The sequence below is a fragment of the Dunckerocampus dactyliophorus genome, chromosome 18 (assembly GCF_027744805.1).
Source record: "Dunckerocampus dactyliophorus isolate RoL2022-P2 chromosome 18, RoL_Ddac_1.1, whole genome shotgun sequence".
Taxonomy (NCBI): Eukaryota; Metazoa; Chordata; class Actinopteri; order Syngnathiformes; family Syngnathidae; genus Dunckerocampus; species Dunckerocampus dactyliophorus.
Window position 1 is genome coordinate 3,732,008 of NC_072836.1, and position 144,179 is coordinate 3,876,186.

Below are 144,179 nucleotides of genomic sequence, written 5' to 3' on the forward strand. Positions count from 1 at the left end.
CACTGTGACCTTTGATCTCACAAACTGACAAAAATTCACTCCAAAATCCTGTAGGTCTAAAGCAGGGGTCCCCAACCACCGGGCCAGTCCGTGGGTGGGGACGAACCGGGAAGCTTTCAGGTGCATTGATTTAAAAAAAACAAATCAAATTTTATGTAAATGCATATCAATTTTGAAAATATATTCCATTATTTTATTTAAAACTGAATACACAGTTACAAATCCCATAGTTCCTGCATGCATATGTTTGTTGCGAGCGGCGACCGATCCCGCTTTGTTTGACGTTCCTTGAACGCACCTTCTAACTTTCTCCCACGCTGCACAGATAGACTACTCTTCTGGATTTTTCACCTTTTTCTTTCACCTCATATTCGGTCCCAAATATTGATACTATGTGGGAATGCATAAAGGTACTTTTTGATGGTGTTGTTGTGTGTGTGCATATTGTTGGTGCACAACCTGAAGTGAATTCATGCTCGCACTGCCTTTTACCACACACATCAAACAGCGATGTAATCATCTTCTCTCCCAGCTCGTGCTGGTGCTTGGTGGGTCTGTATAACATGTTCCAGTTCCATGATGTCCTTCTTTTCCTCCTCCAGCCTTTGTCATCTTTTGCGCATCCCTCCACCCCTTCCATCACGACCAGCTCTTGTTGGTATTCTAGTGGAGTGGTTGCCCCCCCCGCCCCCATCTTGGCCCAGTTCACTGCGAGAGCGAGCGCCAGCCTTCCAACCTGAGTTTGATTCTCTGCCAGTGTTGCTTCCTGATGCCCCCGCTGGAAATGACACACATGGCAGCACGTCACTGTCGCAGGTGAGCCCCCCCGCACACACACACACACACACCTCCTCTTCCTCTCCCCTTGCTGTGAAACTCACAGCAGAATCTCCGGTTAGGCTGGTGAAGCCGCCGAAGGAGGAAGTCGTCGATCTCTTGATGGGGTCTCCCTTGCTCCGTCGTAGCAAACACTTTAAAGGCATGAAAGACGTCTTAAAAAGAAGAATTTTCCTTGGGTTTAGTGTACTTGGGCCACCGGGGGGCAATGCTGAGCATAACTTTCTTTTCAAAACAAGCTTGGCTTTGTCTTTTTTTTTCCCTTGTGCATGAACAAGAGTGAATAAAGCGAGGCGTGTTTTGTGTATTTGCAAGCGTTTTGCACATCAGCTTGCAAGGGAGGGGATTTACTCGGAGGGCCTCCCGCATGAGCGCTGGTGGGAATAACCACATATGCACTGCTCTCTCCCATCAATCCCCTTCTCTTTGGCTCCCTGCTCACTCACTGTCGTCTTAGCGCCTCCGACGAGATGCGCCTGTAGACTTGCTCGTGGTGAGCTCTCCACGAGAGAAGGGATTTGTACTCTTTGTACTGCCTCGAAATTAGCCTTTAAAAAATCGCTTCTGTGAGGCTAACAATGATCAGTTTATTTCAACCACTGATTTGCACAACAACTACTCTGGACATTTCATTAGGCACACACTCCAGTGTGATCAATGCAAAATATGTGTGTCCAAAAAAAGATGAGATTTCTGGCCTTTCATTCAGGTCTTGATTTAAAGGAGCCATATCCGACATTTGCACCGGAGTAGGTGTGGTCAGGGAGGAATCTGAGCATGTCGACCAACAGGAGAAGAATGCAGATTTATCCTTGACACAACTTGATATTTATGGAGTAGTTTATGAAAAGAAATGTACTATAGTGCCCCAGTGGGATCCAGTCCCTGAAATGAGCCGGATAGGACCCCTTTAACAGTCCAGTGCAAGATGGCGGTTGTGGCAGAGGTCAGATAAGTCTAGGGCACAGGTGTCAAACTCACGGCCTGGGGGGCAGATTTGGACTGACATATGATTTTATGTGGTCCACGAAAGACACTTATTGTAGGTCATTAATTTGATTTGGATTTATTTTTTATTTTATTTGTTATAATGTTTAATATATGTACTGTATATGACTAAAAATAATATTAAAAAAAGACTCCATTTTTTTTTCAAATATTTTATTAGTTTTGTTTGTGATAGTTTTTTTTATTTGTTATGATGTTTAATATATTAATATTACTAGAAATAATAACAAAATGAAATAATAAAAAAGGCACTTAATTAATTTAGTTTTGACTTATTTTTTATTTTATTTGTTATACAGTTTCATATATTTATATCACCAAAAAATAATTTAAAAAATACAATTTAAAAAATAATAATCAAAAAGACACTAAATAGTGCACGTCTAAAAGACAGATTCTAAATATAAAGATTTTATTTTATTAATTTAGCTTTTATTAATTTATTTTATTTGGTAAAATGTTTCATATTTATATTACTAAAATAAACACTTAATAATGCACTTGTTAAAAATGATTATATTTTAATAATTTTGTTTTATTCATTTAAAATTTTATTTCGTGGGTTTGTTTCATATATTTATATTACCAAGAATAATAACAAAACTAAATACTAAAAAAACCCACTTACAAATGATTTTATTTTGTTTTTATTTTTTATATTTATATTATTTGTTGAAATGTTACATATACAGTATTTATATATATTTAAAAAAATCAAAAGAGACTTTTTACAGTCATGGCCAAAAAGCTTGGCTTGGTAAAGATGCCTCTGTTGCTGGCCCACGACTGTACAGCAAATATTCAATGTCTGCTGGGCACCTTGACTGCAGATTTCCATGTAAGCTTGTCTGTAAAACATGATTAAATGAAAACAATAACACAGTACTCAAATGATCAATAGTATGATGAGGCCATTAAACACTTACAATATATGGTTTCACAGTTACAGGCGGCCCTCTGAGAGCAACCATAACTTCAAGGGTTTGACATCCCTGGTCGAAAGCAACAAGTCACAATTAAAAAAAAGTGTTGTTAACTAAAGTGTTTTTCTTTGGGTATTATGCATAAAACGACCTCAGTCGTCATCTGACGGTGAATTTTGCAGTAGTAGACTGTTTTGCTGTTTTGGTGTGTTTTCAGAGCATTTGTCTCCGCTCAATCCAATTATCACCGACGCATGTCTCTCTCTGATATCTGGCACATCGTCTTTGTAAGCATCTGAATGGCGTCTGCCAAAGGACCTGATTCATTAATTACGGTGGAAACTTTGAAGTGAAAGCACACTCCGATTTGACAACATATTTATCAATTAGCACCGACTTATGGTGAATGAGGTATGTTTGCCTTTTCTTGGTTTAAAAAAATAGACATCTTTTAAACATAGTAGAAGTAGTAGTATCAACATTTCATCCTTACATTACTTATTCTTTGCTCTTTTTGCTCCTTTAAAAAAAAAAAAGTCTGCTTTAATTGTATTTTTACAGTGTGCCGCGGGCCAATAAAACATAGCTGCGGGCTACAAATGGCCCCCAGGCCGCAATTTGGACACTCGTGCTTTAAGGTTATTAGTGGTGATTCCATTCTCTTCGAATAGGAGTGGACAATGACGCTTCCACTGCAGCGTGACGAAACAAATCCACTTTTTTGTTCACCTCACTAAAAAAGACGAGTGAAGGCAGGAAGTCCTGCAAAGACAACTATTTCAGGTGTTTTCTTGCCTTTTTATGACAAGTACCTTTAATTTGCTTTCCTCTGTCTAGCAGCTGTCAACCCCCCTCCTCGAAGTCACGGTGCTGGATATGGCACTAGAAAGCCACACACACACAAAGACAGCAAGTGCAGCACCTTCTTTTGTGTCTTGGCACAACACAACCCTTGCCACCATTGTCACAGATAATTGGCACTGCATAAACACATGATAATTGGGCCGCTTTCATCCTCGCATTTTCTCACTTTGTGGCCAAAGAGCTGTGCTTCATGTTTATCGCTCGTCTTTATGTAGCAAAGAGAGAGACTGTCTTTTTTTTTTTTTGCATCTGAAGTGTTAAAAGCTCCCCGCAGGCGCCACTTCCTGTTTCCACGGCCGTGACTCATAACAAACTTTGTCTTTCAGGCACATGCGGTCGTTACGAAAGTGTCCCAATGTTTTTCCCCTGTGTGTCTGTCTTCCTTCTTTGCGCTCGCTGCCTATTCGTGTTGTCACCACTATTGACTTATTGACACCCCCACTGAAAGACAACACTTTCAGCGCATACAACAACCCAATGACAAAAGGTCTCATCCTGAGAAGGCACCGCGTCAAACGCAAATTGTTTTGCAAAAAATATGCCTCAATAGGCAAACAACTCTTGCATCGTTTAGATTTTCCAGGTGCTTTTCTTCACTTTTTAATTTTTTTTATTTTTTATAATACCACTGCAGAAGATGACCACCAGTGAATGGCGAAATACGAGTAATTGATCTATAAAAATGTCTGTTTTTGACACGTGGCTTGCTCACCTGCCCCAAAGCCCTCCTGCTGTGATGACATTGATGTTCTCCTCTGATTTTGGATTAACATTTGCAGTAAAAGTGAGCGTTGTAATTATTAGATTAGATTCATGCGACTGTGCCGGGATCCACTGTATTATTATTATTATTATTATTATTATTGTTTTTGTTCTGTTACTCTTGTATTATTATTGCCTCCACTGTGTACTGTATCGGCACCATGAAGCATCATTTTCGTCCTGGTTGACGTATTGTTGCCTAATTACAATAAGGTTGTTATTATTATTGATCATTGCCGTCGACTCTAAATGCTATTGAATGTTAACAATTTTTCATGGCGTCATCTGCATTTCAAAATGCAGATGACGCCATGAAAAATTGGATGCAGGAAATTGTTTTGCCACGTGTAGTTTCCCTTCTGTTTCGGACTGCTGCTGAGAATATTTTTCTTTGCTATGCTTTTTTAAAATTGAGCATATAATTTTGGATCACTGGTGAGTCGACAAAGATTTCTTTTTTGTACGAAGTACCCTGAATGCAATCATACAAAGAAGTGAGTAGTCTTGTCTTTGTAGGTCTCTTGTGTTGTGTCTTGTATAAGCGTGCATGTCCGGTGCCAGTGTTTTAGCCGTCATGCACTGTCAGGCCTCCGTGTCGGGCTGCGTCACGGCCACGCCGCCTGATTGTCATTCCGACGGCGCGCCTGCTCGCCTCCGTCTCCTCTGATCCGGAGCAGGCTGCTGCTCCTCATTCCACATTCCCCTGTTGTTTGCCGGCTGCAACACAGGGGGCAGCAGAGGTCAAGCGTCCTCTTTTCTCGTTTGGTCACGGAGGGCCGGCGAGCGGGTGTTGGGGTTGGGGGGAGAGGTGAGGGCTCGCGGCTATGCTAATGCCTCACTTGTAATGCATGCGGCCATTAATGTTTCAAAAGCGTAGCGGCGGCTGTTTCAAACAATCCTAATTAACCCGGCGGGTACGCTGGAGGAACGTGTCTTGGAAGTTTTTGTTTCAAGTGCTTCCAAGATGGCCTTCCTGGTGCTTTGGTGGGAGGAGCCCTCCAGGTACACGTGTGTGTTTGCGGAGGCGTGTCTCGTTGGGACAGCGTTTTGAGGATGAGACGCTGGCGCTGAATGGGCGGCGGGAGACGCGGATGAGAGGGAGGAGGCGGGGCCCCTGCGCCAACTCCTGGGTGGCCGCCCCCTCTCCTGTAAATATCTGTTGTGTTAATGAGCACGCTTGGCTGAAGAACAAGCCAGGTGAGGAGAAACCTCATTTCAATCAGTTAAAAGTTAAAAGAAGAGGAATGAGACTTGCGATTGTTGACATTGTTAAAGAAAGTGTTGCGCTTTGAAAGTGTGAACCCCGGAAGCACAGACTTGACAAAAATACAAAAACAAAAGGTAACGTGTAAAAATGAGAAGTGTTAACAGGAGCACTGTAAGAAAAATACAGAAATAAAGTTTGGGGTGTACCACGAGCAGGGAACAAAATATTACAAAAATATGCCGAAGCTTACCACTATGAATAAATCCAACAAAGCAAGAGCTTAGCTCTACATACGGTAGAACAACAAAGCAAATAAACAGGACTGGAACGGCGGTAGCAAGAGGAATCCACTGAAAATGAGTCATTTTTGTCTAAACAGGCGCCGACACATGTGAGTGGCAGGCTAATTGTGTCCGGGTAGTGTGTAAGAGTGCGGCCGCCGCTGGGGAGCTGCGGTTCATTGAGGGAAAGGTGAATTCCAACATGTACTGTGACATTTCAGTTTTCCAAGATGTCCCCATACACACCTCCAACATGATCAAGTGACTCATTTTCAGTACATCTGTACTGCTGTACAAGCTGTACACTGACTACTCAAAAGTCGACCTGTCCCGTGACAAGATATAATAAAATGCTGGAAGAAATGTGGGGGTTGTTCTCACATTTGGATCCTACTGTAAGTATGTGCAGGTATGATCCGACATGTGAGAAGAAGCAAGAGCAGAAGGAGGGGGACACTGAGGGGAGAGGGCGGGGGGCTGCTGAGTGCGCAGCCCGTTGAAGTCAGAAGTGGGAGGCAGCAGGAGATGAAAGAGGATGAGGTTTGGGTTTGAATGGGAGATGAAGGGAGGGAGAAGAGAGGAAGCAGAGGAGATGACAGAGGATGAGGAGGGAGTGAGGATGCTAGGAAGGGGAGGGGGAGAGGGTGGGCTCTGGGGTTCTCTCAGATGCAAGACGGGACCATCTGGACGAGAGCGGCGCCAGGTCTCTGACAGTAAACACTGGGCCTGACGTTCATACGCAGCAAAGGAAAGGACCGGCAAAAAGAGACTCAAACAGGCGCACCTTTCCTTGCAGAGCGTCCCGGCCAGGCGGCCAGCACGCTGAAAAGTGTCTTGGTGGAGGAGGTGTAGGAGGAGTAGGAGGAGGAAGCACACATCACTTCTCACACCGAGGACACCATCTGGATCACGGTCAGGGTGGGACAGCATGTCAACACGTACACCATCCGAGTGTTCACTTGATGAAGGGAACCAAAATATTCAAACTTCTCCACCAGCGTCATACTGAGGGAGCACCCCCGTGCACCCTATGGGGTACGTTGTGACACCCACTCTTCTTCTGGGACTTTCTGGATTGGAGTGTTTAGCGTCTTTACATCCAAGGACAAAGGTTGAAGTAGAGTCCTGGTACATTACCGTTGGATATACTTTAGAGTAGTCAGTGTACAGCTTGTATAGCAGTACGTGTTTATTATCCATTGAAAAGCTGGAAACACAAGTGAGTCCACCTCACAGGGGACATGTCCAAATCGCGTCAGTGGTGTGAATATTTAGTGTGAGCACCACTAAACCCTTTTCCACCTGCAGGAACTTCATCAGGAACTTTTTTATTTACCCTGCTAGTTAGAAATACTCAGGTTAAAAGGTTCCTCTTGCGGCTGAAACAGTTCCTCCAGGCCATGAGCTACTTTAAAAAAATTGGACATGGAATTGAGCAGAGTTGTTACTGGAATTCTTTTTCACTCCTCCACGATGACATCACTGGTGGAGCTGGTGGATGTTACCTTGCGCTCCTCCACCTTCCTTCCTTCCTTCCTTCCTTCCTTCCTTCCTTCCTTCTGCTTGAGGATGCCCCACAGGCGCTGAATTGGGTGCAGGAGAAATACTCGGCCATTTGATCAGACACGTGATCCTCTTGGGCTGTTTATCATGTTGGAAAACTACCATGCCGGCAACACTCATGCAGCCTGACTGTCGGCAAGATGTAGTTAACTCACCAAAAGACCCGAAAGTCGCTACTTTTGTTTTTATTAGAGATGCACTGCACTGCACTGCATGTTTTTTTCCAAGCCGATACTGATACCGATAACTTTTTTGTATCTATTTTTTTAATTTATTTAGATTTAACTGTACACACCTGGAGATAAGGACTCAAACAAAGTTGGATTTGATAAACTGTACCTGACTAAAACCACATCACTACTATCAGGAGAACCAGTATAGGGCTGGGGGAGCCACCTGCTGTGGCCCAGCAAGGTGCACTGTATTCAGACACACGCTCCGATGAGGCGGCGTGCCGCTTCGGAGGTCTCTGGCAAACCTTTTGCACTTTTCAAACGCTGCGGCACAACAAACCCAAGGCGTCGTAGCCAATGCCTGCGTTTTAGGTGGCTGACAAGGTTTTTTTTGTTTGCTCGATGTTGATGTGTGGCTACTTTGGTGTCCCTATCTGGAGGTCAGTGCATCATATGCATCGGGAGCGAGATGATGCTCTGCTTCTCAATTTCACACCACATGTTGGAATTCTTGTTTCCCTTTGATAAACCGCAGCACTCATGCAGCCCCAGGCCATGACCCTACCGCCATCATGCTTGACTGTAGGCAAGACACAGTTATCAGGCAAAAGAGCAGGAAAAGTTTTTGTTTCTATTGACTTTAAGCCGCCAAGATCTTGGAAGGAATCACATTTGTTGTGTGGCTGCATTGATGTCCCTATCAGGAGGACAATGCATGATATGCTGCAGGGGGGTAGGTATGATGCTCTGCTTCACAATGTCATATTGGAATTCATCGTTCCCTTTGATGAACCGCCGCTCCCCAGTGATGGGAGCACTCATGCAGCACCAAATGATGACATTTTGTGGATTCTTCTTGAGCACATGTGCTGTCCCTCCACAAAGTTTGCTGTAGTTTTGGCGTAATCGAGACTCAGTGACAAACAAATGGCGATCAAACTTGAACTTGTGCTTGTTCCACCCCAGTGACAAAATATGGAAGCCCTGTGGGAGTTCATGGAGTCTAGCTGGGTTTTAGCTGTGAGGAGAAGTCGGATCACTTTGAGAGAGCGACACGGGTTTGCCCTTGTCTCCCTGTCCTTGCTTTCTGGGTCCACTTCACTCGTCTCTGGGGAGAATCAATAATTTAAATCCAGTCTCTCTTGAAACGGTGTCTCTGAGACCAAGCCTGGCCCACGTCTGCAAGCATTTAATGAGGGAGTATGCCGTTAAGACACAAATGTGGACTTGTTGCCCTCTTTGCAAGCGATAACAGCTTCCACTCTTCTGGGAAGACTTTCTACAAGATTCTGGAGTGCGTCTGTGGGAATTGTCTTCCTTCTTTTTTGCCGTGCAGCCTGCAGCAAACCTCTCCCTCTTAGAAGGTGAGCTGATCGCTCGCTCGCTGCTGTTAATGCCGCTGATGATGCAGTGGGATGCCGGGCGGCATCCTGGGAAATCTCCGCCAGTTTGCGTGGCTGTGCTTTTTTGCCTGTGGGCATGCAGAGATACCGCAGGGGTCATGAGTGTGGGAGACTGTTTTGACGGAGTCTTGGGAAAAGATCTGTCAGTCATGACAAAAAAATAACTGCTGAGAAGTATGACTGGTCCATCTTTTAGTCTGCCAGGACTTACCACATGTTCTTTGGGTTCTGTCACCTTTTTGGTCTCCTCCATGCAGGACTGTGCTAAGCTCACCGTTGATCCAGGCTGAAATCCCTGCAGGAACATCTCCGTACGGGTTTGCATGTTGTACCCGTGCTGGCGTGGGTTTTCTCCACGTACTCCGACTTCCTGCCGCATCCCAAAGACGTGCAGTCCGGTCCAGACAAGGGTTACGGTTACGGTTATAATGATATGATGATGTCATGATATGAGAATCAAATAATGTGACTTTATGACGATGATATGATAAAGACATGATGATGTCATGATATGAGATATGAGTATATGAGGATGTAATGATATGAAAATCAAATAATATGAGTATATGACGCAGTGATGAGTATATGAGAGTGTAATGATATGAGGATGTAATGATGACGATATGAGGATCCAATGATATATGAGGATACAACGATGATGTTATGATGATGTAATGGTATGAGGATATACATGAGGATGCCATGATAAAGACATGATAATATAATGAAATGAGAATCAAATAACGTGAGTAGATAATGATGCAATGATGAGTATATGAGGATGTATTGATGTGAGGATCCGATAATATGAGCATGTGAGGATGCAGTGATGAGGATGTGAGGATTTAGTGGTATGATATGATAAAGATATCATGATGTAATGATATTAGGATCCAATAGTATGATTATATGGGGATGTTATGATATATGAGATATGATGTAAAGATATGAGAATCAAATATGAGAAAATGAGATTGTAATGATATGAAGATACAATGCTATAAAGAGTAAATGAAGACGCAATGATGAGGATATGAGGATGTCATGGCATGAGGATTCAGTAATGTGAGTATATGCAGATGCTATGACAGAGACATGATGATGTCATAATATGAGAATCAAATATGAGAAAATGAGGACCCAATGATGAGTATAAGAGGTTGTAATGATATGAAGATACAATAGCATGAGTAAATGAGGATGCAGTTATGAGGATGGAATGGTATGAGGATTAAGTAATGTGAGTATATGCAGATGCTATGACAAAGACATGATGATGTCATAATATGAGAATCAAATATGAGAAAATGAGGACGCAATGGTGAGTATAAGAGGTTGTAATGATATGAAGTTCCAAAAGCAGGATTAAATGAGGTTGCAATGATGAGGCTATGAGGATGTAATGATATGAGGTACCCCAATACTGCGCTTGCTACTTCAGCAGAAGGGTGCCAAAAGGTGGTACATTCCATTAGTACCCTTCATCACTTTAACAGTGGAAAACGCAGTGAAATTGTATTTGTATTTCTTTGCTAAATATGCAATGTTTTGAGGAGACGCAGATGTTCCGCTCCCTCTGTATTTCGGCTGCCTCGTGGCAAGCACGGAGCAAGAAGGACAGCTGATAATGACAAGATTGGCATTGATTTTATTCTCGCGCTTGCAAACAATCCCTAAATGGAGGAGCGGGCGCCTGATTTGCACATAAAATGGTGCTTTCAGGTGGTGCCAGCGTAGCTGTGAACCATTTTTTTCCCCTCTCTCCTCTTGTTCTTCTTCTACTGTCTTTTGGATTGTTTTATCTCCCGAACATGAATGCAATTTACAGTAATGCATCGCTGGCGCTTTTTTTTCCTTCTCTATGACGTCGCCTCCTGGGGAGAGGCGACAGTGGCACGACGAATGAGCAGTATGCCGCCGTTCATCTGTTTCTTCCACTCGCTCAGCAAGTGAGTGCTCCTGTTGGTTGGTAAGCACTTTGGCGGCTGACAGCGGCCATCCTTCACGGGGGCCTCGCCATATGCCGCGGCGCTGTCAGAGGAGACGTGTGCAGATGCTCCAGCTGCTCCCTCCGTGCGTGCCCTCAACGTGCACACGCCAAATAATCGGCGCGTCGTCTTATTTATTTGGATTCACCATTAAAGATGCTTGTTTGTCCTTGTCGCTCCAGTGAAGGTAACATATTCCGATACTTGGCGAGCGGGCTGTGGCGTTCAGTCAGTGCATGCTGCGAGATTTTGTTCACCTTTGACCTCACGTAACTTGGCATGTTTGTCACTGGGAAAATGCCCAAAATAGACAGCACTCTCTGCAGGATCGCAAGTAGATGAGTGAATCTGACTTCATAATGACCGTGCTGCCATCATCTGATAAGCTGCTAACTCTTAGCGTTGCTAATTGTTGAAGAAAAGGCGATAGAAGCCGTTGTTGTCAGCACAGAACACAAGCATGATAATAATAACAACGGCCGCCCATTAACTGCTTTACAGCGGCACCACAATGGAGAAAACAGCTTGGCTGTAATGAATTAATCTTTTTTTAATCATTAGCTATTGTCCTCTGAGGAGAGCCTGCGCTGCGACTATTTTAAGATTCCTATCTTTCGCAGCTCTGGGATTCAGGGTTTGTTTATCTGTGACGGGAATAAATGAGATCGGGCTGTAATTATTCTGGTGGTTTTTAATCAGATGGTTTACCTGGCGAGGCAGAAGAAGAACGTCATGACGTTTGTTCACTCCAACAGCGCACTTCCAGCTCTTTTGTGTTTTATTGAGACACAACTGTCATGGAGTAGCCATGACTAAACATAGCAACAGATGCTCCATATTGGCTTTCTGATTGATATCCCATAGAATAATCCCTCGTTTAACGCTGTTAATTGGTTCCAGACCTGACCGTAATAAGTACATTCCCGCAAAGTAGGATTCCTTATAGATACATAGAAAACCTGTATACGACCTTCGAAATATGGCTTTTTAACATTATTAGAGCCCTCTAGAAATGAAATAACACCCTATAGTCACTTTTACACTTGTATCACCCCGTATAGTAGACATAATAAGAGAAAATAAGACATTTAAGACATAAACAAGACTCGCACTCGTGTGTGTTGCTGTAAATGTGTTCTGGTGGTACGGACAGGAAGTGACGTTACGTGTTCAGGGTTGAGCTTTAGCTTGGGTTTTAGCTGTGCCGCGGGCTGTGAGATCATTCAAACCTGGCCTGTTGTTCTGGCGATCAAGTCCGGTGCTGGTGTGCCTCACCGAACATGACAGTAACATTACTGACACCTAGTGACCGGTGTAGAATACTACATAACATCAACGTTTTGAATGCATCTTCTACATGCCTTATTTTAATTCATTTAGGCATTTTTATGCTAGAAAATGCTTAATTTTGCATATTTTTGGCTAATAATAGACCATATTCAAGCACGATACAGCATGATTTATGAATATATTTTTGAAAATAGTGAAGCCGCGAAATTCAAAGTGCCAAGTGGCGAGGGATTAATGTCTACATATCGCTTCTTAGAATTATTTTGCTGCGTGTGACTCCAAGTGATTATTCCTAAGGTGTGATATTAGATTAAAAGTATTGAAGGAAGACGCCGTACACCCCCACCACCTCTCGCATAAATCGGACTTTACAGTCATTGTAAAATTCATTTTTACAGTATGAAGCTGAAATAACTTTGAACTGCGGATATACTGAGCTGGCAAGCTTGCTGATATCAATATCGGCAGAACACCTGTACCCATATCATCCAGTGTGTCATTTTTATGCCAATACAGACATCCCTAAAAATAACATTACTAGTGTTACTGATTGTCAACTGTCTTTGCAGCGTTGTTGACTGCAGAAGAAACTGCTCCAAAAAGTGGGGAGGGATAAAAGATGCAGAGTCAGTAACAAAGATGGATGAGATATGAATGTGAACAGATGGCCCGCTCGGTGCATTATGGGAAAATCCCCCAGCAGCCTCGTCCTATAGCAGCGTGTGGCAAGAAGTCGACGAAGGAACTGTGATAAACATTGCATCCAAGTACTGGAAGTTCTGAATTCCTAGTTGTCTCAAATGCAGCATCACATGCAGGCCATGCAGTGCCATTGCTATTATGTGTTAGCTATTAGCAGTTAACTATTAGTGGTTTCTAATGTGGCGATGGGGAATCCTCCAAGTACAGTACATGCTGATCAGTGTAATGATTGTGTGTGTGTGTGTGTGTGTGTGTGTGTGTGTGTGTGTGCCAGTAGTGTAGAAAGCAAACAAATACAAAGAGCAGAAAGAGACGCAGGGAGGAAGTTAAGAAGGAGTTAAGGTTTTCTTAACGTAATTAATTTCATTTGATTGGAGTTATGTTTTGCGTGTGTAAAGTAACTCAGGCATGACTAAACACCCGCCATCCATAAACAAACACACAAACACACAAACACACAGCAAAAGATTGTTGCAATACAATAAATCATGCACAAGCCAATATCTCGCACGCGCCGCCTGGAGGGATGAGAGCGGAGCTTAGCAGCGATCCATCTTTCTCATGAAGTAACCACCAGGCAAGCGCTTCACTCCGCACTTATCCCGCTAAAGTTAATTACCACAACAAGCCATGATTGCGCTGATAGAACCACAATAATTCTTCATTATTCTTTTGGCTTTTTACCTCAGGTTGCATGCGGAATAGCTTCAACTAACGAGCTCGTCATCATCAACCTCATACTGGAGAGGAAACGGTTCATTGTCGTTTGTTTACCAAGAAACACACTTCACTCCATTTGCCAATTTAATGTACGTATGCTCACGCACATTTCATTCTCACAATGAGGAGCATGAGGTATGCGAGCGATATGATGAGGAATCAGGAGGATATGACGATGTCATCATATTAGGATCCAATCATATGACTACACCTGTATGAGGATCCGATGATATAAATAATATCAGTATATGAGGATGAAATTATATGAGGCTCCAATAAAAGGACTACCTGTATATGAGCATGCAATGATGATGATGAGATGATGCAATGATATGAGGATCCAATAACATGAGTAAATGAGGGTGGAATGACGAAGACATCAGGATCCAATAATATGAGCATATGAGGATGCAAGGATGAGGAAATGAGGATGCAATGATTTGACATTCTAATCGTATGAGTCCAGTATGCTATGATAAAGATATGAAGATGTAATGAGATACAAATTAAATAATATATTAAATAATATAAAAGTATATAAGGACACAATGTTATGAGAATACAACAATATGAGTATATGGGGATGATATGATAAAAATGTTGATGCGATGATGAGGTTATGAGTTTGCAGTGCTATGAGGATCCAATAATGTGAGTATATAAGGATGCAATGATGAGGATATGATGATGTAATGATATGAGCATCCAATAATATGAGTATATAAGGATGCAGTGATGAGGATATGACGATTTAATGACATGAGTATCCAATAATGGGTAGAGGAGGATGTAATGATATGCACATCCAATAATATGAGTACATGAGGATGCAATGACGAGGATATGAGGTTGTCGTGGTATGAGCATCCAATAACGTGAGTGTATAAGGATGCAATGATGAGGATATGAGTATGTAATGACATGAGGATCCAATAATATGCGTAGATGAGGATGCAATGATGGCGGTATGAGCATACGATCATATGAGGGAGCAATAATATCAGTGTATGAGGATGTAAGGTTGAGGATCCGAGGATATGAGCAAATGAAGATGCAATGATCAAGACATGATGATGTAATGATATGAAAATTCAATAATATGACTATATGAGAATGCAATGATGAGGAAATGAGGATGCCATGATGCGCTGATAAAAATATGTGAGGCTCCAACGATGAGAGGATATGAGAGTGCAATCAGGTGAAGATGTGACAATCCAAGGACATGAGTGTATGAGGATTTGATGGTGAGGATGCAATGCTATGAGGCCTAGGGGGTGAGGATCCCATAATATGAGGATATGAAGATGCAATGATATTAGGATGCAATGAAGTGATGATAAACGGACGGGATGATCCAATAATCTGAGGGTGCAATAATGTAACAAAATGCGGGTGAAATGAGATGAGGATGCGGCAGATAGAATAAGGGGACGTTGGGAGGCAGGCGCTGGATGTGAGGAGTTCAGGGCATGAGAATGTTCATATGTGAGCCTGCAAGGATATGAGGCTGCAAGGAGGCGAGGACATGATAATGAGAGGATGTGAGGATGCAAGGCTATGAGAATGTCAGGAGCTAAGGATCTAGGATGCAAGGCTATGAGGATGCAAGGAGCCAAGGCTAAGGACGCAAAGAGGTGAGGATGTAATGATGAGAGGAGGTTGACAAAGAGCGAAGATGACAGTAATGCCGTGACGGGCGTCTAGCAAGCAGGTGCGCTCATTTCCTTTCTGGCTGGTTAAGTCCAGGAATAATTGGCCGAGTTAGCGCCTAATTAGACCAGTTCTGCCACACGGCGTCTGAAGGCTCCGCCATGCTAATTGGACTATTTATATAGAAATAACATCGACCCACCCGCACCCGCTTCTCCTTCCAATTCTCTACTTTGCTTCCTTGTTTGTTCTCTCTGTGTTTGTTTCCTCATTCTTCATCTCTTACTGGACGTCTGTCCTTTGGCCCTCCTCTTTGTGTCCATCTGTCCGTCTCTCTCCCAGGAATGTCTGATGGGATGTACGTCCTTCAGTCATCACTCTGAACTGTGGCTAATGGCGGCAGCTGTGGATACAGACCACACACACACACACACACACACCAGGAATACTTGGAAAGCTGCTTCCTTCATAAGTCACATTTTCTTGCCATTTTCATCCAAACAGTTTGCTCATATTCTCTCCTTCCTTTGTGTGCCTTCATGCTCCCTCTCTGTCGGCGTGTGGTCGCCCATCTGTATTGTCCAGAATGTTTATGATCCATATATCTTCCCCTGATTCTCCCCTCTTTCTCCCACTGCCTTTTCAGTTTTTATCATCCTTCCTTTTGTCTCTGCGTCCCCTTCAGGCAAACACTCCAAGCTTCGTCAGGAGCAAACAAGAGTCCTTGACATTCAATTTCCTGCTTGCCTCGCACTTCTCCATTGTTCGCGCCTTCTTTTCTGGCGCTCTTTTTGTGCTCGTTCAATGGATGGATGCATGTGGTGTCAGGGTGTGGAGGTTGGAGGATTTTATGTTTTTGGCAGTGATGCAGTAGCTTTAGGGTTTTTGACTGAACGTTATTGACTTCTTGGTCATTCTTGGTCATTTAAGACATTTTACCTTCTCTCCAAAAGGCTCCTTCAGTTCCAAATGGCTCGTAGAAACTCAGGGCATTGAATCAATCGCAGCTGGACTCTCGTCAGGCTAGAGCTGTCCTACTTCTGAACTAATGAAGCCTACTCAGATGAGAGGCAACATGGCCTTCTAGGGCCCTGTCCACACGGGAACACTCCTTTTTTCCCCCCCCACACAGTGTCGAGTCAGTAAATAGTCACGTCGACACAGGAACGGATCACTAGATGAAAACAATGTAATACATAAGGCACACCTACATGTGGCGCTGTCAACAGACACACAGACCGGACCACGTGACACACCAAAACTACAGAAAAAACTACGGTCCGCTTGTCCGACTTGTCCGACTGACGACAAAGTGGAATTACTTGAGTCACTTCAGAGACAATAAAATATCAAGAGAATGTTGACCGGGACTCATGCCAGTCGTAATATTCAGATATTATGTTGGCCTTTCAGCAGCTGTACACAACCCGTCACTTCTGGTCACGTGACGGCGACTGAGCGGTGAGGTCATCATTCTCAGAAAGTAGTGGTTTGCTTGTCCACACGGCAACGACGAGGCGCTGTTCCAGGGCACCCAAAAGCTGTTACCGCGTGGATAAAAGGCTGAAACGAGAAAATACTGAAGACTTACCCTGTGTGGACTGGGGCAATACACACGATTATAGTCCAACAATTATTCCTGTCAGTGCATTTCCGTCGATAGAAGCAAGCAAATGGACTCGTGAAAAGATTAGGACACCCGTAATGGTCTGTGTAAGGTAACTCCTGCACTCCTGAACCGTGCACAAAAGCGTGACACTTTGTCAGCGGGGCTGTTAGTCATCCCCAAAGTCGGATTGACTTGAAACGAAACGCTGCAAGTTCGTCAAGCAAAGCTGTTTTGCTTGGTAATTAGTGCGTGCACGCGTGTGTGTTTGTGTGTGTACTGAAAGGCTTGCATATGCGCGTGTGTGTGTGTGTCTGCAGCGAGTCCTGTGGTGAGATAAATGAGTCTAGTTGATATTGTCTGGAGCAGGTGGTGAAGACAGTAGGGAAGACGACACACACGCACACACACACACGCACACACACACAATTAAATGAGTAGCTTGTGTTTATTGAGTGTCTCATGTTCCTGTGTGCACAATATTTACCTGCGAGTGTGATGACTCCATGTTGAAAAGAGAATACACAAAAAGTTAGCCCGAGGACAAGAAGTGGACGACGTGTCCATGGTGATGAAGAAAGGTGGAGGAGTCCAGGAGGAAGCCCCCCCCCCCACCCCACACCCCCCAACCCCTCGCTGTTGTCCTGTTCCCACTCACCATGTGGCACATTGCTAAAGCGCTAACACGACTGACGCACGTCCAACAAGTTTCTGCAGGCAAGGCAGGTGACCTTTGACGCGGTGAAAGTTGTCGTCGCCATGGAGACGGTTGATGGTTCGGATTGGAACGTTCACACGCGGGGAAGCATTTTCATGATGCGCTGCTGTGCTTTCTCCAGCACCCTCGCTGTCCTTTGTTAATCCCCCTCCTGGTTCCCGTGACAACCCTCCTGGCTCTTAATCACCGAGGAGACCGAGGGACTAGTGTGTCATGTGAGCTGTGGAGCGCCAGCACTAAGATGGCCGACAAAAGGAACATGTTCCCTATTACCTCTCAATTAGTCACAATTCTCCAAACAAACCACCAAGGTCTCATATTGAGCATCGCTGAGCAAGAACCCGATTGTTTTTGGATGGTGTTCAGCACTAAGATGGCCGACATAGTTGGCGTCAAGGGTTGAATGGGTACATGTTTTTTTATTGGCCCCCGGCATACTCTAAAAATAGAATTTAACAAGAAAACTAAAAAAAAGGAAAACTCTGTAGCAATTTTACAAGAATAAAGTCAAAATATCAGGAGAAAAAGTTGTCATTTTACAAGAATAACATATTGTGAGGAAAAATAATATCATTTTAGTAGCATAAAGTTGAAATACTAAGAAAAAAATAAGTTTTTTAAAGTCGTAATATTACGAGAAACAAAACAAAACATAATATAACATTAGAACATTTTGAAAAGCATGACAAAACATTCGAAAATTAGAAAGGTTGCAGGAACGTTTTGTTGGAATTATTACATTATTATTATTTTTTTAATTTGTATTACTATATAATATATTTATGTTGAGAATAAATTCTAAATATTATGGGAATAAAGTCACAATCACTTTGGGGAAAATTGAAAATTCAAGAAGAAAGTTGAAATAAAAAAACATCAGAAATGGAAATAAACAGCTGCTATTTTATGAGAATAAAATAAAAACATTAAGGGAAAAAAGTCATATTCTAATGACGAGAATTTTACGAGAATAAACACGCAATATGAAGAAAAATAGTCATTTTAGTAGCATAGAGTTGAAGGATTGAAGGAAAACTATGTTCTTTCTTAAAAGTTGTAATAATATGATTAACAACCAAAACTAAATAAATTGTAATTTTTGGAGAAATCAGGTCTGGAAGAAGTCATAATATTATGAAAATAAATGTATGAAGATTGGTTCAAATTAATTATTGGAAAAAAAATACAGCAAAAATGGGGGGGAAAGGGCAAAGACCGAATACTGTACACCTGCATGACAAAGCTGAGACGCAGTGATTCTTCTTGAAATATAAATATAACTTCTTGGCATATCTACATGTGTTGCTTTACTAAATACCAAAGTGGCAAAGTTGCATCTTTTATTTTTCACTATGTGGCCCTCACTGGAAAAAGTCTGGACACACTTATTGTAAACCGTGTCTGAAATGTTCCTTTTACGGGACATAATATTCTACCGTTACTGAGCAAGAACCCTGTTGGTTTTGGATGGCCTTTGGTGGCTTACAACACAATGCGAACACAGGGTGGCAGGTTGGTGAATGAATGAAAGATCAGCTCACGCAGTGAAACGATTCAGTAGCAAAATGACAAGGTTGAGGGGTAGGCACAGCTAGGGCTAACATAAAGTCACCATGCGCCTGAACAGGACAATACGACCAGGGAGCAGGAAAACAGCTAACAAAGATGCAACGGAATGTATCCAACACACCGGCAATAAAAGTCCCAAGAAAAGTAAATGCAGTAAATGAAGAGTGTCCGCAAAAACGCAAAGAACCAGTCAAACTCGAACCAGCACTCTAATTAGAAATCTGAAGCAGGTGTGCTCCCAGCTACTACCAGCCAGAGTAAAGAAACTGCATACGGTGCCAGACAGGAAACAGAAATAACAAATAAAAGCACCAAACAGGAAATAATGGCAGAATAGAGAGAAACAAAACCAAGAGTCTAACCTGTCATGCGGAGTGTGACACAAACATGGAAAAGGAACTTGCCCTCTTGATCGAGTGCCTCAATCTTTGAGAGATTTGTCAGGACTATTCTGTGTGTTCTATATCTATGTTAGAAAACTATTCATTTTGCATGGAATCCTATTCAAAAACGTGTGCTTGGCAGTCTTGTTGATGAAAGAACACGATCGTACACATATGCTTGACGCGGCTGGTGTCTTGCTAGCTAGCTTGTTTAGCTATCTCCTCTCGCCCCCACCCAGACCCCCCCATCCCCATTTTTGTCATCCACTCTATCTCACCCCCTTCTTCCTCTTGTTTGCTGCAGTATGATTTCATCACAGTAGAGCTGCGTCACAAAGATCCTCTCTATAGTTCACTGCTAGCTTGTGAGGCGTCAAACAACTCCTCGGAGAAGCGTGTGAGACTGATATGAGGGCGGCAAAGTGCTCGCTGACCTTGCCCACGTCCGGACAGACGCGTTCTCAAGTCAGTTTGCGGCGGCGGTGACGGATGAGACGGGATGAGAAATGGAATGAGGATAATAAGCGGCCGTGACGGCGTGACATCAATCAGCCTATCAGCGACGTTGACGCAGGGTTAATAAGATGTTAATAAAACATCATCACCATGAAACATTTGTGAGACTTTCATCACTCGTCAATTAAGCCGTCGTTAGCGCTAATTGATGAGCGCTACCTCGAGCAGCTTTGATGAAACCATGAGAATGAGGATGAGGTTGGCTCCTTGGTGACTTTTGGACAATGAGATGGTGATCAAGGGCAAAGGGCAAAGTAGCAAAATAACACCTAAGGCTAACAAAGTCATCATGGCCCTTTTTTGTGCGCGTTTCGCTCTGTGTGAGCTGATCGTTTGTTAAGGAAAGACTTCACTGAAACTACCAGCGTGTCTCTGCATCGCGGGGTAACGTTTAATCAAATAATAGCACAACGTGACATGCGTTTTATTGTTGGATGTCAAGAACTCTTGATTTTAGAGTGAAGCTTCAGTCAAAGGTCAAAATCAGAGTCATTTTTGACACTTTTCCAACTTTGTCACTGTCACCTCTTCACTCTATTTGAATACAATCAAGCGACTTCCTCGGCAAGCTGTGATGGACGTCATGCTTGTTTGAAATGTGAGGAGTTAGTTGAAAGGTAAGCTGCTCCTTGTCAACAACGCCTGCATTTTCCCCGAAGGAAGCCCGGGGCCTCCCTGGGAGTCGGCGCAGAGCGACAGCCGCAGACGAACGCTCTCATCGCGGGAGGAATTGAGACGTTGTGATGAAAGCACATCGCCGCAAAAGACGATTGAGGTCGTCGTGAGTACGTCAGCGGGAACCGCACGCTCGCGTCACATGATGCAGAACACGCATAACACTTTTTGTGTTCACTCTCTGAGCGAATCATCTCAGCTAATCACGAGCAACACGCTTTTAAAGATGCTTTGAGCTACTTTCGTTTATTTAAATGCATATTTCAATATTCATTTAAATGTATTTATTTTTTGATGAATAATTACAGTTAATTATTTGTAATTAACTTGTGCATCTCCAAGGTGCCACAGTAATGAATGGGAAGTGTTTTGGCCTTGATGCTGGAATTTAGACAGTGTCAAAGTGCTTTTGGTAAGCCTACTGGGAACGTCTTGGTTTGTGTGTGTAACTTTAATGCTAATGAGTCATGTTCGTCCCCAAGGAGTACTATTGTGTACTTAATCCACTCTTTACATATAAACTATAACGCTACACTTGTCCACAGTAATAGATGGCATATATCGCATACAACAACATAAGCTTAAGCAGCATGTCAGAACACTAGCATGTCAATGTGATGCTAAAGTGTTAACATAACATTACTAACATGCTAGGTTAGCCTATCCGCTGAAGAAAGGTAAAATGATCAGAACTGTAGCACAACCTGATTTTGTACAAAGTGGTGAGCATATACACAGGGTGGGCTCATCTAGCTGGGGCGCTATTACGTCCATGAGGAAGGAGGTTTTTCCTTCACGACGTCATGACAAGACGCAACTTCAAAAGCGGCCTTTTGGTTTAGGGGGTTTAGGGACACTCGTTACTGTTACAACATTGTTAAAAAGCCATTTTGGCATAAAAAGTGGACCTTTGATAAAAACTGAACTTGTCCAATGTAATAGATGCCATTTATCACACTAGCATTGCTATGTGATGCTAAAGTGCTAACATCACACTGACATTTTATAACAACATCATGCTAGCTTAGCCTAGTCGCTGAAGGAAGGGGGAAAATGATCAAAATGTACAACTCCCACGTCTGCAGCTGACTGACGGATAGTTGGCAGAGCACCGGGCTGCGTTTTAAGATGTGTAGCAAAGCCTGATTTTGTACAAAGTAGTGAGCATATAAACGCGGTGGGCTCATGTAGCTCGGGGCGGGATCACGTCCGTGAGGAAGGAGGTTTTTCCTGAAAAGACCCAACTTCAAAAGCGAGCGTTCCATTTATGGGGTTCAGGGACACACGTTGCTGTTCCAACGTCGTTAAAAAGTCACTTTAGGATAAAAAAGTGGACCTTTAATAAAAAGTGTGCAAGTAAACGTAGCGAGTGAATACGGGGAAAACCAGTGTTCTCTCGTCTGAGTGGGAATTGCTTTTGTGTGCTGTGTAAATGCGCGTCTTCAATAAACTTGGCTGAATTTATTGTCCTGTTAGTGGCTGAAATAACAAGCCTCAAATACAACCCCTTCCCTCCCCAACCCACACCCTCTCCTCCTCCTGCCTCTTTCCAACAACTTTCTATAGAAGCCGATAAACAATCCAGAGAGGGAACGCCAAGAGAATAAAAACAGTAAATAAGCTAAAAATATTCCGCCAGGCAATCTGTCACAAAAGGATGCAGTCATGTGACCACTAAAACAAGTAGTTTCTTCATCTGCAGAAAGCAGCAATTGAGCTGATGCATGTGTGTCTATCACAGCAGGAGCCCGGTTCATTTTTTGTCCTCTCTGACAAGATGAGCATGGAGGGGGCCAATTGCTTTCCTATTGATTGCAACTTTCAGTAATGAGTCTTTCCTGCTTTCCTGCATACTGCAGTGTTTCCTGCTGCTGGCTCCCGCTTTCAAAAAGTGTCATCCTTGCCCGGGCTCGAACCCGTGACCACACACCAGCACGGCTCTGAAGGTGTCGGGGAGTGAGGGGTGAATTTTTTAGATTTTCATTCAACATCTTTTATTATTTACTGTATGCACTGCATCGTCCAAAGATTGCAGTATGTTGCTTACGTTAATGAGCTACATGGGACGGTCGAGCTATTGAGCCATCACAATGATGCCTTACATGATTATTTCCCCCCCAGCCAGCGGGCTAATTTGCGAGATAAGATGCTAATTGCTTTAGCTTCAGAGCCAGATGAAGATGTGTGCGTTTGTACGCGGCGCACACAAGCGGCTCGCTTTTCTTTTATGCGCCCTTTGTGTCGCTCGTGTGGGCACGTGAGCGATGCGCAGCGCCCCATCTGATGGGAGATTGAACCCGGGAGATTTCGCCGTCACGTCAGCGGAATATTGATGCCCGCAGCGGCTCAAACAGGGAAATTATAACGCGCGGGGCCGGGAAATGCATCTTAATTGCTGTTTAAGTGGGCGTCTTCATCAGAAGGAGAGAGACGGCGGGCCGCGTCCCAATACGAGGAGGCAGATGGATGGGTTATCAGTCCTCAGCAGCGCTTTGCAGACAAATGAGCTCATAAAGAAAGCGTCTAATGGAGCGCTGCTGTGTGAATAGACACTGTAACTACACTCTTATTGTCCTTGTTTATGAACGCCTCCGTCTGCAACACTGACGGAAGCCATGTTGCTTTGTAGTCATGTGACTCCTCCATTGATTTTACTGTGGGACTGTGGAATGCTACTGAGCAAAAGGACATGAATACATTTCCCCGTTGTTTACTCAACTGCAAAGCATACCAGGCGCCCTTGGGCACACCGTGATGCTCGTCCATTGGTTGAGGCAGAATTGTCACTTCCCTTTTACAAAAGAAATAGGAGGAATTGCGTCCTTGCATGGTTCAGATCAATAATACAGTGTGTTAGTGTTGGACTATGCCGGTATGCGTCTTATTTATCAATGTGTGCGTTGTTAATGTAGTGATTTTACTGCGTTCCTACTAGAAAAGAAATAGGAATGTGTATCATTTTTCCATGGTTCCGATCAATAATGCAGAGTGTTACTGTTCGAACTTGCTGCTCAGCTGGAAGACCATGCCCATATGTTTCTTATTTCTTATCAAATGCCTTGATTTAGTGGTTTTAATGAATTCCTGTTACATAAAAAATAGGAATGTGATTTGAATTCACTGTCCCGTTGTTGTGGTTCCAGTCATTAATGCAGGGTGTTACTGTTTGCACTTGCTTCACGGCTGGAGGACCATGCTCATGTGTCCCGTCTCTTATTTATCATCAAATGCGTTGTTCATTTCGTGATTTTAGCGAATGTCAATTACTAAAAAAAAAAGGGAATGTGATTCAAGTTCCGTGTCCTGTTTTTTGTGTTTGCAGCCAATAAGCAGCGTGTTACTGTTTGCACTTGCTGCACAGCTGTAGGACCATGCCGATATCTTTATTTATTATCGGACGTGCTGTCAATTCAGTGATTCTAGTGAATTCCTATTACAGAAGAAACAGAAATACGTCCTGATCAGTAACGCAGTGTGTTGCTGTTTGCACAGTGTGTAATACTTCAGCAGGTGTTTCCTTACGCTGCGTCAGCAAGCGATGACTTCATGCTATTTGCTTAGCGACACGTGTCAGGATTGACCCTTTCAAACTGGACTGTGTTGGACCTCCCCGAGGGACGCAGCATGCAGTGATGCTGCAGAGATTTTATCGCCTCGCGTCATTTTTGTATTTTTAGGGAAAAGGCTTGTTTGTGTGCTGGCAGGCTTCACACCCTTGTAGCTAATCTAACAAAATAGAAGTCTATTCCTCGCAAGAAGCACATTATCTCCCCAAACAATCTCCATATTTGTTTGCATTGTTGGGCCCGACGGTGACAAAACCCAAATGTGTGTTATCTGCAAAAAAGCAACTGTTGCGTGCCGCTCTCAGACTCTCCCTCCATTATGCGGCCGTGTTTACACGGCTGTCGAGCGGACCAGAGTGGACGCAAACGCACTAAGCTGCCGCTGCACCCAGACTGACCCTGCTAAGAAAAAACGCCGGCGGTCACCGTAGAGACGATAAAGCGGCGTCATAATTGCTTTAGCGCTTTGTTGTGCCCGCGGGCGGCGGGGGAGAGTCGCAGGTTAGCGTGGTGGCCAAGACACAGATAATGCCTACTTGGCGGGCTGGCTGAGCTAGGATTCATTCTCAGGACTCATCTGGAAAGAATCAAATAAATGTAATAGAATGTAGTTGTGGTGGGACGTGCTCTGACTGTACATGGCCACCACGCGTCCCTGAACAAGGTGACTGACTCAGGGTGTGCATATGAGCACTCAAAAGAAATGTCTGTCGGCTTGCGTGACTTTGTCGACTTTCAGCAAACGCGCGTGTGTGTGTTAGTGTGTGCTGGTGTGTTCTTCTCCGTGCTCCCTGAAGAAGCGTGCGGAGATAAATGACGAGGAGCCAGATGTCCTCGAAGTGATGATGAGCCACATCCAAGCATGCAACGCCCCCGACCTGGACAAGATGGCCGACGACCTGCTGGCAGCAGCAGCTGACGAGATCTCAGGTGTGTGTGTGTGTGTGAGTGTGTGTGTGTGTGTGTGTGAGTACCACACTAGATGGACACTTGATTAGGTACACATGCACTAATGAGATCCAATAGAAGAAAGCAAACAGTAAGTTCATTATTGTTACTGTACTCCATCATGCTGACCCCCGTTTCTAATATTATGACCTTCTTATGTTGTTTATAAGATCAACCAAAATATTAGGAACGTCTCTCAATTTCATCTCAGTTTCGTATTTGATTTTGCAGGTGTACCTAATGTTGTGGCCAGGTAGTTTGCAAACCAGTACACTGTGCACCAATAGCAAGTGAATTTGATTGCCTTTTTGTCCCTAAAAATACAAGATATTTTGGCCAATAAGATGCTTAGTTATCACTGTCAATTTCATAGGAGCCGATCTTTTCACACTTACCATGTCTAATTTCACTTCACTTTTCACTTTCACTTTCCTTTTCTTTGACGCACGCAATCAGGAGAGTCTTCCTCGCGCTTGGGAGACTTAATGATGGCAAAAAAGTGATGTTGTCCTTCCTCGGTGTAGCACATAGCTACTGTACTTGTAGGGAAAGGCTTCTTGAGACGTCATCTGTACTTCTGTGAAGAAGGTGTCGGACGTTTCGCTCCTCATCCGAAGAGCTTCGTCAGCGAACTAACAAGTGCTGGTAGCCTAGGCCTTAAATACAGTAAGAGTGGGCGGAATTGGTGTGCCAACACCCTCCTCCTATTGGTTCCTTACACTAAGCCTGGGCGGAGTTGTGGTATAATCCTCTCCTGCTATTAGCACCTCCGATAAAAGGGAAGTGTCGCTCCCTGAGTTGGGTATGAACGACTCTGATACTGGCTCGTTAGCATCTATTGTGCTGGCTCGGCCCTGGCTTCACCTCATTTGCAAGACTAAGAGCTGTGGGTTTTGGTCTCAGTAACCTGCTGAACACAGGGTCCAAATTAAACCTCAAACCACCATTCCGATTCAATGATGGGTTCTGTTGTTTGACAAAAATAGCTTCCTTTACTCCTCTTTCAAACCATCTGTTTTCTTTGGCCAAAATCTTTACATCGCTGTCCTGAAAAGAGTGATTGGTAGCTTTAAGGTGTAGATGTACTGCTGATTGAGGACCACTAGAATTGTCCCTGCGATGTTGATAAAGCCTTTTTTACAGATGACGTCTCAAGAAGCCTTTCCCTCGATGGACAACTCCTGTACGACTAAGAGCCTACACAGACGTACTGTACTTGTAGCTCTTTACATTTTGTACCGTTTTAATCATTTATCCGAGTGTGTCACAACTGTTAAACGTTTTAACACAAAACATTGTAAAGACGAAACATTGTAAGCTGAAACGCAGCAAAGGCAGAACGGCGTAACACGAAATGTGGTACCATGAATCGTTGTAACTCGAAGTGTTTTAACTCGAAATGTTGCAACATGAAACGAAGTAACACAAACGTTGTAACCCAAAACGTTGTAACTCGAAAAGTACCCACAAAATATCGCAACCACGAAACGTAACCACAAAAGGTAACGCCAGACGTTGTAGGACGAAATGTTGTAACATGAAACGTTGTAACAGGAAATGTTGTAACATGAAACATAGCAACAAAACTGTTATAACCCCAAATGTTGTAACTCGAAACCTTGTACCCACGAAATACTGTAACACAAAACGTTGCAAACACTAAATGTTGTAACTAGAAAATGCCATAACACAGGATGTCAAAACACGAGATGTTGGAAGATGTTACGGCAAAACGTTGTAACTTGAGACATCGTGACATGAAACGTTGTAATACAAAATGTTGTAACCTGAAATGTTGTAACATGAAACATAGCAACACAAATGTTGTAACCCAAAATGTTGTAACTCGAGATGTCAAAACAGGAGACGTCGGAAGGCGAAACGCCATAACTTGAGACATCACAACATGAAACGTTGTAACACGAAATGTTGTAACATGAAACATAGTAAAGCAAATGTTGTAACCCGAAATGTAACTCCAAACGTACCCACGAAATAGTGTAACACGAAACGTTGTCAACACAAAATGCAAAATGTAACCACAAAATGCCGTAACGCGAGACATTGGAACGTTGTACACTTTGGTTCTCCCGGTCATGATAGCCATAGGAAGCGCGTACGCCCATCTTACAATCAAAGTGGGTGGGCTGCACGAGCCTCGTACGAGGCCCACGCACGTACGTCCCCAGTGAGTGAAACGTACGACAGCCTTACATGAAGCGCACCTGGCACGCACTCATGATCTAAAAGCTACCAACAGAGAGCGAGCGGCAAGCACATGGGTGTCACCAATCGCTTGCTCCTTCAGTACGATACACTCGCAACCCCTCTGATACCCTACTTCCTCTACGTGCTGGCCACGGCCAACAAATTTCCCAAAAACTGCGGCGCCCATTCGTGTGGTAGCACGTGCGTCGGGATGTAAGGCCGGCTTAAGAGTGGCGTTACACGGACACTTTCTGATGGCGCCGCTCTTTCCCTAATTCACTTTCACTGCCTCGTCTTCATCCTCGCCACACACAATGTGGACTTCATCCACTGGTGAGTTATGACATGCGCTGACATCATCCGTCTTCAGAAGGACTCACTTGGGCAAACTTCTTCACACACACACACGCACACACGCACACACACTTGGCGCACCATAAAAGGAAGTCATTAATTTTCAGTGGGCGCAATTTTTGTCTCCTGAGGAAATTTAATTAAATCCCCAGATCAGAGCATTTCGCTGCCGTATTCTATTGGGCCATTTAGCAATAAACCTCAGCTGCTCATGTTAATCATGTTGCAGGAGGCCGCTCCAGCTAGGACGTCGCTCATTAGCATGGCGACGTACGGCCGTGCATTTGAGGGGTGGCTTGAAAGAAAAAGGCTACATTTCACAAAGCATCCTATCCTCCATATCTTGGTCGACATCGCACGGGAAGTCAGGACTCATCGCCTGTCAATCGTAACGCTGACACGTCGCACTGATGAACAGTTGGAGTCTTCAATGAAACGTTTGCAGTTTTGTAAACAAACAACAACAAACAAACAAACAATTTGAGTCTATGTCGAACTAATGCACGCGTCTTTGTAAACACAGAAGGCGATTGGCGTGTTCGTCACGTATTTTTTAAACTGAAGGCAATTCATTCTTAGACCAACCTAAAACGTTCCAAAGACAATTTCTTCTTTCATTCATGACTTGAGTCATAGAAAAACTTGGCTTATGCATTTTTGTAAACAAGAAAGACAATGTCATGTTTTTGACAAACCTTTTTTGTCAAGATTGATGACTCGAGTTGTCATCAAACTTGGCTTTCATACTTTTATAAACTTCAAAGACAACTTTTAACATCTTTGACAAACCTTTTTTTTTTTTAAATTGTTGACTTGAGTCGTCTTCAAACTTGGCTTTTGTATTTTTGTAAAAATCGAAGACAATTTAGTGTCTTTGGCAAACCTAACCCTTTTTGTAAACAATGAAGACCATTTGGTTTTCGACAGACGTAATGTGCACATTGGTGTAAACGTTGATAACTCAAGTCATCAACAAACCTGCCTTACGCATTCTTATAAACTTCAAAGACAGTTTAGAGTTTTCAGCAAACCCAACATCGAGGTTTCTGTAAACATCAAAGACAATTTAAAAGACCCCGGTGAACATAACCTCATGTTTTTTGGAAACATGGAAGATAATTTAGATTCTTGTAAACACTGAGTCTTTGACAAGTCGGCTTAAGCATTTTTGTGAACATGGAGGACAATTGAAGGTATTCAACATCGTTAAATTTGACAATCTAGAGCAGGGGTCGGGAACCTTTTTGGCCAAGAGAGCCATGAAAGCCACATATTTTAAAATGCATTTCCGTGAGAGCCATATCATATTTTTTAACACCGAATACAACCAAATGTGTGCATATTTAAGGAAGACTAACAATTTTAGAATATAATAAGTCTCTGAATGTATTCTTTGTAATAATGTTATGTCGAAGCTGACCAATAATAAATAACTTTTTACCATTAATGTGACTTCTGGTGCTGCATGGTTTTGCGCCCTTTTTCATCAAAAGGGTTGTCTCTGCACAATTAGCTAGCTGACTATAAGATTAAAGGAGGGACGACCCCAATAATAATCAAGTTTTGGTGTCTGACATGGAAAACATGGGAAGGACAGCTGGCATTGCACTAGAAAAAAAAATGGATGCATATTTTGCGTGTTATTTTTAACACTGTGATTTTGGCATGTTTTACTTGAAAATGTCAGGAAAACAAATTAAAATAAACACATTTTATGGTGTTAAGAAATGTCTGAGAGCCAGATGCAGTCATCAAAAGAGCCACATCTGGCTCCCGAGCCGTAGGTTCCCTACCCCTGATCTAGAGTCTTCAATCAACCCAATGTGTGTTTTCTTTCAAACATCAGCATCCAGCAGCACAGAACGGAGATGCGGACCTGCGTCTCCACCTAAACCTTCTTATGATGACACTAAACTGCTGAAAAAAAGAGGCTGAACTGATAATGGAAAAAAAAATCACCTTCTTTTTGTTCAGTCATCTGACCGCCACCTCCTCCTCCCTCCTTTGCTTGAGAGCTGGTGCGCCTGAAGGTTGCTCACTGATGCAGATTCCAGCGCCTAATCCCGGTCATTAATTGTTGTTATGGCCGTTATGACAGTTTAATTTGCAACAGCGGCGTGGCGGCGCTGGCGGAATTGGCCACGGGGGACTTGTGGCCCGGCGAAGCATCATCAAGCCGCCTCCCGCGGACACGATCGACAGCAACGAGATCAAGAAAAAAAGAAAATCAATTTGGAGGATGAATATAGAACAAGAGGCAACACGGGGGAGGAACCAATAAATCCCCCTCTCCACCCCACACACTTCACGTCTTTATCCAAACTCCCTCTTTCGCCATTTTTGGGGACAGAAACAAAAGTGCGCAAAGCGAAAGCATCAGGAAGCCAAAATGCTGTTGGGTTCAGGTGTGGAGGAGACATCACCTTCAGCTTCCTCAGCAAGGCACTTTTCGTGTTTGAACTTCTTATCATGTTGGGAAAACCAGTTATTGCTTCACAATGTCGCAGTCCATGTTGGCATTCCTTTTCCCCCCTCAATGAACCGCAGCTCCCCGGTGCCGGCAACTCTCATGCATGCTGACTGTAGGCAATATTAGAGAAAAATGTCAAACACTTGTTGAAGACAAAACATTTTATTTTTATTCATTTGACAAATAAACAGAAAAAAAACCTTGCTTAGTTTTGTTTCCGGTTCAGGAATGCAAATATAATGCATATTTAATTATTAAGAAATAACAATAATGTGCTGTGCTATTTTTTCTGTTTTTCTTAAAAGCATGTATTTGAAAATCCACAGAGAACAATAGTAATGATATTTTCATACGACATATATCATTTATGGTTTAAGATGGCACGCTCCGCATGAAAGCTTAGTGCTTTTATTTTGTTATCTCTATTTCCTGTTATTTCCTACTCTTGTGTGAGGGCGCTAGGAGCACACTAATTAGGATTCTGTTTAGGTTGAGCAATTTAGTTGAACTTTTCCTGTGCTAATAGTAAGCACTGTTGGTCACCATATGCATTAGAGATGCACGATATCTTTTTCAAACCGATACCGATAACTTTCTGCTTCTCAAGGCCATTATGATATTGATAACCACAAACCTTTTAAAATTTTGATTTAACTGTATTTTGTGCACACCTGGAGGTAAGTTGGACTTGAGCAAATTAGGATTTGACCAACTGTACCTGTCGATGTGTCCTAATGAAATATCATGACATTACTACTACCGCATCACTACTATCTGGAGAACCATAGTACAGACCGGGCGGAGCCACCTAGCGTGGCCCAGCAAGGTGCACTGTATTCGGGCACACGCTCCGAGCAGCCGATGTTATGCCACAGAGGTGTCTGGCAAACCTTTTGCATTTTTCCAACACCGCAGCACAATAAGACCCACACTCATAGCTTTGCTGGCTTTTCAGGTGGATGATGCGTTTCTTTTTGTGTGCTTGATGACTTTTTTTTCCCCCTCATCGAGCAGCATTTGATACAACTAGCACACAAATTGAGAATATTTGTTTACATGTGAGCTCAGAGGCGTTACGACAGGCCGTCAACATCACAGGCAGGAGAAAAAAGGAGCGCTTGATTTGCTCACCCGCAGAGCACTGGCCTCATTGGAGCGTTTTTTTTTTTAAATTATCGGTTGTTGTTGGTTGTATGACGTCATAATTCCCTCATATCGAACCGATAATTATTGTGCACCCCATACTGTGCATGATATGCTATCTTTATGACGTTCTTTTTCATAAACTTTTTTATTCTGTGGCGCCAAATGTCACAGTCATGTCTTTTAATTTCATTGTAAGAATATTCCACTGGCCAATAAAAAACGAGCTGCAAATGTGCTCCTGTGCCGCACTTTGGACACACCTGCGGTCGATGAAAAACGCTCTGCGTGTGTTTTTTGTCTTTTGTTGCACGATTATTGGCATTTCCTAAAATATCTCTGTGAATAGTGCATGGATCTCAAAGACAGATATCAATGAAGGGTTGCAATTATACCCGCTGACTGGAGGTCAAAGGCTAAATCTAACAATCCAACCTCTCTCCACGGCCGACCTCCTTGCCCCCTTTGCCCGCTGCCTCTCCACAGAGACCGGGGTCTTAGGTCAGCGGTTGGTCCGGAGCTGCTGTGTAAGCAGCAAATGACACACACGCACACACACACACGCACACGCACACACACACACCCACACACACGCACACACACACCCACACACACGCACACACACACACACACACACACACTGTTGTTTGCTTACACTGGATAAACATGACAAATGTCACTAAAGGCCAGCCAGGGGTGTGCGTGATAGTGCAGCCCAGCACCCTGAGGGCATCGGGAGGGTGACAAGCGCCACGGGGGGTCCACTGATGCAGGAGGCTGGAGAAAGATGATGACCACAAGCAATTACGGGAAGATCACTCGTGTGGAATGCATCTATCATAGGCAGGCCCTCTCTCAGGGACCTCTGACACCACCCGTGGATCCCAGACTCATTCCAAAATATTGTAGAAAGGCTTTCTTTTCTTCCATGTTTACTTCGTGGAGGTGGGAGGTGATCAAAGTTCTGCAAAGAAGTGATGCAATGCAACATGAGGCTCAGAATGACAAGCAGATGCATCACACGCCGGCCCACTTGTTGCTGAGTATTTGTTTGGTGTTTATGTGGTCCACACAAGGCATGAAGTAAATCACAGCTCAGCCAGCTGGTATGAGCAAGCCTTCACGTCTCATTTAGAGACGGACCCCCACAATTCTTGACTGCTTTAGTCAGTCAGCTCGATTGCTTGCACGTTTAAGTCAAAATGTTACGGCTGGTGGTTTTCAATAGGCCTCAAAACCTTCTAAAAATACTACACTGAGCATGTGCATGCCTCTTTAGGACTAGACTGGTACATTTTGAGAGGCAAACTGTGTGTTTTTCTGAAGATATGTTAGTGTGGTCTTGTTTTGCTGTCCCTTCCTCCCTCCTTCCTTCCCGCTTCGCCTCCCCATCATTCACTCCGCCTCCCAAAGAAGGGTGAGGACGTGGCGGGTCAACGCCGAGACGTCCCCGTGCTGCGCCTCCTGTCAATGTGCCACCACTGAGGAGGAGGAGAAAGAGCTGGCAGGACTACTCTTCCGTGCAGATCAACTCAAGATCTGGAGATTTTACTCTTTTTTTAAAAAATAATACTCCCCTAGTCTGTTTATATATTTGTATTAAGAGCTGCTGTTTACCTGAATTTGAATTTCCAGGCAGCCATGCCCGACAGGTGACAGTCCACAAACACCACTACTAAGAGATGAAAATGTCAGCCAGCAGGCGGCGCACTCCACTACAACACAAACATGGCTGACAAGCAGCAGAGAGGAAGAGTCATCGCCCCTCACATAAGCAGCTGTGTTCTCTTCACCGGGTAAAGAAACAACAAACAGTTAAATATCTACTAAACATAAATGTACAGCATATGTTTCTGAGTTGCTGTTGTTATTAAATGTGTTCGTCACCAACACCGATTGCAAAGACTGTGGCTGCTAATTTAGCAACGCTAGCAAGGACCGTCTTCATATTCTGTAATTCGTTGCAGGACATAAAATAGCCGCTTTTCTGTGTGACGTGTTTCGTAAGCATTGAACGCATGCGCCGTGACTGTTGTAGCGGTGTAATTTTGTTGTGACGACCTTTTCAGATGTATAATTAACTGTATAGCATGCTAACGTTTTTATAGCTAACGCCAAGACGGTACTTCCGGGTTTGCATTTCCGCAAGGGGTGAGCGATCGATCCAAATACAGATAGCTAAAAAAAAAGATAGCTTCAGATCAATACTAGTCTGATGATTTATTTTTTTCAGTTCTCTTCTATGTTATTTTCATAAATATCGGTGCGTTTTGTTGTTGTTCATGTATATTGTTTTTATTTTGTTCAAAAGGTTTGTAATTTATTAGTACTGTTACATTGTCACACTGTATGTTGTGGTATTAAACATAGTTCAATTGTTCACAAATATTTTTTTGTTTGGCTAAAATCATTGTCGTGGTTTATTCTGATTCATGATCAGCAACTCAAAGAATCACAAAATCATTTCATGATCTTGAGGAGGAAGATAACCGATATTTGGTGCTGGTATTCATTTGCAGTAAAAGTATAAAAAATGGCATAAAAATGTTGAATAATACAAACACTTAACTTGGTTTAACTACCTAAAGCATGTTTATTTAAGCAAACAAATAGAAAAATAGCTCCAGAAGAGCATGGGGATCCTAGACTGAGAAGCATCTCTTAGAAGTTTAATAAAAACTTCAATAAATAGCTCCTTGAAATGTATCCATAGTAAATAAAGTAACATTTATATATGACTTATCTTTGTTTTAAGTTCAAAAAGTACAGGGAGTCAACAAGCTCAGCAGCAAGTCTTGTAAAGTTAAAAAGGTCTATAATAGCTCTCTGAGTTTTTCAGCCTTCGTCTTAGCGTACTTCCCTGCAACAAAACAAGACTCAATTGAATTTCTTACTCTCTCTCAAAATCACACCCACAGGCTTCTACGATCACAGACTGTTTCCATGTTGATATTACCAACAGCATTGTTTCAAGTGATTCACAGACGTATCGGGAGGTACTACGAGCCAGCAAAGCTGCCGCTTGTGTAACGTTAGCTGCCTAACGTTATGTGATTGGAGTAGTCGTGAGCTGTAGAGTTTTTCATGTGACTTTCACGCAAACACACACTAGTCTCCACATTACATACTTTCTGCCCATTGCTAATATGGAGTCTGCTGAGCCTTTAAAGCCAGATCGGCAAACTAATGTTATGGTACGCTAACCAGCCTCCACCTTGGCGTGCTTCCCTGCTCGAGTGTTCTACACGCTCTCTCTCAATCACACACCATGCTTTTACTATCACGGACTGTTTGACTGTCGACATTGTCAGCAGCCTTCTTTCAAGTAATTCACAGACATGTCGGGAGGTACTGCGAGCTAGCAGAGCTGCCGCTAATGTTTACTCCGCTCTTATGTTATTCTGCTGCTCACCATAACGTTAGTAGTAGTTGTGAGATGAAGAGCACTGCGATGTTTATTATGTTTATAATTTTGAGAGAGTTTTCTGCGTTTACCTTGACGTGTGTGTTTGCTCTCAGGACGTTCCACACGAGAAAACTTCCCTCTCAGCCCTGTGTGTGTGTGTAGGTGTGTGTAGATGGGTGTGTGTGTGTAGGTGGGTGTAGGTGTGTGTGTGGGGACAGCGTCCGCTTCACATTGGCTCTGCCATCAACACTTGCTGTGGCTTGCTTAACCAATCAGATGGCACCGTGGGTGGAGCAATGCTGGAGACAGTCTCAGGCGGCAGGAGGGAGAGGCTCGGCTGCATCTGGAGTCGAAATAAACCAGTTTTAAATTGATTTCTTGATATCAGCCCGTCTGATTGGGGGGAAAAAGGCCGATACCGGTATACGTCAAAATTCCAGATATCGGCCCGACCACTAATTAGTATCGGTGTTGAGGATACTGGACCTGTTTTATTTTACTTGGTCTTTGGTTGATACCAAAATTTACAGTATCGCTCACCTCAATGTCTGCTTTTAAAACTCACCTTCAGGATAAAATGTTGATTTTGGAAAATAAATGAAATTGTTGGCATAAGATAGTATTTTAATTGTTATACCTACAAATATATACTGTATATATATATATACATATAAACACACACTTTATATTCCTAATACCTGCTCGTTGTCTCCCCTCGTGGAATGGTAAGTACAACACCTTCAATAATTGAAGCGTTGCAATGAGCAACAACAATAAGGACAAAGTCGAATCAAAAGCAGCTGAACCGTGAGGCGATTTCATGGAAACTCGGATAATACATGAGATTAAATGAGTTGACTTGGCATAAAAGGACACAAAAACGTGATGAGTGGTGAGGTTTGAAAGTTCAAGGGTCTGTGCGGCTGTGACAAATATGCACTTGACTTCATCAAAACCAGATCCCAACAACTCCATGAGGAAATTTGTTTGTGTTTTTAAAAAGGAAGGGATAAAAAGGATGGACTAATTAGATTCTTAAAAGGTCAAAGTGACACAGCGGCACTTCCTTTTTTTCCCCAGAACTATAAGAGGACAAACTTAGCAATGAAGTAAGTGATGGCATTTCTCTATCTAGAAAGCGTCTGTGTAGGCTCTCAGTCGTACAGGAGTTGTCCATCGAGGAAAAGGCTTCTTGAGACGTCATCTGTACTTCTGTGTAGAAGGTGTCGGACGTTTCGCTCCTCATCCGAAGAGCTTCGTCAGCAAACTAATAAGTGCTGGTAGCTTAGGCCTTAAATACAGTAAGAGTGGGCGGAATTGGTGTGCCAACACCCTCCTCCTATTGGTTCGTACACTAAGCCTGGGCGGAGCAGTGGTATAATCCTATCCTGTTATTCACACCTACGATAAAAGGGAAGTGTCGCTCCCTGAATTGGGTATGAACGACTCTGATACTGGCTTGTTAGCATCTATTGTTCTGGCTCGGCCCTGCCTTCACCTCATTTGCAAGACTAAGAGCTGTGGGTTTTGGTCTCAGTAACCTGCTGAACACAGGGTCCAAATTGAACCTCAAACCACCATTCCGATTCAATGATGGGTTCTGTTGTTTGACAAAAATAGCTTCCTTTACTCCTCTTTCAAACCATCTGTTTTCTTTGGCCAAAATCTTTACCTCGCTGTCCTGAAAAGAGTGATTGGTAGCTTTCAGGTGTAGATGTACTGCTGATTGAGGACCACTAGCATTGTCCCTGCGATGTTGATAAAGCCTTTTTTGGAGCATTTGCTTAGTTTCCCCAATGTAGTGCTCTTTGCATTCCTCATCTTTACAGTGGATGGAATAGACCACATTGCTCTGTTTCTGGTTTGGAGCCTTGTCTTTAGGATGCACTAATTTTTGTCTCAGGGTATTTACTGGTTTGAAATAGGTAGGAATTTTGTGTTGCCATAAGATCCTCTGGAGTTTTTCGGAGACCCCCGCTACATAAGGGACTACCACTCCTCTCCTTTTTGCTTCTGTGGGCTTTTGGGTTTCTTTCCCTACTCTCTTCTTTTGACATTTGTTAAAAGCCCACCGTGGGTACCCACAGGTTGAGAGCGCTCTCTGGACATGTTGTGTCTCCTTTTTCTTTCCCTCAGCACTAGTTGGTATTTGTTCCGCTCTATGTTGGAGGGTCCTAATAACCCCTAGTTTATGTTGTAGTGGATGGTTTGATTCAAAAAGCAGGTATTGGTCAGTGTGTGTGGCCTTTCTAAAGACCTCTGTAAGTAGCTGTCTGTCCTTTCCTATAATTACCTTGCAGTCTAAGAAGGCTAGTTGGTTTTCTTTAGTGTCCTCGCGAGTAAATTTGATATTGGTGTCCACCGCATTGATGTGATCTGTGAAAGACTGAATTTCTTGTTTTTTGATTATGACAAAGGTGTCATCCACGTATCTAAACCAGTGCCTTGGTTTTGTCCCTGAGAAGGATGTGAGAGCCTGTTTCTCCATCTCTTCCATGTACAGATTCGCCACTATGGGTGAGACTGGTGAGCCCATAGCACAACCATGAATTTGTCTGTAGAATTTCCCTCTAAACTGAAAATATGTGGTGTTAAGGCAAATTTCCAGTAATTGGCAGATGTGGTCAGCACTAAGTTTTGTTCTCCGATGCAGAGTTGAGTCCTCGAGCAGTCTCTTCCTCACCACCGAGACTGCTGCTGAGGTGGGGACAGATGTGAAAAGTGAAGTCACATCATAAGACACCAAAGTTTCCTCTGGCTCCAATCTGAGGTCTTTGATGCTCGCCACAAACCCTTTTGTGTTCTCTATATGATGATCAGTGTTGCCTACCAATGGGGATAAGACTGTTTTTACATATTTCGCTACATTGTACGTGGTAGAGTCAATGCTACAGACAATGGGTCTGAGGGGAAACCCTTCCTTGTGGATTTTTGGAAGGCCATAGATACATGGTGTAGCCTCCCCAGGGTATAACCTATGATACATCTGTCTGTCAATTAGTTCTTCCTTCTCTAACTTTTGGAGACAGTGTATGATTTCTTTCTTATACCTACTGGATGGGTCCCTTTTAAGTTGCTCATATGTGTTGGCATCACTAATTAGACTTGTTATTTTTTCTTCGTAGTCCAATGTGTTGAGAACCACTGTGCATCTGCCCTTATCAGCTGGTAAGATGGTGATGCTCTCATCTTTCTGCAGAGCCGCTAATGCTTTCCTCTCACCTAACGTGATATTGGACGGTGGTGGTTTGGCACTACTGAGAAGGGCCGATATTCTCAGACGAAGGTCCCCTGCCTCTGTTCTAGAAAGGTTATTGTTCCTGATGGCCGATTCAGCTGCTGTGATATAGTCTACTGTGGGTATCGTTGTACAATGTAGCGAAATATGTAAAAACAGTCTTATCCCCATTGGTAGGCAACACTGATCATCATATAGAGAACACAAAAGGGTTTGTGGCGAGCATCAAAGACCTCAGATTGGAGCCAGAGGAAACTTTGGTGTCTTATGATGTGACTTCACTTTTCACATCTGTCCCCACCTCAGCAGCAGTCTCGGTGGTGAGGAAGAGACTGCTCGAGGACTCAACTCTGCATCGGAGAACAAAACTTAGTGCTGACCACATCTGCCAATTACTGGAAATTTGCCTTAACACCACATATTTTCAGTTTAGAGGGAAATTCTACAGACAAATTCATGGTTGTGCTATGGGCTCACCAGTCTCACCCATAGTGGCGATTCTGTACATGGAAGAGATGGAGAAACAGGCTCTCACATCCTTCTCAGGGACAAAACCAAGGCACTGGTTTAGATACGTGGATGACACCTTTGTCATAATCAAAAAACAAGAAATTCAGTCTTTCACAGATCACATCAATGCGGTGGACACCAATATCAAATTTACTCGCGAGGACACTAAAGAAAACCAACTAGCCTTCTTAGACTGCAAGGTAATTATAGGAAAGGACAGACAGCTACTTACAGAGGTCTTTAGAAAGGCCACACACACTGACCAATACCTGCTTTTTGAATCAAACCATCCACTACAACATAAACTAGGGGTTATTAGGACCCTCCAACATAGAGCGGAACAAATACCAACTAGTGCTGAGGGAAAGAAAAAGGAGACACAACATGTCCAGAGAGCGCTCTCAACCTGTGGGTACCCACGGTGGGCTTTTAACAAATGTCAAAAGAAGAGAGTAGGGAAAGAAACCCAAAAGCCCACAGAAGCAAAAAGGAGAGGAGTGGTAGTCCCTTATGTAGCGGGGGTCTCCGAAAAACTCCAGAGGATCTTATGGCAACACAAAATTCCTACCTATTTCAAACCAGTAAATACCCTGAGACAAAAATTAGTGCATCCTAAAGACAAGGCTCCAAACCAGAAACAGAGCAATGTGGTCTATTCCATCCACTGTAAAGATGAGGAATGCAAAGAGCACTACATTGGGGAAACTAAGCAAATGCTCCAAAAAAGGCTTTATCAACATCGCAGGGACAATGCTAGTGGTCCTCAATCAGCAGTACATCTACACCTGAAAGCTACCAATCACTCTTTTCAGGACAGCGAGGTAAAGATTTTGGCCAAAGAAAACAGATGGTTTGAAAGAGGAGTAAAGGAAGCTATTTTTGTCAAACAACAGAACCCATCATTGAATCGGAATGGTGGTTTGAGGTTCAATTTGGACCCTGTGTTCAGCAGGTTACTGAGACCAAAACCCACAGCTCTTAGTCTTGCAAATGAGGTGAAGGCAGGGCCGAGCCAGAACAATAGATGCTAACAAGCCAGTATCAGAGTCGTTCATACCCAATTCAGGGAGCGACACTTCCCTTTTATCGTAGGTGTGAATAACAGGATAGGATTATACCACTGCTCCGCCCAGGCTTAGTGTAACGAACCTATAGGAGGAGGGTGTTGGCACACCAATTCCGCCCACTCTTACTGTATTTAAGGCCTAAGCTACCAGCACTTATTAGTTTGCTGACGAAGCTCTTCGGATGAGGAGCGAAACGTCCGACACCTTCTACACAGAAGTACAGATGACGTCTCAAGAAGCCTTTTCCTCTATCTAGAAAGGTCAAAGCCTCCTGCTTGGCTGCTAATAGAATGTCTATTTGTGCAGCGCATCCATTACTTTAAATGAGTGTTTGCAGCAATAACACCTTCCACTTTACTAGGAAGGCTTTCTACAAGATGTTGGTCATGAAAGAATGTCTTGTAATGTAAGATGGAGAGCTATGAGTTGTGGGAGCTAAGCAGTCCAGTCCAACAACTTATTGTTTAATAGGCGCTGCTCAGTCCTGTTGTCCACATAATGCATAAGCGGCCATGACGACTTAATAAATGTTACAATTTCACGTCTATTTGTCACCCTCTGTGAGAGCCCATTAAGATACGTGGCCACGCATCCATCACGCTAACCCAAGTCATCCTCTCGTGTTTGACAGGTGAGGGGCTCTCGGGCCTTGGGGCGGAGGAATGGCGCGGAAACGGATGGATGGCGCTATGAAGAGTGATCGGGGTGTCACGGAGGCGCGTTGGGGCCCGACAGATAGCGAATGAAGGAGCGACGACGTGGAGAGATCGTCTCGTTTGGACTCCATTTGTCACGCCTCTCCTTCCCGACCGACTGAGGTAAATCTCAGAAGTTTTTTTTTTAATCCTGACTTGATTTAGCCCTGATACTGTACCTGCCCTCACATGCCATTTTTGGAGCTTCATCTCTTTCCTGCAGGATCGTCATGGAGATTAGGGGATAGGCACAAACAAACAAAGAATAATCCGCCCTGAACTGCATGCTAATAACATCGGATGCTGATATTAGAGGAGGAAAAGACACACACGCACACACACGCCCAGGCTGCTAATTGCTTTGTGTGCGCCAATCCGTCCTGAGAATGTGCCCGAGCGATATTGCGGTGCTGTGGGTGTTTGCGCGCCTCGTAACTGCAGACCAATGTGGCGGAGAAAGCTCATATATTAAGATAACCTCCAAACGGAATGGAATTGTATTTCCCTGGCGGTTCAAACGACGTCCGCGGTTGTAAACGGATAGCGGATGAGATTTGGCTTTAATGAAGCAAGACTTATTGTGCACAGTGCAGCAGAGGACACGGCTGGATGTGTGTGTGCTTATTTCTGCTTCCGTGTGCACGTGTCTGTGTGAGTGTCCAGCGCCGGCACCCGTGTGCAGGTTCGCCCGCTCATCTATTCAGCTATTTGGTTATTTTCCGTTTCGGCGCGTGTCTGTGAACTCTGATTTACGTGGGCCAAAATAATCATCCGTCGACTGTGGGATCCGTCCTCAAGGTTGAGTGTGTATACGTGCATGCATGCGTGCGGGCGTGTAAGGGCGCCGTCTTCGTCTGTTTATTAAAATGTGCCCTGCCGGCCTTCCCGTAATGAGACTCGTAGTTCCGCGGAGTGATGGAGTTGCATCGGGACTCTACTCATTAACAGACGCCAGGGGTGAGGGATGGCGGGATGGAGGGAGGAGGAGGAGGAGGCGGGACGCCAGGTGATGCGAGAAGGACCAAGGTCACATCTTAAGTTGGACTACTAAACAACATAACAGGTGGTGTCACTAGGTGGCTGTGATTATCTGTACTGTGAATGATACTACCATGGGTCACTCCAACGGCACACGCCACCTGCAGAGCAAACATGGCATCTTAAGGCAGAAGTTGACCTTGTGGAGAGAGAGTGTGTGTTGCCAGGACTGAAAGGTTTTACGGTGGATTTGCCCCATGCGGCACAAACTCAAGCAAGCAGTAGCCAGTACACAACGTCCAGTATGTCCAGCATTTACATTGTGTCATAGGATGAACCCTAGTGGTGGTAACAGGCATGCTAGCTGCCAGGAAGGAAAGGCACATCATGATGGCTGGTGGGTTCTTGGTCATTATTTGTCAACCACAATTCACTTCCTGTTTCTGAATTTCCCTTGGTATCAATAAAGTATCTATTGGGATGTTTTTGTAGAATTTGCATGATTGGCCATGACACATTTGTAAAAATTGAGTAAATCACACGAATAGCAAAAGAAATACGTTTCCAACTACAAATGAACTGTCAGTATCACTTTACAATAAGGTATGCAAAATTACAGTAGTTAATGAGGAACGAACCTACCTAACCCTAACCACTACTCATTAGTTACTCATTAGTTCTTCATGAGTTCCGCAGTAACTACTCTAAATTTATGCGCCTTAGTTCCTCAGTAACTACTCATTAGTTCCTCAGTTGCTAGTCATTAGTTCCTCAGCAACTACTCAAAATTTATGTGCCTTCGTAATTAGTTCCTTGTTAGTTCAGCATTAGTTCCTCATTAGGTCTTCATTTGTTCCTCAGTAGTTGCTGTATTTTTGTGTACCTTTCATTGTAAAGTGTCACCAAACTTTCTTCTTTGTGTTTTTTTTTTGTTGTAAATGTCACAACAAGGTGGAGCCGCCTGTTAGTGCTTGTAGATCGGGCAGCAGCCGCCGCTCATTGACAATGTGTGTTTTCATGTCACAGTTGCCAAATGTCTCTTCACTAGATTTGTTGCGTGTTGTTGTTTTTTTGGAAAAGAGTATCCGGGGGGGTCTGATTATTTGCTAAATATAGCCTCAACGTTGCAAAGGTGACAACACTGATCCCTCCTGCAACGTCTTCTTATTCACCACCCACCATAAATAAATGACTCTATGGGAAACTGATCTAGCTCTTGCTGTAGCTGTCCATCCATTTACCTAATAACAATAAGTTCCCTTTGATTTAGTGCAAGGAAGTACAAGTTTTAAGTACATTTGGAAAACATTTCTATTTATATATATTTACAGTATATATCATGTGGGCTGGACTGAATCCGGGACATTTTTGGCCGCACGTCTGACACCTCAAATTTATTCTAAACTGTAACAACTGTAACAACTTTTTTCCAATGCCTTGATATTTCTGAACCTATAGCGAGTACAGTAATCCCTCGTGTATCACAGTTAATTGGTTCCGGACCCGACCGTGACCGCAAAGTAGGATTCAATGTTAATAAATGGAATATTTTTGTAGTTAAAGCATAGAAAAACTTACAACCACCGTTACACTAATATTACCCAATATAGTAGATTCACAACCAAAGAAAATAAGCCATTGAAGACATAAATAAGACTCGTGTGTTTCAATAAATCTCTTCCGGACGTGTGAACAGGAAGTAATGTCAGGGATTCAGAGTTGAGTCTTAGTACGGCCACAGCAGTAGCCCGTGTTAATATTATGATGGTGATGATGACTATTATTGTTATGAGTCTTGTTTTTATTGTTCCTGTTGTGAAACAAACAATTATAAAATAATAAATGACTGTCTTTGGCGATAAAGTCTGGTTCGTGTTAGTAGTGACACCTAGTGGCCAGTGTACTTGTAATACAGTTCATCAATGTCTTGTATCGGCTAAAGCCAGTGGTTCTCAATTATTTTCTGTCTTGTCCCCGCTGGGGGACAGAAATGTTTTCACGCCCCTCCGATTTGAAGTACTATTGAGAAATTGATATGTATTTATTTATCTGTACTGTACAGACTGAACTCGAAACTGAAACCAGGAAAATGCAACACAATGGAAGCGTACGCGCAACAGTGATCATTTATGTATTCATTTTTGAAAAAACGCGCTCTAGTGAGGGAGCAATGTTCGAACCACGATGGAGGGACGGACGAATGTATATCTATAACTTTGTTTTGCTCCTCTGCTTTGCTCCTGGCAGATCTAGCTGTGAAAGTGAGTCATAAAAATGATGTGAAAATATTGACCACAACCGCTTGAAAAAGGACCGCAGCTTGAATGTATTTGGACTGAGTGAGGTCCCCTGAGGAAACATCGATTTAGTCCAAACATGGCGGCGCGCCATTTGCCAGCAGCACACGAGTAAATGGAAGCCTTTCCTTGCAGCCTCGTTAAGTGTGATGCACGTCCTCGGACATCTCGCCTGCGTGCCGCTGATTGAAATTTGTCCTTTTGGAGTTTTGAGCAGCGGCGAGCAGAGGCTGCGTTCTTATGTCCAGCAAACGGGGAACAGGCGTGGCGAAAGGTTACGGGGCTCGGGACCCCTATGACCATGCCTTATTTATTTAGCCCTTTACATCGCCTGCCGCTGGGAGCGACTGAAGAGAGGAGATCTTCATCCATGCAGATTCATAGAGTGTTTGCTGCTGGACCTTTTAACAGTTTTCCACATGTGATCTGTGTTAGTGCTGCTCCATCAAAAGCATATTTCTACTCATTTAAGTGCACATATAGAAAAAAATTGCATGATTTACCATCAACAGTACATGATCTTAACATGTTCAACAGCTATAATCCTCCATCCTTCCTGTTAAATGAAGCACTGATGTTTTTATGGAGCACCAGCACTGCAGTTAAGGTCATATTTAGGCACTAAAACATGACATTGATCGCTGTCACTAGTACTATTTTACCACCGTTTTTTTCACTACCTTTTACTCTGATACCATCGCATTGCCAAACAAGTTCTGAAAACCAGTCAATATCTGGTGTGACCACCATTGTTCCTGAAATACTGAATACGGTGATCCAGAGCATCCCAAACATGCTCAATGGGTGACATGTCCGGTGAGTATGTTAGAGCCTTGGAACATTATGATGCTGCAACATGAAGTGATGATTGTGGATGAGCGGCACACCAATCGGCCTCAGGATCTCGCCACGGTATTTCTGTCGTCAATAAAATGGACCTATGTTCATTTTCTGTAACATACGCCTATGTACGCTTGCATAATCCTGCCTAACATTGCCATCAGCTCCGTGGTGGAGGCAAGAAAAACTATTCTTTGTCTCTTCAGTATGGTGGAGCAACAACATGACAACAGCACGAATGCAAGTGCAATCACCACATCCCTCATAGGGACAGAAAACTTGTGACTTTTAACGTATCCAAAAAACATCATCAGTCACCTGCTGGAGACGCCATGAACTCCACCCGCTGCCGTGCGAGGCACGTCTGCGAAACAGAAAAGGCAGCACCCTGTAATCTCCCGTCTGGTCTCCTCGCTTTCTCTGCCTGTTTTGGCTTTGATAGGAATGTTTCAGAAAGATTGTGTAAACTTCTCCCTCACAGACGAGTGCTAGCTTTTGGAAGAGGGGAAAAAATGCTAATCTCCGACAGGAAAGTTTGTTTGGGGATGTGTGCACTTGAAGCTGACGTGCTTGCAGACAAACTGATCCAGCCGGTCTCGCCAAGTCTTGTCGCTTGTATTGCACCCGACACTTTTAGGTGGCTTGGACTTCACTTTGCCTTCAGAACATACTCTGTTCGTCCTGATTCAGTTGGCCCACAATAGCACCATCGCTTTCTGGCATACCCGAATTGTTTGACTGTGGCTGTTTGTTGAATGCATTGAAGCCACGATGTAAGATGCTTTCATCTAAGTTGTAAAGGGATGGACGATGGCCATTATTGTGCTCCTCTGCTGTTCTAGTTCATCTTCAATAGGTTTCACATGCGTACTCGCACTCGGCCATACGTACCGTGATGGACTTGGGCTCGATCCCTCTCGGCCCCTCTCCTGGTGTTTGTGCGTCTTCCTGTTTGCTTGTACCATCACTTCTACTCTGCTATGTTACTGCAATTTCCCTTACTTTGTGGATCTTTTTCCAGTCTTGTTTCGAGTTGTTCTGGCTGATCTTTGACTTGAGACCTCTGCCATCAACAACATGTTTACACTAATGTTTTTTCAGAATGGATTCAGATTCAAAATGGCCTTTACTCATCACTTATATAGAGGCACAAGCGAAATTATGCGGTCGCTTATACAACATACCATACAATATGACGGGGTAGACAGGATGGGATGACTGGGTGACAAAAGGGGGAGCAGACAGGGGAGAACGATAAGAAGGGAGGAGAAATAAAAGCAACACCAAACTATGCTACTTTGGGGGAGTACAGTGTGAGACTGGCAAAAAAAGGCTCAGCAAAATAGGCAAAAATAAGCACACTTTACAACATAAGAACCCTAAGACTTGCACCAGGGGAGGGAGAAAGGGTGACTGCGGAGTTCAGCAGCCAAATTCAGCGCCTGCTGCGGACTCCGCCTGCCCGCACTGGGGAGATGAAGCAGTGAAGGTGTGGGATGGGGCAGAAACTGGTCAAAACTGGTCAAAACTTTTAGAACACTCCAATTTTCTGGAGGAAAAACCTATACATTTTTAAGTGTTAAGATGGTCCGTCTGTTTTCCATTGTTAATTGCCTTTTTTGTTTAATTGCCTTTTTACTTTTACAGTTCAGTACTGTTCAACTGATGCTCACGAGGGTATAGTACCACAGTGTGTTCCAGACACTGCTTTTATGCAGACAGAGGAGGTAGCAAGTACTCCAGAACTTGGAACACCTGTAGGAATTAGTAGCACCAACTGCCAAGGCTTGATCCACCTCCATTTCTGCAGAATGGCTTTAAACTGTTTACCCATTTTGTGGTACCTGAAACAGGCATTTTTGTGTAATTCTGAAATATATGTAATTTTCAGTTTTGGCTAACCTTACCCTTTTTTTAACCTGTGGCATTTCACCACTTGCCGTTGTACCATTTAAAGCTATTCATTGGACTTGAACAACTTTAATTTCTATAAATAACTGAAAAAATTGGGGTGTTCTAAAACTTTTGACCAGTAGTGTATGTGCATGTGCTTGAGTGCCCTTGGATGCGTGCGTGCGCATGTGTGTGTAGGCCTGGACAAGTTGACTCCGTCTAGCGCACAATCTTGGTGCCTCGGTCCGCAGTATGTCATCGCGATAAGAGTCAACAATCAGCAGGTGTCCGTGAAGGAAGAATTGTCCAAACCTGCATAGAAGACCCATCTGGCACCAATGATGGAGTGTCTCTCACACCTTCTTGTCATATCCGCATTGAGCGTGGTTGTCTCAGCATCATGTCGGTGGAACAGCTGAGAATGCACTCATCCAAGTCATGTTTACAACATTAAGCCTTCAAGGCCAAACAAACATGGAGGTCACAGTGGTTTCGACCTCCATTAACAAACTTGAGTGTTTAGTTGACGTCTGGGCCTTGACCTTGGCGTGTCATTGGCTGCTGAAGGTTCCTCACACGAGTCCCACATTGTCGCTGAACCGTCTTCGCTTTCCCCGGGGAGGTGTCTGACTTTGCATTCCTCTCACCTCTGATAAATCCAATTTCCCCCCACGCTTTCTGTTCATAACACCTTGGTTTGCGTCGCACCCATCCACACAACACCCCCCCCCCCCCCCCTTTTCTCTTTCTCTGCCTCCAAGATGATCTCTCCTTCTGCGCCCTCTCGCCGTCTGTCGTCGTTGGCCTTTTCTCTGCAGCTGAGCCGTCCCTCCCTTGAGCCTCCTTCATCTTCATTCAGTCGTCTTTCTCGCTCTTTCTTCGCCTGTCTCGATGGCGGTGCAGGTCCAGCGAGGTGTAATTGGGTTGGGCTGCCGCTTTAATCTTTAGTCCGGCTGAAAATGTAAAGCGAAGCCCGGAGGCTTCTGGAGGCTTTACCTCTTCCTCCCGCACGCGCTTTGCATATTCACCTTTTTTGCTGGCGCCTCACACGTGAGCGCACGTTGTGCCGTCAATAGGTCCATATGCATGAATCACATGACACTGTGGAGGAGCGCGGCCTCTCACGGCGCTCCACTCTGTCCGCAGCCAGCAAGTGGTATTACTGCTCTCCAGGTGGCGTGTCGACTAGATAATGTGCCTTGAGCTAATTGATTGGGGCTTGTAATTAGTGTTTAGCTGTCCCTGATTAATCACAGTACGCTACTTCTACAGTTATCTTCTCTTTGGGCCCCCGTGCTGTTTCAATCACGTGTACCTGCCTCACCGAGCCGCTCCTGGGTCAGAATCCACTTGCTTCTACTCCTTCCGTGAATGTATTTGACACACACATGAGTATGAAAGCTTCTTTTAACATCGTGTCTGAACACATTGAGTGGGTAAGACCAGTGGTGATTTTGCACAGGGGTGTTGCATATTGGTCTGAAAATAGCAAAGCAAATAGTAGTGGTCCCTTGTTTCTCGCGGTTATTTGGTTTCCATACCCGACTGCGATAAGTGAAGTTCTGCAAAGTGGGATTCAATATTAAAAAACGGAATATTTTCAAAGTTAGAGCATAGAAAACCTGTTTATGGTTTTTACCATTATTAAAGGCCTGTATACATGAAATAACACCACTATTGTCACCTTTACACTCCTAATATTCTTTTGCACCACATTATGCAACCCTAATGCGCAGGCTACAGGATCACTGCAGGGACACAAGAGATTGCCACCATTCATAGCATATTGCAAGCTACTGAGCTACTAGTTAGCCTCCAATTTATGTCTTCTAAACTTGAGAAAGTGTTTAAAACGGAATTGGGAAGAAGGACTAACTAAGAAACCAAAACTATACCACTTCCACATGTAATGGGAGGAGAACTTTTTTTTCACTCTATCATGTTGGAGAAGCCGGGAGGACTTTCAGTATTAGTGCAGACATGCCAACATGTATGAATTGGTCGCAATTTGACTCTTGAATACACTTGTATGCTTCACTGCTCTTCATTTTCTTGCATTTCAGTTTCAGGTTCAGTCTGCACAGTACCAATAAATAAATACATATTTTCAGTTCTTCAGTAGTATTTCGAATTAGGGGCACACAAAAATATTTCTGTCCTCCAGTGGGGGCATGACAAAAAATAGAGAACCACTGCACTAGGGGCAAGCAAGGCGTTGCCCCTCCAGATCCAGTATATTGAAATTTCTTTGAAATTATTGTTGATTTGTGCGTAAATGTGACTTGGATCGTAAAGGTGCTCTCCTAAATTTCAATGCCAACATTTTTCATGTGTAAATCCTCAGTAAGTAATCAGTAAGCAGTCTGTGATGTTTTAAAAAGGTGGAAAATATGTTCCTTTCTGGGCAAATTCATGGTCAAAAGCGATGTCTGCGAGTGTCCAAGTACTAAGCAGCATGGCGAGTGTGTTCCAGCTCGTGTGTAAGGTGAGGTGGGAGTGGGCCACAAAATCCCTCATTTCGCTGCCGTGCACAGCAACGCCAGCGTGATGTATGAGGTCACTCGCCCTTCAACAGGCTTTACTCAACCCGCTCTCATCAGACGTGGTGCACGCACACACACGCAGAGCATCACAAACACTCCCAAAAGGTCACCGTGAGGACTGTTGGTCCATCACTTAAGCCAGTCGCCCTGCCCGGCTGACTCCATGAAATCGCCATTAGCCGCCAGACACATCTTTCTCTTCCCTGTTTATTCCTCAAACGCAACGTGAAGTCATTCCAAATCCCCATCACGCCTGAGCCTGGCAAGATTGTGTGTCAGCGCTCCTCTTCTCAAGTGTGTCACACACCAAAAAAATAAAAATAAAAATGCATCAAAAGCCCAAAGATGCTTGTTTTGTTTTTATTTTGTGTTTATGATTTCCCGCATTCCTGCTTTTCTTTTTTGTATTTATTCTCCTTCAGCTTCCCAATTTCACACCCCTTGAGAATAGTCCTTAAAGTTTCTCTTTCTGTGATTTTTCTGCTGTGTGCTGCTGCCTCCAGGGGGTGCAGGTCGGGTTGGGCGAGGACCACTTATGTCTCCATGGGGGGGTGTAAATAAAAATATCTCTGCAGTGCTAATTAGTCAACAGCTTCTGTGAACCTTGACGTCTCCTGTTCCCTTTTTGACCAACAAAAAAGTATAGCCACTTTAGTGCACTATTAAACATTGCTATCATTAGAATTATGGCCATACAAATAAACAGCCAAGTATCTTTTAGGTTATATTTTTTTTAAACTTCTGTCAGCTTCATACAGTTGTGAAATAATTAGTGAAAGTTACTTTACTGCTGCTTATAGTGTGTGGATGAGTAAAACGGAGGTCTGGCTTTGTCAATTTGACCAAACAGCAAGTTGGCCTTAAAATTCGGACATTATTTTTTTTGTCCTTTTTTAAAAAAAAAAAAAATGTGATTTAAAAAAAAATAAATAAAAGAAATCTCCTCTTTGAATGCCCTCTTCATTACAAACATTCGTAACTTCCCCCCGCACATGCACAATTCGAAGAGTGTGGTAAGCGAGAGAAAGTAGGTTGAAACGCTGGCAGCCGCGTGTCTGGCTGCTCCACTGGGAATCCATTCACAGCTGATGACGTGAGGCGCATGATAAACAAGCGGCAGCGTGGGAGCGTTGATTATAATGAAGGACTTTGCACAAGGTACTTGAGAGACACTTCTCAGGATGGCACGTGTCCAAAGGAAGAATTCATACTGTGATTTTAAGAGCCGGTCGTCTCCGCCACCGTTCCTTGTAGAGGAAAAGATGCTCGGGCTGCTGGTGTGATCCGCACAAAGCTTTGGGCTTGTGATCTAAAAGCCACGGAAATAAGCAGCATTGATTTACATGGCAGGGGAAAGTCAACCAGGGATGTTTTTAAATGGAATTTAATATATGGATGTATAATATGCACAGTATGACAGTCAACATGCCTAATTATTCTCTTTCTTGTGGTTGAGGTTGTGTAGAACTGCAAGTGCTGACAGAGCTGTTTTGCTAGCCCAGAAGAGCCAAATAAATAAGAACAATGGTGGACGTCAAACACAATTTGATCAGATCAACAATTACCAATGTCAAAAGAATGAGTTCATTCCCGTCAGAGTCTTCAGTGACATTTTTTTGGCTATCATAACAAACTCGTGATTAATTGTTGGCAAATTTTCAGATTTTTGGTAAAAAATAGTTTAGATTTCTCATTCACCATAAGTTGATAGTAATGTATAAATATGTGGTAATGCAGGTGAAATGTACAGCGTACATGTACGACTCTTAGAGCACAGTTTTGTTTATGTCTTTATGCTTCACTGTTAATGTATTTTTGTCAGGCGTTCTTTGTCCTTGAACGCACCACAGTTGTGTGCTGTGAGATTCAAAAGTGAAACTCAAACGTAACTTAAATCAAGGGGCGCTTCGATCAGGGTTTTTTACTGGCAATTGCAAGACCGATCATTCATGAGTGAGATCGGCCGATACCGATCACATGGATTAACTGTAAATTTTTCTTTTTTTTTTTTATGATGAGGGGCGGCGTATAGGGGTGAACGTTTCGGAGAATTCCAAGGTCTCCTGACTGCCATGGGACCCAAAAAATACAGTCATGGAAAAAATTATTTTCTACAGTTTCTTGTTCATTGTAATGCCTGGTACAACTAAAGGTACTTTTGTTTGGACAGATATAACAGTGACAACAAAAATAGCTCATAAGAGTTACATTTTTTGGCAGCACAATGCTATAGCTATTCATGTATGAACTTAAGTGATTTTGGTTATTATCAAGAATACCGTGGAAGCTTCTAGGTATCAGTTCTTAAATTAAACTCTTATGAGCTACATTTGTTATCATCATTATATTTGTCCAAACAAATGTACCTTTAGTTGTACCAGCCATTAAAATGGATCAATAAACCGAAGAAACAAGGGTGGTCTAATCATTTTTTTCCATGACTGTAGGTACTTGTTAAAAAAAAAAGGGGGGGCCCAAAGCGATTTTTTTTTTTATTGTTTCATGGGGACCAGAATTCCTGGCTGCAGCCCTTCTCTGGGCTGTATGCTATGAAAAAGGAACCATGAATTTACTTTCATTTAGATAAAAACATATTTGACTTCCTTTTTCAAGAGAGCATATATCACTCGTGAAACTTACAGATGATGAGACGCCTTCTTTCAGGCGACTTTGGATGTGAGAGTACATTGTCTAATAGAGCTCTAGCAGGTCTTCCTGGTAGCACAGGTAAGAGAGCAGTTGGCGGAACCGGGTGTCTTCCACCGCTGAGAAGGGCTGGTCCTCTAGTCCAATGAATTCATTTATTTTTCGGGTTACTTGCTGAGCCTTCATGAACATACGGGCGAGTGTTTTGGGAGCGTTAGTTGCTGTTTGACTGATCCGTGAGTCTCTTTTAAAACTGTTCATATTCCTGACATTCCAGAAATGTTTATTTTGATATTGCGGCTGCATGCCTGTGCACTGCGAAGGAAAGGGGGACGAGGACACTGCCCAAGACATGAGTACAGGACACTACACTGCACACGGGGTTCTCTGCAGGCTTCAATAGTATGAGCCATAGGTGGTCGTTTTTTGTTATCGGCATATGTCGATCACCGGCTTTTCCGTGGAAATCGGCTGACACTAATCGGTGGCCGATCGATAGGAGCATCCCTAGCAAGCAGCGTGAACTTGGTGAAATGTCTTCTCTCGCTTGCCAGCCTCTAGCTGTAGCCTGGCGACTAGGCTAAAGGCTATACCGTGACTAAGATTCCATTTGTTCATAGGTCATTTTACATTATCATTCATTAGTGGTGAGTGTTTTAGTTTGGGTTCTTCATGTTGGATGGCCTTTTGGATTGTTTTGGTCGAGGTTGTATATGAAGTAATGCCTGTGGTGTTGTTGGTCGTCCCCTGAGTGGCACGTGTACTGTTGTGAGCTGCCCGATTGGAAATGGTTTGAGGGCCTTCAAGCCAGTACAATATTGGTGTACACTGGGGGGTCTTGGGGACGGTAATAAAATAAAGATGAGACTGGGCCACTGGTATTTACAGCTCGGACCTTGCGATTAAGTGAGGAATGCTCGTCGTGCTCTGAGCTGCAGGCTTGTGATGAGCAGCGAGAGGAAGATATTAAACTTGAACCGTTTTGTAAAAGGCGGCCTTTTGCCATCTCAGGCGCCCTCAGTTTCATGTAAATAAAGCCGGAGAAGGAAGGAGGATGATTGCCTTGGGGGGGGGTGAACGGCAGCCGGCGAGAGAAGAAAGGCAAAGAGTGGCAAAATGTGTCAGTGAAATATACACAGAAGGTGGATGCAATGCGTGGAGAAACGGGGGATGAAGGGACGGCATATTGAAAGATGAAATATGAGAGGCTGTGCTCGGTATGCCGGCCAGAGCTGAGCTTTACGTGTGGCCGGTCAAGTGATGCTCAGCTGCCTTGGATGCAGATGAAACTCCTCTGCAAACAAATGAATTCCAATTTCTTTTAAAGCCACCGACTCAACCAGGACCTTCTCAAAATGAAGAAGAAAAGAAAATCCTGAGCATGAATGGCTGCATACGAAGATGATTGTTTCATATCCTTGGTGCATTATCCTTGAGGGGTCATGCTCTGAAAGCTGTGAGATTCCTAATCATTCTGAGGTCCAAATGGAAGAACGAAGGTTATAAAAAAATACAACAATATAAGAAGCAGGAATGGCTGCTGTTAATATGTAAACCTCCGGCCGCCCCTTTTCATGCTAAGGAGAGGAATCCATGTGCTTAGAGCTCATCTTCTCAGCTAAATGACGCTGTGATGAAAATCGTAATGATATGCAGCCCTTTTGCTTCTCACCTCCAGATGGTGCTGCCTGGTTTTATAGCTGCGCGAGGCGTACAAAGAAGCAGATGATGTCCACTGCTGCAAAATGTGACCACTGTGTTTGTTTTATTTTTATACTTTAGACATAAGAACGATTTAGCCCTTGTATAGTATTAAGAATGTTAATTGTCATGATTTGTGCTAGTTTTGGACCCCTGCTGAGAAGACAGAACCAAGGAGCCTTTTAACAAGTGCTCACAAATAGCGGGAATTGTTCACGTGAATACAAAAAAAAAATATAGAAAGAAATAGAAGAATACATTATGAAAAGTAACTAAAGATTATTTTTTTTGGTTGATTAAGCTGAAGCTTGCCTCGATTAATCGAGTAATCGGTTAGGCTCTAGACAGACCAAATCAGTATGAATTAAACACAAACAGAAAGTGGTTTGGTTCGCAACATAGCAGAAAAGAGGCAAAAATGTTGATGACTGTTTTCTAAAGTCAAAGCTGATGTGTCAGAATAGCTTGTTTGCCTAAAACACAAAGATAATAGGTCAACTTGAGGATTGTACTTTTACTCAGGTTTCAGTCTGCAGAGGGCATTCTGTGTAGCTCTCTCCTGGTACAGACAAATTCATGATATCAGGTTGGAACAGAGGATATGTAGCAACAGGTAGCTCGAAAAATAGCCTCAGCAAAAAAACAAAAACAAAAAAAAACAAAATGTATACAACTTTACTTGTGACTGGAAATAGGTCTCATTTTTGTAGATATTTAAGAGCATCTCATTCACAATAAGTAGTCTGTGTATGTGATGTTGTCCTTGTACGCCTCCACTTGCAGGCTGTTTAGATCCTCAGTGCTTGCACACTCAAGGTGTTCACTTTAAGGAGTCGAAGTGAAAGTGGCCAATCTTCTTAGTGTCTGGACCTCTGCAGGAGGTCACTCGCCGGGCCATGAAGGTCATGGCACTCCACCGGCGCTAAAAGCGATGCGCGGTCATCTCTGCGCTGCTAATAGAATTAGCCGGCCATCTGTTTTGGTGCGGCGTGCCAGCCCGGAACCCCTGCTAATTACGTTATAATGTCCCATTCAGTGGCAGTCATCTCTTTAATATTCCCCCAGCAAACACTCCGGGGGCAGGCTCCAATAAAAGCAGGTGGCTGGAGACGGAGATGCAGAAACTCAAACCCACACGCGCTCTCATAATGAAATAACAGCAGCTGAAAGTGTATCTCTTAGCCGAACTGGGAAATATGTTTTGGAGGCTGAGCCATGTTGCCAGGCGACCGCTACTTGGAATGGCGGGTGCGTCTGCGGTGACAGACAGATGGAGGGAGGAAGGACGCGCCGAAGCCAAAAGGCTGGAGATGCTGTCCAAGTGTGTGTGTGTGTGTATGTTTGGAAGTGGTTCTGGTGATGTTGTTGTGACTGCAACTACGTTTGCAGTGTTTGCAGTGAACACATCCGGGGAGGTGAGCGACTGTTTAATAATCCTGCGGAGTTCCCTCCTCTATAGAATGCATTCACAGAGAATATTGTACACTACTGGTGCGCTGTTACACCTTCATTGTGTGCATATTGTGGGCTTGTTGGCGGTTTGTGATATCACCTCCCCCTCCCATGTTTGAACTCGTGCACTTGCACACTGACCTCTCCGGAGACAAAAATGTGACCGAGACTCGCCTGTGCGTTTGCAGTGTGCCTTAAAGTCACAGTCTCTCAGTGGAGAGTCGATCCAGTGTCTCATTCCCCAACAATGACTGCAAATTAGGGATGCGACGATCAGGGTTTTATGTTGCCGATTCCGAAACGATTGCCGATACCGATCATATGGATGAATTTTTACATTTTTCAATTTATTCCTGATGAGTGCTATTGGCCAGGTCCATTGACTACCAAATTTAATGACACCTATGGCTTTTAATGATACCATCAAATCACCTTAAGTTAGACAAACACATATTTGACTTACTTTTGAAGAGAACACGCACATACAGGCGAGTGTTGTCCAGCGTTTTGGCTGCGTTTTTAACTGATGATGACACCGTGAGCCTCCAAAACGCACCATACTCCATCAAGTTTTTGCTCTTCAAATGCTGTATTAAATGAAAACCTTTTAACATGCTATGACATGTCATGTCATGTGTTGGCAGGTAAGTGCCACACGGCAGACATGTTTGTTTTGGTTTTGGCACACCCGTGCAGACACTACACTCCACGCTGGGATCGATACAGGCTGCAGGCTGCAATAGTACGAGCCGCAGGTGATCGGGTTTTGTGACTGCTGTTCAAAGGCATTTATCGGCAAATGCCGATCACGTGATTTTCACGGAAATCGGCCGATACTGATCGATGGTTGATCAAGCAGAGCATCCCTACTGCAAATACATTTACCATTAAACCCTGCTTAGCAGTATTTAAAGAAAAAAAAATCACATTTTTGCCACTGGCGTTCATTAGAATCGAATGAATCCGTACCAGAGTCAAGCTGTGGCCATTGATCGACGTAACTGTCATACAAGTGTAAAAAAAAGTTGTATTAAAACTTGTAAAGGAGAATTTGCTTAGTCTGATTTTGAAGCAAACCTTCCTTGCCAGTGTTTGCTCACAACAAGAAATCTACAATGAAATTATCACGTGCATAAGATTCAATACTGCACCAGTAAACACATTTGAGCTCACATCCTGTACCTGCGGAGAAACACAATTACTGCATCCTGTTACAAACCAAATGGGAGCTTTGAAGAGAGAATGCAAACTAAATCACCACTGAGCCATCACACACTCTGGCCACGATATTAGGTACACTTGCACAACAATACCCACTAATTTTGGAGAATATTTTACCCCAAGTAACATTGCATGATGAATGTCATTATTATCCTTTGTATCTGCACTTTTAAAAACATTTTCACAGTCTGCCTTTGGACCCCGACACAGAGTTGTGAAAGTTTTAGACAACACAGTTGAAAGCTCTACAAAAACTGCAAAGGCAGTAAACAAGTGCAAACATAAAACAAGACATACAGTATAGTATGCGAAGCTGTGGAAAAACAAATCAATAACCTAAATAATAATAAATACAGTAACCGAGTGCCCAAAGAGAAGCTACTACGGTGAAAGGCCGGGAAAACAACACTTACTCGGAACGGAGTAACAAGGCAGTCCAGGAAGACAATAGTAAAAAGTACAGCAACAACATGGGGGAACCATGAGCTCATGATAGCGATATGGCAAAGTTTAGCAACTCACGTTGGTTACCATTGAATGTATAGCCGATCGTAACCTCATCGTGACTGCAAATTGTCAGTCTTTGTCAGCTTTTGTGTGTGTACACATGCTTGACAGATATAAAAAATTTAGTTTGGTCTTTTGTTCTACCACTGTTGGTGACGTATGCTCGCACGTGGAGGTGGTCTTATATTTCTTTGGTGGGAAAAAAAGGTAATCGGTAGGTCAGTTGCCAACATTCCCTTTTATATGTGAGCAAATTGCACGCTGATGAACATCCGCCGCTGTGCGACGACTCAGCAGGATCTTAGCAAAGGGGAAAGAAAAAACAACAAAAAAAGAGAAGAAGGTGTAAATGAATATCCCTTTGAAAGTGACTGTGGCTTCTGCACCCGCGTGTCAGCCAGTTACGTGATTTGGTCTGACACCTGTGTGTAATTTGTGATTGCAGCACAAGTGGGAGGGGTGTGGTGGATTAATTCACAAATCTGACTCCCCCCACATTTGCATATTAATGAGAAAGAGTGTTTGTGGCAGGAGGCAAAGGTAGGAAAAAGTTAGATTTTTGTTATTTTTGGGATATTTACTGCTGTTGCGTGTGGTGAGCTGAGGTCAGTGTCTGCTGTTGCATGTATTTGCATACATTTCCATGTGAATTATGAGACGTGGCTTTGTGCCGCCTCCCTCCTTATCTCCGTCTCCCTTTCACTTTTTCTTATTACAGCTTAAAGCAGCTACAGTTTGATTCCTGAGCCTAATAGAAACCTTTAAATGACTTAATAGATACGGCGTGAATGACGAATGTTGGTAGTTCATCATGGAAACGCCTGGAGGCGCTTGGATTTGTGGGAGACTTTGCAAGCGGGAACGTGAGGGAAGCTTCCACAAAGTGAAAAGTTTAAAGCGTGACCGATTAACTGGCTCCACATTCACATTTTTTTGCTGTTGTCTTAGCCCGAGGATATGCAATAAAACATTCTGAGCTCATCCCAATTAGGACTTTATTCTGACTGTTTGAATTGTGTTGCGGAGAAAACTGTCTTGTCATCACCAAAGGCCTCATTTGTAAAACTGTGCACAGATCCCATCCCCAAACATTGCGTACTCGCAATACGCACTCTTTCCTGCATATAATTTTTCCATAAATACCATTGTTTGCAGTAAAAGATTTGTACGCGCATTTCAGTTTTTTGTAAATGAGGCTCTAGGCTGTTAAAGGAAAACTGCACTATTTTTGCCTATCGACAATATTATGTGAGCTCAATGTCCTTGTGTGAGACATGAACACACATGTCGTTCTCTTTTCTGTGTGTTCTAAAGATATAAAAACAGCCCAAAAAAAAGCAGCTAAGAGTACACGTAATGGGATGCACCTATTCTGCCTACAAAGCCTTCTGAAAACTCCTCCAAGAACAGCCAACAACGCTCCATTTATGTAATGTGACCTGCATAGAAACCAAGCTACAGCAACATTGTTATCATTATTGTTATTAACATTGTTATGCCCAAGATGGTGTAGTGACACCTTGCCACACCACCTTGGCTAACTACTAGCCGGCTAGTGACTGTCTTCACCACACATTGGCTCACAATGCCTCAGGCCATTACTGAAAGGTACCGCTATATATTGGAGCTGCCGCCACTGCTGCTGTGTTTTTGTTTTTCAGTTTGGAAAAGTAGCGTTCCTTTCTATGTTGCTATGTGGAATCAATGCACCCAGGAAGGAAGTTACTAATGCTTAAAATGAGCAAAATATAAGTATTCCATGTTGTCATGAATGTGCCTGTTACTACATGCTCACAGCATGGATATAAACCATAAAACCTTGTTGCAGGTTTTTGGAGGTGTTTTAATAGCTTTCTAGGTGGAATAGGTGTGTCCCATTACGTGCATTAATTTATTGCCTCTTTTTGCCTGTTTTTATATCTTTATAATGCACAGAAAAGAAAAAGACATGTATGTTAATGTCTCATAAGGATTGTGGATGACAGGCAGACTTCCAAAAAAAAGTGCACTTTTCCTTTAAAGAATGATCCAAAATGACCTTTAACCCCATCTTACCTATTGTAGAGCAAAGTGTCGCCTCAGCATGTTGGGGTTGTTTGTTCTTGGCGTTGGCCTGGAGTAAATCAGCGGTAGGTCGCTGTCGGGTTCTCTCGTGCTTTACGGGCCACGCCGACAGAACATTAAGCCCGGCGCTCTTTTGTAAAGGTTGTCTGCCTCTTAAACGCCGTCGCCCTTATTGATGTCTTCTCTCTGTCTCAGCCCTGCCCCGCTCATCTCATGGCCAGAGATTTGCGATGTGGCCCTGCTTTAAATTCACTTCTCCAACATAAGCTGTTTGTTATGTCAGACAGCAGAACTGGTGAGCATCAGAGCTTTAAAAAAAAAAAAAAAAACGAAGAAGAAGCGGAGAAGGAGTGAGGATGTGCAGGGTGGGCTCCAGGAGGAATGACTGCCGTATATCCCGGCATGAAATGATACAGCAAATGAATGTGTTCCTGTCTGAGATTGCTGCACAACTACACACTCGAGTGCACAGCGCTGCATCACACACACGCTCACATCACACACGACAGTAGGAGGGATGACATGACGCCGTCACGCCGCTAAGGCGGATTCAGAGGGCAACCTGCCACTAAAAAAGCACAGCTTTTCTTAGTGTAATCATTACACAAATGGCCAATGACTTATGGAAAATTTGTTGCTGCAATTGTTTTGCTTGATGACAGCCACGCTTTTCAACCAACCCAGCTAAATTTTTACACACACGTGCGTGTCCGTCGCCTAACATGCGTACCAAATTTGGTGGTGATTCGATGAAACACCTTAAAGTTAGAGAAGGTGTTTTGTAGAGCGCAGTTGAGCTGTGTGAGGAATGTCAAGTCAATCCAATTTGCGGGGTCAGACTTCGGGGTTGAATAGCAGTGGCACCACGAGGTGTATTTGTCAGACAGGTAATAGCATGACGGTAGGGGTGCATGTTTTGGATAATTTTCACCTTTCTTTGTGTAACGGTCGAGGAGTAGAAGAGTTTTCACATGACAGGAGATGCGTCATAATTCTGCCGTTAATATGATGTTGAATGACCCAACGCACACACACAGACACACAGACACACACAGTCCAATGTCTATCCCCTTTCTCACCCCCTAACTTCCCCTCTGTTCCCCCGAGCTGCTGATAAGTGCTAATTGTCACTCAGTAGGAGGTGGGCCATCCTAAAAAGCGGATATTGCCTGCCAAGCCGGGGCTGGCACCACCACCGCTCGCTGGCCCAAGCCTCATGACCTCCCTCGTCTGTCGCTTTGGTCCAGCCGGAAGTTGACTCTGCTTCTGAATGTTCAAAAAATGACTTAAAGGGACATTACCAACAGTTTTATACATAAGTGAAGCATTATTATCTAGTTTGTAAAAGCAACATTTTACACTATGAAGTGGCCAGTAGGAGTAATTAGCAGTACATTTACTGTAGAGCAGGGGTTCCCAAACTTTTTACAGCCGCGTACCCCTTCAGACATTTGATCTGAAGTTATGAACTCCTGCACACATAAAAAACTTAAACCTTAATTAACTTGAAATATTGAACATAATACGGGTTCGTATATACAGTATACATGTATACACTGTTGACATAGCTGAACCATTGGACAATAATGTGATGGCTCCTAGCAGGTTCTTACTGACAGCTGCCACGTCGTAATAGAAATAAATAGAAAGACTCTACAGTAAGTAGTCCAAAAGTCAAAACCCACGGCATGCTTTGTGTGTGTAATAACAACGCGTCATTTAGTCAATATGATTCCTCCTCGTAATGATAGCTGCCAACTTCCACAAGAGGAAACTCAAAATATTCCACAGAGTCAGGGAAATGGCAGTAATACGGCAGAGTAGAAGTCATGGCACAAGCAAACGAGCCGAAGCACGAATGCTCAGATGCCACCGCAAGAACCCATAGATCACCCTCCAAGAATGTCAGAAGTAGCTGAGGTCAAAGGTTGGATTAGTACGCGGCAGTTCTCATTTAATTTACTTATTTCATTTGGCCGCTGACTCAAACAGTAATCTTGGTGTTCGAAGGCATAAAGCAGAAGCTAAACCTCTTCTCTATTTCATCTCGTCCGCTGGCCTGCTAAATCCTCTGCTAAGCTCTGTCCATCCTTCAGCCGAATTCTCAAATTCTCACCTTCCCAAATCCTTTTCCTTCTGCGAGACTCTGGGTTTGACTGGACCTATGGATCTTCAGCGTCTGTGTCCTGGGGCGGGTGAGCTGTGACTATTGTAATGTCCCTGCATGACAGGTCAGACGTTGGACTGCAATGCAAGGCAATGACTTTTTTTCCCTTCTTTTTTTTCCTATGAGGAAGCACATTTCGCTCTAAATAGGATTTGGCAGAGGAAGGAAATGGCCGACCTGTTTCTTTGCTCTCGCCTATCGTTTCATCTCTCATTCTTTCCCCAATTTATTTCAAACACATATTCCCCCCCACAAAACTCCTTGCATCAGCAGCATCGCCACCCCAACCTCCGGCATCTGAACATTGGACAATAAAACTCACATTTGTGCACAAAGAACATTTTTTTACTTCTCCACCACCCTTTGGATCCAAAATCAAGGCACTTAGAACCGAAGAGTGATGAGGGATACCATAGAACCTCTGAGAGAATAGACAGACCATAGACCTCAGATTTCTTTGGCGGATCACACTTGACGTTTGTGGTGTTTTGAGGGACCGCTGTACCTGTTCTGAGACTTCCTCCTCTGTAGCAGATGGCTTGGTCAGAGTTGTGCAGGTAACAGATGCCTCTGTAACCTCCATCACTCCCATGACCCACCTCCAGCATCCTATGACCTCAAGCTGGACCTTCCTGCTCCTTCTTCACCCCAATGCGCAAACCTCCAACTTCTGCCTGCGTCTTCGGTGACTCCCTCATTTCTCTGCACTTCTGTCTGGGCTCTCTTTGGTGAACCGGGCCCAGAATGGACCAGGCAGAGCCGAGCCAGACTTGTCCACCTCACACCCCCACCAGTGGTGCAGGCCTTCTGGATGGGGCACATGGCTCGAGAGGGGTTGGCCTGGAAAAGACGTCCTATAACCTTGGAGCCGGGCCAGACTCTATCAGGCCTGCCTAATGGACCTAGACTGGACCCACACGACATTGTCTCACTCTGTGGCGTTAATGTACTATCCGCAGTGTGTTTTTACACTTGGAGTTTAATGTGTGCTTTTTCTTTCGCGGATTCATGAGATAATACTTTAATAATACTCCATTTTGACCGACACTGTCAGAAACAGCGACATCTCCACTGCTGAAAAGTGTTTCTATTATTATGATTTTCTCAGCGCACTGAATCGATTGCAACTGGACTGTTCGGGTTGTTTTAGAAGACCAGATAGGACGGTTCTAGTCAGACTAAAGACGTCCTTTTTAGTCTTTCAACATGAACTGATGAATCCTGCTCGGATGAGAGGCGGAACGTCAGGCAATTATTTTGGTTACCAGGTTTGACTGAAGTGGTCAGTATGATGCAGGGTGACCCCACTCTCAACTACACCCACATGAATAAATAAGACGTTATCCAACACACAGTCCCATTTTTCATGTTTTGGTCGCTAGTGGGACTTAATCTGGTCCAGAAAGTCCCAGCAAGTCCTTTCCTCTGTACCATTAGGAATGTCACATTTATATTTATATCTTCTATTTTGATCCTGTCCCAACAATCTCCATCTCCAATGCCCCCGAATGTGACATAATTACTGTGTTGGCTCGGATTACACTTTCATGTAATTACAAAGTATCTGTTTCCATAGTAACGCTTCCGACTGTATGCAACTTGCTGTTTTGTATGTGGGTGCTTGTGTACACAAAACACAAAGCCAATCTTGACGCGCGGCTTATGTTGATCCTTGTAAGTGCACAGTGTGATGGATGTGTCGGACGGAGAAATAGATTGAGATGAAAGTACACGTGTCCCTGGAGGACGAGCGTTTTCTACTTTAACAGCCGGAGAATTAATGTCTGCATCCAATCTTCCTCGGAGAGTTTCCCCATCCTGATGAAGTCTGTGCGCTATAACGCGCGGTGGCGTGGTTTCAGGGCAGCCGCACGGTTCTGAGTCCGTACGAAGCAAGGAAACGGTCCCTGCTCACTGTTTTGGAAGTGTATTAATGGCTATTCTGTAAAATTCATTTAAAATTCATTAATACCAGAGGGACAAACTCAATGAGCTCAGCCTAGTTTCCTTCATTTGCCTAGCGAGTCCAAACGGATTGTTGTTGTCCCCCGACACCCCTCCCCTCCAATCACCTCCTGCTATTAAATATTCAAATCTCCGCCGCAATCACTCTGTTTAGCGGATCGCCCGCGGGAGCTCGCCGAGTCTATTAACACGGAGATTATTGCCATGGTTTGTTTTTCTGGGGTCCCCGATACGGCCAAGATGCTAATTGCTAAAGGTGCCCTCGTTACATATGTGGCCATTATGTGTACTCTGATCACCCCGCTGGACATTTCACATGCGTGTTTGCATCGGAATATTACATGCATCCATCGTCCTGTTGGGACCACACTGCCAGTCTCCTCACCATGACAATATTACAAGCAACTTTGAATTTATCCACTCTATTTCACACTTTTACATATTCATCGTTCTCATGCCTTCTGAGCGACGTGCTTCTTTAATGGAGCAGATTGTTTCTCCTACCATCGCCAGTACCACGCTGCTTTCTAATAAGCACCGCTTAAATTTTTTACCGTTATTAACGGCAGGCACACGCCGGTGCTCTGGCTGTGCAGAAGCGAGGACAGGCATCTCGTGGCCCCCGTAGTCGAACCCCACCAGCGCCACCGTGTGTGTGTGTGTGTGTGTGTGTGCGTGTGTGTGTGTGTGTGTGTGTGTGTGCATATACCCACGAGTTGATGCTAATGGTAAATTTTACCTACATTTCCTTCTTTCCTCCCATTCCTCGCCTCCACTCCCAGCGGTGCTGCAGATATGAGCCCAGAGCAAACACAGGGCACTCTCATTAAGACACTAGTGCTGGTATTAAATTCGCTGTTATTAGAGAGGCCTGCTTTCATTTCACTGGCACAGCAAACCACAGACACCCACAGGAGACTCGGGGCAAAGACTGGATTACACTCGCGCACTCTGGTGTGTGTGTGTGTGTGTGTGTGTGTGTGTGTGTGTGTGTGTGTGTGTGCGTGTGTGTGTGCATCTTTGTGTGTTTCCAGCGATAAAAGGGTTGTTTAAGCAAACGCCTTTGCATCCTGCTATAAGCCTGTGGAATGATGCATTATCTCATGCATAGTCAAATTTTGAATGCCATGCTAATGGTAGGAGGCTATTTTTTGATGAACTTGCTGAACGATTGGAGCACAATAATATTTGGGGATATAAATGTTTAGCTTTAGCATAATTTGCTGTTAAAACCTCAAAAGACACTGCTTGACTTCAGTATGGATTTAAACTTGAAAACTGGATTTTATTGTCTTGTCGTCTGATGTTCCTTCGACTCTTTCAAGTGGAAATTCTCCGTGATGGCATCATGAGAAGATTCTGCTTGCTCACGTGTAATTGTTTTAATGTAGAATTTAGTTTGATCTCTTGGCATGGAATAGGAATGGGCGGTATTCCCTTAAATCCACATTGCAATATACGTTACAGTCCCTTGCGATAACGATATGTCACAATATATTCTTTGGCATCTAACTTATAATAAAACTATTCAAAAATAAAACTATTTCAAAGCCAAACTGTTAAAAACATTTTATTACAGTGGAACTTCTGTTTTTGTAAGCTCCGTTTTTTAAAATTATCGCTAAAAATAAGTCTTGTTTTTTGTGCGACCTAACAAACGAGTCTGCGGAATTGAGTGCCCACACAAAGCATCCACACGTTGGTCTCTGTGAAGAATTGATAGTGGTTGTAGAGTTGGAACACTAGATACAGAGGGGGTGGAAAGTTTGCAGACTTGGGTATCCTAAACAGGTGTCCTCCATGTTGCCCTCCACTCTGTATTTTTGTCAGCCGTCCCTCAGGGCGCAGCTGACTGATGGCGGTGAGTCTGAGTGGCCATGACGGGGAAGCTAACGTCAAATTCCCTGACAGCTACCGCAGCAACTGAGCCTGGTGACACGCTGCACAAGGAGATTACTGAATGGATTTAGTCAACGTAAGACAACGTGGGAAGGCTTCACCCAGCTTTCATGCCACCCCCAGGTGTGAATATGCGTTGGCATTCTCCCCTCCAGAATGCGACCGACCAGTTGGCAAAGCCAGCAATGCTGTGAACGCACTGCAGGTGTCCTGGTTGCCTTCACCAGCAAGAGTGAAAACGCAAACAAACATAATTACATTTGATTTACAGCTGCAGGCCTACACTATACTGGAGATGGTGTTTGCAAATGTAGCAGTGAATTTTTCATTAAAGCACTGTGACTGGCGCTGTAAAGCACAGCAGAGTGTTCAGCTGTGACCGGGACTCATTAGAGGAGCAGAGGGTCCGTTATGGCGCCGGGCTCTGCTGCTCATCCAGCAGGGGACCAGGGAATAAATGGGCGATGGGGGACGAGCTTTCGCCCTCATCAAAAACCCTCTCCATCCTTTTCTCTCTTGCCTCCATCCTCTTCAGCGTGCCCCTTCCATCTCTCAACGGGGGTTCATCAGCGCTGATTCACTGGAGCCCATTATCAGGTCCTTGTCGTCCTCCAGCTCCAGACTGGCCCTCTCCATAACAACAACAACACAGAACCACTCACGAGGGCTGCTGGCTTGATTGATGCTTATCAGAGGATCATTGTTGTTGACCTGTGTGTCCAATCTCAACCATCATCTGTCAGTGGCTCTCTCACATTGTGTTGGAGATGAAGTTCCTGCTCCAAACCCAAAAAGAAAAGGAAACAGGTTACTTAGTTTGAGATTGTTTTGAAGCTTAAAAGATGCATCGAGGGAAAGGCTTCTTGAGACGTCATCTGTACTTCTGTGAAGAATGTGTCGGACGTTTCGCTCCTCATCCGCAGAGCTTCGTCTAACTAATAAGTGCTGGTAGCCTAGGCCTTAAATACAGTAAGAGTGGGCGGAATTGGTGTGCCAACATCCTCCTCCTATTGGTTCCTTACACTAAGCCTGGGCGGAGTTGAGGTCTAAAAGATGCATATTATTAAACAGGTCATTGATTAGTGTTTACTAACTCACTCAATTCCTTGTCCATCAGTATGCCAAATCTTTCAGTTTGTCCGTCCATACATCAGTCTTTCCAAATGCGAGTCTGTCCATCCACTCATTTATCAATACATCCATCACCCATTCACCTGTGTACCCCTCCATCAACCAACTAAACACATCCACCCTTCCATCATCCATCCATCCATTAGACACCAAAATCTATCCATTTATCCATCTGTCTGTCCCATCTACCAGTCCCATTGTACGACCCTGATCCACCAGTCCGCCATATAATCAAATCTGTCCATTTGTTCATCCATCCACCTGGTCTGTCCCTCCCTCTGTTCATCAGTTAGTTGATCTACCATCCATCCATCCATCCATCCATCCATCCCACTAATCCAAACATCCATCATCCCATTTGCACATCACTGTTATTGCCTAAATTCATCCTTTCATCCACTCATCCGTCTATCCATCAGGACATAAACTGTCTGTTATCCACACCTACGTGGATACGAGCTCAGACCTGAACTCATTTTGTTTTACCACGCCATCTTTTATTTTGTCTCTCCTCCCACCTCTCTTGCGTCCCTTTGCGGCATCCTCCCAGCTTGTTGTCTTTCATCTGCTCGTCCCCTCCTGCTCATCGGCCTCCTCCCACTAATATTTCCTTTCCCAATCACTGTGTCTCTCACTAACACTTGTTTCGCCGGCCTGCTTTTTGTGGCATGCTGGGAGACAAACAAGCCAGAGGGATGCGGGAACACAAAGGCCATGTTGACACATAAGAGGATGTGGCGTCTGAGAGGCCGAGGCCCGTGTGGCGCTCAAATGAGAGAGGACGTCGCTCATTTCCAACCTCAAATTGCCTTGCTCTCATTTCTGACCCTCGCTTAACAGGCTCATTGAGACAGTTCATCGCCCCCGCTCACACACGCGCACACACTCGCAAATGTGATAGGAAACAGTCAACAAAGCGTAAACACATGTTGTTTTAATGCAGCTGTCTTTTGTGGCCTTAAGCAGAGCACATGTTGCTGACTTAAATCTGTTAACACCCATTACAAAGATCAGGCAGCCATTTATATCCCGTGCCCTCGGGGTGGGACCCTGTCTCCATGGCTACAACATCGTCTTGACCGGCTATAAAAAAGCTGAAAAATAATGGCTGCCCGGCAGGCACGGTGATTGATCGCGGCCGGCCACCAGGGAGAGTGCTGAGAGTTGTGGATGTTCTTGAGCGCTGCAGAGACATCCAGTTGACATTTCACCTCGCGGGCAGAGATGAGCGCCGCCGCCTCCTCCTTTCCCTCTGCTCCTTGCCAGCTCCTGTCAGGTTGGCCCGCGCTCGTATAACTTCATTACTTTTTAATGCAGCCGTAATTACTGCAGCATGCTGTAATTGGACAGAGATATGAGGACAATAAAGGATGTCAGGACACAGAACAGGATTTTTAATCGTGGGTTAATGATATTTATTTTGCGACGTGCTTCTTTTCTTCTGATGCGGCGCAGGCTAAGTGCTGGAGAGCAAGAGCGGGCTTTTGTCACAGCGAGGCAGCACATTAACCCGGGATCAGATTAAGAGTCGTAACAGAGTCGGGTCGAGCTCCTCTGGGCTCAGATTAGGCTCAACCTCTGACCAGAAGATAATGAATTTATATTTATCAGCTCCATTTGTCTCCCAGAGGGTCCCCTCAACACATACCCCCTTGTGTGTTGGGTGGGTGTAAACTGCGGGCAGTGGAGATAAGAAGCTGCGCCTGTAAACTGCAACACCATTCATTAAGATATTGAGATATTGCATCCAATTACGTGTAGAACACCATCATTGTGCAACTAAATTTGCACAGATTGCTTCATATTTCACTAGGAGAAGAGACTCGAAATTGTCTATAGGTGTGAATGTGAGTGTGAATGCTTGTTTGTCTTAATGTACCCTGCAATTAGCTGATGACGCCTCCAGGATGTACTCCGCCTCTCGCCCAAAGTCAGCTGGGATAGGCTCCAGCATACCCGCGACCCTCGTAAGGACAAGCGGTATTGAAAAGTAATGGACGGACTAGGAGACTAGGAGAGGCGGTATAGAGGTGACAAAGTCCCGCAGGACTTTAGTCTTACAATATCTACCTTGGCCATTTTTGTTGCAATATCATGAAAAATGATTAGAGATTTTGTGCTGACGGAGGGTTTGAGGAAGAGAGCTGACAATGAGCAAAAATGAGGTCATCGTCCACTAGTCATGGGAAACTCGAATCCTTTTACTGACCCAAGTTTTTATGAGTCACTCAGGAAAATGAATCGAGTACTCGATTCGCTTGAGTCAAGTGTCACAGCAACAACAAAAACCCTCCCACTGAGAAGGTTGGCCCGTTGCAGCGATGCGTCTGGAAGTGGCAGATCTGCGCCTTATACAAATGCAAGAAAATGGACCAAACTTAATAACACGCCTTTCTACAAAGTTTTTGGAGGCTGGTTTCACCGCGAGAATCTAAAGTATCATGACACAGGATTACGCTACAAAGTCAACAAATTTAGTTGGTAAAATGATGTTATAATGGCCAAATACAATCAAAAGTATTTTTCAGCCTTACTTGTGAAAGGTAATCCCTTGAGATCTTATTTGGACTGTAAACCGGTTGGTACATTTCCATGCAGAACATGAATTAGGCATCTTCCCCTTTCTCTCTTGCCACATTCAATATGGCGGTGATGTCTACGTATGATTCAGCGCTCAATGCGGCGTCTTCATCACCCGAGAAACTCGTACATGCACAACAAGTCCGCCTACCCGAATCTAGTGAGTTCCCTAGTAAGTTCCCGGGTTTGGCTTGGCTCGGCGTTAGCCCACACAGGATCAGGATGTGGAAAGGAGAGTTTATTTGAAGCAAGGAACAGATCTGTTGCTTTTTCCACGGGGTTAGTACATTTATACAAATGCAGTTAGAGTAAAAGTTGCACAATTGATTCCATGTTACCTGCTTTTCTTTTTAATTTAGATAGCAGCAACAGGGTAAGTGAACAAGTTAACAGAGGCGAATGCCCGCGAAACCGATTCAGTAAAAAAACTTGCCGGTTTTGAACGACTCGGTCAATACTCGACCATCACTATTGTCTTCCACCTGTGGCTTGCATATGTTGTCGAAGGTGACTGGCAGGCAAAAGACAGCAGCGACGCGGCCGCTAGATTAATATCCTGCGCAAGAGACGTTAATATCCTCTTTTCTGCATTATTGTATTAAAAAAGGGCGTACAGCTGTACAGGATAGAAGAAAGGAGAGTGACCTCCTCTGCCTCTTAAGTGCCACAGTTCACACGGCCACGAGTCCACCCTCAAACTTTTTCTTCTGTTCACCATGGGTGTGATTGATTGGATCTGTGGGTGCTTTTGCCACTTTGAGCGTGTGTGTGTGTGTGTGTGTGTGTGTGTGTAATGACACGCTTCTTGAAGCTTTATTTGATTAAACGAGAACGCCGCCGCCGCAGCAGCCAATGAGAAAGACGATCCGGCGCTCGTACCCGCAATATTATTAGGTAGGCAGATGATTATTATGGAGGCATCTTTGGGTCCAATGCTCTGCGTCGCATAATATTTGGTGGAAGCTCACAGGAGATTTGGGAGATGAGGAAGCAACTGGACTGTGTAGGATGAGCTGCTTCGCGCAGTCAATTGTAAACGATGAATAATTCCAACACAATTGCTCATTATGTGACACTTTGAATTCCAATCAAGGCAAAGCGGGATGATCTGTTGCTTGGTTGTCACGGTTACCGTTTGAACTTGACATCCTATACAGGTAGAGAGCCTCATGTTAAATAATGGTAAAAGTGTGTGCGCTTGCAGCAGACTAATAAATTAACACAATAAGCTCCTCGTGCACACAGATGAAGATTAACGGCAATGTTTTCAAATTTGCAAATAAAATGCACCAAAATTGCATCGATCCATCCATCTTCTTTGCCGCTTATCCTCATTAGAGTTGCGGGGGTGTGCTGGAGCTGCACCTACGCTGTAAATGACATTTGTGGTCCCCCTATGAGTTGTGGATCGAAATACTTTGGAAGACATGCATACATGTAACACAGATCCTCAAAGTTGTAAAATCTGTAAGCTACAGTGCGTGTTTTGTGGAGCACATTCAGCTGTGAGAACAATTTCAAGTCAATCTGATTTATAGGAACAGCGCCACTGTGTAATGTGTGTCAGAAAAATAATAGCACAGGCAGAACAGTAGGGGGTGTACATGTATGTTTTGACTGATTTTCACACTTCTGTGTGTAGCGGTTGAGGAGTAGAAGAGTTACACCATGGGATGGGTCCAATTACACCATTAAAATTCCAAACAAAAACTGGGGGGAAAATCAAGATACTTGGGATGATTTCTTCATATAATCTTCATTATCCATAGCGGTTTGTCTCCTTGTGTTTTCATTTTGCTTACATGGGCTTTTAAAGTGCTTATTTTCCCATCGTGCAGTGGTTATTTTCCCAGCTGGGCTCCCTGGGAGTCATCCCGCCATTCCGCTCTTGCTGGGTCATTAGTTAGCTGCCATTGTGAATCTTCTCCCTTATTAGGGATGCAGGAGGCTCGATGGCAGCCAGTGGCAAACACTCTATCAAAGCTCGGCCTTAATCGATCGGCCTTGCGCTCAGCTCACTCGGACCTCGTAGTGCCGGCCCCGCCTCGCCGCTCCAACATCGTCTCTCATGCCTGCTCGTGTCGCTGCGATGGTGTCCCTCAAATGTCACAGCAAATGAGGCGGCCGCTTCCTCCTCCTCGTTTGTTTCCGGCACATTTCCAACTGCACCCGTCTACCGAGCCAGGATTTTTTTTCTTGACATTTTTTAAGGGTTTCCTTAATTTGGAAAAGAAGAATCTCTTTAAAATTCAGGTATATGCAGGAAGTGAGTATCTTTGGTGCTGATCCAAAGCAGTATTTGGCCTTGGTGAAGGTCTAGCCTCTCCTGAGTGTTTGTATTTTTGTTCTGTCCTAGGTGGATTTTGGCTTCCTTACACCCTCGTCACACGAGAGGTAGAATGAGCCAGAATGCCATCGGAATGAAAATTTGTGGTTTATTCCTGGATATTAAAGTGTATTCTAAAAATTTCTGAGTGCAGTCCAAATACGAGGACCCATTCTTGTGGCCTGCCAGACTGTTTTGAGCATGCTAAACACTTTGAGGTGGATTTGAAGCGGAAAATATTGAACGGCATTCGAGAGGTATTCTAACTGAACTCTAAACTCGCCAAGGAAAAAAGGAGCCATGGTAACTTCACCAGCGGCGACAGTGCAGAGGTGCTGAAACCCAAGAAGCCCGCTGAAACGTCACTCACCGTTCACACGTCGGCAATTCATATCACATCATGCCACCAAGGAAAAAAGGAGCCAAGTTGCACCACCGGCCACAGGCACATAACGTCATGCCGCCGAGGAAAAAAGGAGCCAAGCTCCAGCACCAGCCACTTGCACGTTGCGTCATGGAAAAAAGGAGCCAAGCTTATGAATTTCAAATCCCCTCCTGAATGTGCCACACATTTTTCAACTTTTGAATTCTGGCTGGTTTTGCTTGATTCATGCTGATTAGTGATTAGTGTGATGGGGGCCTTACCAATTTACAAAAAATTGATATTGTCCAGCACTTCGTTTCTGATACCGATTTCAACCGATACCGAAAGAGGCAGCAGCTCTGTCATGCTTCTTTTGCTGTGTTGAAATTGCCAGAGACGAAACTGCAATATGCAATTTAAATTAGAGAAAAGTGAAAAGTGCCATTTATTTTCAACATTTTGTCTCAACAAAAGACAAAAAAAGACAAAAAAATGATGTGTCGTGGGCCATTAAAAAAAAAAAACAGCTGCGGGCCGCAAATGGCCCCCGGGCCGCACTTTGGACTCCCCTGGGTTAGAGGTAATTAATTCACAAATAAGAATCCAATGAAATGATACAATTTGGAAGGATGCACATTCCTGTGTGGCACTAAACATCCGCATAAGAACAAAGTAAAGTGCAAAGTATGAAACTCAGAGCTAATACGATCAGTGAACAGCTGGGGTCATTTAGAACGTCTCGCGTCGGTTATTACAAATGCTTAACTTAGAAATAATTCTAGACCGCTAGCAAGCTTGTTGCTACTCGTGCGTCAATATCATTATTGGCAGAAATTATGCCAATATCGGTGGATGATATCGACCGGCCAATAATATCAGACATCCCTATTCTTTGCTGTGAATTATGTTTTTCTAGAGTAAAAACATTTTGAGATTACATTCATGTTTTTTGCATGTTATGCTTAGTGTGACATGTGCCCTGTGCTTGATTGGCCATCAGTCCAGGGTGTAGTCACCTGGGATACGTTCCAGCTCCCCACGACCCCAAACAGGATAAGTGGTAGAAAGTAGATGGATTAGTGTGACCCGTTATTAGTGATTAAGGCCGAGTCTTTGTTGTTTTGTGTGATTGTTAGCAGTAGCATTGTGTGAGTAATAAAGCTGGCCTTGGCAGTAAAGCTGCTCATGCAGAAATAAAATATCACACACATAAACTGACTGGCCACTCAAGCGTTTCCATCAGCGCTCGCGTCACTCCTGGCAGGTGGGCTCCCTGATGGCCCCACACCTTGAGAGGCGGAGGTGGTGGACTACCAGGCCGTTTTAAGGCGATTTTAAGCACATCAATTAAGCTGGTGATTTGTGTGGGACAGAAAGGACTGAGGCGCTGCCACTCGCTCACATTGCTGCGAGTACTCAAAGAGCCATTGATTGGTTGAGCTGTTGGGCCCTCAGACAGATCGATGATGCCACTGGGCCAAGCCTGGTAGACGCTCATTTACCAGTTCCCATGGGAACCTGCTCGGCATCCCGCTGGAAATAACACCTCCAAATCCCTCTCCAAGTCTCTGCACTTCTACTGTATCAATCCTTGAGGACGTTTCGTTTTGTGTCAAACAATAAACACTTTAATTGGGTGGAAAATCCGAGCCGTGTGTCGTGGTTATTATTGGTTAATGTTTTTTATATCCGTGTCAGATGATAGAAGCGCTACGGCAAAATAATGAATTTCTTTTGATTAAAGTTCTCTCTTGGAGAAAGTGATCCAACTCTATTGATTTCCATTAAAATTCATCAAACTTCTCATAGTGGTGGAAGGTGCTGCATTTTTTTTTTCCTATCTCGGTTTGAAATTACCAACCAATCGGCAGCAAAGAGAGGGAATCGTACCATTCATCAATCAACTCTGGGGCGCTGTGGTATCAGCTGCTAATAGTCTGAAGCATTGGCGGGGTATTGCAGAAGCCGTGAAAAGTTTAGAGCCGCATCTTCTGATTCATCAATCTCTCAGCCAATAGCGCCGTGTTGTCCCCGCGCTCCAGCCCTGAATTGTTTGAACCATCAATCTCGCCTCTATTAGATCGGTGCTGTCTGCTCGATGGCCATGTCGACGCCTTGGAGTTATGACGGCGCGGCTGATGGAGACGCGTGGGGGAGGATCGCCGCGAGCTGAGGTTAGAGATGCTCTCGCCATGTGGACGGGAGGGGCGGGTGGGTGTTGGGGGTGTTGGGGTGATTGCGTGTGTCATTTTGATGCTTTCGCACGGCCGTCTCGGTCCACACCATCTCGTCGGCCATAAAGAGTCCTGCGAGGCCCTATGTTCCGGCCATAAAACCGAATTAAAATATTAAATCTGCCAGGGCCTGTCTCGTAAATAAAGCCATATATTACTCCCCCCATCCATAAAAGTGAAAAAGGGTGGAGGCATTTTAAAAGGAGCAGAGGAGGATCTGACAGCATCGGGACAATGCATCACCCCCCCCCAACCTGTGGACCGAGGTAATTATTCAACGGGCAGTGTGATGGCAAGTGAGGAGGTTATCAATGCTGAGCTGCAGGTGCAACACGAGAACCTCAACACGATTGGTGAAAGGTGTCGGGAAGTCCAGACTCATTTTGTGATGACACTGCAGTGCTAGTAAAGGCCCGGAAAACTTTATTTGCAATAAAACTGGCAAGCAGTGTAATTATAGAACATGCGCACGTGCTTTTCCCATTCACTGATCACCACCTGCCTAATATTGTAAAAAGATCCCATTGAGCCAAGGACTCGCAAGACCACAAAAGGCTATGATGGCCATCTGCAGATCCATCAAGTCCTGCAAGACTTGGATGGACTGGACTTGGGAACACGCAACAAGGCTCTGCAGTTCTGGAGATTTTTATCACCTAAATTGTCTGGCTGTACAAATTTGACCCTCGTCAAAATGAAGCTCAGATCCTGATGCTTGATCTTGATGGGTCTCCCAAAATTAAAGGAAAACTACACTTTTTGGGGGATTTTGCACATCATCTACAATCCTTATGTGAGACATGAACACATATGTCTTTCTCTCTTCTGTGCGTTCTAAAGATATGATACTACGATACTACGAAGATACTACGCGCTCTCGCCTGTCCATTGTTGTGTACTGTATGTGTTCCACAGAGGAGGAACACCGCTGTGACGCAAGAGTCTCCCGTCGCAGCATGTCTCCATCCGTGCATGTAAATACTGTGGAAGACACACACACAACAATGGACAGGTGAGAGCACGTAGTGATACGAACGGAGGGGAAATGACACCGAGCGAGGTCTGACTTTTTTGTTAGCAATGATTTTGTGATGCAAATGTATTCCTCTTTTGAACTCATATTGTTGTGAGAAGCCACATGCTTAACCTAAGAGACCCCAGCAACTAACCGGAAGTACGTTTCTCCTCAACAAAATCCAACCAGAGCTCTGCTCACGTTACGTTGATAGACTGCACTGCTGATGGGGATGTCATACAACTTCATGTCAAAAAAATCCAAACTGTTCTTTTAAAATGACCAAATTACGACCAAGTATTACGTGTTGCCATGAATGGACCTGCTACTACGTGATTACAGCATGGATATAAAACCATAAAAGGCGGCATAGGTGTGACCCATTATAGTAACATTTATTTGTTTTTATATCTTTAGAACACACAGAAAAGTGAAAGATGTGTGTTGGTGTCTCATGTAAGGATTGTGGATGATGGGCAAATTTCCAAAAAACCTTTTCCTTGAATGTCAAGGGTAAAGTTAAACATTCAGCCTACTGGCTCTTTAACCAGAGCATGTGTGCATGTAATATCGGGTAAAGAAAATCTTCCTCTCCTTCTAAAATGGATGTTCTTCTGCGAACTGAAGTTTCTGGAAGGCTCAGTGATTTCTAACCACTGTTAGTTCCCCTGGCGGTCCGGTCCAGCGCTCCTTGAGATCAGAGCCATTAGCTTTAGCAGCTGCTAGGAATGTCGGGCTGGGTGTCCAGCTGCTCCATCCCGGCTCGACTAATTGGCTGGCAGGTGGCCGGAACGTGGGCATGAGTCTCTCAGCCAGCAGGATGAGTGAGGTCTCTCTCCGTCTTGGACCAAAGATGAAAACATGCACATTCCAAGACTCGTTTGCTTTTCCTTTCACTCGGACATTAGCTCATGCTTTTGTACTCTACCTTGCTACGTGAGTCATGTATTTTCATTGTAAACATGTTTATCTCCCACTGAAACATACACAATTACTTCTTGTTGTAGCCGTTCTCCAAACATCTCCCAGTAAACACGCTGAAAGCCGGCCATACTTTCTTATTCGTGTGAGGAAAGTTGTATAACCAGCGTCTATGCAGCATAACCTTGGCCAGCCTGCTAGATAGATGGACCTCGACGCCGCTTGGCACCGACTCTTCATTATGTTCGCTGGCGATCCGCGGGAGCTGGCCTTGAGATTCTCGTCCTACCTCGTTTACGTCACTGCACACGCTGTTTCTCCTCTAGCTTCATCCTCCTCTTCCTCTCTTAGTTCTCTCTCTCATCCCCAGCTTAATTAGGATGTGGGGGAGATGCTTGCCGGTTGAGTAAGCTCGCTATCAAATGATTAATTGCTACAGGGGGATACAGCAGCTCGGGGGCCGGTATGGCCGGGGGAAGACAAGGTTGCAGGATAGTACAAACCACCCTCTCTCCTTCCGCCTTGCTCTTCATCTCTGTCTTGTTGCCTCTCCTGCCCTCTCTCCTTGTTGATATGTTGTAAACAAAAGCTCCTCGTCTGACCGACACGTGGTGGAGGTCCTTCCCGGGCTCTCCCCGGCCCACGGGCGGCTTTAATGAAGACAAATGGCCAATGACGGACGGACGCCGTCGCCGACCAGCTGTTCATCGCCGCAATGATCATCGCCTACATGTAGTCATTAACGGGCCTCGCTTTATGAGCTCCCACTCTGATCTGAAGAGGTTTTGGCGTCACTCGGGTGCTGCCACGACCTTCTGTCACACTGCGGCCGTGATGAGCTCGCAGATAGGCGGACCCTGAATTAGGTCGGCCAGAGGGCAGAGGATCTATTACGTGATTGGTACACTGGCACTGCATCAAGCGGGGGCTTTGTCTGGACTCTAGATTTAGATTAATGGATGGGTTGCTGGAAAAGTTTGTAATTAATAGCGGTGACCTGTGGGGGCGACTGCTACTGCTGAAGCCTGTCTGGAGGTGCACGCCTCCCTGACCCAAACGCCCTCGGACACGATCTATTTTTTATATGTCCACTCATACAAGGGAGTTTTTTTTTTTTTTTTTTAAAAAGCATATTCAACTCTGCTGTCCAAAAAGTGTTCACATGAAAGGTCATTGGCTGACCGGGTAAGTGCCAGAGCACCAGGTGGCACTATAACCTCTAACTGTGCAACCATCCTAGCCAATCACAATCTTGCAAATAGAGTAAAATGGAGGTACGGTATATGGTCAGACTGATTTGGAAGTGGGCAAAAATGTATTCATGTTTGTCTAGACCATTTCTCAACTATTTGGAGGGGCACCATCCATGATCGAAGAACATCCACAGCCTTGTCCTCCTTCTCCTCCAAGCTTTTTGTTTGTGCCGGAAAGCGTCACCGTTCCCTCCCGGGATTATCACTTTCTCTCTCCATCCCCCGACACCCCCCAAGGCCGACCTTCCCTCCTCCCTCCATCATAGTGAGATGTCCATCTACGTGGGGGCCGATGTCTCTTTGTCTTTGATGGATGGCCGACACGCAGAGGAAGCGGCCGCCCTTAACAGACATGGCCGATAGAAACGTAGAGGAAGTAAATGTTAAGGGCCTCATAAAACATCCATTCCCCCGCCCCTTCGCAATAGTCCTCGACCACCCTCAGCCCTCCTCCGTTCCCCCACAGCGCCATCGCCCTGTCAGTCGCGTGCATTTATTTGTCTTTCGGCCTCTCTAACGCAGATGTTTGCAGCTTCACTGGGTGGGGGGGGGGGGGGGTGCAAATGTTGAAGTTGTACATCAACTTCCAGGAGTGACTTGTCTTAAAGCGAGTGTGGCCGCCCTTTGGCCCTGACCCCGGATAACGGCCCGGGTGGCTTGTACAGATGTAGGTAAGAGATTAGGTGGATTTATATCCTGCCGGCGCCAGCAGGCGGGAGACAAAGGAGCCGTGCTAAAGAGTTGCCATCAATAAGCCGGCGTTCTTCCTGGCGTGTTTGTGGGGGTCCGCTTTTAAAGCGGAGCCTCTGAATAGCTCAATCCCCACCCCAAGGTGGTCGGGGCAAGAGGAGTCAAGGACAGTGGAGCAACGGTGCAGGCGGGAAAGTGAATTCCAAATTGAAGGGGAGGGTTTGGGGTTTGATATGGAGCATTGACCCTGGCTATTATTTCTTTTGCCTGAATTGTTTGATCCCGAGAGAGACCCCCACTCCTCTCACCCATTCCCACCTGTCCCCCCCAGGAGCTCAGCAATATGTGTGCATCCTCAAAAGCTGACCCTAAATTGAAAACATCTCACAGAGATTCATGTTGGCGTCGGACAAGACAAGCGGAAGCCCATCACGTTCAGCCATTCATCACTGGAATGCAGGAGGCTTGCAGCAGTGAACGAGGCTCCTCTGGCTCCCCCTCGCACCATCCACGCCATAATTGAAAGCCCAAATAGAAGTTATAGTGCTGTGCGCGGATCATTAAGGTGAAGGTCGACACATTACGGGGCCAGTAAGGCAAATGGCACCTGCTCCCCAGCGTACCGTTATTCCCTGACGGCTTTATTTCACTGCCCACGTCACCGCCGAAGCAAGCAGGCTAGCTTGAAGAGGTTGTGGCTAATGTTGAGCAACTTCAGAGGAGCTTTCAGAGAAGGAGTTGAGATTGTAGGTACTTCTCTTGATTCCTACAATGATAAACATCTTGTTAGATTAATTCCACTCTAACGTTTAAAACAGTTCTTTTATTGGATATAAAAAAAAAAACTTTTTTTCCAAGCATACTCTCCCAAATGAATAATTTTATAGATTTATTTTACATATTTTATGCTGAAATTCCTTGAAATTCATTTGCATGGAAAATGCTGCTGAGCCTACTTTTTGCAGGTCCATTTCGAGCAGGGGTGTGGTCCGGGGGTCCTGGGCAGCCCGCGCCACATTCTAAAATTGCAATTAAACTGACAAAAAAAAAACTGCAGCATAAATGGAAAAAATAACAAAGGTGTAACATAACGAAAAAAGGTTGAATTGTTGATGCTAATACTGCTACTACTAATTATAAGAATAATAATATGCTTTGTAACAAAGCTGAGATGCAGGCTGTTTTTTCTTTATATTTAGCTTCTAGCATACAGCAATAGAAATTTCAAAATGATTTTTTTTTTTCAGAATGCGGCCGTTGATGGAGAAAAGTTTGGACCCCCCTGCTTTGGAAGGATGGTCAATAGGGCTCAGGTCTCATGCGTCTCTGTCAACCATTAGTGCAAAGCCGCATCTTCCCAGGCTAGCTGTCCTTGTTTGCTGCACTCTGAGATAAAGACGTTGACAAAGAAGCGGGAGCAAATGAAGACTAATATGTTTTGTGCGGCGCTGAGTCGGCACTACTTGGGACCTACACGAGCGCTGATAATGGTGTGAAAACAAAAGACGTCCCGTGGCAGCTTTGAGCAGGGAATGCTGCTCGTTTGTTTTCTGTGTTTTATGGAGGGACATTTTTATGTGCTTTCTTAAAGCCGTAACGCCTCACAAGGAGCATCTCACATGGAGGTACCACTAACTTTGCTTTTGGCACAAGGTGCCTGCCGGTGTGCGGCCCGTTGGGATGGTGAGAGCATTGGCCCGAGGAACGCTCCGAGGGTTCTTTGAGGTAAACAGCAGCAAAAACCGCAGGGCCACGGACGTTTTTGAAGGACAGCTTCCCGACGAGCGTCTCATCCCATCAACCCCTGGGCTCGGCCCTGTCTGGCCTCGGCGGGAGAGAAAACTGCTCCCCCTCCCCTCGAGACCGCACGTTGCTTTGAAGGTTATCAAGTTTAAAAAAAAAAAATGTAAGAAACATGGCGGCTGTGGAGAGGTGGGGTAAAGATGCCTTTTTTGTTTCTCGTGTTCCCGCCTCTCTTTCATGGGCTGCTTGGATGAACACTCTCACTCCCCTCTGAGGCGTTTGGCATAAACACTTCTCAGCTACATGAAAAGAGGAGAAACTGTAACATTTCGCACCTCCATCACCCTAACGCACACGCCAACACGATGAAAGCACGCCAGGCCGCACGGGCTTGCACACCTAAGGGGGGAAGGGAGAGTGCGGGGAAACATGACGTCTCCAAAGGGCACAACTGCCATGCGCTTTTCCTCATCCTTCATTTGCTGTTTCTTTTTACGAAGAAATATTCCGACACAAATAAATTCATCCATTAGGTGATGGTATATGGACTTTCACTTTGACACTTTCAACCACATTTCCTGGACCAACTGATGACGCAGCATCAACAGTCTTGCCAAAGGATGCATCGCCATGGTCACAGGGAGGGCGGGGGATCGAGCCAACTGTCAGGTTGGGAGACGACCACGCTACCGCCAGAGCCCCATGGGCTTAACCCTGTCTCCCATTGGTGCATTGATGAAGTCAGTTGAACAAAAGTGTATGTGGGAAGAGTTTGAGGAAGGCCTTTTTCACACAGCATGGTCCATAATGAAGTGGCATGCTTGGATGAGTTTGCTGTGGAAGAACACCATTGAAATGACAATAAGTGACTTCTGACGTCACGTTAATTTGCACGGACACGTTCGACAATCTTGTCGAGTCTCTTCTAGGAAAGTGGATGGGGCTGATCCGATCCGGTATCGGCACCAAGCCGTGTCCGTGCTGAGCTGGCGGGAAAAATGTAATGGAGCGCACTATGTCCTTCCACTGCTAAGTTACTAATCCTCGCCTCTGTTGCCACAAAACAACAGAATTTTTTTACAAGTGCAGTCGTCCATCGCCGCGTCGCGGTTTGAATTTTGTGGTTTCACTCTATTGCGGCTTTTCCAAGATATGTGAATTCATAAATCATACTGTTTTATGGTTGATTATGGCCTGTTATTAGCCAGGAAATCTCCATGCTTCGGCACATTTTACATATTTTTTGCCTAAATTCAACATTGTCAAGCATAAAAGTGACTAAATGAACTAAAATAGAAATCTAACGTATTGAAAGACACGTTGATATGTAGTATTCTACACTGGTCACTCGGTGTCAGTCGTGTCACTGTAACAACCTGTCGGTGTTGTAATGTTGATGTTTGTGTGCGAGCTGTGTTGGAATTGAACACTCCTATTGGCGTTAAGGTTGGCATTCATTCATTCATTTCTATGCCGCTGGTCCTCTTTAGGGGCACGGGGGTATGCTGGAGCCTAGCGTTATCTCAGCTAACTTTGGAGGAGAGGCAGCGTACACCCTGGACTGGTGGTTTAAGGTTGGCAATAAAACTTAAAAAGAATGTCAGACTCTGTAACTTTGTAAGAACACCGCATTACATTAGCGACTGCAAAAAGTCTTGGAAGTTAAAAAAGAAACAACAAAAAGAAACTCTCCCAGTCTATATTATGTCTTATTCTGTCTTGTTCTGTCTATTATATCGGGTAATTGGAGTGTAAAGGTGACTAGTGGGTTGTTCGTTCATGTTTAGAGGGCTCTAATAATGTTAAAAAAACATATTTAGAAGATCATAAACAGGTTTTCTATGCTCAAACTACACAAATTTTCCATTTGTGAATAAGGAATCCAACTTCACAGAAATTCACAGTCTGTTCTGGAACCAATTAACCACGTATAAACAAGAGGTTACTAAACTGTTCAAGTCATTCCGGGTCTCCGATTTTCCATCATGTCTTTTGAAGGTTTTCTCTCGGGTATATATTTGAAATGGGTCTGAAATTGCATTCATCATGATCTTAAAAGTCTTACAAATTCATAAGTTTACTTGCTGAAGACCCTGACAGACAATGTCCACTACAGGAAGTACTCGGTGATAATGTGACACTCCCAATGCTAACGTGTGTGAGTCTATATTATGTCTAATTTATGTTGTGTTTACTCTTGTGATGTCTTTTATTTTGGGTAATGGGAGGGTAAAGTTGACTATAGGGGTTCATAGCTAGATGGCTCTGATAATGTTGAAACCTGTATTTAGAAGGTCGGAAACAGGTTTTCTGTCCTCGAACTACGAAAATATTCCATTTATAAATTAGGAATCCTACCTCACGGGAATTCACTTATCACAGTCTGTTCTGGAACCAATTAACTGCTTATCGACGAGGGATTACTGTACTGTTCAAGTAATTACAGGCCTCTGGTTTTCCTTCATGTCTTTTGAAGTTTTTTGTATTTATTTATTTTTTGCCATATATTTGTGAAATGGGTCTTAAATTGTATTCCTCATGATCTTAAAAGTCTTAGAAATTCATACATTTGACTTGTTGAAACCTGCTGAGACCCTGATAGACGATATCCACTGCAGGAAGTACTTGTGATAACGTGACACTCCCAATGCTAACAATGTGTGAGTCTATATTATGTCTTATATGTCGTATTTGCTCTTTTTATGTCTACTATATTGGGTGTAAAGGGGAGTTTGCATGTTCTCCCCAAGCGTGCATGTTTTCTGTGGGCACTCCGGTTCCCTCCCACATTCCAAAACCTTGCATGTGAGGTTAATTGGTGACTCTACGTTAGCCATAGCTACTGGATGAATGTGAGTGTGAATGACTGTTTGACGACAGTATATGTGCCCTGAGATTGGCTGGCGACCGGTCCAGGGTGTGCCCCGCCTTTCACCCAAAGTCTACTGGGTTGAGCTCCAGTATGCCCCCGCAACCCCAGATTCAAGATTCAAGAGTTTTATTGTCATATGCACAGTAAAACAGGTAGTTATACTACACAATGAAGTTCTCCCAATGAAGTTCTGTTCATTCTCCCAAAGAAAAAGAAAGAAAACACAAGAAAATGAATAAGAACATAAGAAACATTAATGCCATTAATACCCTAGTGAGGATAAGCTGCATAGAAAATGATTTGGTGTTATTTCATGTCTAGAGGGCTCAAATAATTAAAAAAAAAGCATATTTAGAAGATCGTAAACAGGTTTTCTATGCTCTAACTACGAAAATATTCAATTTATATAACACAAATTCTACTTTGCGGAAATTCATTTATCACAGTCGGGTCTGGAACCAATAAACCGCGATAAACGAGGAATTACTGTACTCGCAGTGCCACTGTAGCTTTTGTTCACTGTTTCTAGGTGACCCAATACTTCTGTTCATGCCAGCCCCGGTGCAGAGTGCGGCGTCTTTATCATGGCCTCCAGCCGATGTCGCCACGTTGTAGGTCACACTTGGCTCACCAGAGTTTTCACATCGGCGTGTGAAACAGGACGGGTGACGCACACCGCAGCTGTTGGCTTTGATAGAGTCTGGATCCATCTGTGCAATTGTGTTGCGTGTTTCATTTTTTAAAAACATCTTTTTGAAGAAGCGGAAGTTGGACGTTGAGGCGCTGAAGGTGTTTGTGAGAGGATAGGTGCCATCCTTGTTAGTTTAGGCCTGTCGTCTTGCCTCCTTCCGCCATGTTGCTGCCTGAGGGCCATCTGTGCTTTCTCGTCACCTTCGTGGGCTCCTGCTGCTTCCTCACGCTTTCGTTTTCTTTTTCTGTCCAGCATCCAGTTGATGCACAAGCACCTCAATGGCGTTTTTTGAAATGGGCAAAGAATGGGTGGTCTGCCCAGCACTGCCACGAGTAATGCTCCAATGTTGACTCTGTTCAAATAGCCGCCAAGTCTCCGATTGTCAAAAACCCGTTGGCATTAACAACTGTGGCCGTAGGCAACCTCCTGATGTAGTTTTAGAAAACACAAGATGATGTATTGCTTTGGTTGCTGCTTTTGGTTAGTTCGAGGACACAGGTGCACATAGTAGTGCAGGTACAAGTGGGGGTAGGGATAATCAAGATGAAGATCCTGCATTGGCTTCACCAGGATAATGCACATTGTAGCACCACTCACAGGACTGGAGTGGAAGAGATGTGACCTTGCACTTTCAGCCCCTCCATTAGCATGCCGCTCCATGCAAGCGCATAAGAAGCCAATACGTCCACATTTTTGTGCGTCCAAATGAATATTCCATACGTGGCCATTTGCATTTAAACATTTCCGCCCCATAGTAAGGGGACGACTGCGACTGCCCCGAGACGCAAAGCGGAATATCAAAGAAGCTGAAGCGTATTATCATTCAGCAGCGGCGACGGAGAGGTGAGCTATGATAATAAATTGCATCTGGATGGAGGTGGTATCCAGGTAACAAAAGCCCGTAATCAGTTTCTGTACGAGCCGCCGCCGTGGGTCCGACACGAGCAGGAAGTGCATTCACTGGCGTTGCAGAGATTGTTTTTATAAACGAGACGCCAAGCTTTTTTTGTTCATTTAAAACACATACACACACGTGCAGTAAATCCCTCATTCATGAGGACTAATTGTTCTTTGAGACAGATGCAAATTTATTGAAGCGGTCATTTTGGGGGGGGTGTTGTGGGTATTGTGTTATAACTCCGCATCGTGGTGCAGGTGTACCTAATGATGTGGCCCATGTGAGTAAGTAGGATGAGATATGTACCTTATTAATATGCTTTGGTGCCCTCTAGCATTCATACGCCTCGGAACTTTTTTATTTTTAAAGGTGGGGAAAAGTCCCTGAAAGTGCTTTCATGCAATAATGAGTCTGTAGAAGCTCACACTATGCAGACTAATGAAATGTCCAGATGCAGGGTGACCTATCACGCCTTGATGATATTAGGAAGTGCGGCAGATTGGGCCCAAGAATTGAATGAAATGGTTCCCCAAAATAGATTTAAAGCAGAAAAAACCAATGACATTAACAGCTGCTCATATGAAACCATTAGCATATAGTTTTATCAACTCCACAAGATGGCAGTAGCTGCATTTGAAGAGTGGTCAGCCTCCAGCAGGCTTATCTGCGTCTGCATGCGCTTCAAAACGTTGGCACACTGTTGTTGACAATGAACAATCAGCGCTACTAATTGTGGCTGAGCGGTTTGTTTCTTGACGCTATTACAACATTGGTTGTGTTGCGGCTGTGTTGTGCAACATACTTGCAGACTCTTTCCAGTTAACTGTCTCCCTCTTTGTGCTTTAGATGAATAACTCCCGGCTATATTTACACCATTTTTAAAATAAACTCATCAGCAGCATTAATGCGCCTGATTGCTCTTACAACATTGGTTCTGCTCTTGCTGTGTTGTGCACTGTGTCTCCAATTACAGTTAATTGGAGAGTCTGTAGTACCTGTACTTTGCGCTTTAGATAAATAGCTCTTTTTTTAATGAACACATCAGCACTATTAATTCTGGCTGAGCAGTTTGCTTCTTACCATGATTACAACATGGGTTCTGTTGCTGCTGTGTTGCGCAATATACTTGCAGACTCCAATTAATGTCCTCTTTACGCTTTAGATAAATGATTCCCTGGCTATATTAAATAAACGTATCAGTCGTATTAATGCTTCTTCCCACTATTACAACATTGGTTCTGTTCACTGCTGTGTTGTGGAATATACCTGCAGACTCTCTCCAATTAACCGCAGTCCGCTTTAATAAGTAACGCCCCGGCTATTCTTTTTAAAATGAACTCACCAGTGGTATTAATGCTCCTTATTGCTATTCCAACATTGGTTGTGTTGCTGCTGTGCTGTGCAGTGTACTTGACTATGTGGTGATTTATGAACACACGAGGCAGACTGACGTGTCCAGATGCAGAGTGACCCGTCACACCTTGCCGTTATTACAAAAAGCTGCCGAGCTGAGCAAATCATTCCAGAAGTGGATCAAAGGCATCAGGGGTCGTCCGCATGTGCGCGCGGCAGAAAGCAGCACGACGTCACAAACTCATAAACTGATAAAGTTGCGAGGAAACAAAGCAGCGCGCTGCGGCTAAGCGGTCTGTTTGCGCGGGGATGATGCTGCCGAATGCAATATCTGCCATGGGAGGCAAATAACGGAGTTATGGCCGCCTTGTTATTCAAAAGCCGAGCGCTAACAATGAGTCAGCGCCGTCCCTTCTGTCTTCTCCCACTCTTCTTCTCTCCTCTTGCATATTTTGTCCACTTCTCCCAGACGCTAGCTTCCACTTCAAGGTTACTTTTCCGTCATGTCAGGCTGTGCACACCTGCCCCCCCCCTCCCCTCCCACCGTGCAGTGACTGGCTATTTTCTCAATTGACTGTGGTCCAGCTTGCCATTACTCACGCTGAAATGCCCTTTTCCCTCCACAAGAGACAACTAAAAGCTTTCGACTTGGCCGCGGTCGCCCTGCTCTGTGCTGCTGTGCTATACACTCCAATTAGATTCCTCTTCTGCATCTTTTGGCTCCCCTTTCATCATGTGCAGCGAGGTTATCCTCAGGCAGGCCTCCCGTTCGGAAACAAGGGATGAGGAGGAGGGAGGATGGGGACTAGGAGGGCTGCACGCCACCTCTGCTGCCGCCGCCAGCCGCGCCTTAATCGATCTTGTTTAAAGCAGAGCCGAACTCCTGTCTCAGATTTAATTAAGAAGTAAATTGAATTCAATGTCAGTTAGGCCGTACAGCGACGGGGGATGCAACAAGAAAGTGAGAGAACGGGGAGGCTAATTAGGAATTGTATTCATGCTCCCCTCCAGTCGACGCGTTTCCTGCATGCTCCCACCACAGCACCACCACCACCCGTCTTCCACGTCTCTTCATGTTTATCTGCCACAGCCCTCGGCAAACGTCGGCATCACGGAAGAAGCAGAGACCGGCGGCTTCCCAACACAAGCAGGCCATTTCCCAGCAGCCGTGGAATGTTTTCAGCACTTTAATGTTGGGAAAAAAAGCACAGTAAATGGCATCATATCATCCGTACAGTATCATCATCAGCCACATGACACAGAAACAAACCCATGAGGCAGGAACAAAAAAGAGCCCACATTTAAATACAACTTTATTCAGTCTTGATATATATATATATATATATATATTCATATTTATATATTCATATTTATATATGTATGTTTATAGTTACTATCCTTTGCTGAGGTGTCGCAGTCTGTAAGGCCAAATAGATCCACCAGCAACAGGTCTGTTTAGTCACTACTCATGGGCGGAGTCTAAGAAGGCAGACTCTCAGCAGGCGGAGTCTCAGCGGGCGGCTATTGCTGTTAAACTTAGCAGGTGGCTACGTAGCCCAGTGGAGACGGGGTTACATCCCGGCAGCAGCGAGTCATGGTCGTGACTCGTCTTTGACTCCAGCGTGTGTGCCAGCGATGCCAACGTCTCTGCAGGACAGGGGGGTGAGGCAGGAGGCGGAGTTTTGAGGTCACTTGGGGGCGTGCACTCTTGTTTCAATGAGATTCCCGATCCTTACAATCCAGGGTCTTATCTAAGATGCTTTGAACAGAGGACGAGACTTGGGGCCGCTTGTGCTTTTATGATAAGATAGAGATAACGAGACGGGAAACGACAAGTTCCTGCTGCCAGTGTGCAGCGTTAAGCTCGCAGAGATTAGCGACTCGGCTCGAATGCTCACGAGAGAGTGGGCGGGACAGCGGTGAGGGAACAGGGTTCACAGGCGGGGTAAGGGAGGCACCGGGAGGTCGCACTAGCGGGCGGGGGGGCAGGGATGTGGCAGAGGAACATGCAGACATCTGATGGCGGGTGATGTACGCGTGAAGCACATTAACGCACCAGTGCAGCACTCCTCGAGGCGGTGACGCCCCCCCCACCCCCCGCGCACTTTCTATGACTGTCTTGAGCCCGGACCCTGGCATGACATCAATGACCTCTCTTAACATTCATTGTATCACATTCGTTATGTTAAAAGACGTAGGAGCTATCCACTAGTCAAAACGGCACACGGAAACGACATTCTGGGTGCCCTGAAACTGTATTTTTTGAAAACGGAGCGGGAAAGTCTGTCATCGTCGGCTTGTCGTTTCCATGTAAATAGCCGAAATCGCTGTTTTACGAAAACGATGATGTCACCGACCCATCGCCACCTCGTCACCGTCACGTGACCACAAGTGAGCTTTGACGAGAAGCCAACATGTCATCTGAATATTTTGACTGACGTGACTCACCCCCGTCGACATTCTCCTGATGTTTTGTGGCATTTTTCTCCAAAATGACTCCCAAAAGTAATTCCATTTTGTCGTTAAGTCTAGATGAACCTCGGGAAAGGGGAAGACGGCGGACTTGTGCGCATGCGTTCTTTCTTCTTCGAGTTTGGTGTGTCACGTGGTTCCATCTGTGCGTCTGCTTACAGCGCCACACGTAGGTGTGCCTTGTGTATTACATCGTTTTCACTCCGTGATCTGTTCCTGTCTGAATGCAACTACTTCCTAATCCGGCACAGTGTGGACGCCGAATTGTTCTCAACCTGCCAAAAAGGAACGTTTCCGTGTGGACAGAGCCTTAATTACAGTTAAAAGCCTTTTCTAGGCCGGGGCAGACTGAACGTTTATCTCACATTGGAATGCCAAAGGGCGTTTTTACGGAGCAAGCACTGCAAAAGACAAAAACCAGCTACACTCAGCAGACATACACCCCAAATTTATTGGGTTCTTCCTCAATGCATCATACTTTGCTTTTTGCTTTTTTTTTTTTTGCTGACACCCACATCACAAGGACCGCCTCCAAACTACTACACTGTAAACAAATGTAAGCCGTGTAATGCTGATAGAAGTCGGGCTAATTAAGAAAGCAAGCAGGGGAGAACATCCAGTCAGGATGTCAGTTTCGACAGTAAAGCTCCACTAATCAATACCGGCTCTGATGTGGACGGAATGAATGAGAAAGGAGGTGCGCGTCAAACACACCCTGCAGGAAAAAGTGGCATCTATTAGCAATTTCCTGGTCGTTAGGTTAATTTGTGCGTCTTATATTTTTGTCTTTTCTTCTTTTATGACATGAGGAGTCGGGAACAAGCTGTCGGCCAATAGAAGACGATGCTACTTTACCAATTAAAACCTACTGTACGCAGGCAGCTCATCCACCGCGACAAAGGTCAGGCTGATTCATGGCTCTATTTTTGAGCTCTTGTTTACAAGCGCAACACGAGACGGGCCAGCCGCCGGCCATTTATATAAATGAGGGCGTTTAAGTCGCGGTTGAACTTGAACCGCGAGCTCCACGCTAAAACGTACCCGCGTCAGCCAGCTGGATGTGGAGGAATGCTGTGCGTGCGGGGCCCCTCGCTGAAAGCGTAATTACTTCTAACGGAGATTAAATGATATGCAGTTATTATGATAATATTTTCATTTCTCTGCAATAACTGCAGCAAGCGCCGTGTTTGTAGGAAACAATGAAAGTTATCAAGGCGTGAAATCAGGGATCCTGATGGCAACAAAATGCAATCTTTTTTTGATCTTCCACCAACCCCCCCGCACCACCAAAAGACGGCGCTGCATTCTTCGCTATGTCACAACTTTAATTAAAAGAGCTTGTTGGCTCACTTTTTCTGCTCGTCACCTCTCTAAAAATACTCTACATTACCGTGGCGCATGTTCTTTCTTTGTTTCATTCATGGGCAAATTACGTGGAAATGATAGAAATGCAAGCCTAATCAAGGTTGACTAATCCAAACTCAACCGTGGAAGTGAGCTGCTGCGTGGAAACGTCACGCCCCTGCAAACCTGCTCGGATTTGTAAATATGAGTTGGGGGCTCAGTGCCTAGCTCAAGGGTACATTGACAGTGCTCGGGCAACCAGTCCCAGTGTGAGTTCCACTTCAGTTGCATTCTGACAGACTGGGCTAAGGTTTAAGTCTACATACCCAGGAAGGAAAGTTCATAGTTTGTAGGCCCAGTGGGTTTACTGTATGATGCCAGAGTGCCAAATGAATTCGCGGTTCTGCCAGTTCTCATAGGGTTTTTATCTTGTATTTTACTTTGTGGTCAGTAGAGACCATACAGTAGACATCCTCTCAAAACAACCGGAACTGCTTTACATTCAACCGTTTGGAGGGAAGTAAATACAGGAAAGAAGGTACGGTCCGGTCCAGACGCTGAAATATTTCCTAAATTGCCGGACGCTCTTGAAGCACACTGGGAGGACAAGGGACTTCATGGGGAGACAGATACAGTTTGAGGTAAGAACTTATGCAGTGTTCTCTACCGGTCCACTCCACACGACTTTGTGGTGTGCGTACTGCTGTTTTGGTTTGCATATATCTTTTAAAATCTCCCTCCAGTCTGGCTACACAGTGGCATCCAAAACAATTCACGACTCTGCCCCCCACCCTCGCTACTACTCGCTCCTATTTCCTCCCCCAACAAGTCCTCTAACCCGACGGCAAGTAGGGCATCTCGTTGTGGTAGTTGTAGTCCGGGCAGACCTTCTGAACAAGGCGGTAGTCCGTGCTGTAAAAGGAAATGTAGATACAGATGACTTTAAAAGGCTTGGAGCAAATCCAAGACACGTGGCTCTGGATCTGCTCCTGGAAGCAGGTCTTGGACGGGTCGTAGTTGCAAAGCGAGGTGCGCTTGCTGCGGTCCACCTTCTCATAGTCCACACGGCAGTTGAAAATCTTGGAGTCCTTTGGGTACACCACGCTTTGGCGCTCCAGGTCAAACTCCACCGCCTTGACCGGCGGGACCAGGCTCACCGAGATGTTGCCCTGCCCCGTGGAGTTGTGGCGGAAGTAGACGCTGAACGTGCCGTTGCCGTGGTCTACGATCTTGCCGGTGATGAGCAGGTTCAGCCGCACCGTCTTGATGTTGGAGTAGAAATCTCCCCAGCCAAACATCTTCTTGAACTTGCCGGTCTTAACGATGGGCCGCCGCTTGACTCTGGAGCCCGAGGCGTCGGTTTTGAGCAGGTCGCTGCCCAGCATCTCCCAGAACTCCTGTTTGGAAAACTCCTGCTTGGAGAAAGCCACAGGCGAGCGGTAGGGCAGCTCCATGGAGGTGGCGTTGGCGGCCCGGCTTCTACCGTGAAGCATCCAGCGGCTGAGAGGCGACAGGGGAGTCTGGCCGCTTAGGAGGCCCACTGTCTTTGAGGAGTCTCCTGAGGAGCTCTTTGGGCTGGAGGAGTGGTCCTCCTGGCTTAGGGCCACCTGGAAAGAAGCAGGAAAATTGAGAACATAGTTATTAGCAAGGGGGTAAGAAACCTGGTGTGAAAATGTATTAAAGGTTTAATCAATATTTAATTTACCATTCCCCCCTCCTGCGGTAGCGAGCGTGACATTTGATCAATGTATACACTATAGCGTATATAAATGTTACAAACTTCACAGGTATTACTCTTATTTCATTCTTTAGCTGGGCTGCAGGAGAATTAAAAAAAAGCCCTCTCTGGTGTGAAAGTTATTCCCAGAGCGCACCTCTGGTAATGGAAAGCTGGAGATGCCAGAGGGATCGAGTCATCGATTCGAAACAAAAAATCCCAAACTGGTGAATTCAAGGTCCGCTAGCCTCGCGGTCTTTGGCGGCTGGATCGATAAATACGTGAGGGCGGGCTGCGATGCTGTTCAACAATAAAGCCGCGGTATTAAGCTGCAAAAGTGTTTGTCACACATACATGAGCGCACTGACAAAGCTTTGTGCAAAACGTTCAGCACATGTAGTACTTGGAGATTCTCACTGATATTTTTTAGCTAGTCCTTTCAGTGTGTTGATGATGTTGTTCCCTATCAACAGGATTTATAAGCTAGCACAATAGCTTGGGTTTTTGCACCATTGTTTTGTTTAAACTGAACTCTGAGGATGCAAAGCTGATGTTGTTATTGGGACCTGTTTGTTTTGTTCAGTGACCCGAACATGGACATATACTCCTGATCAAAATTTTGAGACCAGTTGAAAAATTGCAAAAATGTTGGATCTTGAGGAGGTTCTAAGAAGAGCTACAGAATGGAAAAAGAAGAAATGGGAGTGAGACAAAAAGCATTTTTCAGTGAGCAATTTATTGCAAACAAGCATTAAAGTGAAAAGGCCGTTCATCAGCTGAAAACATTCAAGACCATAGAGCCAAAAAATGTAAACTCCCCTAAAATAGACATAAAATGTTCCAAAAAAAACACTGTAATGAGTAGCTGCGCCATTCTTGTTAATCAGCTGAAAAATGGCTTTGGGCATGCTTGATGCCAGCGTTTCCAGGAGGTGCTGGGGACATTGCTCCACGTGGTGAAAATGGCTTCATGGAGGGCATCCATTGTCTGGAACTGTTGTCCATTTTTGTAAATGTCCCTTGCCTTCCATCCCCAAATGTTCTCAATCGGATTTCCATCAGAGGAACATGCAGGATGGTCCAAAAGAGTGAGCTTATTCCTCTGGAAGAAGTCCTATGACAGGCGGGCATTGTGAACTGCAGCGTTGTCCTGTTGAAAATGCCAGAAGGCCCACACAGATGAGGGCCTTCAGTCTTGACAGATGCATGCACCCCTGCAGCAGCTCCACATAGCCAGCTGCCGTTTGACGCCCCTGCACAACCTGAAGCTCCATTGTTCCATTGAAGGATCATGATGACCCTCAGCTCTTCCCGATCTCCTGACTGTGTGGCCAACATGCTAACCACTAGGCCTCCGTGTAGCCCGCCATTTTTAAATCCACAAACGATTACATTGGATTATCGATTAATCATTGGTTCATTGATTAATTGTTGCAGATCTAATATACAGTCTATCACACACAGCTGGAGGGTGCCTGGTGGGTTACGTTGTGGCCATCAATACCTGTGCAGCCGGTCTAAATGACAAATTTCTCCTTTCCTGGATAGAAAATAGTTGTTTAATTGCGTGTCATTAGGTGAAAGCAGCATCCCTCCAAAGTATGGAGTCGCTGCACGTATTTGGAGCGCAGCAACTTTTAAAACCACATTAAAAAAAACTTAATCCTGCCTCATTAACTCGCCGCGGCGCCGCGTCCTGCTGAGTCGCGGCTGCAGACGGTGTTTGTGTGTTTGTGCGCGTTTGCGGGGAAGAAACTTTTGTGTTCGCTGTGGCGGCCCCCAAAGGTCGCATGAAGATCGTCTGAGGACACAAGTTCTTACTTGCACTCATCTTAAAAGAACAAACTTGAGGCTTTTTTTTTTTTCCTTTGCTTCTTAAGCAGCATGGTTTGGCGCAGGGGAAGCAGTTTATTGCCTCAAAATATTTGGTTGGAGCATCAAAGTGATGACAGAAGGGGGTTCTGAGATGGGGGGAGGGGGACAAAAACACAAAAGAATTAAATCTAATGTCCAATTAGGACATGCAGTGTTTTAATTAAAGACAAACCCCATGCAGGCCGCCTCACACTAAGCTTGTCAGATGTGCATGTCTGGGGGGGGGGGCATTGTGGGGGGAGGTAAAATGACAACGCTGTGCCCAGCAGGGTGAATGTGAGAGTAATGGTCGATTATTCCGCTGTAATCGTCTATTAACAGGTCGTTTGCCTCACGTGCCATCATCCTCATGTCCTTTGGGATTAGGACGCACATACACACACATTTGATCCATTTTCAGTCAAACCATAAGCGATGCAAATACAAGCTGTGTGTTTGTGTAGTGTGTGCGTCCGTGTGTGTGTGTGTGTGTGCGTGTGTAAACCCGCAGAGACGTCGCCGCGATGCATTATGCATGCATCTGTCTGTCTACGCTCTGTTCGTCGACTGTCCTGACAGCCGGGGCTTCCTCACACCGACTCGGGATTATTAACTCCCAACTCATTTTCATTCCGCCTCACGCCGGCTACTCAAGCCGTGCCGGATTTGTTCCCTGGCTCCGCAGTCAGTGGGCGGTATCGATTTTCTGTCTCGACCAAAACTCAGAATTTCCTCTCATAACGCCAAGCGCCGCGTTCCGACTTGCCAGGGCGAGGAATCCCGCTCGCGTGGTTGACCGTTTGGTCACAGATGAGAGGATTGACGCTTTTTTGATGTCCTTATTCTGGATTCCTGTGAGGTGTCGGGGCCTGACCTGCCAGTCAAATGGCTCCGCCTCTCTTTCAGGAAGTCATAGCATGAGCCGTTACTGTAGTTTACCTGATTTTTTTTACTTGACTATAAATGACATTAGCGGCGCCCCCTGTGGGTGTGTGGTCAAAATAATTTGTAAGAGATGCTAGCGTAAATGTGATACACATTTCCTCAAAGTTTTAGAATCGTTAGACAAATGCTCAGTGATTTATGGACAATTACTAAATTATTATTAAAAGTCCCGCCCCTTTTTCTTGATGGCGGAAGTTTTTTTTCAACCAATCTTGCTTAAACTGTACACACGTGCTTGTCAGTCCCTAAAGGTGTGTACCACATTTCTTGGTGATTCGGCTAAACACTCAAATTACAAATTACAGAAGGTGTGTTAGAGAAATCTCTAGTCAGACTTGCTGAGCTAAATTTGGGGTTTAATAGCAGCACCTCTATGTGGGGTATATGTCAGGTCAAAAAAAGCACAGGCCACGCCCCCATTTTCCTACACTGCCTCGGCTAGCGTACAATATTGCGCTTAACAAACTAGTCCGTTTGCCCGTGGAAGAGAGTGCCCAAACAGAGCACCCTATGTGTTGCTGACTCACTGTGTGTACATTTTTTTATTGAACGTGACTGGTAAATAACTCACCATGGGGCCAAAGAAAGTTACAAGTGCCAGCAATTTGATAAAGAAGGTGAGAAACACAATTTAATTCACGAAAAGATGGCATCCCGTCCCCTTCTCCCTCAGCGCTCCTCATCCTCTTCACCAACCAGAGTCTTCAGTAAAGGTAAAAATGATGTTAAATGTTCACTGGTTCATTTCATTCATAATTTAATTTAATGTTTCACATTGTCATCTGCATGTAAAACTATAATTATTCTCTATAAAACGAATTTCTTGCTCATAGTTTTGGGGGTCTGGAACAGATTCATTGGACTTACAAAATTTCCTATGGAAAAAAAACGGCTCCGGTTTTTGTACATTTTGGTTTTTGGCTGACTTTTTGGAACAAATTAATAATGACAGCCGAGGGACTACTGTAGTGAGATTTTTTTTTTTTTATTTCCTTAGCATTTTTGCAGATTAACTTGACGCAGGAGCATATAATAGCATACTGTTCTATCAATTTACATGCAGGGTGGCTGTGGTTAAATGTCCAAATGTAGTACAGACATCCATCAAACCTGTTTGGACCTTCTAAATATACTTTTTAACTTTATCAGAGCCCTGTCGGCATGAAATAACACCCCTATAGTCACCTGTACACTCCTATTACCCAATGTAGTAGACATAATAAGAGAAAATAAGACATAATATAGACTCACTCATGTTAGCAGTGGGAAAGTTCCTTGTTCCTTTTTTACTTTCTGTTTCTGTGCAGTACTTCCTGTGGTGGCCATTGTCTCTTCACTGTGACATTACTGACACCTAGTGTCCACACAGAATACGACATATCACGTCTTTCGATGCGTCTTCTGAATGCCTTATATTAGTATTTTACCTCATTTAGCCATTTTTATGCTCGAAAAAGCACAATTCAAGCAAAAAACCCCTCCAGTTTTACAGTCACGTTCTTCGTCTGCGTGAAGGCGGGGCTATATTGGGGCCGACCTGGCACGTAGGAGCTGTAATGCTAAGTGGCGTGTTGCACTTTTCTTCGGCTGTGCTCTGAAATTTCCGGGCTCCGTGAGTGAATTTTGATGAGTTCCCGGCATTTGGACTCTTTGAGTGTGAAGTCGAGAGCAAATCGTACGGCAGTTTGCATATTCTTTGTGGCCAACGCGTACAGAAAGAGGAGACGTCCCTCGCGCTCTCGCCGCCTCTTCATTAGCGTTCTGCTTTAGAGGCTGCAGGAGGGGAAGTCAGCACGGCGCTGCTGCACGCACGATTTAAGCGTCTGGCGCGGCTGGAGGTGTCATATTCAGCCTGATTGCAAAAGACAAATGTTGGAATGAGCTCCACGCCGCACTGAGGCAAGAAAAAAAAAAAAGCGTCTGCTGCAGGACGACACGGTCGTTTCCTTGAACTGCAATTGCATTTGAATAAGAAGCCGGTGCTTTTGTCTGTTTATGTTTCATTTGCATGCCTTTGAAGACTTTCTGTTCCCGTGAAATGCTGAGTCATCGGTCGCTGAGGTCATGTGACAGGTCAGCAACGTCATCATTTTTGATTATTATTATTGAATATTACCACAAGCATTACTTTTATGCGCCTTCCGGAAAGACTGCATAGCATTACAACTTTCTCGCTACTTTGCATTTAAGTGGGGGGGGGGGCATTATATGAGGTGTGAGACTTAACTATCTGCACGCTTTCTAACTTTTACTTGTGCGATGTAAGCACAATTTATTAATAAGATGTTTTTCTTGCAAGAGGAGCGGCCGTGTCTGCAGAGCACAGACCTCCGCCAAGGCCCAGCCATCCTCCAACGCTCTTCCACTCCAGTCCTGTAAGTGGCAGTACCACTATCACCACAGCTGCACCTGGGGGCCCCAATGCAAGTGGACTATCACAGTGTAAATCAATGACGCTTTGTTCCAGGCTGGTCAGCGCTCGAAGCTTGAAGTGCAGGATGCAAACTCCAGGCAGTGGGTTAGTGGGGGTTTTTGTGGCATGAGCTCAGTGACTTGAATTGTCAGTTATTCAGCTTCAGTGAGCGCCAGGCTGACCCCCCATCCCCCACTCCGCAGAGAGCACAATCTTCCTTTCGGCTCTCCTGGCTCCAGCGGCGATTACCAGCCTGTTACCGTGACAGCCGCGCCGCGACGGAGGGACGATGGGGAGACGCTTAACTGGAATCTGCACGATTGTTTTGACTAAAGCAGGAAACTGCTGACAGGCCAGTGTGTCAACCGGCGGTCCTTCCTCTGCATAATAATCATAACATCGGATGCTCACCTTGAGAGGACGATAGAAAGAAGGAACAGGCATTTGAACGATGAAGATGCAAACTTTTATCTGGCATCATCTAACCTTTGCATGCATCTCATTCAATCCCAGCCATTTTTCACATGACAACCCCTTCAGCACCGGCCATTTTAGGTGAGTTTGACTGATCTTTCAAGGCACACACAATACTGTGTTCTGTGGCTATATAAACATGGAAATTACCAAAAGAAACATTGGACTCCCGACTTTCTTCGGGATTAAAAGTTTGTTTCTACCTTTTTCCGTTTTTTAGTAATCAGCAGTAGAACATCGGTCAGTTTCAGGAAAATATCAGTTCCCAACTACAATAGTCAGAGCAGCATAATTTTCAATTTGACAATTTTTTATTTTTACTTTTGAGACTGACTCTCTTTTATGACTCTCTTTTATAACTTTATTCTGACCTGAACACATCAACAGCAGTGCAATTCCAGCACCATATATGAATCTCCAGCTCACAAACACGTCTCTCGTCCTCCTCGGAGCGACACTTCCTCATTGTCACTAGACAACCACAAGATGCGTTCACAGACACCCCGAAAACCACAACAATGTCTTTGTTATGCACGTGTGTGTGTGGTGTAAATAAACAGAAAGACAAAGAAAAACAAGAAGTGGACATTGCTATCACTCACTAGCGTAACTCGTACTGTGAAAGTACAACGTGATGCATTTAAGTGTGCTTGGAAATCTGCACTCAACCATGTGAATTCAACTTAAATTACTTGGTGTCTTTGAGCGTAACCCCTCATAGCTCATAATAACATGGTTAGTGTGATTCAGATGTTGTGCTACGACTAAAGAGACTGCTGTTAGGCAAATAGATTTTCAGACGTGGTGTGTTATCTTTTAGCTTGATACAGTATACCGTAAAGCACCGTGTATAAACCACACTTTTTTTCCACTGGTAAGAAGCAAAAAATCGGGGTGCGGTTTAAACACGATGACAGGTCTGTGACCAGACGCAGAAATTGACGAGAAGTCCATTTTAGAATAGCCGTCTGTGGGTCAGACAGTTGCTTTGACTTTAGCGCCCCCTGCTGTACAGTTGCTGAAAATGCTTGTGTATGCAACTAACTTATCTGGCGGCTGTCTGTATTTCCACACAGTGAAACCATCGCTATATACACTGAAGCTAACCTAAGCTTCCAATGTCAAATACAATACAACGTTGGACTTTATTCCAGTTCACACTGAAGCAATGCAATAAAATAATAATAGAGAAAAAGAGAAGCAGTGAAAGATAAGATTTCAAAACATCTCAAAACATTCAAAACATTTCTTTATTTTGATTTATTATTATTATTATTATTAATCTGTGCTTAGCCATAATATTAAAGATCTAGATGCCGAAGTTCAGATTTCTCCTTTCTGCTTCTTTTTGAAATTGCTTAGTACCTTTACGCATGTTGATTTGAGATGAAAGAGTTGGCAAGCATCTATGAACTAAAAATGTTTTTTTGCCCGCCGTGAGCCTGAAAATGGGGGTGCGGTTAATACACGGGTGCGGTTTATACATGGTGCTTTACGTATATAATCCCGTCGTGTCATTTATGTTTGTTCATAAAATACAGTAAAAATGGGCATATTTCACGCAGAGTGGCACAAGGTGATTAATTATAATTAATGAATTTGATGAAAATTTGGAGTCATTTGACAGCCCTAATTCATACCTGTATTTAAAGGGGCCCGAGCCTACATTTGCAACTTTTTGCAATACTGTTTTGAAAAAGAGTATCGAGAGCGGTTTGATTACTCGCTAGATATGGCAAGCGACCCTCCTGCTACGTCTTCTTATTCTCTGGCAGGCCGGGTGCGTTGCAACGTGTTTATGAGCGAGGGCAAACGGGTAGCGGCAAATCTATTTGTGGCGGGCTGCAACGCTGATATTTTATGAACTGTGTCTTGCGTTTCCCATGCGCACTGTGTCTTGTAGAGCATTGTGTTTGTAAAAATAAGCAAATCAATTGATTGTTTTGGAATTGAGATGTCCTCTTACAGCCTCATTTGGCTCAGAGGGTTTCTATCACACAGACATGGCCGCGGTTTTACATGCAAACACGTGCTGCTAATGAGTTTAAAAGCGTACGTGTCTCGCTAATATGGCTGTCAAAGGAGGAGATGAAGTGAAATGGACGCATGGAGGCTGACAGTCGGCCTGCGGAGAGCTCAGCGTGGCGGAGGGAGCCGGCGCCGGTGCCGCGGAGTTCAATAAGCACTCGCTTGTCTCCTCCGTTGCGCTGAAATCTTCATCTCTAATACGACATCAATTTTTAATTAAAGAGTGGAGCGTCTCAGATGTCTTAAGTGTTCGCTGGTGCTTTATTCTCTTTCTTCCCCCTCCGTCTGCACGCCTAATAAGCTCGCCGCGGGAGGCTCCTGTGTTACACCATTCAAGTCTGGAAATGGCTATGGCCTTATAGCTAATTCTTCTTCTGCATTGTGGAGACCAGGTGGAGGAGTAAAGGTAATTCCACAAGAAACAAGCCATTTGACCATTTGACTGATCTATAGTTTACTTGTGCGTTTTTTTTTTTTTTTTTTTGGGGGGGGGGGGGGGGGGGGGGTGTAACCATCACCAGAGCGTCCACACTCGCCACCTTTTCATTTTGCTCTCCTCCATGTGGTTCACTTGTGTGGTCCCTGCAGACGCTGGCTCATTCTTTATGCTGAGATAGACCACGCCGCCTGAATTGGCTATCACGCTTCTACATTATAAGATATCGACAAGTTGGCAACGGTGGCGGCGGCGGGGTAGGAGGAGGAGGGGTCATCCCCTGGGGAGCCCCTCGCAAAGCACAAGCTGATGGCAAGGAGCTCTAAATGATGCTGCACCTGCTACAACGCACCTTTTCATCACATTGTTTTCCATTTCTGTACTCAACATGTCGTCTCGAAGCCTTCACCTTCATCAATCATTTTTATGACCGAATATTGTCTCAAGGGACAATGCTATAGAAAGCAATGTTAGAAATACTTTGGAGTAGTCTGTGTACAGCTTGTATAGCAGTATATATATGTACTGTCCACTGAAAATGAGGCAACACACAGATGTTATTTTCTAAACAGCTGGCAACACGGAAGATAATTGCATCTTGCCTGCAGTCAAGAATGGCGCACGGGTGCTGTCGGCACAAAGGAGCTGCGGTTCATTGAGGGGAAATGATGAATTCCAACATGCACCGTGACATTGTGAAGCAGAAACTGGGCCGCATGGCAGCTGTCCAACACAAGCAGCCCAAACATGCCTCCAAGATGCTGAGGATGATGAAGGTGAAGTATCCAGCTGAGCACCTGTGGGGCATCCTCAAGCGGAAAGAAGGAAGGAAGGAAGGAAGGAAGGAAAGAAGGAAGGTGGAGGATTAAGGCACCAAGGACACAATTTGGACATGCTCACTGGAGACACACTTGGGCATGCCATCACCTTCACCAAGGCAGCAGGGCTTCAGTCGCAGTGCATGTTGGAGTTCATGTTTCCCTCATTGCACCGTAGCTCCCCAGTGCCGGCAGCACTCATGCAGCCCCGTGTCACAATGCTACCACCAGCAAGGCGGCAGATCTTCAGAAGTCACAGTGCATGTTGGAATTCACGTCGTCAGCACTCGTGCTGCTCACTTGTGTTTCCAAGCGAACGTCGGTGTTGTGTTTTTTCCAGCCAACACGCACCAGCCAGCAACAGTCGCTTCACCCTTACTTGGCCTTCACTTTGATTTTGTCTGATTAAAAGATTGACCGCATCTTTTAAATTCAGCGTGTGATCACTCAAGCATCATCTAAATATCCATTTCCTGTCTGTACGTACATTTTGACTTCCACCGTAGGAGTACAGTGGCCGCTGTGAAGTGGACCGTGGAAGACGACTCAGGCGGACTTTTAAAATAATTGTCATCCGTGCGCTGCTCTGCTACATATCCTCCTTGCAGAAATCCCTGAGCTCGTCTAAAAGTTATCCATTCACTGACTTTAGCCACACTGCTTGATCCCTGTGGTTGTGCTCTGCTTTAATTGGAGAGGCTCACTTTGAGGCGGGCCTGATGACGCCAGTCACACCAGAAGGAGGCGAGTGCCTTAAACTGCCCCGACAGCTGAGTACTTCCTGTTTGCCGAGCTTGTTTGCAGTGTTGTCGTCACAGGCTGTATGTGCGCAGCGTGTCGTCTGTGGTAGCGGAATTGAAAAAGATCTGCAGTGGACGTTTATGGTATCCTCCAAGAGAAAGCGCTATTAATCAGGATGGCCTGGAGGCGTTTACACCCACTCACCTCCCCCAAGGCAGAGAGGCGTTGCACTGAGATTCACCCTTGGCTTTCCAGCACGGCTTCAACAACCTGCCTCACCCGGAGTCCATAAATCACAACACCGCAACATATCCAGCTACTTTCAACAAAATAACTACCGTCAATGCTCCAATTAACACCTCGCAGGTGTGTTTTGCGAAGATCCTCGTGTTTTTGTGTGGCGTGGCTATGGATGCACGATGGAGTTAGTCGGTAATCCCTCGCCACTTTGCGCTACGAATATCGCAGCTTCACTCGTATCACAGTTTTTCCTAAACTAATACAAGATCCAAGAGTTTTATTGTCATGTGCATAGTAAAACAGGAAGTTATACTACGCAATGAAATTCTTATTCTGTTCATTCTCCCAAGAAAAGAAAGAAAACACAAGAAAAAGAATAAGAACATAAGAAACATAAACGATTATATTTATTAATAAATCATGCTTTTTTGGGGTTCAATACAGTATTAGTCGTAAAACAAGTTACATATTTTTTCTCTAAGTTAAGCATTTTCAAGCATAAAAATGGCTAAATGAAGACGTTGCGAAGACTCATTCAGACGTGATGATATGTAGTATGCCACACCCGTCACTAGGTGTCAGTAATGCTACATTGATGAGCCAATAGCCTAGTAGTGTAAAGAACAGGTTTAAAAAAGAAAAGGAACAACAACAAGGTAATAATGACAACAAACCTACCTGACTCTAACCCAACCACTACTCATTAGTTCTTCATTAGTTCCTTAGTAACTACTCTAAATTTGTGCCCTAGTTCCTCATTAGTTCTTCATTAGTTCCTCAGTAACTACTCTACTGATTAGTTTCTCATTAGTTCCTCAGTAACTACTCTACTTATTAGTTCCTCATTAGTTCCTCAGTAACTACTCTACTGATTAGTTTCTCATTAGTTCCTCAGTAACTACTCTATTTATTAGTTTCTCATTAGTTCCTCAGTAACTACTCTACTGATTAGTTTCTCATTAGTTCCTCAGTAACTACTGTATTTTTGTGTACCTTATTGTAAAGTGTGACCACAACAAGAAACTCTTCCAATGCTGAAGTGTGATATTTGTCTAATATGTTTTATTTGTTTCTTATGTCTCCTATATTGGTTAATAGGAATTTAAAGGTGACTATGGGGATGTTATTTCATGTCTAGATGGCTCTAATAATGTTGAAAAACGCATTTAGAAGGTCGTAAACCGGTTTTCCATGCTTTAACTACCAAAATACTCAATTTATAAATGATACTTAAAGGAGATTCACTTACCACAGTCTGGCCTGCAACCAGTTAACCACGATAAATGAGGGATGACTGTACTTCTTTGCTGATATCAGACCGATATTTGGATATTAATATCAGATGAGGTCACATCTAATGAGTTGTCAGCAGCTTTTGCTGCTGTGTTGCACGACATTCTTAATATATACTAATGAATAAATGTGATCAAAGAGAGCTATGTTTTTCTTTCCACTTTCTCATGCACCCCAAATCATTATTATACGAGTGTTCACATTTAGGAAATGACTACCTATCTCCAATCATTGCCTGCTTCCAATTAACCCCCTGTCCTCTTTACGCTTTAGCTAAATAAAGACGTACTGGCTGTAGCTAATGCGATTGGTCTAACAAGTACAGTATGTCACTTCCAGAATGGGAGGAACACAGATGTCCTCTATTGCTGCCCTTTACTGTTCTTCATTGTTGCCACGCGAGGATGCTAAGACCCATCAGCACGCTGACACCGAACTTGACTGGGTGTAAATGTGGGGTAAAAAAAGGTGCTCAGGCTGTTTGACCCCCCTGCTAGGGAGCCTGAGGCGGCCAGGAGTCAGCAGGTGGATGCTCCACTCAGCCCGTAGTCTTGGGGGAGAATTTGGGAGGAAACAGGAAGGCAGGTAGGAGGGGTTGGGGTGGGAGGAGGTGAGGTGAGGTGAGGGGGGTCAGCTCCGTTGTGGTTGTGCATGACTCAGACAGTTTTAGCCTGCAGGCAGGAAGTCTCTATTAGAACAGCGGCAGCCACGCTCACATGCCGATTCTTCCTGTCGGTGTGACTGCATTTGGCTTGCAAGCCTTTGAGAGGAGGCGTAGATAAGTGTCACTACACTGTGCTGTGGGCCATGTGGGGGCTACTGGAGGAGTCTGAATTGAGCAGGATTTTGTATTAATGACATTCGCATTGGAGGAAAACCACCCAACCACTTAGGAGTGGAAAATAAGGCACAGGATCCCACCTACTTTGACTGAGATCACTTGCAGCTTAGATTTACAACCTCTGCAGCCCCTTGTGTAACCTGACTGGTCTGCCCCTACGCACGCCCGGGGATCGATAGATAAGAGTTAAGCAGCGCTAGCTGACGAGTTAAAAGCGTGGCTAAAAGGCTTACTCGCAGAGCAATCCCTCCACCCCACCCCAGGCATAACTCTAGTGAAATAATCTTAAAGGTTTGTGCTGGTTTGTGTCGTTAGAATGGTCCATTGTGCTGTTTTGGTTTTCCAGTTATTAGGTCAGTCTCACGGTCAGTATTCGCGTGTTAAACGATGCCATCGCGTCAGAAAATGAGGTTTGAGCATTTGGAAGTGAGACCTGAAAGCAGTTTTGGACGGCTCTGCACGCTTCCACTGACATCAACGCAACCCCAACTTCCTTATATGGGCATGCCCAGGCAAAAGCCGTAGGCCTGCCCTACCCCCGCTCTGCTTCACTCTGCTCTGCTCACCGTGTTAGCATGTATGGCTCCCAGGAATGCTTGCTCGGTGTGCCCAAAGAGGCAAGCATCAGGCAGAAGTGGTTGGAGTTGCTGATTCCCGGCCAGCATTGTGCTGAAGTCTGACGCCTTTCCAACGTTACTTGGTGGTGTTGAAGAGTCCGAAGAGCAAATTGTAAGTAACAATTTATCAGTGTCCTAACTGTTTATTTTGTGTAAGTAATCGGACAGAAGCGGTCGTCTGTGTAGCATTATAGTGTGCGTACAGCAAGCGGAGCGGGCTCGGCGGGAAGCGTACCTGGGGGAGGGTCGGGGGTGGACTAAATTACATAGACCGTTTGGGCGGGAGGCAGGAAACACTGCAGGAAGAGGTGCAGAGTCTGGAGGATCTAGAAAGCTTTCTGTGCGGGCTATCGTGTGTAGCTGCTCTACAGGACTCCAGAAGTCAATACAAAGGCCCGGAAATGAGTACAGTAGGTCCCCTTTAAACAAAAATAGTCTCAATCGCTTGTGCTGTTGAAGTGATAGATTGTGCTGCTATACTTTTAGAGAAATAAATTGATTACACTTTGCTGCTTCACTCTTAATCTGTTGACATGCAACAGTTAATCCTGTTGTTACAAGAGCAGCCACCGGGTGGCGCAGTGATGAGAGCCCACCAACTTCACCAGCTCAACTAAGGTTTATTGAGAACATCCCAGGGAAATTCTCATTTCTATTTTACGTTCATTCCTCCCATGTGACTCTTTAGAATGGAAGTGACATTGTGTAACAGGAGATGAGCTAAAATGAAATTATATTGAAAACATTGCTGTCTGATACGCTGCCACTGCTAATTAATAGTAAATCAGTGTAAATATTGTAATAATGTCTCTCTAATGGTCCGTTATCAGGCATTAGCATATTTCGAAAGAAGGCATTAAAAAGAGACCAAGCAGTAGAACGTAATGAAAAATAACACATTTTGATTCAAGTCACACAATTATAAGAGCATTTTGATGTACAATGAGCACACAGGTTCTAATGAGGCATTTCAACATCATGCAGAATTTGATAGACCGAGGCTGATTTAATAATAAATTTCTGCTTTCTTTTTATTCTAAACGAGTGAAGAACTCATTTGCAGCTTTTGCAAATAGTGGGACTAACAGAACAGCTTGTACCCCAGCCAAGCGCTATTTTCTTAATAAATCAAATGAGGCTTTAATTGAATGTGTTGGACTTGTTTGAGTTTATCACAAGTTGCAGCCAGAGTTAAAAGATATTTATTTTTTTGTTGTTTTGGTTAATGAAACCACATTAAAAATGTGCTTTGCTGGCTTTGAGGAGCGAGCAACAGGGTGGCTAGCTCCAAGAAGCACATTAGACGCATAAACATTCACTGAAGTTAGTTTAACATTCACTTTCTTTCCTTAATTGCTCCAAATTACATTTTTGAAGCGTCTTACACGCTTCTAGTGGGGGTGGGGGGGTGGGGGGGGGGGGGACGTGTGTCAAGTGCAATGTTTCTTACAGGACTGCTATCTATTTGTGGCAGTGGGTTGGGGTTGTGGATGACATCATCGACTAATTTGCATGACTGTCCATTCCATTTTTATGCACGCTTGTCAGTTTTTTGAAAAGCAGAATCTCGATGGGTCTGAATACTCGCTAAATCTAGCGCCAACGTCACTACTTTGGCAACCTGATCCTCACTGCTCCGTCTTCTTCTTCTCTGGCCGAGCATGTGCGTATGAGGTGTGTTAAACAGAGTTACGATGCCATCTACTGCAAGGAGTCGTCCCATTATAATGCGTTTGGAAGCCAGGTCCAACAGGTAGCGCCAAATTTTTTTGTGGCGGTCTAAATGCATTTGTGGCGCCCCGCCACAAATGAACATATAGATGTACGGTAGTCCCTTGCCACTTTGCTCTTCGAATTTCACTGCTTCACTCGCACAGTTTTTCAGAAATGTATTAATGAATAAATGATGCTGGTCCGTGCTTGAATAAGGCCTATTTATTAGTCAAAAATGTTCAAATGTAAGCAAATTTTAAATATTTTTGCCTAAATGATGTATTTCCAAGCATAAAAATAACTAAATGGAGTAAGATACAAATATAAGGCATTCGGAAGACGCATTCAAAGAAGTTGTGATGATATGTAGTATTCTACACTGGTCGCTAGGTGTCAGTCATGTTACTGTAATGCTGGGTGAGACACACAAGCACCAGACTTGATCGCCGGAACAACAGGCTTTTATTGCACGTTTGAATGATCTCACAGCAGTCACAATAATCCCTAACACGGGTTGCTGCCGCGGCCATAACCCCCACCAAGTCACTTCCTGTCTGTGCCACCGGAACAGATTTACAGCAATAAACATGAGCATGACTCTTATTTATGTCTTATTTTCTGTTATTATGTCGACTATATTAGGTAATAGGAGTGTAAAGTTGACTATAGGGGTGTTATTACATGTCTAGAGGGCTCTAATAATGTTAAGAACTGTATTTAGAAGGTTGTAAACACGTTTTTTATGCTCTAACGACAAAAATATTCCTTTCATAAATAAGGAATCCTACTTTGCAGAAACTCACTTATCACAGTACCAATAAACGCCATAAACGAGGGATTAATGTACAGTATATAGGAATCCACTTTTAATAGAAAGTATTTTTGTGTGTTAGCTTGCATGCGCCTCCTGCTGGCCATCTGCTGTGGCTGCAAAGGGTAATTTGATGTCTGCTGTTTTTGTTATTTTACATCAAGGCTATGCTGTTGTTTTTATTGGCCTGAGGGGCAGTTTTCCTTGAGCCCTCTTGAACTCTGCCTAGCAACAAGTGGCCGTGTGTAACTGGGGTAAAAACAAGGCAAGGGCTCGTTGCCTTTGCAAGACAGATATGAATTTTCCTGGTATGTAATCTACCAAAATGGCTGCTGCCAACCTTTTACCCCCACTTTCAGAACACCACTGAGCGAGATGCAGTGACACATAAAAGAAGATCATCTCAAGCTGCTTTTCCTCTTTACTGGCAATGTCAAATGGAGGTCACGGGTTAGGTGAACACTTCCGTACGTTTTCTTTAATTGCAGCACGGCGGTGAAGAGCTGTGTGACGCTGTCGGGACACGCGATGCTTTAAACAGTCCAAAAATCAGAGGATCATACGGAGAGTTTGAGCAGGGATCACACGAAGCGGATCACCGGGAGCGAGGGCCACTTAATTGTTCTCACGGGGAAGCCCAGAGCGGGAAGGACACTTCTTATTCCGTACGTGTGCGTGTTCAAATAGCTCCTGGTGTTTTTGCTGTTTAAAGACGAGCAGAAGGTGTGAGGGAAAAAGTGTGCGACGCTCGTTAGCGTGAGGATTTCACCTGTTTTGTTGCACAGACTCATCATGACAGCCACTGGAGATATCATCACTTCAGAACGCATTTATTTGTGAGATGAACGCATTACTAGTATGAACGTCGGTCGTTGCTGTGTTTGCCATTTTAGCTGTGGCTGGGTTGTTGTTGTTTTTGGCGTTTTTTTTGCATTTCGTCTAGTACATGTTCTCCTTGTAAGAATGACTTCATTCCACTAATATTTTGACTTTATTCCTGTAATATTTTAACTTTTTTCCCAACCTAATTTTCCAAAAATTACAACTATTTCCTTTAGTTTATTATATTATCTCATAATATTACAACTTGAAAAAGAGTTCAACTCTATGCTACTAAAATGGAATTATTTTATTTATCTTTTTGCCAGTGTTTATCGGTTTGTTTGTTTGTTTGTGTTCAAAATAACTTGAAAAGTTCAGAATGGATTTGCATTAAATTTTTAGGAAGTGTCGGAAATGGGATATCGAAGATCTGATCACATTTTGGGGCTGATCCGCATCACCGTCTGGATAAAGGAATTTTTTTTAAAGGATTCTTTAACATTGCAAGATAGGACCATTTTCGGCATTTGTGCATATAACTCCACAAAACATGGTCAGAGCACTTGGAAAAACAATACAAGTTTCCAACAGGTCTACAAAATACCAAAGACTGATCCAGATCATGGAATAATTCCTGATACTATGATCCAGATAATGGAATATGAAAGAAAATGGGCGACCTTTGGAATTTTCATCATAGGAAGACAACAAATGAAGCTATAAACATGCAAGAAACACCATTATATCGAGTCAAGACGCTGTGGAATCTGGAGTGTGCCAACGGAATTGTATTTTCAAAAGCTATGGAGCTAGATCCGGAAAAAAGGTGCCATTACGAAAAACGCCATTTTTGTGAATAACTCCTGAACTAATATTGATATCATTATGAATCCAATTGCTAATGCTATGTTTTCATGGTCAAGGAATCTAAATGTGTAGATAAAATAAATGTAGGACTAATATTTATGGTGTAAATCACAATATGGGGGGACTATGCTGCTTGGCAGAGGTCTGCGCCCTCCAAGTGCTTTTCCAGTTCCTCCTAATATTACGAGTTTATTCTCATCAAATTATCTGTTAATGTTTGGACTTTATTCCCATAAAATTAGCTGTTTTTTCATTTCTGCTATTGTTTTAACGTCTTTTTTTCTTGAATGTTTCAACTTGATGCTACCAAAATGAAACTCATGAAATTACAACTTTCTCTCTCTTTATATTTTAACTTTAGTCTTGGAAAATGACTGCGTATTTTTCTGTTTTCACTGCTGTTTTTTTTCTGTTCAATTATATTTCTAGAATGTGCCGTAGGCCAATAAACAAACAGGCCGCACCTTGGCCACCCCTGCTGCAACAGTACGTTAGTGTTTACTTGCCCTGCATCATACTGACGGGAACAACTCTCATCGTGATGCACCGCCACAAACTGCAGCCACGCTACAAAAAGTGGACGTCCAAACGCAATTACATGTCTAAAATTAGGTTAAGGGTGCTTTTTGTCAAAGACATTTTCCTTCCCGGGCACGTCTATTTGCTTCCCGGAAGTAGACTGGAGTCTGACACGTATTACTTAAAATAATCCACCAACAGAACATGAACATTTGACTTTTAGAAGATTATGTTGCTGGTTTGAAGTAGAATATCCGAGATGACAGTCAAATGGGACAATGCCTGCTAAGAAAAAATGTCTTAAGTAGGGAAGTGTTCCACATGACAGGTTTGACTTGTGGGTTTGGTTTTCCTTTTGTTCGCTGATATTTCCTTTTGTTGTGCTCTCATTTTGGCGTATCCATTTCTTTTTTTTTTTTTTGCACAATTTTGAGTCCTCTTGACCTTGTTGTGAGGCAGCTACTGGTCTCAGCTGTTCCTTGTCAGCAATCAGCAGGCTTCTTAAGCACAGCGTTGTCCCTGGGACAATGTGGGACCATTACCCTTGTGTGGGACTCGTGGAAGGGGCTTCAATGGAGAGTTTATGCCCTTCTGTACTTCTGCTTTACTTTGGATTTTTGGGTTTTTGGAGATTTTATTGTGCCAGCCTTGGTGAGCCGTTTTTGACTACACCAGCTGACATGTCTTTGCATCCTGGGGTATAAACATAACAGGACGCCTGATAATATCGTTTGATATTGGAATAAAAATTGGAAATTGACATTGGGTTTTTCTGCCGATTATTGATATTGGCACTGAATTCTATCCAAGTTGCAGCTTTTGTGTTGTAAATATGCCATTTGAAATGATGGTTAAGTGCTATTTAATGTGAGGAGGGAGTAGGGCGTCTTCCTGAAATACTTCTAACTAGGGGTGTCACAAGATCTTGCCTGATTAAAAAAAAAGTGTTGCGGGCACTAAGCCTGGGGTGATAATTAGATAATCACACAATAAATGAATATGAACGGGATCATTTTTCCCACCTCAAAATATTGCCATGTGCATGCGTGTCTGTTTTCCTTGTCTGTCGCCTCCAAACAGGCAGGAAGAGGGTTCACTCTGTGCATTGGTTTCAGCACCTTGGCGCGTTTGTTACACAGAACAATGGCAGTTGAACAATTAAAGACAAAAGACATCATTTTTACAATTTGGAATATGAAAAACAAACAAAATAAAGATTAAAGTTGTAATTTTTGGAATATAAAGCTATAATGTTAAAATATGTAAAAAAAGTATTTGTAAAACTTTAAAAAAAAAAAAAAAAAACAGTAGCAGGAAAGGAAAACACAGCTATAATTTTACCAGAATAAAATCAAAACATGAATAAAAAAAAGTTGCAATTTTACGAGAATGGACCTGTAATACCGTGTTATGAGGGGCAAAATGACATTTTAATAGCATACAGTTGTCACATCTGTAAAATTAGGTTGGAAAAATGGGCACAATAAAGTCAAAATATTAGGGGAATAAAGTCATACTTATGGGAAGAAAATTGAAATATTTGGAAAATGCCAAAAAAAAAAAACCCCAGCAAGAATGTAAAAAAGATGAAAGTTCCTATTAATAAGGTGTCTGTCTGACAAAGCTCTCATTCAGGCTGTTTTTCCTTGAAATACAGTCTACAAGTATAACCTCTAAGCATACGGGGTCTACATGGCTTGGTTTCCAAAATAATCAAGTGGCAAAGTTGCATCCTTTCATTTTTCATGAAGTGGCCCTTGCTGGGGAAAAGGTTTGGGCACCCCCGCCCTAGACGGACCAAATCAATACGAAGCAAAGGTCAACAGTTCGTGACAGTCAGTGGTTTGGTGCGCAAAGTGTCTGAAAAGAGGCAGAAATTTTCATCACTGTTTTCCAAAGTCAAAGCTGGTGTGTGCGTGTGCGTGTGCGTGTGTGTGTGTGTGTGCGTGTGTGTGAGAATATCTTGTTTTGCCTAAAACCCAAATATAATAGGCTTGCTGTCAAGGATAACTAATGAATAAAAAAATATTCACACTTGAGAGGCCGAAATCAGAGGATATTTTCATGATTTTAAATCAAAAATCAATAATCAAATAACTGGATAATCGATTAATTGTTGCAGCTGTAGGATGACGACTGGAAAGCCAAGCATTGTGTTTGAAAGCAAAGCTTCTCTCGCTCGGAGACGTCTTGGTGCAGGTGTACCTAATGAAGCGTCTGGCGAGTGAGCGTATTTGTGCCCGTTTGCAGAAGGTCCCGGGAGACGAGTCAAAGCTCCCTGGGAATTCTGCGCCGTTGCGACAGAAAGTCACCCATAGATTGAATATTAAATGGGCCTGTGTGTTAATTACGCCTCTTTTTTTGTTGTTACTCCTTTTGTTAAAAGTTACCTCATTCATTAATTGCTGTATAATTTATCAATGTCACGGGGGCTAATGAATTACACATGATTCCCTGCTGTGGGTGGGACTTTTTTTCTCCCCCCTCTCTTCCATACATGGGAAGGGAAAAAAAAAAGTAGATTTCATTATAAGACCTGGTGGGTGATGCCACAAGAAGCTGAGTGTTAATCCTGTTATTGCACTTACACAACAGCCCCCCCCCCCCTCCCCATCTTTGGACTCAGCGTGAGGTCTGCTGTGCCACGATAAAAGTAGGGACGGACGGGGGGGCTGTACCTGAGCCAGGAGGTCAGGAGGTCGCCCCAAGACATCAAACAAACGCCCACGCACTCTCACCTGAACATTTGCACCCCCCAAACCCCTCCTTCCGTCACCTCCCCCAACGCCGTAATGAGGCAGCTCAGCCCGCGGGCTTCCGAGCAGGAGGAGGATGTTTTCAACTTCCCTCGTGTGAATTAAAGAGCTGATTTCTCATTAAAGGCAGCACACTTTGTTTTTTTAGTTTTTTTGTGCAGTCTGCAAGCACACATGAAAGGGCGACCGGGTGAGCCCAATTAAAACATAAAGAAATGTCAGTGGTTTTGGAGGTGTTCATTACACACACGTGATGTTTCAAGCCTACAATGAGGCTTGTCATGCCTGATCAATGCAAGTGATTACTATTATTGTGATTATTGGTAACGATGTCCATGTTAATTACAGTATTTATTCGACGTGGTCCCTCATGAACATTGGAAGTATGACATTATGATGACCTGCGGCCAGTGCAGGGCTCTGCTGTGTGTGTGTGGTGAGTTTAAGTACATGAAAATCCCAAGGAAATGCCGGCGTTTGAGTGCAGATGGGCTATGAATGTGATGTGATTTGGGTTTAAATGAGACACATCCTGTCAAAGGTCATGTGTTCTTGCGGGAGGAGCGCCATATGTGGTAAAAATAACAAGTTAGTGTTATAGTGGAGTAAAGTAGTTTTGCTATGAATCAGGGACCACGGAGGCAGTGTGTGATCGGCCAACAAAAAAAATCCTTTTTTTTTTGAGTACTTTTAAAGTCTTTTTAGTGAGAGTTTGTGTGTGTGTGTGTGTGTGTGTCATGTGACTTTGGCCGACTTGAGACGCGTCCTTACCAAACAAGCGGTTCCGTTGAGGAGCAGCAGGATGAAGCGGCGGTCGGGGCGCATCGTTCCGACGCGTCAAATGCCACAACTCACCACCCCCCCACTTCCTAATTTCAAAACAAAAAAAGCTAGGAAAAAAAAAGAATAAACTCCCGCGTCTTCTTCAGGAGCGCGTTCTTCTTCCTGCAACACCGGGTCCCTCCCGTGCGGCGCGGCGCGGTCCCATGTCCGATTTGGGCCACCTGGGCTTCCCTCCACCTTCTTGTCCTTTTTTTTTGTAATGTTTTGTGGGTTTTTTTGTTTTTTTTTCTTAAAAAGTCCAATTACCTGCGGTGTGTGAATTCCATGAGGAGGCTGTTATCATCCATGCGGGGAGGAGGCGTGAAGGAGCAGCGTGGGTCTGCGCGTGCATCCCAGCAAGGATGGAGGGATGATGGAGCTGCAGCCTCCTGCTCGGACTGAGCGGTGCTGAGCTTGAGAGGAGCCAGCACACGTTTTAACAACTCTCTCTCTCTCTCTCGCTCTCTCGCTCTCTTCTTCGTCCTCTCTAGTCTCATTTCCCACCACTCTCATCCTCCCCTCCCCTCCCCTTCCTCATGCCTCTCTCTTCTTCACCTACTTTCTCACGTTCATTCCAAATGCAACACACTGAAAAACGTCTGCTCGCCCACCTCGGCTCTTTTCAAACATTTCTGACGCCTCTAATCCAGCTCGCGTCTAAGAGGACACTTCTTCCCATCCAGTTCGTCATGCAGCCTGTCTTTGAATGTAATCATTGTCATCATTGATCGTCTCTGCAGGCTGATGAATGTGATCAAAATGTGAAGTAGTTTTACTTTGAAGGTGCAGGTAGCAAAGTCTGGTGGGGTTCCGTGTCGGAAGTACAGTAGGTCCCCATTTTTCCTGTTCAAATTGTCTATTTTTAACACACGCCTTGCTCCTCCCCCTCCAAAACCTCCTGCTGGCTCGGCAATATGATCTCCTTTTGATTTGGGATCCAAAAAAAGTTGCTGTTGTAATGATTGGCTTACATTGAGCTCCAGGGCCATCCCCTTCTCTCTTCAGTTGCCGTTGTTCATGAGCAACAGAAGCTAACAAGTCATTAGTACTCGCCACTAATGAATGATAAGGACAGGGTATCTGCGGGGTCTTAAAGTCTAAAACCCCATAACTTCAATTAAAGGCCTTAAAATGTTCCTACAATCTCACAAAATGTCTTAAATACGGTTTTGAAAGGTCTTAAATGGATTTACATTTACAACAAATGCACAAACTTTAGTCAAAACAAAACTACAAAACGGAACTGAAGTTATCGAGCGCAACCAGCTCGTGTGCCGGGATGTTTATATATTTAATAAATTATGTAATTACATTTTTGAAAAATTCACTTTTTTTATGAAAAAAAAGTCTTAAATTGGACTCGCTGACACCTGCAAAGACCCTGAGTGACCATCGATGGAACAGATGAAGCGGCGTCACGAGCTGAGCGCTTACGTCTGTTGTGGCTCCGCCTCCGCCTCACTCTGAAGCAGCTAGCAGGTAGTACAAGCCTCCCCTGCTCCGCAGGCCGCTTGCTCACTAGGTGGCAAGACAGGGCGTTGTGTGGAAGTTTTACGTCTTACAGAAACGGTGGTGCATTCGGGGACTGCCAAACAAAGTGCAAAATCTCAACGCTTGATGAAAAAACATGAATTCTAAATGATTGCTCACTTAGAATGAATGAGATGTGTTTTCTGGGAAAAAAGTGGCTTATTTTCAGTGATTTTCTTTTTTCCCCCTTTTTTTTTAGCAAATTTTCACGGTGGGAAGGCTCATTCCCAAAGTTTTGACACGAAGCTCGAAGCATCGAATTGCCCAACAAGACTTGCTAAGATGACCAATGAAGATTCAGGGACAACCAAGGACTCCAACTTGTGATTGATTTGATGAATTAAGCGTCTCCACGCTTCTGTCGAACAAAGCAGCGGCTGTCTGATTCATGTCTTTGGTAAGTCATCATCAACAAGTTACGGATCTTTGAACTAGTCGGAAGTCGGAATGTTCATACAAGTCTTCAAAAATCATGCTAATGTTCCACTCCAGTGACACACGCTAATGCTAATGTGCGTTAGAAAGTAATTACCAGCTGCCACACACGGTGAGCTCTTTTTGTTTTTTCCTGGTGGGTCACTGCCCCACTTGACCCCAAAGCAAGTGGACTGAATGCAGAGAAAGGAAATCCTTGATTTGCTTCTTTATCAGAATTTGAAAATCGTACATACGAAAGTAAGTATAAAAATACACGTACTTATGATTTTGCCTCCACGGCTCATCTAAAGTAGAAAATTGAAGACACTCTCAGACAAAATGAGTGTTGGACCTCAATCTGCAAAGTCCACAGCGCTTTTTTTGAGGAAAAGTGTACTTGTTTCGGAATTTTGCTCATCGTCCACCATCCTTATGTGAGACATGAACACTTGTCTTTCTTTTTTCCGTGTGGTCTAAAGATATAAAAAGAGGCTGCTAAGAATGCACGTAATAGGACACAGCAACACCAACAACGCTCTATTTTCATAATGCGACCTGCATATTAACCGAGCTACAGTGACATTATAGCCATTAACATGGTTACGCCCAATAACTACTTTACTGGCATAGTGACACCTCCACACCACCCTGGCTAGCTACTAGCCACCACACACTCGCCTGCAGCGCGTCACGCCACAGTCGAAAGGTAACGCTACCTGTAGCGTTCCCTTCTGTGTTGCTATGTGAAATCAGTGCACCCCGGAAGGAAGCTCCGCTAATGCTTAAAATGAGTTAAAATGCAAAAGTGTTCATTCATTACACGACATGTGCTTACTGCCAGTATCCGTATCGGTTGATATCGGTATCATGTGCTGGACAATATCGGGACATCGGTAAGATCTCCACCTTTATCTCCCGTTTACGCTTGGTTTTCTTCTCGATGCGTTACTATTGATTGTTTTTCATATCTCCCCCCCCCCGATTGAAAAGAAGTGCTTCCGGGTGAACACATCCAGTCTTTCTGCTGGTGCTGAAGATGAAACCAAGTAGAATGTGTGACATTTCGTGATGTATTACGCCTGTCATACTGCGATCAAAGGTTGTCGGCAGGTGCGTTGCTGGTGTGTGAGGAGAGCGTAACGGAGCGCTCTGCGGGCTGTGATTAATAAAGACCGTCCCCAATAACGCAGTTCATTAGCGGCAGGTCAGAGGAGCGAAGATATCGCTACGCTGCGTCCGCTCGCTCCCAGCGGCTCAATTGCGCCTTGATTGGCGTCGCTGATAGCCTTTGTTGAGTCCCTCCTCGTAGCAGCCAAGAGTGTGCGACACTTTGAACTGTCGGCAGCACAGACCCGGTCTGAAAGCACCCCCCCCCCCCAGGGTCGTCTTGTCTCCCATCAAACCTTTTTGCACCTCGCGTCTTTTTCCCACAGCTGCTCATCGCCGGGTGCAGGTGGAGGTTAACTGATGGGAGTTCAGAGGTTAATTGGCTCAGAGGAACAACGCTCAGGGACGCGACCCCTGGAGATCACAGCCGGGGGGGTCGGGGTCATGAGTGTCAACACACACACACACATGCACACTCATTACTACGCTGCTGACGAAAGATGCCAATCGTCTCTGTGGCATTCCTCACCTCCGTTGTTTTCTTCTTTTGTCTGCCCTGGTCAGACGCTAACAGAGGCTAAGCGTGTCTCGGAATAATTCCATCCCCGCTCTCGGCTGGCCCGGGAGTCGGGGAGCTATTTGGGAGCGGAAACAGCGGCCCATAAAGGGAGATGAGCTCCCCAGCTCACAATTGGAAGCAAAAGCAACCATAATAAAAGGCCTTTTAAAACGCCTCACGTTCTTTCCACACACTTTCCCTCCCGCACATAATCATGAGGCCGTTACTCACGCTGGGTACCCTCCGGAGACCCGCACAGTCGGCGCCCGCTAGTTTTCCACTCTCTTGCAAAAAGAGGAGTGTGTGTGTGTGTGTGTGTGTGTGTGTGTGTGTATGCTTAGGCACCCCAATAATGTGAGGCCTCAGCATCAATTTATCTTAATCTTGTTCCACGTGCGGCAACAAAGTGGGGAAAGCGCATTTTGTCGATTTCCTTTTCCAAGACGAGACAATGGCAGCACCGTCATTGCGTTGCTGCACACGTAATCCAATTGGACACACTCTTGGCTTTCAATGGGAGGCTGCAGGCCCGGAAGACTCCTGGTGGCGTGTGAAAGACATGCACCCGGGCGGTGAAGCTGAGCAGAGGCTGCCATCTCGTGGCCGATGCCGCCTCTGGAAAGTCAGAATTGGGACGCACGAGGGTGGGTTAAGTTGCTTTTAGGAGCAATACTGTTGTAGCAAAGTTAGATTTGTGAGGATGGGTGTTATTAATGCTGTGGGTCAATGCAAATATTGATAATTTAAGAAAGAAAAAGTCTGCTTTTGTCTTTTTTGGGAGCATATGTGTGTGCGTGTGTGTGTGTGCGCGCGCACAATTATTATGTAACTTCAAGAAAACATTTTACCATCTGAATGTTTGGTTTGTTTCTCGTAGTAATATTAACATTTCAACTCTATGCTGCTAAAATGACATTATTTTTCCTCATGTTACACTTTTGTTTCCGTAAATTTGAGACTTTTTTTTCCTGTTAGAATACAACCTTTTTTTTCCTCCTTAATATTTTGACTTTATTCTCGTAAAAATACTTTTTTTTTTAATTCCCAGCTATTTCAACTTTCTTCTTGTAATTATGACTTTAGTCCCATAATAGTTAGACTTTATTCTTTTCACTTTAACTTTTTCCGCAACCTAATTTTCCACAAAAATTACATTTTTTTTTATTGTTGTTTTGTTATTTATAATATTATGACTTTAAAAAATGTATTTTTTCTTCAACTTTTATGGTAGTAAAATAAATCACATTACACTTATTCTCGTTAGATTGCAACTTTAAAAAATAGATATATTTTTACCTTATCTTGGCAAATTACTGCTGATTTTTTCCGTTTTTGCTGTTTTTTAATGACCCCGGAGCTGCACTTTGGGCACCCAAGCTCTAAATACTGACATGACTCATCATTGTGCACAATAAGAATTGATTCTTGCCGATGGCTGTCATGAGCTTGTGTACCTAATGAAGTGGTTTATAACCGCATGAGCAGGCATGGTGCGATAGCAGCCACCAGGGGGTGCTGCAGCCAAAAGAAAGACACCCAGCTAAGCTAACCCATGAATGTAATGCACCCATCCATTCAATTTAAGTCGGAGGAGGAATGGATTATTTCCAGACACACAGCCTGTCTTCATCCAAATGCTTTTTAGCTCCACTTGTTATGGCTGCAGGCGTGTGTGTGTGTGTGTGTGTGTGTGTGTGTGTGTGTGTGTGTGTGTGTGTGTGTGTGTGTGTTGTGTAACACTGGCAATCCAATATACCTGCAGAACCCGTCTTAATCAAGGCGTTGGCGAGATGTTGTCTTCCAGTCTGCAGGCTGCAAAGATGGATGCTGTACTTTAGCATCTGTTTTGGATTCACCCGAGTTCTCCGCATTCGCCGTTGTTCTCCTGCATCAGCCTGTCGCTGTGCTTTGGTGCTCTGTGTTTCCAGATAGTAGATAGACTGTCACCGAGTCGGTGGTTCACACGGCCAAAGATGACTATCGCATAACGCCGTGGATGCTTTTGTGCAAAACCACAGTTGTCGTCGTCGTCGTCATGAGAGAGCAAAGGCAGAGAAAACAGAAAACGACACGATGAGAAGAAGCCTTTGGAATGTAGAAAGATTAAAAGCAGGCACAACTTCCACTGCACACCGAGGATCTTGTAAAGCGACACTCGCCTCCTCATGACCTCGAAACACACTATAAGCTCATCTACGCTCAGATGAGGGCCGAAAGGCTCATCTGTGATGCTAAAGCGCTAACATTACGCTCACATTTTGATGGCAACATCATGCTAGGTTAGCATATTCGCTGGAGAAAAACAAAAGTGATGAAACATGCGTCTCCCAACGTCTCTGTACCTGACTCACTTACAGTTGGAAATGTGTAGCGAAGCCTGAAGACCTTCAAGCAGGCAGGGAGGCAGACGAAGGACTTTGAAGGAACGAAGTCGAAGCGGACTCACGATACAGTCAGGGCGCAGTTGCAGGGAACTAATGACAGAAGCAGTTGAAGTTGGTGTGCAGGACAGCAGCCTGAGATGTGAGTCTGTCCCAGGCTTGTCTAAAGGTGTTTATTTGGGTTTCGACCCCTGACACCTTGCAATGTTTGGCCTCCCCCTGATATTGAAAATAAACTATTCCCACAGCCCACATTCTGCTTTAGGGCTCCCCGCTGAGAGGCATGATGGAGCGCTCCTCCGGTGTCAATCACACAACACACTTTTATACAACCTTTGACCTTACACAAGCCGGCGGGTCCTCTCGTAAACATTTAGCAGACCTTTGGTGGAGCCAAGCGTGAACGTGTGACACCTCCAGGGCTCCGGGGAAGTACGTTCACCTCGTGGAACAAGAACATGTTTACTCGTTCCGTGTGAGGGATGGTGACAAAGTAGCATATGTCGAAGGTTATCATCACGGTTTATTTTAGTCATCTTTTTGGTTATGCTCCTTTCTTTGTCTCTTAATGTTGATTTTGTTCGGCCGCGGTTTTCGTCTTGGAGCTCTGCCATGCAGGCCATTTTTGCCCAGTGTCTTTCTCATGGTGGAGTCATAAACACTGACCGAGTTCTATGGATGTTGTTGTGGGGTCTTTTGTGATCTCTTGGGGTAATTTTGGTTGGCCGGCCGCTCCTGGGATGGTTCAGCACTGTTCCATGTTTTCGCCATTTGTGGATAATGGCTCTTGCTGTGGTTTGCTGGAGTCCCAAAGCTTTAGAAATGGCTTTATAACATTTCCCAGACTGATAGATGTCAATTAACCGCAGTAGAGTTATGTTTTAACGGGGGGGGGGCAACCACTTTTTTTAAAGAGGGCCATGTAGGTTTGGATTTTTTTTTTCTCTCAATAATAAAACGTTTCATTTAAAACTGCATTTTGGGTTGAGTTGTGTTGTCATTGACTCATATTTAATGCAAAAAAATAAGAAGTCAGGAAGGGGGCAAACACGTTTTCCCACCATTGTACTTTTAGGTTCCAGCCTGTTTGTTTACGCCACAGCAGCATTTTTGGGGCCTGAAGGCGGCAACATTCGAAAACTCTTTGCTTTCAATGAAAACTGAGAACGTAGCTGGTAGCTAGCTGTGCACGCTCAGTTCATTGCTGAAGTCTGATATATTTCAATTACAGTCATCCTCGCTCAAACTGTTGGTCCAGTCTACCAAAAGTCCACAATGTCTCCATGTATCGTTTAGAAAGAACGTCTCGTAAAAGGTCTTTTTGTCCCTGACAGCGCGGACTCACTTGTTAGATAAATGTCCTCTCATCCTTCATCTCACCTTTCAAAGGGCCGTCAGGCAGCAGAACCTCTTCCGTGCTGCATTACGACACAGACAACAGCAGCACAAGCGTTGTGGTCTGGTCCAGATAAGATAACCTCAACATCACACTACAAGCTTTCTTTCTGGGTTGGGGTGCAGGTTACACCATCAAAGTGGAACCCTCATCAGCTGGGACTGAGCATCAGAACCACCTGGTGGGTCAACAGCCAGGACGGTGTCCAACTTCAAGGGTTGGGGGGGGGGTCACCCTCCACTATTGTTTTGACGAGAGGGGCCAGCCTCAGGGGGCCCAAAGGACAACGTCGTCTTTGAAGCGGGCGGGTTCCCAACTCGGGCCAATGGCGGAACCGCACCCGATGTCCACACTTCACACATGGACACCTCAGGAGAAACCACCCCTGGGAGCGCCGAGGCGTTGTGCAACCTGATAGCCTCCCCCGTAGCAGCCTGTCAGGCCCCCTGATGGAGTCTTCCCATTGGTCCACACAGGAAGCCGGCATGACCCCTCAGAGCCCCCCCCCCCAGGCTGGGATATGTCTCTTTTAAAACGGTGACAATTGGATTAGTGTCTTTCCAGGCCAGACTGCTTGGAAAGTAGACACAGCGAGGCGGGGGCAGGCGGTGGGGGGGCCTGTACGTCCTTATTTGTCTTCTTAGCTCCCCCCACCCCCCACCCCCAGACAAGTTTTCGTTTTGCTTTATGACATTGTTCATTTAAGAGCACTCAAGGATGACTCATGCTGGCTACCTTTGCTGTCTTTCGTGTTTATTTGTTAGCTTTTTACAACAAACACACACGCACGCACACACACACACGCACACACACACACACACACACACACCTCAGCTACAGGGTGTCTCACAGCATCTTTAACATCTTCCACTGAACTTTTACTTTGTGTCCTTTCCTTTTCCTTGCTCTCTCTCTCCATGGCCCATTGCTCTCAGTTTAATGTCTCTAAAACCACTCCGCTTGGTTTTGCTTACAGGAGTGCATCTCTAAGTACCCTGAATGTGTGTGTGTGTGTGTGTGTGTGTGTGTGTGTGTGTGTGTGTGTGTGTGTGTGTGTGTGTGTGTGTGTTAGCATGCGGGGTTGGGGTTGCGGGTTGCAAATAGCACACAATGCCATCACACAGAGCCAGGAGCCAACTTTGTTTTAATGGCTGCCATTATTAAAAAAGCTTTTAGAGGAGGGTGTGCCACCAAAAGGCGGGTCGGCGGGTGGGGTAGGGTGGGGTGTGTACATGGGGGTAATGGCAGGATGGCTACAGTCTCCAGCACAGGGGACCCTGCCAAAATCAGGGGCAGGGGGGGCAATAAGTGTAATGTATTTTTACATTAGTTTTATACCCCTACTTTATGAAACTTGTTAAAAATACACTTCTGACATGAAAGGATTTCCTTGGATCTTTATATCGACAGTACATATTTCCATCTCTGCCTTTCTCTGGGCGGGGGTTTCCACAAGAAATGATGGGAAGTAGTGATGGGAATTTCGGCTCTTTTATGCAAGCCGGTTCTCTTGGCTCAGCTCCCAAACAGTTCCGCCAATTATTTGTTGTTGCTTAAATTGATTTCTTACCAAAATAAGATAAATAAAATAAAATAATAAAAATAAAATAAATAAATAAATAATAAAAATAATAAAATAATAAAATAATTTCTAATGTAAAAATGTAATTGTATGAAATTGTATCGTTTCTATTGCTTCAGTTGCAGCCTCAACGTGAACATGGATTGCAACAACAAGTAACTCTAAAACCCCAAAACAAAGGCCCATCTCAGTTGGACAAAAAGGTCCAATCTGATTGTGTGTATTATTTGTACTATTTCCAGTCAAACACACACGCCACCACACATTTTCACCAATCACGTGCGGCGAAAAAAAAAACCCGACAGCACGCTCACTTCAAAGAGTCGGCTCTAAGAGCCGTTTCGTTCATGAATGACCCATCACTGATGCGACGTACTGTAAGCTGATTCGCATTTAAAGCGGTAAGGCTGCGTCTCAGTTGGTGCACTTGCGTACGTACACTTCAGTGTTTTGAGTGCATAAGTACGACAAAATGCAGTGCACTGTCAGTACCCACCCGAATGTGTTGCACTCAAACACTTAAAACGGTGAGTGCACAGTGATGGACACTTACAACATCATTTCCGGTAAGTTTGCAACGACAGTCACAGATCAGTCTGGGGCAGCACGACACTCTCTTAATTTGCACACTTAGGACCTCAGTACACAGTGTACACAGGACAGTAATCCCTCGTTTATCGCGGTTCATTGGTACCAGACTCAACCATGACAAGTGAATTTCATGAAAGTAGGGCTCCTTATTTATAAATTGAATATTTTCATAGTTAGAGCATAGAAAACCTCTTTACCGCCTTCTAAATACAGTTTTTAACATCTAGACAGAAATATAACACCCCTATTACTCTTACCTTTACACGCCTATTACTCGATATAGTAGACATAATAAAAGAAAATGAGACATTTAAGACAGAAATAAGACTCGTGCTCATGCATGTTGCTTTAACTGTGTTCAGTGCTGGGGAGCTGAGTGGGGGGGCGGACAGGAAGGGATGCTGAGGGTTCAGAGTTGAGTTTTAGCTTTGCTTTGCCCCGTGTTTTTATTCGATTTTATTAGATTATTGTGCCTGTTGAGATCATTCACACCTGCAATAAAAGCCTGTTGTCCCCGCGATCAAATCTGGTGTTTGTGTGTCTCACCCAACGTTACGGTAACATTAGTGACACCTGGTGACCAGTGTAGTATGCACACTATATACAGTACCATCACAACGTCTTTGAATGCATCTTCTGAATGCCTTAAATTTGTATTTTTTTTTACTTAAATGTTTACTTTGGGCAAAAAATATGAAAACATTGCTTAAATATGCATGTTTTGACTAATAATGGGCCATATTCAACCACAAAACAAAATGATTTATTCATAAATATATTTTTGAGTTACCATCATAGAGAGAAGCTGCCAAATTCAAAGTACAAAGTGGTGATTGAAGTGTTCAATAAGTGAATGCAGTTTCGTATTGAAGTATTATTGTGTACTTCTTGTAGTATTCCATTTGAGATGCAGCCTTTTTTTTTGTAAGAAATGTGGCTTCAAACATTGCCTGCATACTTAAAGGTTTATGATGGCCCCAGTTTGACCCTGGAACAGACTATTTCCTATGGGGGGAAATGTGTCTGTGTGATTAGAAGTGGAATTGTTACTTCAAAAGAGCCTGATAGTATTGGGGATAAATGGGATTGTGTTATAATAGCGACACCGGCTTGTATTTCTAATGCATAACTCAGTGATGCTGATAGTTTTCCAGTTTAAATAAGAACCAGAGACGCTGAAATAACTGTGATGCCGTTTGTTATCCCCCCCCCATGTTCCCCACAAAAAGTTGCAATGAAAACATAAAGTATCATGTGTCGTGATGTTGTGCTCTACTGCGGGTTCCCATAAGAAAAGCTAAAAGGAGGGAGGGGATGCTAGCTTGTCAGGAAATGGATGCTGTGTGCAAGTGCTTCAAGCTGCGTGTCTTCTACTAATCCGGTAAGAGAAGTCACCTGGAGGTCCTCGCCGTAAAAGAGATGAAGGATTCTTCCATCCTCATTTGCATTGGCTGTATATATATTTATATCTGCTGCATTCTCTTCATGTAATTATGATTCCACGCCGATGGGCCGTCCCTCATGCAGCGAGCTCGCAGGATAAGCTCCCTCATGCGAACGCGAGTGGAAACAATTACACTTTTCTAATGGGGCCCCCGGTGATACCGTTGTAATCTAAACATGCTGGCGTGCGTAAATATCGCAAAGAGCCCGCGAGACGTGACGCTAACAAATCCCAATCAGCGTTTGCATGCATGCGCTTGCAGACGTCACATCAGGGTGGCTTCAAGACCAGGTTTTCTGCATGGAGTCTGCATGTGTTCTTCCACTCTGTTGCGACTTTTGTTTCCTGCTTGTGCCTGTCGCTCATTTTTTGCAATTGTCATTTTGCAGCCGTGAAGTCGCACTTTGCAACCCTTGAGCAAGCGTCCACGACCAAATCAAAGCAGGTGTGTGTCATGTGCAGGCACACGAAGCGCCTGTACTGCGGCCTGTAAATGCATCTCAGCGTGTAGGCGCGCATGAGGTGTGTGGGATCATGTCAGCGTAAGCCTTGAAGCCGCGCTAATCATTAGCAGGGTGCTAAAATGCTCCCAAGCTGTGAAAACATTTGAGAACACTTTTCATTTCCTTCTGCTTCAACTGGAGCTGCAGCATCCTGGTCCACACACACACACACACACACACACACACACACCATTTTCCATGAGAGTACGTGATCCCACACACTCACAGGACTCCAGAGCTGTGTTAGCGTGACCTCAGGGGTCGCAAAGGCCAGGTCAAACCCCTGAGAGAAAACCTAGCAGGCCCAACAGAACCTCTCCACTACCACACAGAGGTTCAGGTTCGGCTTGGTGTTAAATAAAGGTCAAGGTCAAATGTAGCAACATTTACATCAAACTGGCATACACAATGTAAGTCAGGTTTGTCTGTACGTGGGCAGGCTATGAATGCACGTGGACGTAATAACGAAGCTGCCGTGCACTGCACTGACGTCGTCGTGTGCCTTTTGTGTCGCGCTGTCACGGGGATATTTATGGAAGAAGATGTTTATTATTGTTCAAGCGCACAACTGCACCGCATTTGACTTTCTCCCGTAGCCTCGTAACGTAAACAACGTGTTCAGCAGCTCGTGTGATGCGGTGCAGATGTGGAAGAACAAGCTCTAGTGTCATTGCGCACAAGATGCCGTGAAACCTGGCACACTGGTGTACGTAGTTTCAATTCAGATTGCCACGCGGCTTCAACGTTTTTAAAATGCTTGAATTTGAATGAGGTTTTCTTCCTGCGTGTAAGCAAGATCATTGTTTTGCAGTCATTGAGTGTAAATGATGTAATTATAGCGAAGGTTTTTATTCAGCAAAAGCAGAAAGAGGATCGGGCGTTAATTGGAAGCAGCCGATAATTGGAGAGAGGCTGTTGCCGTCCTAAAGCGTCAAGTTATTACCGTAATTTCCGGTGGGTAAGATGCTCCTTTTTTCCTTCAACTTTGAGCCCTGCGGCTTATCCAGTGTTATCCAGTGTCTTCTACTACTCTTTTTGAATAGTGTGCCGCTCGCAAGTCAGTGAGGAAACGGTAGCTCTTTCTTTGGCATGAGCCAATCACAAGCTTTTATGGAACTCACGACGAGTTTGTCAGCCAATCGCAAATGGCAGGAGGTCATCACTCAATATGACAGTCTGACTCACGGTGTCATTTTAGAAACAACTCTAAAATCATCACATAGTAACTTAACACTCAAAAGGTAGCGAGGAAATATACAATACAAGTACCAATACGAGTTTAGAACTTCCCATCATGCATTTCTTCTCAGAAAAGCATTTCATTGGCCATGGCTGCCGGGGCGCTGCAAGAGACTATGATGTATTAATACTCTAAACATATTGAAATACAAGTGATTTGTAGTATTCTGGCCTCTAGGTGGCAGTAATTACACAAAGCATTGCTGAGACGTTAGCTTACATGACCTTTACATTACCTTAACACTGCAAGTCATGGCGTCAGCCATGGCATGTCCCACGTGAGAGTGAAAAAAGTTCTACTTTTAAGTTTTTGGCTTCTTAAGGTTAGAAGAAATAAATTCGAGGCGTTTGCAAATAGTGAGTCCAAAACATGAAAAGCAAATCAAATATGTTTAGAACTACAATTGACTATTTTTTCTGTCACGAGGGGCCCACAGCAGCACCGCAGCGTCGCACAATTGCAATCGTTCCAGTCATGGCCGTTGACTTCCACTGGATTGTTCTGCCTTTGTGCTGTTGTCGTGCTGTGTGTGATTGTGTTGAATGGCCTTTCATGCTTTAATTGAAGCTGCACTGCTTAAAGCTGAATGGAGCTAAGTGGACCCCCTCCCAGTGGAAGTGTGGAGGTGTTGCAGGGCTTGGTAATGGGATCTTCAGGTCCAGGTTGGGGGAGGATTCTCACGTGGTGGAGGAGAACAAGATGAGTGCAGGATCTGAGCAAGCAATGACTCTCTCCGGGGTACATGGGAGATATTTATTTGACATTGACGTGGTTCTGCTGAAACCTAATAGCACTTCAGTGTGTTTATTTGCTCTGAGCGGAGCGGGTGTCGGCGCCTGTGAACATGTCAAAAAAGGAGCACAGAAGCAGAGAGAAAATGAGACAAATGACACTTTCCAAAGTGAGGACTTTGGAGTTTGGAGCTGGCAGGTTTTGCACAGAACCCTGCAGAGCTTGAAAGGTGGCGCAGAGGACACGTCCTCCAGATGCCTTCCAGAGCCGCAACGTGGCGCCGGCATCGGACCAGCACACGGATCAACTCTGAAAACCATCTGAGGCATTCTTGAGCCAAACGGTGCTCTCCGAGCTCACAAACAACAATTCCCACCGACACGCTCCAAAATCTTGCTGTTTTTGCTGCAAAGACTCCACATTTTCTTCACGGTTCACCTCTTGGGGGTGTCGTGATCACATCTACCAGTTTAATGTGGGGGGGGGCTGTCTCCTTTGATTGTGGTGTTTATTTAGAGTGTGTTTGGTGGGTTACTGCAGGGTGTGGTGCCAGTGATGAAAAGGTTGAGCAGGTGACGCATGGAGGAGCCATCAGTTGGCTGCGATGATGATGATGAAGGATTGATGCTTGTGGTTCGCCACTTTTGAACAACATGAATCATTGATTGCCTTCACGTCACACAGAAACAGGAAGTGACGCAATCATCCTACGTCCACCACCTTTACCTCTATTGTCGGGGTAGCTGTCTAACTAGGTTAGGGTAGCAAGGATTACTATTGCAACAACACATCATCAGTCGGGTAAAACTAACCTGACTCACGACGGTCTAAACCCAGCTCATGTTCCTCGTTATTGGGTGAGCAATCCAACGCTTGGGGGATTTTGCTTCACAATGGTAGAAAGAGCCGACATCGAAGGATCAAAAGGGGCGTCGCTATGAACACTTGGCCGCCACAAGCCATTTATTCCTGTGGTAAGCTTTCTGACGCCTCCTGATGTCAGCCTCCCTCTGGCTTCCTCTGGTGGACACGGGCAGCATTGCGGCGCCCCGGCAGCCACGACCAATGACATGCTTTGCTGGGACGAAATGCATTAAATATTTTTTTAATTATTATTTTAAACTTGTATTATATATTTCCTAGCTCCCTTTTGAGCGCTAAGTTGCCGTGTGGTGAGTTTAGCTTCCTTTGATGACACAGTGAGTCAGACTGACCTCCTGTGATTTCCGATGGTTTGACAAGCTCGTTGTGAGTTCACTTATAGCTCGTGGTTGGCTCCTGTCAGAGAAAGAGCTACCGTTTCCTCACTGACTCACAAGCGGCACAGTATTTAAATGATTAGCAGTAATTGTGAAGCAAAGGCGATGTCACCAGATTGGACTTAGCCATAAATTAGCCGCACCGCTGTATGAACCGCAGGGGTCAAAGTTTAAGAAGAAAGTAGCGTCTTATACACCGGAAATTCCGGTATGCGTTTGATACTTTAAATGTGTTGAATGTGTGTGAGGCATACTTGGGGATTAAACCTGGATTGTGTGGCGAGTGAACAGTGGCAATTGAAGAGAGAAGGGTGCTGGGGCTGAATCTAATCTAATAATTACACTTTTATTGCAAATGTTGATACACGGAGGAGGGTTTGGAGGGGGAGGAGCGAGCCGTGTGTTAAAAATAGACATTTTTATGGGCGTGGCAGTTACCGTTCGAGGGGGATTTACTGTAATATGGGTTTTTACGTAACCATGAACAAAAATGAGTGGAGGGAAGATGGAAGCAGCTGCCATGACACATCCCATCTCTCTACTTCAGCACATGCATCTTCCACCTCCTCCTCCTCCTCATCATCATCATCATCCTGAAGAATTTCCAGGCGAGTTACGCCCTCTGTGCCGCCATGATGGATTCTGGCTTTGATTGTGATCAAACGTGTCGTGTTCCTGCGGCGCCAGGATGGTTGGCTTTATTACAACTGGAAGCTGAGCATCATCATCATCACATGTGATGAAGCAAATGATGCAGGAAGGTGGTGTTTGTGGGGGGAGGCTGTGGGCGGTCTGGTTACGCTATCGGTGTATCTCAGCTCTCATCTCGCTTGTTGTCGTTTATTTTCACACCCGTTTACATCGTCTACACTTTCACTCTCCTGTTTGCTTTTCCATCACTCCAGTTAAATGACCTTGACTGTGGGGGGTGGGGGGCAGGGGGGCCATGGGCGTGCGCCCGGGTGGCCTCGGTGAAGCGAAGGGCTCAACTCGCGAGGTTTGTTTATGAAAGAGACTCATGCTGTGATGGCCCACAGCAGCTGCAATTTGTCGCGCTAATGCCGTTAATTCCGCTCCTGGACAGCATCCTCGCCGTGACGCCTCCCAGGCTCCTGGCAGACGCAGGAGGAAATCATTTTTACTCATCAAGGCTCGCCGAGCAACGAGTGTCGGACGTGCCGATACGTCTTCATGCACGCAGTCGTGATTGCAAAGTCCATGCAAAGAAATGCAGCAGACAAAACAGCCAGTTTGCATGAAAGCTTACATTGGCAGGCAGGCGGCCACAACTTCCCCAAAAAAATGTGATCATTTTGTGTAATTTTATAATTCGCTTGTTTTGTTTGTGGCACATCTGACATCGTTTTGGTGGTAAATATCTGTGAGTGTGCGGTAGGTATCAGCATAGTAGAGCCTATTGTTGAAAGCCACATGCCACTTCTATTCCTGCCTGTGTAACTCCACCAATGTGGTAAAGCTCTTACGATGCAAAGCATCCAGCACCAAAATACTCACTGGATCAAGAGGGCCATGCAGAACAAGATGTTTTCACTCGGCCCAGCTGTCACTACTCTCCTGGCTGCACTGGCAGGAAGCGGTTTAAGGTAGTAGCCTTCATCTGCATGCTGATCGTACCCTCTTGCCGTTCCCTCTTGCCTGTGCAATGTTTAGTCTTGGATAATCATGGTTGGCTGCTCGGATTACATGGCGAGTCACCGCTTCCGAAGCCACGTTTCCTACAAGCGCTTTTGGAATCCTAGCCAAGCCAAGCTCCATCCTTTAGGTACCTTAATTGTACTCCAACAGGCGGGTACCAAAGCGTGGGACAAGGTCACGCAGACTTGCTATGATGATCTGCTCCAGGCTGCAGGCCTCTTGTCTCCAAAACAAGTACTCCACATGCTTATCACCTGATTCAAATATCCTCGGGTGTCTAGGCATGTGAGCCTGTCCCTCACAGGCAACCGTTACATATGAAGTATGATGAGTGGTCAGCATCCAGCAGCGTTGCGTAGCTCTGATCGCTGCAGCGTATGAGTTGCAATGTGGTGTAAACGCTGAATAATAGGACTGTAAAGGTGACTGTAGGGGTGTTATTTCATGTCTACAGGGCTCTACTAACTACACAAACTTTCTATGCTCTAACCACAAAAAAATTCAGTTTATTAACAATCCCATATTGCGGAAATTCATGGTCGCGTCCGGAACCAATTAACCTCAATAAACGAGGGGCGACTGTAATGAGTTTTCATATTTCAGAAATGACTGATAACACAAAGCTGCAGCATCTCCAAACTCTTCAGAAGCGTTTCCACCTCCACTTCCTGCATCCTCGCTCACAGGGATGCAGCTGGTGTCCGCCAGCAGATGCTCTGATGGCCACTGTGCGTCCTGTGAGTGCCACTTGGAAACAGGCGGCTCCTTCATTACCAGAATGAACTTTAATGGGGCGTAGCGCTAATCAAATGAGCGCTCTGCTGCGTTACACCCGAAATAATTTGATTTGTTTTTTTAAAACTCTAGCTCACAACTAAACACTACTGGAGTTTGAATCCCCGGACAAAGAGTCGAAGCAAGAGGAGGATCAATAACTCATTCCTTGCGGTGTCCTTGTAGGTCTAAGAGGAGGCCACGCCCACAGGAAGTGTGCTGAGTTGCTTTAAGTTGTGTTTTTGAGCTGAAAAGTGAATGCAAGTCAAAGAAATAATTCTGAGTGAGTTGTTCAGTTATTTTGTTTTGGTTCTCCATATTTCCTGTTTAATCCTTTTATTTTACTAGCACTTCCTGTTTTGTGCTGTTTTCAGTCATCTTTACCTCTTTTTGATGAAGCTGCCAGTCACAGCTGGGCCTCTAGCTTTGTGAGTATCTTTAATTATTTTTTTTGTTTGCAATCTGAGAAGTGTCATGTCATTTCATTTGGCTAAAAAGCCCCCCTGCCCTCGGTGTGTTGACAGTTGGTGTCAAGCTGTTACGTTGTGTCACGGGGGTGAAGCACGTGTGGCCTCTTCTGATTTGTGTTTAATGCGAAGCGCTTTGGATATATTGCAGCTTTCTTCATGTGCATCACATGGTAAAAGTCTAACAATTTCAGATTCCATGACATTTGGGACGGCAACAGGCCTTTGGGAGCATGTAAGTCACTGCAAAAAGTGTTTGCACGTGGCCGCACTGAAGCACATGCTGTTGACATCACTTCCTTTGCTAACGTTAAGTTGCTGTGCTTTGATGTTGGCGTCACAAACCTTTTGTCGGTGTTTGCCACAGGTCTGTAACTGATCTGTGGCGGTGGGTTGCAAAATGACATCGCTGCCTCATTTGAATAACTGGCCTTGACGCAAAACTGACAATTTTGGTTTGTGTCTTAAGAAATATGTAACCTTATGTCATATTTTTAAACTCTAACAACAGAAACGAATTATTTTATGTCATGCAGTGGTAGAAGTGCGGGCGTGTGCCTTAAGACACGCACTGGCAATAAAAAAACCAAAAACATTCATGTTGTTTCCTGGGCGGGCCGCACGGTGGGCAAGTGGTGAGCATGTTGGCCACACAGTCAGATCTGGGAGATCTGGGTTTGAATCCCTGTTGGGAGTTTGCGTGTTCAAAGATATTGTGATGATATGTAGTATTCTACACTGGTCACCAGGTGTCAGTATTGTTACATCGATGAGACACTAGCCACTGCAGTGCTATATATAAGTACTATACGGAACAGGAAGTAAACGAACAACAAGAAGGACCTCTCCCTTTGCTAACCTGTTTGAGTCTATATCATGTCTTATTTTCTTTTATTATGTCTGCTATATTGGGTAAGAGGAGTGGAAAGTTGACTATAGGGGTGTTATTTCATGTCATGAGGGTTATAATGTTAAAAAACGTATTTCAAAGGTTGTAAACAGGTTTTCTATGCTCAAACTACAAAAATATTCAATGTATAAATAAGGAATCCTACTTTGCAGGAATGGACTCATCGCGGTAGAGTCTGGAACCAATTAACCGCCACAAACAAGGGACTACTGAATATTGTAGCTTTCAGGGGAGTTGCTGCTGGAGCGCCCAGCATACCTTGTGGGCACTTTGTAAGTACAATTTAAGTGATGCGTTTGTTGTTGGCGCGTAGTTGGTGTTACCATCATTGGATGGTATTTCAATGTTGTTGTGCGTTAACCCAACTGCTAGCATGTTGTGCTGCTTATTTTTTGGTTTGCATCGTGACTAAGACTGTCGTTCTGTTTGACCATGAATAAAAGAGGGCGCCAAATCCTTGTGTGGCAATACAAAATTAATTGTAAATAATTAAATGTTTGTTTTAAAGGGTTTATGGTGTACCCAACGTTGCGGCAGGCGAGTGTTGCATCTGCTCAGACTGTGATGAGGCGAGCTGGCGCGGTGGAACCAAAGGAAAGGTCAGCAAAAGTCAAACTCCTCGTTACTTCCAGATTGAAGCTTTGTGATAAGTTGCTGTTGTGGTGCAACGAGGCTAATGTTTATTGAAGAGTTGCATTGTTAACCACAGTCACCATCAGTCACGACAGCGCCTCCTTTCTTTTCCTTTTCCTTTCAACACAGTAGTGGGTCATCGTGATCCGATATTTCGTGGCCCATGCAAGTGATGCTTGTGGTCCAGAGGCTGATTTACATCCACTTCCTATTCCTCTGCCTTGCAAACACTTGGAACAAAAGGACGTGTTCTGCTTTCTTTCACCAGCAGTACATCAGACACCCGTGCTTTTGGTTCTTTTGTGCGAGTGGTGACTCATCTCATTTTTGTGAGAAGCTTGCATCTCTTTTACGCACGCGCACACACGCACACACACACACACACACACACACACACACATTGTGGTTCTGAAGGACCATGACTGGCTGACAATCAGCTGAGATCCGTCCAACTGCAGCAAGCTTTTGTGATTCTTGGTGACAGAAATGTCTAATGATGATGAATATAATTGGTCTACCGCATTACAAACTCCCCCTTGACCTTCCCCCTCCACTCCCAAACTCAGATTTTTCTCATGAAATGAAGCTTAGCGCCGTTTAGTTGGTTTCCATGGCGACTTCCTAAGACAAACAACAGAAAGAGTGAGTGATAGCGGAGCCTCCTCTGTTGACTTTGGCAATCACAATGTTGCGCTCATAATGTGGCCGCGTTTGACCTGTGACCCCTCGCGTTCTCTGACAACCGCACGGCCCCATCCCACCCCCTCACCCGTCGCTCGCAGGTTGTTTTCCAGTTTTCTCCTTGGGAGCGTTGTGGGAAATGTTGTTGCAGTCGATGGAAGCGGTGATAAAGCGCATGTGTGCCCCATTAAAAGCGCTTTCACCTCCACGTTATATTTCCTTTCAAATCTAAGTCAGTGGTGACCAAAGCCCGGCTTGGGGGGCCATTTGCAGCACTCGGCTTGTTTTTGTTGGCCTATGGCATTTTAAAGGAAAAAGAGGAAGAAGTTTGCTATGTAATAAAATGTCAAGAATATAATGTAGTTACAAATTTAAAAAAAACATCTGCTATAATTGGCTTTACCTTCAAAAAATGACATTAGCCAGGAATCATTTATTTCAATTGTACAATACAAAAAAAGTAATTCGTAGTCTACTATTGGAATTTAACTTTGTCTAAATAACAACAAAAAAAGTCTAAAAAAAATGTATTGGCCTATATGGCATTTGGATAATCAAGTAATTTTTGGTAAAAAAATAGAGAAAATATATCTGACTCTCTTTTGTATACGACATACTAGGAGTGTCACAAGATTAAATTGTGACGAGATTTCTCATTCAGAAAAGAAACGATCATTTTGCCGGCCTCCGTATATCATGTCATTTCCTCGTCTCTCAAACAAGCAAGAAGGGGGGGTTCGCTCTGCATCCGTTCAGAACCTAGACCCTTCATAGAACGCCATTCCACAGAATAATAGCAAACAGAGTGACCTTTTTTCAGTCATCCAGTCAGAAACGTAGGAGAAGTTAGGAGGGAAAAAGATGCCACAGCCCCTGTGTGGATATACAAATGTATTCAAAAGTGGTAGCAACATAAAAGGCAACAACAAACTTGCCCACCTCAAACATATTCAAGGTTTTCCCATCAGGGGAAAAAAAAAACAGACATCGAGATGCAGAGCCTTCGTTCTGACAGTCAACACTCAGAGATGCTCGGTCGGCAAACTGAATATAAACGCAGCAGCCCAAAATGGAAAGTCATGGCAAGAGAAATGCTGCTCTTTAATACAGTTGAAAAGCCAGCATTTCAAGAAATGCTGCAAACGTTTGACAGACAGTAAGAACTGTCTGTGAGAAAATGCATGTCACAAACGCCAATTCCACTACTTTACAGAGTGAAACTTGACATATTCAAGGAAATATTATAACATTAAGATTATAAATATTATAACATTAGTTGCTTATTTGGTCTCAAAAAAATGTTGACAATAATAACTGAGCATCAAATTGTGGACATTTCAAAACACACCTGCATTGTGTTAGTTTGTCAGTGATATTTTCTATTGTACTTTTCTTAAAATGAATGTCTTGTTTTCGTGGACCCAATCTCTTGCATCGTCTGGTCTCGTGAGTTGGGTGCCTCGCGTCCCTTCTATATTTCACTGCTTAGCATATCGCGATTTTATTTGTAAAGCTGGAAAACGGACATCTGTGATCTAAATGAACTGACGGCTGAAACACCACCAGGTCTCCTGGTAATTAGAGCGTAGCACTCGTCAAGTACAGAACATAAGTCCAACGTTGCTCAGACGCCGTGGGGGGTCCACCACCTTCCTATCTGTAAATCTCACTGAGCATCTGGGCGGCACCACGTTGCCACCACAAGTTTGTCAACAGTATTTGAACAACACAGCGTTCACTTGAAGCGCTCATCCAGGCCCAGGCCGCTCCGGCGCTGCCGTAGTGGACCCGATGTGCATCCCAGAAGCGTCCACGTCGAAGACAAAGGCATGTCCGGGGTGTTTCTCAGGAAAAATGTTCTGCATGCGAACATGACTTGAAATAAAAGAAGTGGCGTGAGGAGATGAAAGCCAGGTCAGTAAATGCATGGAAGATGTTTTATGAGCATCTGCTTGGCATGTTGGACACACCTGAGCCTTGGGGGGTGGGGGTTTATGCTCAGTTTATGCTCCTGTATGAGTAGACTTGTTGCTTTGATGGAAACCATAAAGCACACGAAGATGACTGACGTGGAACATTTAACTTGTTCAGACTTTTTCACCCTTTTGAGGTGTCCTCATTTTTGTCACATGACTAAGTAGTATTTTTAGTGGTATTCACACGCCAAAAAAATGACTATTATGTCAAACCACACCTAAAACTGCACAAAAGCGGCTGTTAAACTTTTTTTTTTTTTTACACATTGTATCTCAGGCTGTCACATGACTCTGTGGCGTTCTTATGTGGTTTCTCTCCCACAGGAGACCTTGTGGTCATGTGATATCCCGGCCTGCGTGGGCGCTCATGCAGCCGCACGGTCTGAGATTTGCGCTAAAAGCTTGTTAACCAAGCTATTTTTTGGCTCTTGTCTGCTGAACGGGCGCCTGACCTCCCCCCCCAAACGCCGCTCCCAGCCTCCATTGCCGCCGAGAGTGGGTGAGGGGGCGTGGCCCCACGGTGTAATTACCCGCAGTGCGTCTCCCTTGTTAAGACTCCTGCGGTGGAGGCCGTAAGCATCGGACAGCTCCTACTCACACTTGCATGAGCCAAGTGGGCATCAATCAGCCATTAGTCATCTTTCTCATCAAAAATAAGCTTTGATTCGACACGTCATTTCATTTTTCACCTTCTGAGCGTCCAATCTGGTCTTTGCCGCAGCCTCGTTCCGCCCCTCAGGCTCACTTCATCCTTCATTTTCATAATCACAACTCGTAATGGCCGCCAGACTGCATCAAGGAGGATCAATAAGGTGTTTTAGCCCAACATGATTCAACAAAAGCTTGTTAAAGCTCATTCCAGGCAGCTGCTCCTGGGGAGGGGCGTTTTACCGCCCGATGTAAAGGAAACTAACGTAATTATGATCAGAATAGGGCCCACCATTGACCCGTGCACGAGCCCATCACTTGCAAAAGAGGTAGGGCTGCTCTGGAGATGACCCCCGTCCCACTCCGTGATGGATAGGGTGTGTCTGAGCGCTCCCAGCCCCCCAGATGGCTCCAAAATAGAGCCTGGGCGTCGAGCTGCGTTATTAACTTAGTCAGAAAAGAGGGCAGCGTAAATATGCTGGATGTGGGGACACTAAAGAAATTGTGTGTGTGTGTGTGTGTGTGTGCGTGTGTGTGTGCGTGCGTGTGTGTGTGTGTGTGTGTGTGTGTGTGCGTGCGTGTGTGTGTGGAGGTGGGGCGTTAAATTCAATTTGTAAGTGAATCCAAGGTGCTGCCATCGATTGAGGACCAACCTGCAGCTGTGCTGAATACTGTATGAAAGCATCATCATTAGCATCATGCTCTTCTTTCCTTTTAAAGGGTCCCTGACGTCATTCATCAACTTTGCTTAAATAACTCATATATTGTTTAATTATGTTCTACTTTGATTGATTCTTGAAAGCGAACAGTAAATTTGCAAAAATGACATTTCTAGTTCATGGCACCAGCCATGACGAGCTAGCTCTCGCAGGTCAGCCTCATTTGCGGAAGTGACATCATCGGGGTGCTGTCACTCAGGTAAACAAACATAGCGGCGTACGAGACAGAGGATGTCTACAGTGATTACAGCGAAGATTTGAGTAATGTGTCAGTAGTTTTTGAGGTGGAAGAAACATTCGGAGCAGAAGAAGAACTTGCAGAAGGTAAGACATGCCTTAAGACATGGAGATGAAGATTGGTCGCCTTCAAAACACAGAATGGTAAATGTAAATTATTCTGGAGTTGCTTCAATGGCCGCAGGTCAAGGGTGTTTGCCGTTGCCGTCGCGCGTTAGACTATTATTTCATGATGAATTGGAAAATGCGCCCATTGCTGAAACCTTTTTAATATGCTGCCTTGATTTCGGCTGCATTGTCTTTTGCATCATTTTCATTTCTTGTAAATCTGTAATGTTTGACGGCAAAGGCTAACTGGACGTAATACATTAAAATGTGTGTCTAATGAACGCTACGTAGCTATTTTGACGAACATACTGTACTAAAGTTATATACACAACTGTTGAGGAATTATGTCTAATTATCTTTATTTCCAGGCAGCACGGTGGCCTAGTGGTTAGCATGTTGGCCACACAGTCAGGAGACCAGGAAGTTCTTGGTTTGAATCTCCGTTGGGCATCTCTTTGTGGAGTTTGCTTGTTCTCCCCGTGCGTCGGTACTCCGGTTTCCTCCCACATTCCAAAAAAACATGCATGTTAGAGTAATTGGCGACTCTAAATTGTCCATAGGTGTGAATTTGAGCGTGAATGGTTGTTTGTCTATATGTGCCCTGCCATTGGCTGGCAACCAGTCCATGGTGTACCCCGCCTCTCGCCCGAAGTCAGCATACCCACGCCCCTAGTGAGGATAAGCGGCATAGAAGACTGATGGATGGATCTTTATTGCCGAATTGAATTGTGAATAATTTGTGAATATCAGCTACTTTGATTACCTGTAAACTTTGAAAACTATGAGTGTGAAATACTAATCATTAGTATTTTTAGTATACAAGTAGTAGTTTACCGGTTAATTTGCATGTATATATTGTAGGTGTGTGTGCACCCCTGATATACTTATACTTAAATACTCATGTTTGTAAATGTTTATATGTTGTATATTTATAGCAGGAAGTAGATACTGACTGTATTTGGGACTTGGTCATTTTAAAAGTAGCTCACAGGCTGAAAAAGTGTGAGCACCTCTGCTCCAGCGCATGTCATGCAAAATGTATTTGACTTCAGCAGTTCAGTTCAGGCAAGGAGACCAGTTGACGGCTCAGTTTGCTTTTTCACTAGAGTCATTTTACATTATTCAACTTTTTGACCATTTTTAGTCTTTTATGAGATCCTGAGTTTGGAGTTTTTATTCAGCGTGAACCATATTAAGAAATTAAGAAATACATTCTTGAAATATATTTATATTGACTTTATATGTCGATATATTTATATTTCAGTAAAATTTGTTTAATTAAATACATATAAGCATATTAAACAAATTAATTGAGCTTACTAAAATAGATTTGAAGGACTTTTTGAAAATATTCTAATTCATCACCCGTTTTACATGTCTTAGAGGTCCCAGAGGAAGCGTGTTAGCCTTGATGCTGGAATTGGACAGTTTAAAAGTGCGTTCAGTGAGCCCGACTGGAAACGTGTGTGTAACTTTCATGCTAGTGAGCTGCTCTCTCCGACAGTGTGCATCTACAAGAAGCACTATTGTGTACTTGATCCACTACGTACAGTAGTAGATGCCGTATACAAGGACGGAACAGGGAGTGGGACGGGAGGACACAAATGTTGGCAACACTCGCACAGCTCTGTGATGCTTAAGTGCTAACATTACATTTTAGCAGGAATGCTAGGTTAGCATATTTGTTGAAGGAAAAACAAAAGAATGCAATGTGTAGCTCCCACGTCTGTAGCTAGTTGGCAGAGTGCTGTGGTGATTTTTAAGATGTGTAGCGAAGCCTGTGACCTTAATCCTTTTGCCCGACATGGTCCCACTTGGATGTTCCGCTGTCTCGACCGTGCTGGTGCGTGTTTGTTAGCGGGACGGGACAGGACACGAAGATATAGACGTCAACAAGACATTTTCATGTGATTTAATGGACGATGTCATGCTATCGCTAACCCACTCCTCACCATTCCCAGGACGGATAAGGAGAGAACAGAGACGATTGTTGCTGGGATTTATTTATTTTTATGTGAAAGACGATCCGGCCGCTTTAGATAATCAACTCCTTTTGCCTCCCCCGTCATCTCCCTTTTCTGCCGGCCGCTCTACATGTGTTCCGCTCAGGAACGCCGTACCTCTCTGGACTCTTTTATGGCTTCCATGTGCACTGTGGACCCCCCACCCCCCGCCGCCCACCAGATAGGGAGGGAACGCACTCAGCCCGAAAGAAAAGGCCCGCTGCGATCGCCCGTGTGGGCTCCAACCAATCAGGACCAGCACATCATACTCGTGGTCGTTTCACACCGGGAATATCACTAGGAATTCTTCATGACAGGGTGGCCGCCTTCCCAGCAGGACGCTGCGCTCGTGTGTGCAGCGTGGAGCTCTCCAGCGTAGAATAAAACTTTATGTTGAGCTCAAGATGTCGTCTGCATGGCGGCCATGATGCAACGCCGGCCTCTCATCTCACTTCCATGATTATTGGAAGGGATTGAGAGTTGAGGGAGGAGCTCACTTTAGGGATTAATCTTTGATTTACAGTCAGGAAGTGGTGACCTTAAAAAAATAAAGGGGGGAGGGGTTGCTTTGTTCCTGCCCCGGTCATGTGATTTACAGCTCTGCTGATCCAACGCAATTGCAAGCTGGGAAAGACGTTTTCAGCCCCATCGCACGCTGTCGAGCTCTGCCGCGGTGATTTAGGCCATGCTGCCGTTGTGGAGGGAAGGAAGAGGTGCCACCCCGGCCTACTCCGCCTGATATGGTTCAGCGCTGGATGGGAAGGCGAGGCTAGGGGGGTAGGAAGGAGGCTGGAGGTTTATTTTTACTGGAAGGACAGGTGCTGCCGATCCAAAGTGAAGGCTGTCGGAAAATAAACACTCACTTTGTCACACACGCACTTCATCATGGCCAGGAACGCCATTAAACGCAATTAAAATGCCAGCATTGACCCCCCACTATAAACAGACAGTCAGATGAAAGCTGGGGGCCGCTAACTAGCTGAACAAATGAAATGGATTGCTCATTAGTGCAACTTTACGTTGCAGTACTTTAAAGATCACATATTTTTCTACAGTTTGAATTAATGTCACAGGTCCCACCATCATGTAATGGGCGCATGTTAGCCTCCATGCTGGGATTCAAATATCATTTCACAAGAAAACTCGAAGAAAAAAGCTAACAAAACGGTAGTTGTAAGAATTTGGGGGTGTTTGATGTTTCTCGTGAATGAATGATTTGGATGAAAAGCAGGCCGAGTGAAATCTCTTCTGTCTTTGATGTGCACTTTATGCAATAGAAAAACTGCAGCGTCTTTGTGAGAACCTCCTGACTGTAAGATGATGTGTCGTGTTCGGTCCTGATCCCACTTTATCCTTTTTAGTACCGCGGCCTCATTTTGTTGGTCCTTTTGGTTCTGATGATGGGCGGATTGGACCAGAACCCCCTGCAGGCCTCGCCTGTTGTCACGCGCGATTACAGCTAGCATCAACAAGTGTATTATTAGCCGCATCATCTCCATCGCCACGAGGAATCCGCGCGGACTCTCTGCAGGGCAGCAACACCTGCTCGCTAGTGACGAGTCAGGCCCGTGTCAGAACCTGGCATCGCGACGCTCCGCCTGTCACTGGTTTCATGGCGCCCTCGTAAGCAGAGGAGATGAGCAGATGGGCGCGGTCTGCCCAGGAAGTCCTTAAAGCAATTAGACCCCCGCCCCTAAAAAGAAGTCACCTGCCAAGAAGAAAAGCAAGGTTCTCTTTCTTGGATTAAAACACTTGAATTGAATCAAGCATGCCAGGGAGGCTCCCTAATGGCCCCCTCTCTAATGCCCCCCCCACACACACACAGACAGACAGATCCTCTCAAAACCTCAGCTCAGCCTCTGACTCATCTGCTGCAGGCAGAGGTGGGGGGGGGCAGCACCCAAGGGTGTTGGAGGGCGCGCACGACTCCGACCCCGAGCAGAGCGAGTCACGACGCCTTCATCATCATCATGGCTGCACCTCGCCGCTATTATGTCTGGGGGAGGGGGGGTCCACCATGGAGAAAGTGTCATGAAGTACCTTCTTCTTACGCCATAATCGACTCATCTCCTCCAAGACGAAAATGACAGCACATCCTTCCTCATAGCAACTTTTAACCAATCACAGAAGAGGACAAATGGACCTCTCCTGGTCCCGCTAGTCTCATGCGGGGGGACATCTTGACCAACTCGCCAGGGAGGGATCAAAGGTTTATTGGGTGCAACTTTTATGGAGATTCACTTGGTTTTTATAGGATTTTCTCTGCTTGAGTGAGCGGCGGTGAAAGGTTACATCAGCACTCATCTTTCACTTTCTGTCTTCAGAGCCTGTCCTCAGTTTGTATCGGGAGAGCCACGCCTGACTTTGCTGTCAAAATGTGGTTTTCTTCCTCCTCGTCACATTTGGTACAATGTGAAGCCCTCAGGATGTCTTTTTTCTCATTTGTTCTTGAATGACTTCCTCATGGTCGACCAACCATACAAGTATCTCCATTATATGCTGTCCATGGCCAATACTGCAGTACTGAGTAAACTTGGATATACGGTAATCCCGCACCACTTAGTGGTTTGGTGCTTGAACACGGCCTATTGGTCAAAACATGCATACTGTATTTTAAGAAAATGTTACATCTTTTTGCCTAAATTAAGTATTTTCAAGCATAAAAATGGCTAAATTAAGTAAAATGTAAATGTAAGGCATTCAGAAGACGCACTGAAAGGTAATGTTTGGTGAGACACACAAGCACCAGACCTGATTACCGGAACAACAGGCTTTTAACGCAGATTTGAATGATCTCACAACAGGCACAATAATCGCTAACACAGGCTACTGCTGCACCAAGCTAAAATTAAACCGACCACTTCCTGTCCGCCCCCACACACAGCTCCTCAAGCAGCGGAACACTGTTACTACACACACGAGCATAAGTCTCTTATTCTGTCTTATTTTCTCTTATGTCTACTATATTGGGTAATAGGAGTTTGAAGGTGACTACAGGGGTGTTATTTCATGTCTAGAGGACTCTAATAATGTTAAAATGTGTATTTAGAAGGTCGTAAACAGGTTTCCTATGCTCTAACTACAAAAATTCACAATGCAGCAAAATTCACTTATCAGGGTCGGGTCTGGAAGCAATTATAAATGAGGCATGGCTGTATAACCATTTAGTATCTGTCCAAAGGAGGTATACCTTTTTATTGAAATGATAAGGCATCTTGGAGTCAACTTCCAGCATCATTTGAGCAGCACAATATGGCCCTAGTGTGTAGTGTATGCAGTACTTTCTATAGTGTTGTCCCTGGACAATCTGATGTAATGAATGTGAAGGCTGTACTCGCAGGGGGGAGACGCTGTGCATGCATCCAGCAAACAACAAACATTAGTCATGTTTGGTAGCAGGAACAGAGTATCCTGTCTTGAACAAAATGATATTTATGTTTGCTGGCTAGCTAAGCTTACGAGACAGAGCACATGTATTAGTTTGCCATCAGTCCAGCCCTGAAGTCTTTAAAGCGATACCAAAAGAAAACCGCCCCACATCCTCCATGGATGTCCAAGCACTCCTTCCACTTGAATCTTCTAGAGAGTGCATGGGTGTTCTGGAGAAGGCTTTTAAGTGGATTTTATATAGCGAGTATATGATGGCTGAGAGGAAGGTGTTTGCTCTAATGGCTTCTATCAACCTCCTACCATTCACACACTAATGAGCCTACACACACACACACACACACACACACACACACACACGGTCCATGATGTTGTGCAGGTAGATTCCATTGCATTTATCGATGCGCATCGTCATCGGCCAGGTCCATTCCCCTGAAAAGCTATCGAATTACGCTTTTCCGCAATGGGAAAGCAGCTGGACACGCACAGTACGTCCAAAAAAACTAATGACACCTCCAAAGTTGGGATGCGAGCACGCTCTACCTCCACTTTTCTTGTGCGAGTCATCCTCTTTGTTGTCAGATCTTTGTTTGAGGAGAAGGTGAATGCATGTCCTCCTCTTTTTTCCTTGAGCAGATAATAGCGTACATCCACTCTATAAAGAAACATACAATTACAATAAGTAGCGTATTTCTTAGGAGTTACATAATACACAATCATTCCATTCAACGGCTGAGTTGAGACGTAAGTGAAAGGATTTTCTCCTTTTTATTTGAGTTTATTCATTTGTAACTGTCTGCTTTATTCAGTCACCTTCAAGTGCCTTAAACACCATTAAATGCACTGATTTTTCGTCAGACGAAAACCAGATAAAAAAAAATTTTCAATAAGAAATCATATAAATCCAATGAATATCACCCAAAATTATGAGCACAAAATTCATTTGATGGTAAATAATGAGTTTTACACGCATAAAACAATGCAAAATACATATAAATGAAGAATGAAATGGATAAATGAACATTTCAAGGAAAACTGTGTTTTGGAATTTTGCCAGTGATCCACAATCCTTACGTGAGACATGAACACACGTCTTTCTCTTTCCTGTGTGTTCTCAAGATATCTAAAAACGGCTAAAAAGAGGCGGCTAAGAATGCAAGCAATGGGACACGCCTATTCTGCCTATAAAACCTTCTGGGGGAAAAAACTCCAACACTCCATTTGCATCATGTGACCTGCATATTAACCAAGCTACAGCAACATTATTATTATACAGTATGTAATAACATTGTTACTCCAAAGAGTTATGTTACTGGCGTAGTGACACCTCACCACACCACACCACCTAGCTACTAGCCAGCTAGCTACTAGCTTCACCACACACTCACCTGCAGCGTGCCTGGTAACGCTGCATTGGAGCTGCCGCCATTTCTGCTGTTTGTTTTTTGAGTTTAGAAAAGTTCTTGCTAGGTGTAGCATTCCTTTCTATGTTGCTACGTGAAATGAATGCGCCCACAAAGGTTGTGGCGGTAATGCTTAAAATGACCTAAATATGGCAAAATATCGTAAGTATTACATGTTATCATGAATGTGCCTGTCGCTACATGGTCACAACGTGGATATAAAACCTGGTTGGCGGTTTTTAGAAGTGTTTTAATAGCAGTCTTTTTAGGCGGAATAGGTGTGACCCATTACATGCATTATGTACCTTCCTTTTTTTGCTGTTTTATATCTTTTAGAATGCATAGAAAAGAAAAAGATGTGTGTTCATGTCCGTTGTTACAACTGAAACGGAACACTAACAAGGGTGATAGGGTAGGGTAGGGTAGACACTTGGCTGTTGCACCATCCCCTCAGGCTTGCTGAGATGAACAATGAAGATTCTTATGGAGTGGTGCTGAAAGTGGAAGGACCCACAGCACACAAACGCAAACAAGGACCGCCATCACATTCACTTCGTGTTTGACATTCCATGTGGGAATGAAAAGCAAATGTTCATCCTGGCGACTGATGTCACCGTAAAGACTGCACTAACGTTGAACTTGTGAACGCTGGAGCTCCTGGATGAAGATCAAACGTCGTTCCTCGCCAGAATAAAACATCAGTCGGGCGTTGGAAGACGGGGGAATCTGCTCCCACGGCTCGTGGAAGCCTCATTGGGTCCATCTGGGAATAATACACGACACAGTTTTGAGGACCTCACTGACCCCCACACCCCCACCCCTCGCTGAGGGCATGACCTTTACCCCTCCCCCCCTCCCATGCGAGTGTTTTAAAGCGTTTTGGAGTGTGTAACGTCTTCAGGTGCGTCATGTAGACGGCGTGAAACTGAAAGACTCACAGCTGTCCAGTCCAGTGTGGAAAACCATATGTGAAGAGCAAGAACACCTGCTCAGGTCCCACTCAATGCACCTTTTGTCTTTTTGTCCCCGGAAGGAATTAAAAAAACAAATGGGTCATTTGTCAAGGCGACTTAATGCTAAGCTCCTTGGACAGCCAGCTAGCCAGCATGAATGAACGTGTACACTTCACTGGTGCTGATCGAAATTAGGATTGTTTGGTCTTGGTGGAGGTCTGCGCTCATGGAAGTTGTGTTGTAGTTCATGATTAGTTTTCATGATGTATCCTCAAACTCTGCTAATACTTTCCTCGGTCTCTCACTGACCAGAGCAGTGTCGTACATGCTGGCAATATCATGTTAACAGTAACATGATTCCAAAAGATGAACGAGAGCTGAACTCTCCATGATCTCACAGCTGCCGCGGCGACGAGGCAGTGCCGTAAAACGATGACACGCCGACCGTAAAAACACGACCACACACGGCTCTCCTGTTTCTCGCCGCGTCCCGCCTCTCCCACCTCTGTCGTTAAAAGGCTTAACCGGCCTAGCAGATCCACCCCATCGCCGTGTTTACTTCTGCTTTTAAACGAGAACAGTTCGTCATTGGCCTGTTTTATCTCCCGTCGAATGGTTCTGATTGGTCACCAGACTGTTCTTATCAATCCAAATGCCTGCCTCAGTCACGGTGCAACCAAACACATGTGGAACACACAATGGAACCGTACCACACAGCCCATGCGGGTGTTGAAATAGATGCTGACTCACTAATACACAAGCAAAACAATACTATTTTTTATAGAAATGTTTACACATAAAACATGCAGGGAAACCTGCGTGCAGACTTGCTCAACAGGAAATTACCCAGCATGTCTTGCGGGTTATAAAATAGTATTTTGCATCTCTGAGTTTATTTGAATACCTGCATCGGTCTGTGGTGCAGTTACATTGTGTTACTTGGTTTTGGTTGCACTGAGTGAGGGAGGCATTTTAATTGGTGTTTTGTTGGTTGGGTGTTGGTGGGGGTGTTTTTTTTTCCATCATTCACGGGTGGAGGTACTGCAGCGGCAATCAAAAATGTGTATCTTCCAAATGCCTTTTTTGTTAACAGCATTTGTCATCATTCACATGCCATTACTGAAGGGTTTTCAAGTTCTTCTTGATCAGGTTGGATGTAATGCAGGGTCTGGCCGTCCATGCATGAAACCTAAAACGTGGGAACGCCTGTAGAGATGCTGTGGAAAAGGATGAGTCAGAAAGTAGTTCTGATAGAGGATGGGGTGGTGGCGAGGTTGAGCCTATCATACACGGCCGTGTTGTAATCCACACTGACAGCCTGATGTGGGCTCTAAAAGGTTTTTTTCCCCTCCCGCAGCCACAGACAGACAGGTGAGCTTTGATGGCTTCTAGAAGAAGCTATAAACTGTCGCTGTTAGAGAGTGAGCTGCGCTGCTGCTGTTGCTGCTGCAGAACTGAAACAGGTACAGTATTTATAAAAAGTACCACATAACGTGGGCAGCCTCCTGATTGCACAGTGCGTCATTAACAGTAGATAGCAGGTACGAAACAATTTCCAATTAAGACCCAGTGTCAGCATTAATGTATGTCTTAACATATGAGATTAGGACTCTTGTTTCTACAAGCCGAGCACACCCACAGCCTTGTTAT

At 44.4% G+C, this 144,179-nt stretch overlaps 1 protein-coding gene and 1 long non-coding RNA gene across 2 annotated transcripts; one reads left to right on the forward strand and one right to left on the reverse strand.

Annotated features, from left to right (window-relative positions):
• The first annotated feature begins 32,329 nt into the window (after positions 1-32,329).
• On the forward strand, positions 32,330-96,962 carry LOC129171531 (uncharacterized). Its single transcript, XR_008566805.1, has 4 exons — positions 32,330-33,326; positions 40,383-40,569; positions 95,322-95,397; positions 95,490-96,962. It is a non-coding gene; the product is annotated as an uncharacterized LOC129171531 (long non-coding RNA).
• On the reverse strand, positions 85,880-111,626 carry LOC129171529 (neurexophilin-1). The gene is made up of 2 exons (XM_054760256.1): positions 111,183-111,626; positions 85,880-90,113 (listed from the first exon to the last, which is right to left on the reverse strand). Exons 1-2 carry the CDS (start codon positions 111,234-111,236, stop codon positions 89,340-89,342), a joined length of 828 nt encoding a protein of 275 aa, XP_054616231.1. The 5' UTR covers positions 111,237-111,626; the 3' UTR covers positions 85,880-89,339.
• Positions 111,627-144,179: the final 32,553 nt, after the last annotated feature.

Excerpts from the sequence above, each read along its gene's own strand:
- LOC129171529 (XM_054760256.1), bottom strand. The coding sequence starts at position 111,236 with ATGCGCCCCGACCGCCGCTTCATCCTGCTGCTCCTCAACGGAACCGCT. Across the intron at positions 90,114-111,182 it reads TCAACGGAACCGCTTGTTTG|GTGGCCCTAAGCCAGGAGGA; the intron begins GTAAGGACGCGT and ends GCTTCTTTCCAG.